Source organism: Cydia amplana, chromosome 3 (genome assembly GCF_948474715.1).
Source record: "Cydia amplana chromosome 3, ilCydAmpl1.1, whole genome shotgun sequence".
In the NCBI taxonomy this organism is placed as follows: domain Eukaryota; kingdom Metazoa; phylum Arthropoda; class Insecta; order Lepidoptera; family Tortricidae; genus Cydia; species Cydia amplana.
In genome coordinates this window covers 19,216,724-19,338,619 of record NC_086071.1, presented here as the reverse complement: position 1 = coordinate 19,338,619, position 121,896 = coordinate 19,216,724, and the positions used below count along the sequence as shown (strand labels likewise).

Sequence of the window (121,896 nt, the reverse complement as noted above, 5' to 3'; positions counted from 1 at the left end):
TCCGAACTGGCCTCCGTGCTAAAAAAGTAAAACGGTCATATGGATTAAGAGAAACAGTTTATTTTAAACTGAAATAAATGTCATATATTAAGTAAAACTAACCAAGGCCTCCCTCCAGTGCCCCAGGCTGGAATCGAACCAGCGTCCTCCGCTGTCGCGGCAGGTGCCTATCCTATGCCATTCGGCCACCGGGCCACAGCGGCATAGGTCGAAATTTTCAAAGTATATGCACTTCTTACTGGAGGCTTATGGCGCCCCCTGGCCACCTCTAAGGTAGAACAGTATGGTTCGACCTTCTAACTGGATCATCTCAGGTGATACCGAGTTAGCGAGAGAGATGGCGCTGCCAATTAATACTATTAGAAGTATTAAATAGAACAAATTAAATTATTTTCAGAAAATATTTTAATTTATTTTGTTCGGGGCAACGGTATGAGGAATTCCTACAAGTGTCACTCTCGCCCCAATGTTTCTCTGACCCCATCTGACCTTAATTGAGTCCCAGGGTTTTATATTCTAACCAAAAACTACCTCAAGCTCGCATGGTAAGGTCGCTCTTTAAGAGCATCATTTCATCATCATCATATCAGACCTTTATCTCCCACTGCTGAGCATAGGGAGCATGCATGAACTATAGGGGGCAGCACAGGAGACGTCAAATTTTCAGCGCGAGGCTTAAATGTGAAGTTAATGCTTCCGATGTAGTCCACATGATGGCAGAACCTACTATGCACAAGAAAACATACGAGAACGGTAGATGGCAGCACTTGCTTTGGCAATTTACGATTCAGGCCACAAGATGGCAGACCTTCCAACGCGCAATCTCCCTATAGATAGGCCTCTCTTCTAGTACGCCACTTGTCCCGGTCAAAGCATCATTTGGCGACGCGGAACTGTTTTATTTTACTGAACATACATGGGTCCTCTATCATTAACATTTTTTTGATCCAAATCAATTAGATCAGCGGTTCTCAATCTCTTTTTTTGACAGAACCCTTTTGGAAAGCGAAATACTTGATGGAACCCTACAATAAAACAATAGTTTTGAGAAGTGTATTTTTTATTAATAAGCATAATAATTATGCTTATTTTATTATTCTAAATTATTCTAAATTCTTGCGGAACCCCTACAGGGGTGTCGCGGAACCCTAGGGTTCCGCGGAACACACTTTGAGAATGGCTGAATTAGATGTTACCTTTTTCCATTGTACTTGCGGTAGCGGAGTACCCCCAGGTGTACAGGTGACCGAGCCAGTGGCTCCCAGCGCTACATTCAGTTGTTTCACACTAACTTCAACTGAAGATTCTTCTGCAACCGCTGGAAAATACACAATAAGGGTCCTACATCAGCTGGAAATACGTAACTATTTGTATATCGTATTTCAAATACATAAAGTGGAATGCCATCGGTTTGCTAAATAAAAATATGCCCAGATAAGAAACGTATGTGGCTGGGGAGACACAGCCGAAAGATGCCACGCACTTGAGCTTTTTGAATAAATCTCGTAAAATATGTGACCAGAATTATTTGTATTAATCAGATATACAGTCTATATACGCCCACTGCTGGGCACAGGCCTAAACTACTAGGTATATTATATATAATCTAGTTACAATGATTCATTTTCTTTATAAGGACTTTTTTCTATACGTATTAGAGAATAAAATCAGGAATCTTGTTTCGGCTCCTCCCAAATACTAGCGGAAAAAAATGTTATTTTTTTGTTCAGAGATTGGAATGCGTGAAAAAATACATTAATAATCTAAGTGAAGAAAAAAAGCTTATTAATTACCTTGTGTCGTTGCAATAATCAGGCACAAATAAAAGAAACACTTCAAAGAAGCCATCTTTCTTTTCCTTATTAATTTTAAACTTTCATAGTTACGTAACTACACACACCCGGTCAGACCTCGAATGGAGTCAAATAATTATAACTGTAAACTTATCGTTTTTAAAGGCCAGGGTCATAAGTGATAAAATAAAAAAATGGCACACATACCTACTTTAATCTAGCTTTTTTGCGAAGGGTTATCAAGAAACCGGGTGTCAAGGGCATACCTAGTCGTTTTATGCGAATTTTGTTCAGCGGGCCGCTTTTTGATTTTTGGATCTATCGACTGGATCTATAGAGAATGATTGATCAACATCAACTATCAAATTGACCTATATTAGTGGTATTTTTTTCATACAAACCCTAGATGATTTTTTTATATGAGTTCAATAGTAATTAACCTACCTCTGTACGTTTTTTTTTTCATATTCTTGTTTTTATAAGAACTAGGTTACTTCAAACAGCGCTAGCACACAAAATCGGCAACATTAAACGCAAAAATCAAATCGGACACAGATACGTCATTTTTTCCTCATTCCATGCCCAAAATTTCGTTGCGATTAACCAATCGCAACTTAACCAAGTTATGGAGAAAAATGTCCAGAACGAAGCCTCGATTCGGAGAATTGTACGTCAGATTATTGGACGGAACTGCAGTTGTCCTTTTCATACATATTTGAGGCTGCGCCCGCGTTTGAGAGACAGCAACATTGATTAAAATTTCAAGGGGCTCAACTAAGCCCCTCCCCCCTCCACACACACACACAAACACACACACGAACTTCGTCATATGACGCCAAAATAAAACGGCTTGATCACGTAACATCACTTTATTACACATTCATTCATTGATCCACTACTATGTACACGTATTTCAATTTTTGAGTTTGACAAATGACTCTAATGCATTCGATTTTCAACCTAAACACAAACAAAGTCGATATTAAATGATTTATATTCTGACTCTGACAATAAGGTCGAAAAACAAATGTATAAAAAACATCTGTCAAGTACAAACTAAAGATATATAGTACAACTAGACCACTCATTTTCTTCTATTTCTATTTGGCTTCCCTCTGACGGTGTCTGTCTTCTTATCTGTTGATAATTCTTGTTGCAATTTCTTTAGCATCTGTGGTGTTATTAGGCCCTAGAAAAAAATATTCAAAGTTCAAATATACTTTATTCATGTAGGCCTAGCAACAAGCACTTATGAATAGTAAGTATGTATTAAATATTATCTTAAGTTAACCTTTTCGACGCCGTGTCAAACACAAAAGCTGTCACGCTGACGCCACGTCACCGAAGTGTCAAAACTGAAATTGAATTTTATGCATATGCACGTAGGTCTATCTATGTTGCTCTGTGATATGTGACCGATTAATCGGTCTTTGGCGTTGAATCTACGGTGCGGATATATCGGTCATTGGCGTCCAAAAGGTTAAGCTAATTATCAGAGCTATGTGGTTGCATCTAATTGCCAGGACTCTATTCATACATTTAGTATGGATCGCGGCAATTAGACCGCAAACATATTTTTGAAATGAAAACTTCTTTAGCGGCGCTGTGCACTTTTTGTGATGGGGAAAAAATGTTAAACTCGTAACAGGTGTCACGACTGTCACGTGACCGTAAGACGTAAGACGGACACGTGACCTGATCGAAAAACTGTTACTTCAATGTCATTGAGTTTTTCTTTATTGATTTAAATGCCATCTAGTGAGTTTCGCTCTAACTGGTATTAATATAACTCGAGTACTAACAGTGGCGTGCTTAGGGGTTTCAAGTAATCCGACGAAATAACGCTAGATGGCGTTAACCTCAATTATACAGTGCTGCAGACATTTTGCAATAGTGATTGAGTTTTCACTTCTGCCGGCACTCCCTGAGTGCAACCCGTTGTGTTTTTAAAGCCCCGTCTCCATATCGCGCGGCAAACCATCGAACATTGGCTCGCGCGGCTGCCGCACGAGCCAATGTTCGATGGTTTGCCGCGCAATATGGAGACGAGGCTTGAGAATAACTCATTATACGACTTACCTTAGACACGAGCATCTCTGACAGTTTCCCCTTGGTCTCGTCTCTCGCGTGAGTTCTCGGCTTCCTGTGTCTCGCGTGAGCCGCGTCCTCGCCGTCTTCTCGAAGCACCTGCTCGGAGTTCCTTAGTAACCTGCGATAGGTATCTGTTATAAGAGTGGTACGGTCTTTTCTCTGCAGCTGACTGTACTATAATGACGAGATTTTTACGATTTTGACATATCGAATTTTAATCAAAAAATAAAAGGTAATAATTTTAACTATGGGAAGCAAACAGTTATTGATTGTAGATGAATTGAAAAGTGTAAAGCCGCGTCTCGATATCGCGCGGCGGCCGCGCGAGCATTGTTCGACCGCGGCAAACCTGTATTTTGGCTCGCGAGCCAATTTTGGCACCATCTTGAACTATAGCGCGGCAGGCGATCCGACGATCGCCCACATTTTATCACAAAAATTAATTATTCGGAACGAAGTATATCCAAATAGAAAAATGATCTGTTGCGATAATCACTACATTTACTGTTGCATAGAAACTGTTTAGTGCCGTATAATTTAATTAAAGTACGACACTTTTCATTTATCCATGTATGCGGCCGCGCGAGCCAACTGAAATATAAACACATCCGTCCCAACTGCGCGCGAACATTCCTTTGCCGCGCGTCGAAAAACCGACAATGAATGGTTCGTCGCGCGGCACGTTCGAGCGCGCCAATGATCGAGTTGGCTCGCGCGGCAGCCCGGTATCCATTGCGCGCGGCTGCCGCGCGAGCCAATGTTCGATAGCTTGCCGCGCGATATGGAGACGGGGCTTAAGAGTTGTCGCTGCTTATAAGTTTTGTTGTGACAACATCATCTTTTGACAACCAGAGTGACTGTCTAATGTACAGTCATTATCAAATAGATAGTGATGGCCATAGTGGCCAAATATAAAGGAACACATCCTTATTTCTGTAGATATTTACCTGGTAATTTGGAAAATGCCTTGTTGGATGATGGCGTCTAGTTCTGTTTCCATTTCTCTGACTAGTTTCACGTCGGGGAACATGTCTGGAAACCGGTAACTGTGGACAAACAAACAACATTGTAACACTTATTAAGGAAACTATTGTTACATACTAATGTTTTATTTTTTATGTGAATTTCATAATTTAAATATTATTTAATCTTAATACCATTCCAATTAGCTGACCAAGGGCGGGTTTAAATTCAGCAAGCTGTACCCGCACCTTTTTCATTACTTACACAATTTGTTGCACAATGTTTAGATAAATACTTACCTACTTACTCCATATACCTAAGATGGACTAATTACCTACCTAACCCTTATATTATACCTAAGAACTGATGTAAAAAGTAATGAAATAAATGCATTTGTATTTGTATTTGTATTATATTTCGTTTCGGCTAGTCTACTTGGGCGTTTTCTAAAATAAATATTGAAAACCCGATTCTCCCAGAACCTGGTGTTTTTGGGTTCTTTCAACTCAGAATCACTAGCATATTCAATCCTGATAATAAAAAAAAATTGTCCCAAAATTTGGTATGAAAATTGTACATTCCACTACGTCACGTTACATACAAGTGAAAAATTTTCTTATACTAAAAATGTGACGTAATGGAATGGACATTTTGGGACATCTTTTTTTAATGGTAGGATGGAGAGTGCTGTCGATTCTGAGTAGAATGAGCCCAAGAATGTCCAGATTTGAAAGAATCGGGTTTTCGATATTTATTTTAGAAAAAGCCCACTTAACACATTCAGTGCCGAAAACCCGACTATCGGGTATTTTATGATTTCGTTCCCAGGCCGGACGACCCGATAGAAAAAGGCCTCGCAGATGCGACTTCGCCCACGGCTAGATTAGTTCACGCTACGCCACTGGCTTTTTAGTAGAGATGCACCGGATATCCGGTTACTATCCGGTATCCGGCCTATCCGGCCGTTATTTTAGTATCCGGCCGGATACCGGATAGTGAACTACTATCCGGCCGGATACCGGATAGTAAAATTAACACATTTTGGGGTAAAAAATGGAATCTAAAAAACAGTCACGGTCATAATCGAATCAGTTTATTCTTTTAAAAGTGATTAAACTCGTTACGATCCTAGAAATGTGTCCGCGCGAACGTTCACTACGAAACAGGTCGAAACCTGCACGACGCGCACCCGCAAAACTCAGAATATAGATAAAGTTCCGCCGGCCGAATATCCGGCGGCCGGATACCGGATATTCGGCCAGTGTCTAGGCCGGATATCCGGTATCCGGTATCCGGCCAAACAACTATCCGTTGCATCTCTACTTTTTAGGTTTTAAGATGCAACAGAGAAAATGCTCAGATGAGGACTTACCTCAGCCACAGATATAGTTCAAGTACATCGAACACAGCCTCGAGATGAACTAGGTCCATAATGGTCTTTGGTGCCGGCAGCGGCCAGTCGACTGTGTTGGACATCCAGTTTTTAGTGATGGGGTCATTCCGACTGTATTGGCGGACCATCTGTCAAATAGCGGAAGTAAAACCTATAAACTGACATATATAGCTAGTCAACCAAATCTTGTCAGTAAAAAAGCGGCCAAGTGCGAGTCGGACTCGCCCATGAAGGGTTCCGTATTTAGGCGATTTATGACGTGTAAAAAAAAACTACTTACTAGATCTCGTTCAAACCAATTTTCGGTGGAAGTTTACATGGTAATGTACATCATATATTTTTTTTAGTTTTATCATTCTCTTATCTTAGAAGTTACGGGGGGGGGGACACACATTTTACCACTTTGGAAATGTCTCTCGCGCAAACTATTCAGTTTAGAAAAAAATGATATTAGAAACCTCAATATCATTTTTGAAGACCTATCCATAGATACCCCACACGTATGGGTTTGATGAAAAAAAATTTTTTGAGTTTCAGTTCGAAGTATGGGGAACCCCAAAAATTTATTGTTTTTTTTCTATTTTTGTGTGAAAATCTTAATGCGGTTCACAGAATACATCTACTTACCAAGTTTCAACAGTATAGTTCTTATAGTTTCGGAGAAAAGTGGCTGTGACATACGGACGGACAGACAGACGGACAGACAGACAGACAGACATGACGAATCTATAAGGGTTCCGTTTTTTGCCATTTGGCTACGGAACCCTAAAAAAAGGCGCGAAATTCAAATTTACTACGGGACGATATCCCTTCGCGCCTACATTTTTCAAATTTGCCGCCTTTTTCTACTGTCAAGATCTGCGGGCTCAGCACGGTTCCATTTTTATCGACTATCACTATGCCCGTCACTTTCGCACTTATATACTTGTTAGAACGTGACAGGCATGGTGATAAACGATAAAAATGCGACCGTGCTACTAGGGCTGGTTGACCAAGTATAGATGTCATACACTAAAGAAAAAGTGACCAAGTCCACCGTTGGCCGAGGCGGGAATCGAAGGCCGAAGTTTATACAATATGTAGTTAAACTCGGAAGATAGCAAAAAACGTGTTTTAAACGTGGCTGGCCAACATTTGCGTGGCGTTCAAAGGATTAAAACTATTTAAAACTAGCGACCCGCCCCGGCTTCGCACGGGTTAACAAATCATACATAAACCTTCCTCTTGTATCACTCTATTAAAAAACCGCATCAAAATCCGTTGCGTAGTTTTAAAGTTCTAAGCATACAGGGACAGACAGCGGGAAGAGACTTTGTTTTATACTATGTACTTAGTATTGCATCTTTGGGAATCTTTTTTGGACCATAGACTAGGAATCCTCTAGACTGAGTTTAGAGCAATTATTTCATGAAACCGATGCTGCAAAAATACGGGGGTGCGGGGGGACGAGGTGAGCGAATCCCCTGCCGAGATTGGTCCGTTCAAAGACACGGACCAATCACGGCACGGGATTGACTCGAAGATGGAGTAAAACTACCGTATACGTGGCAGAGGGGGTAGCGCGACTATGCTATGTCTAGAGGATTCCTAGTCTATGTTTTGGACTGACCTTGAGAAAGGTTGCGCACACAAACGGTAGTTTGTTGTTAATGGGCGCGCAACAGAACACATAGCGCGCTCGCAACGGCAATGGGACGTGTTGTATCATCTCTGCTAGGAACTTGAAGGCCTCCGTGTTGCACATAAAGTATAGTGAGTCGTCTACGGTGCAGAGGTGGACGAATATGTCCTGCGAACAAGGTTACAATAAATCTAAGTTTAAAATCACACGTTATGCGTACCTACAGTCAACAGCAGAAGTTGCTAAGCGGGTGTTCAAAATTACCTTGACGCGCTCTTATTCTTTTCACAATAAAGTCACGTCAAGATCATTTTGAACACCTCGCCCGCTTACAACTATTGCTGCTGACTGTACGTAACTAAAAATGCGAGTAGGCATCAGGGACACAGCCGCAACGGTTTATGTGAAACGTTGTGTGGAGCTACGGCGAATGCCGAGTTCCGCATAGGGCCAAAGAGCCGAAGCATCTGGGAGAGGCATGCTTACCTACATGCGAGGCCGAAGGCCGAGCTGCAGGAGGTTAGTGCTCGAATACAGAACAATAGTACAACTAGTACAAGTGTCTAAATGCAAAGGCCGAATGCCAAGCTCCGGGTAGGGCTGAAGGCCCGAAGCGGCCGGGAGAGGCGCGCCTACATACGAGGCCGGAGGCCGAGCTGCATGAGGTTAGAGCTCAAATACAGGCCAATAGTACTGGTGTCTAAATGGGAAGGCCGAGATTCGTGTAGGGCCCGAGGCCTAAAGCACGAAGCGCGCCTACATGTTGCGCGCCTGCAGGAGTTAGTGCTCAAATACAGAACGAAATAGTATAAGTATCTAAATGTGAAGGCCGAAGGCCAAGGTCTACGTAAGGTCGAAGGCCTGAAGCGCGCCTGCAGGAAGTTAGAGCTCAAATACAGAACAATAGTATAAGTGTCTAAATGTGAAGGCCGAAGGCCCGAAGCGTCCCGGGGTAGCGCGACTACGTGCGAGGCCCGTCCCGGGGTAGCGCGACTACGTGCGAGGCCGGAGGCCGAGGTTAGTGCTCAAATACAGAACAATAGTGCGAGTGTCTAAATTCGAAGGCCGGACTCACCATGAGACTGCTAAGGCTAGCGTGAGGCAGATGGTACGCGTATAGCTCCATCTGTTCAGAAGTGGGATGGAGACCGGCTTGGGTGACCGGGTCCGGAGGTTTGCTAAGTAACTCCTTGAGTGTTGGCAGGTCTTCCGGTCTGTATGTGGTCACGTATCCGGTCTCCCACGCGCTGCCGTAGCGACCGGCGCGACCTTTTCCGGAAAACATTAAAAATCATTTTTTTTGCAAGATTTTAAGTAATTTACTATTAGTATGTTTGTGTGGGTCAAATCTTAGAAGCAAACCCCTTTGCGTTGGATTACGTTCAAATTTGACAAAATGATAAGTGATAAAAAATAAATTATATTTAAAAAAATAACTACCTAGTCCAAAAAATCTGGACATGTTTGGACCTGTTGATTAGGGCTCATTTAGACGGCGCGCGAACTTGTATACGATTTTAGTTACATTGCGGACCATTGAGGTCACATCAATTCAGCCGACCGATCTAATAACGCAATGTAATGAAACTCGCATGCGAGTTCTCGCACCGTCTAAATGAGCCCTTAGGGAAATAAAAATATTCTTACCTGCGATTTGTAAAGCCTGTGATATACTTATGACGTCCATTTCCTTATCGCCATCTTCGTTTATCACGGGCTTTATTAGGGAGTAGAAAATTATCCTCCTTATACTCCTAAAAAGTTAATAAATATAAGTAAATTGATAAAATAATAATAAAGAAACAAAAAAAAAGCGCTGGTGCCCTTGCGGTAAGAGCGTGCGACTTGCAATCCGGAGGTCGCGGGTTCGAACACCGGCTCGTACCAATGAGTTTTTCGGAACTTATGTACGAAATATCATTTGATATTTACCAGTCGCTTTTCGGTGAAGGAAAACATCGTGAGGAAACCGGACTAATCCCAATACGGGCCTAGTTTACCCTCTGGGTTGGAAGGTCAGATGGCAGTCGCTTTCGTAAAAACTAGTGCCCACGCCAATAACTGGGATTAGTTGCCAAGCGGACCCCAGGCTCCCATGAGCCGTGGCAAAATGCCGGGACAACGCGAGGAAAATGAATAATAAAGAAACAAGAAGGGAAATGTGATAACTCATAACTTACGTAGTACTTAGGTACTTACCATAATTATAGATAGATCGCTATAAATACCCAGTAATCTAGTATACAAGTACCGTTTTTGTATTAGGTATTAATAAAAAAAAGAAGAAGATGAAGGTAGGTTTAAATTCCGCTACCCAAAGGTTGTTTGGAAGAGATCGCTTTTTAGCGATAAGACCTGTTGTTTGCCTCTGCTTGTGTTTCTGTTTTATTTTTGTATTGTTTTCTTTTATTCAGGTGCAATACAGAGTATTTGTATTGTATTGTATTGTCGTCGCCTCCTTACATGACGACCCTGCCAACATCATCTCATGGAATTTATAAGGAAAAAAGTTTGTAAAGGTTCTTACAAGTTGATACCAAGTCCTATAGCGTCCGTAGCCACCATGACTTTGCATGAGCTGTCCGGGTCGTTGAACTTGTTGGCCTGGGCCAGTTTTGTGCCGGGTGGCAAGCTTCCGTATATAACCGCTACTTCGTGGCCCCTGAAAAAAGTATGTAATGTCAAACTAAAAAGGTTGAAAGTCATATAAATTTCTACCGTAAGATATTGTTGTCTGTTAAACCGTGTTACTTTATAGATGTACTTATATTTTATAAAAAATATATATAAAAAAAATACTGTTTTAGCCTTTTATAAGGCATAAGGGTGTCAGGAATTATGTAAAATTGAACCCTATTACTTTGAAATAAAGTTCAAAAGCAGGTGAAACGCCAATTTCATAGGTAAGGACCAAATATATTCCCTCTACATTTAGAAATTGACAGTTATTTTGTCATTGTGATTGTGAACGAAGGTACACATTTACAAACAAGAGAAATAAGGGATACCTGCCTGTAACTGACCTCTGTTCAATGGCTCGGCTCACGCTGTATATGTCGTTCTTGTTGAAACAAACTATAGAGGCCCCGGGCTACACGTTAACCATGCTAGAGTTGGACCGAGTTAACATTTGGAACGACAGAGTGTGGTAATGTCATAAGTCAAGTTTCTATAAAAATATGGCGTTCATAAAGAATTTGTCCGTTTAAAAGGACATTGGGATACCTGCTTGTAACTGACCTCTGTTCAATGACTCGGCTCACGCTGTATATGTCGTTCTTGTTGAAACACACTATACAGTCCCCGGGCTTCACGTTAACCATGCTAGAGTTGGACCGAGTTAACATTTGGAACGACAGAGTGTGGTAATGTCATAAGTCAAGTTTCTATAAAAATATGGCGTTCATAAAGAATTTGTCCGTTTAAAAGGACATTGGGATACCTGCTTGTAACTGACCTCTGTTCAATGACTCGGCTCACGCTGTATATGTCGTTCTTGTTGAAACACACTATACAGTCCCCGGGCTTCACGTTAACCATGCTAGAGTTGGACCGAGTTAACATTTGGAACGACAGAGTGTGGTAATGTCATAAGTCAAGTTTCTATAAAAATATGGCGTTCATAAAGAATTTGTCCGCTTAAAAGGACATTGGGATACCTGCCTGTAACTGACCTCTGTTCAATGACTTGGCTCACGCTGTATATGTCGTTCTTGTTGAAACACACTATACAGTCCCCGGGCTTCACGTTAACCATGCTAGAGTTGGACCGAGCTAACATTTGGAACGACAGAGTGTGGTAATGTCATAAGTCAAGTTTCTATGAAAATATGGCGTTCATAAAGAATTTGTCCGTTTAAAAGGACATTGGGATACCTGCCTGTAACTGACCACTGTTCAATGGCTCGGCTCACGCTGTATATGTCGTTCTTGTTGAAACAAACTATACAGTCCCCGGGCTTCACGTTAACCATGCTAGAGTTGGACCGAACTAACATTTGGAATGACAGAGTGTGGTAATGTCATAAGTCAAGTTTCTATGAAAATATGGCGTTCATAAAGAATTTGTCCGTTTAAAAGGACATTGGGATACCGGCCTGTAACTGACCACTGTTCAATGGCTCGGCTCACGCTGTATATGTCGTTCTTGTTGAAACAAACTATACAGTCCCCGGGCTTCACGTTAACCATGCTAGAGTTGGACCGAGTTAACATTTGGAATGACAGAGTGTGGTTATGTCATAAGTCAAGTTTCTATGAAAATACGGCGTTCATAACGACGCTCCCTCACTATCAGTTAGATTTGAATTTGTCCTATTAAAAGGACATTGGGATACCTTCCTGTGGGACTGACCTCTGTTCAATGGCTCTGCTCACGCTGTATATGTCGTTCTTGTTGAAACAAACTATACAGTCCCCGGGCTTCACGTTGACCATGCTAGAGTTGGACCGAGTTAACATTTGGAATGACAGAGTGTGGTTATGTCATAAGTCAAGTTTCTATGAAAATACGGCGTTCATAACGACGCTCCCTCACTATCAGTTAGATTTGAATTTGTCCTATTAAAAGGACATTGGGATACCTGCCTGTGGGACTGACCTCTGTTCAATGGCTCGGCTCACGCTGTATATGTCGTTCTTGTTGAAACACACTATACAGTCCCCGGGCTTCACGTTGACCATGCTAGAGTTGGACCGAGTTAACATTTGGAATGACAGAGTGTGGTTATGTCATAAGTCAAGTTTCTATGAAAATACGGCGTTCATAACGACGCTCCCTCACTATCAGTTAGATTTGAATTTGTCCTATTAAAAGGACATTGGGATACCTGCCTGTGGGACTGACCTCTGTTCAATGGCTCGGCTCACGCTGTATATGTCGTTCTTGTTGAAACACACTATACAGTCCCCGGGTTTTACGTTGTCGAGTGACGCCAGAGCGCAATCCTCAACTTTGAGCTCCGTTAGTCTTTTGTATGTTCGCACCTGAAACAGAATAAGTAATAGTACTACCGTACAGAAAGGACACTTCCTACAAAACCGAAGTTTGACAGCGATTCAGGGTCGAATCATGATATCCCTTTCAACTTATGGCACTATCCCTTTCGGCTATTCAGGGTTGTCAAAATTCAAGTCATTATCTCATCTGTGGTCGTGCACGCAAAGGGACGTCAAGTTGTGTCAACCCTAATTGTTCGGGGTAATGCTGAGCCGAGCGGAGCCTACTTTGCCCAAAGTCAGGAGTGTCTTCCCACTGCCGCCAAGGCGCTCACAAATATCTGAACACGCCTCTATTGTCAAGGAGTTAGAGTCATGCTCAGATATTTTTGAGCACTACGGCCGCTCAGATATATCTGATGGTGACTGTGTACATTCTCTGTCTCTCTGTCAGTATGTATATACTGCGACTAGTTAGGTATCTAATATCTATCTAATACCTTTAAACGAGCAATTCTTGTTTATTTATATATATATATATATATATTTCGGGGATCTCGGAAACGGCTCTAACGATTTCAATGAAATTTGCTATATGGGGGTTTTCGGGGGCGAAAAATCGATCTAGCTAGGTCTTATCTCTGACAAAACGCGCGTTTTTATATGTTTTACCCAGATATTTGTACTTTTAAACGAGCAATTCTTGTATATTTATTTATAATAATTTCGGGGATCTCGGAAACGGCTCTAACGATTTCGATGAAATTTTCTATAAGTATTGGGGTTTTGGTGGGCGAAAAATCGATATAGGTCTTATCTCTGGGAAAACGTTTTTATATGTTTCCAAGCAAAGCTCGGTCTCCCAGATATTTGAGATAATTAAACGTTACCTCTAACTCTTCACCGGTTGTGTTGCATATCTCTTCGACTAGATTAATCGCGCCAGCCTCGCCACATAAATGTATCTCATCCGCTTGTAATCCTGCAATGTAATGTTATTTATATAATTTTTAGCTTGTAAGATTTTTATTATTGTATGTATGTTAGTTTGTAAGGTATGTATCTATGGGCCTTAGTTGCCTGATAATAAGTGATATTTAATTTAAATTAATAGTCGCTTGCTCGCGCTTGCGCCACCTAGCGGTCATAAGATAAGATAAGATAAAGATAAAAGATAGTTTATTCAAGTAGGCATAATTACAATGCCCTTATGAACGTCAAATAAAGCTAACCGGCTCCAACCCTACACCTCTGCCCCGAGAAGATTTAAGTCCCCCCTCAATTGGAGGAGGGTATCCCAATATGGGACCGGCAACAAACTCGGCGGGACACATCTTTAAAAAAAAAAATTACATCTTATAATTAACATGCATTACGAGAAAGCGGTGGTGGCCGAGTGGATATGACGTCCGACTTTCAATCCGGAGGTCGCGGGTTCAAATCCTGGCTCGTACTCGTACCAATGAGTTTTTCGGAACTTATGTACGAAATATCATTTGATATTTTACCACTAGCTTTTCGGTGAAGGAAATCATCGTGAGGAAACCTGCATACATCTGCGAAGAAATTCAAAGGTGTATGTGAAGTCGCCAATCCGCATTGGGCTAGCGTGGGGACTATAGCCCAAGCCCTCTCGCGCATGAGAGGAGGCCTGTGCCCAGCAGTGGGACGTATATAGGCTCAAATTATTATTTATTTTAGTTTTTATTTGTTTCTGGTTTGGGCCGTGCATGTTTGTCATCTGTAGTAATAGACGGGTTTTGTTAGAGAGTGAATCTTCTGTACCTAGTACTATTATTTATTCTGTGTCTTAGGGTGAATGGATAATTGGTAGTAGGTAGGTACAGTCGGCATCAGAATTACCTTAATAATTAAAAAAAATTACCTTGACGCGCTCTTATTTTCTTAAAATAATTAAAAATTTTCGAAGTGTAAATATACAAACTAATACATACCTAAAATCGCTCTTGTCCACGCCCACCCGCGCCCTCTGTCTCCGATCATTTGTATTTCATCAATTATTGCTACTTCATCTGCAAATTATTATAACAAATGTTTAGACAATTAATGTTTACAGACATTGATGTAACAGCCATTAGACCTTATTTCATTGTATTAAGGGTCTACAAAATTTTTGCATGACAGATAATTTTGTCAACTGTGTGTATTGCCACCACATGACTTAATATGAAAACTTAAACATAGAAATTTCACAACAATAAGAAGGTGCTGCCCTCTATAGTTCTACAAATACAAATTACCTACTTTATTTTGCTTAAAATATCTACATTTGGACTATTTTGGACTACATTTGGAAACTTTATTTTGCTTCAAATATCTACATTTGGACTATTTTGGACTACATTTGGAAACTTGTTAAATATCAAGTTAGTGTAAATACACTTGACACCAACATGCACACCCTACAGTTCATGTTCCTTATTCTAGGTCTGATTCTGAGACTTACAAGTATTATTGAGTGAGGTCATCTCCACAGTGCAGGCGGTGTGGGTGGACGGTGTTAACTCAGTCTCTAACTCTATAAGTGTATCTGAGTTGTCCGAGGTAGATTCTAGGTCTGACTCTACGAGGGAACTGCTCTGGCTAGCATGCCGTCGCTCCTCACCAGTGATTAGATCACAGGGTACACCCTGTAATTGTAAAGATAAGAGATATAAAAGGAGTACAACACATTTGCAACACCTAATGACATATGTAAATTTATTAATTTCCACTACCCTAAGGTTGTCTGGAATAGATCGCTTTTTAGCGATAAGACCGCCTGTTGTTTACCTCTGCTTGTATTTCTGTTTTCTTTTGTATTGTATTCCTTTATTGAGGTGTGTAATAATGAGTATTTGTATTGTATTGTACCTACTTATGGCTCAAAGCGAGTTAATATAAGTTTATTATTTAAATGTATGTTTAGCATTTAGGCACTAACTCCTAAATGTAAGTACTTGTAATACTAACAATTTTATGGACCTATGCAGTCTGAAATAAATATATTGAATTGAATTGAATAAGTAATGCAATGAATCGCAGTAGCCTCACCCTCTTATTAGACTTATGGTATATCTCCGTGGCCAACAGTTTGAGCGGACCGCAGTACACACCAGACTTGGCTTCAAGGAACCTCTCCATGGCGTGATATGTCTTCCCAGAGTTCGTTGGGCCAGCGTGGAATACTATCTTTCTGTTCATACTCCTTGCTTGAGGGTACCTGGAGATAGTTCACAAAGACATGTAGTTAGTGTTTTTAAGCTTTAGAAAAAGACTACGCAATCTTGATGTGTCTTTTAATTGAAAAACGCTTTTTAAAAATCAGTAACTATTACTTATGAAAGCAATAATGTATCATAGGGGTCATCCATTAATTACGTCACACGTTTAGGGGGAGGGAGGGGGTCAAGAAAATGTGACTTGTTGTGACATGGGGGAGGGGGGAGTCACAAACATTGTGATGTCACTTTAACTTCATCAGTAACCGAAAATTAATTTATATGTTTTTATTCGCTGTACAGTTAAATAATGAGATTTTGGATGTAACTTTCATTGTGTTATAAAATTACTAATATTTATATATCAAAAATATTTTTTTATTAAAAAAATAATGCCAAGTTAATATTGTCGATTTCATTGAAAACAAAATTGCCTAAAATGTGACGTCACACCAGGGGGGGAGGGGTTTGCAAAATGCGACCAAGTGCGACAAGGAGGGGGGGAGGGGTAAAAAAACCTGGAAATTCGTGTGACGTAATTAATGGATGATCCCAATTATATGATTCATAATTGTTACATATTTGCCGTGACTTATTTTTCAAAAGTGTTTTACAATAAAAACACACACATTGTTCATCTTTTTCCTAATGCTACAAAAAATACTATACAAATAGGAACATGTATAAATTTTTAATAAGAAGTTGGCATAAATAAAAGACTGTAATACAATTTTTTTTAATAGTGTATATCAGGGGTTCCCAATATTTTTCAGTCCACAGTGCACTTGCAAGTTTAAAATATCTGCAGCGGCACCCTAACTCAGCTAGGCTATTCTAAATAGATAGGTAAAATGGTGAGGATTGTCTCACGGTGCCCCTCTCTACTGTCTATGGCGCACAGTTTGGGAGCTGGTATATATGTTTATTGATTACTGAGGACTTTTTTTTCATACTAAAAGGTGATGAATAAAGTTCTTCATTTTAATAAACCATAATAAATCAAACACTATGTTTAGAAACCAGAATAGTAATAAGCATAGCAAGACATTTAAAAGTGACACTTTTAAATCCTTATTAGCCGTTGACCGCTTTTTACCTCTAAAATGTTTTTAATAGCAAAACTTACCAGTTTGCTGGAGTTCTGAGGTCAGATATTTTCTTCAAGTCATCTAAACAGTCTAAATGTGGGAAGGCTAATCTAGCATGGCGGAGAAAATAGGGGAACAAGTCATCTACGTGCCCAGCACCTGAAAGTTCAATATTCAACAATAATTGACGGACTTTTCATTCAACAATCAACGCATGTCTAACTCTTATTAGATTTTACCTTGAACTATATCACTTATAGTTATATGTAAATCAGGCGGCAAATCATGTTCTAAACAATGTCTTCTAAATGAAAGGAATGCCTGATGCAATAACTGGTCATCCAAGCCATTCTCAGACGCTAAAACGCGTATTTCTGGCTTCTGATAAAACCGGTTCAAAATCTTCAGTAAATCTTGTTTTTTCAATCGTCCTGTGAACTCCTCGCCTATGTTTATGTCATCAGGATTCGGCTTCACCGGCACAGGCACAAATAAAGAGGAAGGCCCGCCGCGGTCGTGTTTTTTAGTCCTTTTAAAAACATAACCTATACACCCCAACTTCCCGTTACGAGTACATAACACATTTGTTCTTATAAATGGAGAAACACATGGCTGCGCCTTTTCTGTACAATAAAGAGCCAATATTCTTGTGAAGCCTTTATACATTATGTATACAACAGAAATAATTTGACTAAGAATTTAATGCAATATTTCACATTGCTGAATTTGGTTTAAAGAAATGTCAATAATGTGTCAATCAATGTCATTTGGTCATGTGTCAAATAAAACCATTCCGGTCAAAGACAAAAACACCACATTGCCGGAGTTATCGCGTACTGTTCGGGGCTTTATAAGGCGATAAAAGCGTTAAAGCTCTACTGACCTACATATAATCAGTTGAGTGCAGAAATACGCCTAAGCATTTTTTTTAAATATGTCAAACCAAAAATTGACGTGAATGGAGGACGTGTGTCTGTGAATACTGAGTACGACGGCAAAGTCGTTTTAATTCGGCTACTTAAAATTAGTGCATTGATTACGTTTCACATGATAGAATTTACCAAAAGCAAGCAATCAAAACCGTATATAAAAGACATTCTGACTTAATAACAGTGCAAACATCGCAATGGGTAAAGCTAAGAAGGGAAAGAAACTGCAGAATGCCGAGGAAGGGTAAATTCCTCTGCATATATTTTATTCGCCACTACGAGGCATATTTAGACAGATTAATAATTAAATAATCTTTTCAGCGACAGCGACGTGGAAACCACTAACATCGAGAGCATGAAACCTTCGCAAACTAAAGGGAAGAAGTAAGTTATTTTTAGGTTAAGCACTTTCAAAAATCTGACCAGCTGGTGGTCGCATAGATTAACGTGAGACTGCACTTTCGCACGTAATTTATGAACTGTACCGCACTTGATAGAACTGTAATTTTGAGTATGAAATTATGACTATGTGGCAAAAGTATTTATTTACTTAAATATTGTATGTACACAATATTGTCTAAAGAAACAGTCAATTACTCAACACTGTTATTATTATTCATGTTTAAAAACTTTACCTAGCTATGTATAGTCTCACTTATGAACCGCAGTCATATAATTTGAGAACAACCCTAGGGTATTTATTTTTAATGATTGAACCAATTTATTGCAGAATTGCGGTAGATTCAGATGAGAGTGAAGATGAGAAGCCTAAAGGTAAAGCAAAGCACAAGAAGTCGGTAGACGAAGATGTCAAGGAAGTCACAAAGAACATTAAAAATGTTTCAATATCTAAGAAGTCTCAAAAGAAAAAGGCTGAAGCCAGCAGTGAAGGTATCAATTATTACAATTATTTACTTTGATAGCACTAGCTTGTAAAACTATTCGTAAATATTATAATTGTTTTCGGTGAAGGAAAACATTGTGAGGAAACCGGACTAATCCCAATACGGGCCTAGTTTACCCTCTGGGTTGGAAGGTCAGATGGCAGTCGCTTTCGTAAAAACTAGTGCCCACGCCAATTACTGGGATTATTTGCCAAGCAGACCCCAGGCTCCCATGAGCCGTGGCAAAATGCCGGGACAACGCGAGGAAGATGATGAGTTTGTAAAAATAAAAACCATTAGAAATGTGACCGTAGTTCTGTAGAAGGCGACCAACTTTTTATTTTTGTCAAAGTGACCTACATAACCCAGTGGCTTTGGTCGTTTTCTGCATTGATAAAAAAATTGAGTTGGTCGTTTTCTGCATAACTATTAACTATGGTTAAATATGAGGAACACTCAGCAAGACATACTAGTCTGGCTATCAAATTACTGAATTAAAAACAAATTGTAAAACACTTTAAAAGGAGGCACTTACACAAATATAGTTACCTAAATGCCATGATCTCTGAAACCTTAACTTAATATAATTCACTGTGTTGCTAACATACTAGCAAAAAAAAACTTGTTACTTATCTATATGTGGTTAGCTTACATTAAAATCCCACAAAGTATGTATCCAACACAGATTTAAGTACAAATATATCTGCAATTCTGCATTATGCCAAAAATGGATGAGATAGCCAGATTGGCCAAGTACCTGCAGTAGCCATAATATATGGCAGATTGCAAGAGAATTTTAATTGTTTTCCTAACACAACATTTTTGCAACTAATTTCACTTTAGCACTAATTTAGAAAACTGATTGTTCTAAACAAATGGTTAATTTCACTTTAACACAAATTAATTAATAACTATAATTATGTGGAAGCTTGTAATTTGCAATAAGTCTATCAACCTATACCTATGTATATGAGGCAGTAAGCATCCCAAATAAATTTAAATTAAATAAATTAATACCTAATGTACAAACACACATGTCACTAGCTTTACTATTACTACTATAATCTGAGTCTCAGTTTGTCTTGTTTTGGCACTTATACAATAAGGAAATGCATATTTGACACCATCACATAATTATGAATGAATGAATGAAATGAATGAATGAATGAATGAAATCGTTTATTTCAGGCAACTAGTGGCCCATACATAAATACCTTAAACTAGCATACATATTATAAAAATATAACTAAACACTAAAAAACACATTATGATTGCGATGCATTACGCAACCCCGCAGTATTGTCAGTATTTCTTTGTAGTTTAGATAGCCAACATCTTTATGGGTAAATTTATATTATGATGCACGCTTTTGACTATTTATTGTATGGTTAACCTCAAAATTTCTGTATGGGTATGACAGTTTATGTCTGTCTTTTATTCACATGGTGTAAAAAAGTAACAGGTGTTTTATCACAAACGGATAAATATATCCACTGAATGCCCACTGGTAAATTTATCACTTAGTTATCATCAGAATGAACATACGTTTTTTAGTATGGAGTTCTGATATGTATGCCGGGGTAGAAAGGATGGCGAAAACAGGAAGACAGACTACCATGAGATGGAAATAATTATGCCAATGAGAGAGAGAGAGCAAGATGTAGTGCTAAAGCACATGAGTGCAAGTTATCCGAGGACGATGTCGTGGACAGGGCGAAGTGGAGAAGGTTAAGCAGGAAAGCTGACTACCACCATGTGGGATAGATAGCTAGGAAGAAAGAGAGAGAGTGTGTGTGATGAAGTGTTGAACCATACTGTGACTTTTGAGGCTGACTGTATACTGCTTGTTTTATTCTTATTAATTGAATGTAAATCTGAAATTAATTAGGTTTAATTTTTTTGTTTAACAGATGAGTCTGATGATGAACCACCACCAAAATCAGGCAAAGGAAAGAAGGCAGCAGATAAAAGTGCTTTCTCCTTCTTGGAAATAGAGGATTCGGCGGAATCATTACCTGATGCTGCTATTTCTTCCGAAGATGACAAACCTCAGAAGCCACAGAAAAAGGCTCAAGAAAAAAAAGAACCCGCCGGCAAGAAAGGTAAAAAAGCCAAAAGGAAGAAGGACGATAGTGATGATGATTTAGAAAAGGTACTTGCTGAACTAGAAATGGAATATGCTGGAGTTAAGAAGGAACCTACACCACCTGCTGAAGGAGAAAAACCGGCTGAGCCTGTTGAAGAGAAACCAAAATCCAAGAAAAAGGGTAAAAAAGAGGAAACTAAAGTAGAACCTGAAGAAGAAAAAGAAGGGAGTGATAATGAACTTGATGTTACAATCAAGACGGCTGCTCAGAAAAAGAAGGAAAAAAAAGAAAGGGAAAAGCAGAAAAAACTAGAAGCCAAAAAAAAGGAACCAGAAGGCAAGAAAGAAGAGCCTAAAGCGGAAGTTGAAAAGAAGGAAGAAGCTAAGGCCGAGGAACCAGCTAAGGCACCGTCTGAGGGAAAAGAAGGAGACACCCCTGCTACAGAAGGTAAGAAGAAAAAGAAAGGTAAAGGCAAAGATGAAAAGGAGGAAAAAGATGATAAAGGTAAAAAGGGGCCTGCGAAAAAAACTATTGCTGCTATGCAGGAAGCTCTTAAGAAAATCAAAGAAGAGGAGGAACGTTTAAAGAAAGAAGAAGAAGAGAGGATAAAGCAGGAGGAAGAGCGTGAGCAGCAAAGACTAGAAGCTATTAGATTAGAAAAAGAACGCAAGGAAAGAAAGAAACAGAAGGAAAAGGATCGCAAGGAGCGTCTTAAAGCCGAAGGGAAACTGCTGACACCTAAACAGAAAGCAGAGAAAGCTAGAGCTCAAGCTATGCTGGAGTCTCTCAAAGCACAAGGTATAGAAGTAGGCGGGTCTGAAAAGAAACCACCAAGGCCTGGCACGAGGGTCAAACCTACGAAGCTCAAGAGTCAGATGTCGCAGGACACTCCAACACCGCAGGAGGAAAAGAAAGTTGAATTGGAGATTGTAGATAAAAAGGTGAGGCATCCATTTATATGTATAGTCTAGTACAGTGGGCCAAGAAAGTGGTCTACCAGTTTTGACAAAAGTTTCTGCGAGATCTAACGATCGCTAATGGTACGTTTACACGCTTGCCGAGGCTTGGCAAGCGTCTACAAGCTTCAAGCCTTTACAAACGCTTGGATGCCATTTACATGCTTGCGAGTGCGTTACTGTGTTCCGGACAAGCAAGCATGGCAGACGTGGACGTTGAAGTTGTGTCGGCAATTGCTCTAAGTAAACACTAAACACGCGCCAACGTGTAAATACGTCGCAAGCGCTTGCCGCAAGCTCCCTTTGATCTTGTCTCCAAAAACCGACACTAGCCCGGATCGCGACAAGCCAAGCCAAACAACCCCGTTCACACGCTTGTGTTTGTGGAAGCTTGTCGAGATTTGCCAAGCGTGTAAACGTACCATTAGGTTGACTTTTCTAACAGAGTTTAAAGTAAATCGACCTTGTTGTCTCATGACGTTCAAACAAACCTCAACCGTAGGGTGGTAGACCACTTTCTTGGCCCACTGTACTATCGCCAGCAATGTTAACTGACCGTTCGTAAACCTTATTACAAATAGCATAAGGTCCACTGGTGGACAGTTGAGTGTTGCTGTTTGTACATACATACATACATCACTGGCTCAGTGACCCAAAGAGGATCTTGGCCTCTGACACAAGAGAGCGCCACTCTGCCCTATTCTGCTGTTTGTATGAATTATTATTTGATATTTACTAGTTGCTATAGGTGAAGGAAAATCCTAAATGTCCTAGTTCCCACTCTGGGTTGGAAGGTCAAGTGGCAGTCGCTTTCGTAAAACTAGTGCCTACGTCAAATCTTGGGATTAGTTGTCAAGCGCACACTAGGCTCCCATGACCTGTGGCAAAATACCGGGATAACGCCAGGAAGATGTTGAGTACTTTAAAAATTATTGTTATATGCCTAAAAGAATGGGTATATATAGATGGTCAAGCAAATCTTATCAGTAAAAAAGGCGCGAAATTCAAATTTTAATTAAAATTCTTTCGATAAAAGGTCGAGAAATAAAGAAAACAAAGTTATGGGAAGACTAAATATTTCGGGGTTTGTAATCTGCGAAACGCGTGGACGAGAATGCTTTAATGAGATTAATTGGATGTTGGAAATAAAACTACGCGCAAAACATCTCGACGTTAATGAGAATATACAGCTTCTAATAAAATAGACTGGTAGCGTCGAAGTTTGGGAACAATGGTATAAGGCGTGTTACTTTATATAATACTGGGACTTGTTCGGAAAAAGATTTTGAGCCTGATTGTTATTGTTTGTATTCTTTTCTTTTATTGGAATTACTTCGAGTCCAGTAGGGAGTAGGGACCAGAAAATGTGGTGTTAAGTGTTGCGATGTATTTATACGAGCAATATTAATAATTCCTATTACCTTTTGTAATATTTAAATATGTGGTTCAAGGTATCTAGAGCCTAAATACTTAGCCAAGATAATCGTACATAAAGTCTATTTTTTTATTCGGTAGACTGAAATGACAGTTAATAGTATGAACATGAAATGTCATTCCATACTATTAACTGTCATTTCAGTCTACCGAATAAAAAAATAGACTTTAGTCAAACGCCAAGAGAAAATATGTATCAGGATGACAGATGCTACGAAAAGTCACGTGACTATTTCCATAACATTATTTAAATTTCGAAACATTGTCATCTTAGCTAGTTAGTTTTTAGGGTTCCGTACCCAAAGGGTAAAAACGGGACCCTATTACTAAGACTCCGCTGTCCGTCCGTCCGTCTGTCACCAGGCTGTATCTCACGAACGAATATCCCTTCGCGCCTACATTTTCAAATTTGCCGCCTTTTTCTACTGACAAGATCTGCTTGACCAAGTATAATATGATACTAGGGTCTTTGATAGATTTCCTTTTAAAATCAAAAGTCTTCGTGATCCAGGGGACTTCACATTGGAAATAAGCAAGACAAATTGACTAATTTTAGAATGTAAATATTTGCACTACTTTTCCGTAATAAAAAAGGTTTTTAGTTTCTGGATTTTGCGAGTGAACCAGTTTTAAACAGCTCGTTCCTATCGATGCTGACTACTAAATTATTAAGATTTTTACAATAATCTGTTACCTATAAAGCTCCGTCTCCATATCGCGCGGCAAACCATCGAACATTGGCTCGCGCGGCAGTTCGCACAATGGATACCGGGCGCATCGAGTTGGCTCGCGCGGCAGCCCGGTATCCATTGCGCGCGGCTGCCGCGCGAGCCAATGTTCGATGGTTTGCCGCGCGATATGGAGACGGAGCTTAACGTTTAACAAATACAACTTGATTTGTAGGAGGAACCCAAAAAGCAGGAAAAGAAAGAGGAAGAGGAAGGCATCAAGGACTCTTGGGACGCGGAGTCCTCCGAAGAGGAACCGGAGCCCGAGCCGCAGCCCGAGGCCGCCAAGCCAGCCCCCGCCAAGGAAAAAACACCCGCAAAGGTATGTGGAGTATAGAGTAAAATCAGGGTTCGAATGGATAATTATCAATGATAGTTATCTTAATAATTATCGTGATTTTTATGCCTCATAGTCATCGATTGGATAATAACCTAAAATTTAATACCTAAAATATAAAAACTCTTTATAGTATACACGGGTTTTAAAATATTAATTGTGTCTCAAAATAACTGCTGTCTATGTTTCTATATTAATCATCTGGTGCTTTATTTCATGCATGGTGTAAAATAGTTTTTTTTTTAAACAGTCAAATCACTACATAGTATAAAACAAAGGCGCTTCCCGCTGCCTGTCTGCCCATATATATGCTTAGATCTTTGAAACTACGCAACGGATTTTAATGCGGTTTTTTTAATAGATAGAGTGATTCAAGAGGAAGGTTTATGTATAATTTGTTAACTTTGCGAAGCTGGGGCGGTTCGCTAGTACCGTATACACGTGTATACTGCACAGCACTGTCTCGCTTCATTACGAATGACGTTTTTTTTAATTTGTTTCTTTTTAGAAAGTGGAAGAAGACAGCTTTTCTGAGGAAGAAGACAGTTCAGATGAAGACTCCAGTTCTGAAGAGGATTCAGATGATGAAGGGATGACCGATGCTCAGAAAAAGAGGGAGCTCATCTTGAAGAGATTAGAGGTAAGATTAAATGAAATAGTTTTAATTATACAGACCCGTCTAGCTAGTTTTATAGCAGCCATTCTCAAAGGGTTCCGCGACACCCCTGCAGGGGTTCCGCAAGAATTTAGAATAATTTAGAATAATAAAATAAGGATAATTATTATGCTTATTAATAAAAAAAATACACTTCTAAAAACTATTGTTTTATTGTAGGGTTCCATCAAGTATTTCGCTTTCCAAAAGGGTTCCGTCAAAAAAAAAGATTGAGAACCGCTGTTTTATAGTAACACTTTACCAGGCCCCTTTTTCACCACGGAGACGGGTGCGACAATTGTCGACATCACTGTTACTGACGTCACTGGCCTCCATAGGCTACGGTAACCGCTTACCATACGGACGGGCTGTGTGCTTGTTTGCCACCAACATTTGATACTAAAAAAACTCCATTATATCGCTAATCAATAAGTACTTATTTTGCGAAGCTATTAAGCTAGCGGGCCGAAGCTTGCGAGACTCCTGACTTTTGTTATTGTTACAACTTAAAATAAAAATGCTCATGCCACTAAGTAATTCTCTTATATATCCACAGAAACGGAAAGAAGAGAACGAGTTAAACAAACAGAATAACCCTCTCCGCGCAGCCGTGGTCTGCGTACTCGGCCACGTCGACACCGGGAAGACGAAAATTCTGGACAAACTTCGCCGAACCAACGTCCAAGATGGCGAAGCTGGCGGTATCACGCAACAAATAGGCGCTACTAATGTGCCTATTGAGAATATTAAGGAGCAAACGAGACACGTTAAAGGGGTGAGTAGATAGACAGCAATCTTAGTATTAGGTTATCGGAAAGACGAAAATTCTGGACAAACTTCGCCGAACCAACGTCCAAGATGGCGAAGCTGGCGGTATCACGCAACAAATAGGCGCTACTAATGTGCCTATTGAGAATATTAAGGAGCAAACTAGACATGTTAAAGGGGTGAGTAGATACTAGATAGTCAGCAATCTTAGTATTAGGTTATCGGAAAGACGAAAATTCTGGACAAACTTCGCCGAACCAACGTCCAAGATGGCGAAGCTGGCGGTATCACGCAACAAATAGGCGCTACTAATGTGCCTATTGAGAATATTAAGGAGCAAACTAGACATGTTAAAGGGGTGAGTAGATACTAGATAGTCAGCAATCTTAGTATTAGGTTATCGGAAAGACGAAAATTCTGGACAAACTTCGCCGAACCAACGTCCAAGATGGCGAAGCTGGCGGTATCACGCAACAAATAGGCGCTACTAATGTGCCTATTGAGAATATTAAGGAGCAAACTAGATATGTTAAAGGCGTGAGTAGATACTAGATAGTCAGCAATCTTAGTATTAGGTTATCGGAAAGACGAAAATTCTTGACAAACTTCGCCGAACCAACGTCCAAGATGGCGAAGCTGGCGGTATCACGCAACAAATAGGCGCTACTAATGTGCCTATTGAGAATATCAAGGAGCAAACTAGACATGTTAAAGGGGTGAGTAGATACTAGATAGTCAGCAATCTTAGCATTAGGTTATCGGAAAGACGAAAATTCTGGACAAACTTCGTCGAACCAACGTCCAAGATGGCGAAGCTGGCGGTATCACGCAACAAATAGGCGCTACTAATGTGCCTATTGAGAATATTAAGGAGCAAACTAGACATGTTAAAGGGGTGAGTAGATACTAGATAGTCAGCAATCTTAGCATTAGGTTATCGGAAAGACGAAAATTCTGGACAAACTTCGCCGAACCAACGTTCAAGATGGCGAAGCTGGGGGCATCACACAACAGATAGGAGCTACCAATGTGTCTATTGAGAATATTAAGGAGCAAACTAGTCATGTTAAAGGGGTGAGTAGATAGTCAGCAATCTTAGTATTAGGTTAGGTTAGGTTAGGTTGGTTCGCCGAACCAACGTTCAAGATGGCAAAGCTGGGGGCATTACTCAGCGGATCGGGGCTACCAATGTTCCTATTGAGAATATCAAGGAGCAAACTAGACATGTTAAAGGGGTGAGTAGATAGTCAGCAATCTTAGTGTTAGGTTATCGGAAAGACGAAAATTCTGGACAAACTGCATAGAACTAACATACAAGATGGCGAAGCTGGGGGCATTACGCAACAAATAGGCGCTACTAATGTGCCTATTGAGAATAATATTCTTAAGGAGCAAACTAGACATGTTAAAGGGGTGAGTAGATAGTCAGCAATCTTAGTGTTAGGTTATCGGAAAGACGAAAATTCTGGACAAACTGCATAGAACTAACATACAAGATGGCGAAGCTGGGGGCATTACGCAACAAATAGGCGCTACTAATGTGCCTATTGAGAATAATATTCTTAAGGAGCAAACTAGACATGTTAAAGGGGTGAGTAAACAGTCAGCAATCTTAGTATTAGGTTATCGGAAAAACGATAATTCTGAACAAACTTCGCCTACCCAACGTCCAAGATGGCGAAGCTGGCGGCAACAAATAGGCGCTACTAATGTGCCTATTGAGAATATTAAGGAGCAAACTAGACATGTTAAAGGGGTGAGTAGATAGACAGCAATCTTAGTATTAGGTTATCGGAAAGACGAAAATTCTGGACAAACTTCGCTTACCCAACGTCCAAGATGGCGAAGCTGGCGGTATCACGCAACAAATAGGCGCTACTAATGTGCCTATTGAGAATATTAAGGAGCAAACTAGACACATGTCTAGTACATACGCACCTTACCCCCTTAACATTAAAGGCGCCCTTTAACATTAAAGGGGTGAGTAGATACTAGATAGACAGCAATCTTAGTATTAGGTTATCGGAAAGACGAAAATTCTGGACAAACTTCGCCGAACCAACGTTCAAGATGGCGAAGCTGGCGGTATCACGCAACAAATAGGCGCTACTAATGTGTCTATTGAGAATATTAAGGAGCAAACGAAATATGACGTCCCACGGATAAAGGTACCTTATGGCCTTTGGCGCTTACGCTGTTATTAACGCCGCTCCGCCGCCGCGCGCTATTATTATTGCGGCGCTATGCGACGTAAGCGCCAAGTGCCATAAGGTACCTTTTGCCGTGGAACGTCACATATGTTAAAGGGGTGAGTCAGCAGTGTCACTACTATGAAAGAGAAGAGAATTTAGATAGGTAATTAAAAGCGGCATATTAAAGGAATGGAAATAAAAATGATTAACAATGATGGCATTAAAAAAATGTAATAAACCTTTTGGCAGCCAAGGGCCACATAGTAGTTAACGAAGTTAACGCGGGCCGCACTTTGTTAATATTTATGACTTTATCAGTCATTGTCGTTTGTCAATATTACATACAAAATAGCCAGGGAGGCTCGCGGGCCGCAGGTTGCCGACCGCTGGGTTAGCTCATATGGTATAACATAAAGTATCCTGTTTTGATACTGAATGTTAAATGATTGGTGTAATATACCCTCATTATTACTAATATTGATACTATTTTTAGATCGTTCTGTACAAATACCTAATCATTTTGCAGGTATATCATGTTGTTTGTACAATACTTTGCAGTCTGCCATAATATGTTACCTACTCTTCGAAGGCCGCAAAAATATGTGACACACTCTTGTGGCTCTACAAATAAGATCGTGTCAGATATTTTTGCGGCCTTCGTTGTGTAATATATTATTGCAGGTGACTGTACCTATACTTTTACCTGCACACTATACATGATATGGACTCGAACCTTTTGAGTGTGAATTTGAATAACTAGACTTGTTTTTATGCGACTCAACTCTTTAAAAATCGGATAGGTAAGTGTGAGTGGGACTCGCCCGCCGAGGGTTCCGTACAAATTCAACTTAAGGGACACTTTTTTTCCTAATATATTCGAAAGAGCTCGTGATTCTGAGTGTTCCAGTACCCGTACCATGAGTCACTGACAGTGTCAAAAGTGACATATACGCTAACTTCTACGTAATTTACTTTTTATACATCTCGCTTGCACTTATATGTGAGTACGAGCGAGATGCATAGAAAGTAAGTTACTTTCTCTATAGCGTTTATGTCAGTGCCAAACTGGTGGTAGCCAAGGGAACAAGGGGTTTTTAGAGAATGGGGTTTTGAAAGACAAACCACAAATTAAATAGCATAATACTGTTTAATATAGTTGTAAAAATACAATATTATGGGGCTTAGAGTAATGTGGCTTGTGTAGCAAAAAAAGGCAAAGAAAATAAAAAATAAAAAAAGCAAGTGCTGAAGGCTCCGATATGTGTCGTGAGGATGCGAGGCTGTGATTGGCTAATTATTAATTATACATATCACGCGATATTCAAGTGTGATTCTTCATTCTAACAAACACAAGTATAAGTTTACAGCTAGCTATGTATGTCAAGACACTTAGGGGTCATTTAGACGGCGCGCGAACTCTTTTTTTTTATTATTATAAATGGGCTTACTCATGGCCACAGACTAGCCGAGGCGAAGATACTACGATTTCGCATGCGATTTTAGTGCGATTGATGTTACAACAATTCAGCCGACCGATCTAATACCGCAATTTCGCACCGTCTAAATGAGCTGTTTACATAGTCAGTATCATAAACATGTAGGTATACAATTTTCGAATTATGTACTTCTAGGGTCTTAAATTAAACTATCTCTAGGATCTTAAATTAAACATACATATTACTAAGTTACATAGGTAGAGATTTAAAAAATCCTGATACTAAGTTATGATTGGGTGCGGGTGCGGCTCGATACAGTGCAAATACTTATGTGCTTAGTGCGGTGGAAATAAGGTCGAAATTTAAATAAACTTTAAAATAAGTGGTAAATACGCAGCGAAGCGGCGTGAACACAGCAGAAATAACATAAAAAAATCCAAATCTGAAAAGAAGGGTAGGTAAGCCACATTGAGGCTAATTCCGTCTTAAGGACTATTCCGTCCACAATAGTATATTTATTTGCTTTTTAATTGTAAGAAAAACCCATCTGCTTTGGATTGCTGAAACCAAAGAGAATTTGAAATAGAGGCGGATTGTCAAAGTACATTATGTAGCCACAGTAAATTCACTGCCATCTTTTGACAAGAGATTAAAACTGTTAGAACGCCATTTGACTTTGACCCTTATTCTTTTACTGATATGTGTTAATTTGTTAAATATTGAAATTAACGCGGGAGTAGGCCAAAGGTATGGGGCAATATTTACGAGCTATGGCGCCATGAACTTTGGCCTGCATTCGGGTCGATGGCGTTAATTTCAATATTTAACAACTTAACACATCTCAGTGAAAGAATAAGGGTCAAAGTCAAATGGCGTTCTAACAGTTCTAATCTTTTGTCAAAAGATGGCAGTAAATGTACTGGGGCTACATAATTTACCATGACAGTATAGTGTAGCTTTCTAGTAGAGCCCGAAGGCTTATCCTATTGTCTATTGTTCAGTAAAACCGCACGTGCTACTTACCTGCAAAAAAGGGTCCTAATTATTCTATTAGGCACCTGAGCGCGGGCTAGTCCAACGCTCAAAAAACCAGTGTAGGTGCGCTCTCCGATAACGCGCCTTTGTTACGCATCTCGATGACACATTTTAGACTGGTTCTGTAGCGTTCGACTCGCCGGCACTCAGTATTTCGGTTACTGAGTTGAACGGACCACACACATATTTATCCATTAGTCCATTTTGAATCTTATTGCAATTTCCATAGGAGTTGTAATTAAATTACCTGGGTAAAGTGAACAAACGATTTTTTTGCAGGTGGTTGTGGCACGTGGCACGAGCGGTTTTACTTAACAATAGACAATAGGATAAGCCTTCGGGCTCTATTAGAAAGCTACAAACTATAACTCTCTATTCACTCTATTCTCTTTGCTGAAACTAGAAGCAATAGCCCCTATGACGGAATTAGCCACATTGACCTTAGACAACTTTTTAAAAATAGATCAGTTATGATTAAATTTTTGTTTGAACAAGACAAACACGTCCGCACTGGCCATGGTCTCCTTGTTCTGGTTCTGCAGCAGCGTGAACTCCACTTTACATTTCTCGAAGGGCCACACGTTGGGGAAGTCCTGCCCGGGCACTGTGATGTTCATCAGCCTGTGTGTGCCCTGAAATATATAAAAAAATTACATATTTGGCCCAAAAAAATATGTTTCGGTAGACCTCCTAATTGCCAGAGGCGTCCTCTCTAGTTAATCTAATAGGCTACATGACTAATTTTCATTTGAATGGTATCAATCGGTCGGGTTTGTTTTTAGGATCAAATGTCTATATGGGACCCATTGCATTAAAGCAACACAAAAGTCAGAAATTATGTATAATCAAAGTCCGACAGTCCCACTTCACTCACGAAACTCCCCTCACAAAAGGCTAAGTGAACATGACGTCAAGGTTACTGAGATCCCATCTTGTAGTATGGACAAAACAAGAAAATTGCGTTTTTGTCGGTGAAATATTGCGTATATAGGTACTATACAATATTTTTTTTGGATAAAATGTAAGGAATCGAATGGTACCCTTACTTTTATCGTTTTAGGGAGTTAAAAAAAATCTTAAATTTTGAAACTTTCAGATCCTGTATTTTTTAGTGTCCGACCGAAACATGTTTTTTTGCCGAAACCGAAACCGAATGTTCGGCTTTGGCTCTAGTTTCGGCCGAAACCGAAACCGAAACTTTTGTAGACTTGTTAAAATCGTTGAAAAAATGTCATAAAACCGCTTTTACACACATATTATGGGGCTGTCAAGACCCAATGTCCTTGAAATTGATGTTACTTGAGCAGTTTTTTATGAAAATTACTAGAGTTAGACCAAGATAATTCTGCAACGATTTTGATAACACACGCAGTGCAAGTGTTATTTTAAGCGTCAAAACTTCTATGAAATTATGACGTATAAATAACATTTGCACTAGTTGCACTGCGTATGCTACAAAAATCATTGCAGAATTTTCTTGGTCTAACTCTATTCATTCACTAAATATAGGGTCAACCAAAAACGCGAGCGCAGCGAGCGCGAAATTTTTCGTTAACAATATCGCAAGGCCGGGTACCGATCTTCACCTGGGCCTAAAAGTCCGAAATGCCCCATTGAGGCGAACTTTTATTGTATTAAAAAGCGAGACCGCAGGCCGAGCATGGCGCAGCGACGCCAAAGGCTAAGCGCTGAAGTAGAGGACATGTGGAACACAAACCAATGGTAAATTGAGGTAAAAAGTGAGGCTAAGGTCAAGTATTCGTATGAAAAACTGTACTGGGGACACTTTCAAGGGTTTTTTCTTCGTTTTAATCAATAGTCAGCTGTTCAGCCTCGCAAAATATTAACTATTGAGAAAATCAAATTTGCGGCACTAGTTGAGCGTAGCTATAGCCTCGTTTAAAATTTGCCATTAGAGGTAGATAGGAAAATTACTGAATAAGTGAGTGAATAAGAGCGAAAAAGACACGTCGTTCGACATGGGGCGGGCTGAGGGCCTACCGCGAACCTCGTTCGACGTGTTGCCTCTTTGTCGCACTTGTAAATACGAACGTAAGTGTGACAGGGAGGTAACACGTCGAACGTGGTTCGCGGTAGGCCCGCTGATACTTGGCCAACGCCTGAAGATTGAAATTAAAAACGCAAACTTATTTCCCTGTACTGAACAACAGAACATGCTGTATGCAGAATTAACTGTAGGGGGCCCCAAAACCTTGCACTGCCTGGGGACCCCGACATGCTTAATCCGGCCCTGCTTAATATCACCATTAAACGGTTCTAATGTCTTAATTTTTTTGACTTATGTATCTGAAATTTAAATCACAATGTGTAAACATTTATACCTAAACCGCTAACGAGTAATACCTACTACACAAATAATCCACATTTATTTTTATTAAAATAGTTTTCTTATTATGTATTTCCTTAAGCGCTGGTGGCCTAGCGATAAGAGCGTGCGACTTTCAATCCGAAGGTACAAACCCCGTCTCGTACCAATGAGGTTCCCCAACTTTTGGTCTTTGTCCGAAGTACCATTTCGTAAGTTTCGGCCCGGCCGAAAGGTTCGGCCGTTTTTTGGCCGAAACCGAAACTACAGCTGAAACATGATTTTTTGGCCGAAACTGGCCGAAACCGAAACCGAACCTTCGGTCGGACAATAGTATTTTTGTAAAATTTCCGTATTTTATTTTAGTATCCACATTATTGTGATAAATTGCTCATTTGCGATAGCATAACAAAATCTAGTAAAATAGATATATTTTACTAGATTTTGTTATAAAATTCAACATGTGTCATCATCCCTATTCGGCTTGCAGCGCCCTATTTCTCTATGACGTCATTCCATTCACCCCTGCGACTCAATCGATGCGCCCCGAACTGGGTCGTGTGTTCCCATCGCTTGGGGAACAAAAACACTAAATAAACTTAGTTTAGACTCTTCAGAACCAAAAAATACGTAGGTATCGTAAACTTTTAGGGTTCCGTATCTCAAAAGGAAAAAACGGAACCCTTATAGGATCACTCGTGCGTCTGTCTGTCTGTCTGTCCGACGAATCCCCCCCCCCCCCCTTTATCTCCGAAACTACTGAATTTAAAATGTTGAAATAATACACAAAATCTTTACCTATAGATGCCAGAAAAACCTCTTAGAAATGTGCAGCCAGTGAAGCGTGAGTGGACTTAATGTTACGGAACCCTTGGAGCGCGACTCGCACTTGGCCGTTTTTGTTTAATCGTCAGAATTAGATAAAATGTGGTGGATATCTCTTGCCGGACTAGGCCGGCAAAATAACTACTACTAACCGGTGGTAAAGGACACGGCATGCCGATCATTTGAAACGCCTTGCCAAGGTAAGGGTCCCTGTTGATGGAGTCACAGATCCTTTCAAACTTCATCTCTACGAAGCTGCGCTTGTACTCGTTGTGAAGGAACTCGTAGAAAATTGAATGCAACTGATATACATAAGAAATTAGTGTTAAGACTTAAGAGTAAATATCTGCGCGTTTTCCCAGAGATAAGACCTAGCTAAAGGGTGGTCCAGACATAGAGGCCGTTTGTAAATATGTAAATTTCTACGTAACTAAAATAAAGTGACAAAAATTTAATTACATATTCAGTTTTACTTTTATTTACAATAAATATGCAATAAAAATTACAACCCAACATGACCTTGTTTAACACATTTCAGTATCAGGAGCGGAATCAACTGAAAAGTGAACTTCTAGATTTAATTGCAATGTCCTTAGAAATCCACTACCAGATTCGCTGCATCTTTGGGATGCTGGCTTATTCCCAATCGAGAGAAAAGTGTCTGCTATTAGTGTATCTAGTTCATCTTCTGATATGTAGTATTTGTCGGACTTGCGTCGGAGTCGGATCCAGCGGTACATACATTTCATCATCTAAAACGTAGAAGAAATTTCGACCGCTGGGAATGCTGTCCTTGTAAAGCTTAGCTGCACCCTTTATACACCGATCGATCTGCCCTTGATTGTATGTGGGGCTGCGTCTTTTCTTCCTGCTTCGAATCCCAGCTGCTTTCTTTACTCGCCGATATGTAGACAGGGTCAAGCCAAGTTCTCGTAAGGCGACGCGGTTAGATTTGCTACGATTGTATCTCGCCTTCTTTAACACTTTCCTTTGCAACCTGGGCGTGTTAATAGTCGGTTTTAGACCAGAAAGTGGCTTGAATCCTACTTTACGTTTGTCTACGTACCGTTTGATCACATTTCGGATGGTCTGGTCAGGTACATATTGCTTGCTAAATTGATGCAAAGTCAGTACACGATTTTTAGAACAGCGTCTGTAAAATTCTATTATCGACTTAGCTCGGTATTCGTGCTCGGTACGTTTCATTATAATTTTTTTCATGATTTCATTTACAGGAATGCAAATTAGGAACATTTTAATCCAATTGTTTATTCTCGTAGTCATATAAACGGCTGCAAAAAACGGCATCTATTTCTGGACCACCCTTTAGATCGATTTTTCGCCCCCGAAAACCCCCATATAGCAATTTTCATTGAAATCGTTAGAGCCGTTTCCGATATCCCCGAAATATATAGGTATATAAATAAATAAATATATGTCGGAGAATGGCTGAATTGTGCCATCTATCGCCTTGAAGAGGCGTTTCATCACGCAATCTTTGACAAATAGAGCAAACTAGGGTGTTATGTGTACACCTGAGTGGCGTTCGGCGCAGTTCCGCCAAGGCGTCATAGAGTGCGCTATCAAAAACAAATGGAAGCCAGAACAATTAAAGTTATGCTGTCAATCAATCTTCAGATGGGAACATGATTAGAAAGAACGGGAGAAGATGACGTCTGTGGCAGTTCCTGGGTCTAATCCACTGGTTTGCTTTGAATAAGAAGTGTAACGTGTGCTATGATTTGTAATCAGTCTTATCCAGTAAAGACTGAGTTGAATAACGTATTTCATTGACGAGGGCTCGTCATCCATGATTGAAGGTCTTGATGTGCTCCTGATAGTATGATATGCCCACGATTCCAATCCCGACATATACAAGAATTGCTCGTTTAAAGGTATTAGATAGATAGATACAAACCTTGCCGCTGTCAAACAAACATAGTTACGCCAGAGAATAAATAATAGTACTAGGTACAGAAGATTCACTCTCTAACAAAACGCGTCTATTACGACAGATATAACCACTAGGTGGCGCAAGCGCGAGCAGGCGTCCGTTCCGTAGCGCTGCGCGGCAACTACTACGGCTAGACACCAAAATTGGTGTGGGCCGCATGTGCTTATAGGTACTTGTAGCGACGCGACGAAATCGCGAAGTATGCCACGCCTGGTCACGCTCTCTTTTTAAAACGATACTCTGAAATTAACCTTAACATTAAAATAAGATAAGATATGTCTAGTACTAGTTTTCGTTGCTAGAAATATAATAAAAAGAAATTAGTGCGACTAAAAGTTTTACAAACTAAACTTCTCGCTCTATTTTCTTTGTATAACAATTTTTAGCAACAGCAACTAGTACCAGACAAATATCTTTGTTACGTAAACATTCATGCCAAGTTTTATGTCATTTCATTTTAGCATGTCGTTTTAAAACAGGGTTCGAAAGGATAATTATCAATTATAGTTATCCTGATAATTATCGTGATTTTTATGCCTGATAATTACGTATCAATTTGATAATAACCTAAAATGTTCAACCTAAACTATAAAAAACGCCCCAATAATTATTTTTTACTATCAAAGAGTTCAAGTAAAATTAATATACGTGGGATAATTATCCGATATTTATCGGATAATTATAGCGATAATTGTCAGAGACTATAATTGTCTGGATAATTTCGAACCCTGTTTTAAAATGAGAGCGTAACTTCCATAAGGGAGCCTTTCACGATCAGATTTTTAAAGTCGGAATGCCTCATGTCTTTACTTACTGACACGTTGTTGCCAAACTCCATCTTGGTCGTTCCTTCTATGTTGACGTAATACCCACTTTTCCTGCCATATCTTCTCACTTTTAAGGTTGCGTTCGGGTATATGTACTTCTCATTTACATACGTCACCGTTGCTCGCTCAGGGATCACCTGTAGACTCTGAATAATACAAATCGTCTTAAAATTAAGGACGTAAACCCACGATAAGCATCTTGTTTTAATTTAATAATTGCTTTTTCAAACAAATGAAATTCATCCCAATTTACTTATACAACAAGGTTCAAATTAAAAATAGGAAATTTTGTACTTACTATAATACATTTCCAGTATATTGTGAATAAAATTGCAGTTACCACCAAACATTTGAACTCATGCATGTTTTAATGAACACTGAAATTACAATTGTGTTTTCGCGAACGGATGTGGGTATTTTGTGCCTCTTGTTCATTTTTAGGGTTCCGCACCTCAAAAGGAAAAAACGGAACCCTAATAGGATCACTCGTGCGTCTGTCTGTCCGTCCGTCTGTCACAGCCTATTTTCTCCGAAAATACTGGACCAATTAAGTTGAAATTTGGCACACATATGTAAGTTTGGGACCCAAAGATGGACGTGTAACGTAAATAAATGAATTTTAAATATGGAGGCCATTTCTGGGGGGTAAATGAGAAAATTAAAAAATTAAGTCTTTCAAACTATATCGTGTTACATATCAAATGAAAGAGCTCATTATAAGAATCTCAAATATATATTTTTTATAATATTTAGGATTAATAGTTCAGCAGTTATTCAAGAAAATAGTCAAAAAATGCCCCCCCCCCTCCCCTTATCTCCGAAACTACTGGGTCTAAACTTTTGAAAAAAATATACAAAATAGTTCTTTACCTATAGATGACAGGAAAACCTATTAGAAATGTGCAGTCAAGCGTGAGTCGGACTTAATTTTTTTTTTTATTTATTTATTTAACATTTTAAATCAGGCAACAAGGCCCATATTATAAATACCTTACAGACTAACATATATATGCATTTTATATAAACTTAAAAAACTAAACACTATTTAGGCGACAAAACGGCGTGGCTCCGTTGAATCGGAACCCTTGGAACGCGAGTCACTTGGCCGGTTTTTAAATATTTAAATTGCCGAATAAAATTGCACAATGATTATACGATATGTATCAAGTTATTATTGAAAGTCAAACGAAATTACCGGGTTGGATTCAGAAATGGTTAACTACATCGGTAGCAAACAAGCATACGGCCCGCCTGATGGTAAGCAGTCACCGTAGCCTATAGACGCCTGCAATTTCAGAGGTGTTACAGTTACAGATGTAGTGCGTAATTGTTTTCCATCGTATATTTTCTCGGAAAAGTTCGTATTTGTCATGCTGCTTCAGTCAAGCTCAGTACTTTTTGCACCGAGACTGACTGAAATAGCAAGACACGTCCGTACGTTTCCGTGAAAATACGATGGAAAATAATTATTTCTCCAATATGCTCGGAAATGTTCACCTTATTGTAGCAAAAATAGTACGGGAAGTTCTACGTTATTGTCAAACTCTAATTTAAAAAAATCAAACTATCGCTGTCCTGTTCTAGCGGACGGGAATGAAAAAAACACTACAGTAATAACTTGTTACTGTAGTGTTTTTTACTTTTTAAAAATAAAAAACGCAAACAGCCAATTATTATAGCCGCGAGCCGCGTCTACACGACCTGATCAGCTATCATTTCAAGGTATAGGATAGAGTGAGATAGTAAGATACACGACCTTACTTGTCTCGTTCTTACAAGACCGTTGTGCTCGTGTATGATCGTGCGAATACTGCTTAATAAAATCAAAGATTATTTTTATATTTTTTTAAGGATCTCATCCATGTACATAAAGTTTCTATAGTTTGTCAAAGGACTTTCTCATTCAAACATAGACAGAGAGTATCATACTATCTTTATCTTACACTAGTACTAGCACCCAAAACAAAAGGATGGGTATAGTTTTCCTGGTTCTTACTGACTGACAAATTGGTTTGACCAACTATATTGCACAATTATATTGAATGAACGAATATTGAATGGTACTGAATGGCAGAATAAGTTTGTGCCCTTAACTTTTAAAAATTAATTTTAGAGGGAAATTGTTTTTGACATTTTTGATGTGAAGGTTTGATTTGAGTCATGCTTGATGCTTAAATAATTATTATTTTACCTTATTTTCTCGCTTGTTTGGAGAAAAGCACTATATATGCCTCAGCAGGAATAGCAATTCGTGGATTCGTTTTCTTTGTCGGACTCCGCTTCGCGTCGTCCGACAAAATCGAAACTCATCCACGAATTGCCCTTTCCCGGCCTCTGCAATAATGTACTGTACACTACATCTGTAACACCTCTGAAGTTGCAGGCGTCATTGGCGTAACTGCGCAGCGACGCCATTATCCATGACGCTGACGCTCAAAAAACGCTAGTGTGGGGGTGGCCCTAACACGGTTCTAAATGGTATTTTTATCTAACAGGTCAACGAGATTGCCTTCAAACTTCCCGGCCTGCTCATCATAGACACGCCCGGCCACGAGTCCTTCAGCAATCTGAGGAACAGAGGCTCTTCTCTCTGCGATATTGCTATTCTTGTAAGTGTTTAATTATATTTAACCCTTTATTTTATACAGCGATATTCTAGTGCCTTACGGAAAATCCATTCCGGGTTTTATTTTGGAGTATCCTTCTCCTAGGTGGATTGTAAACCAATGCTAAGAGGATCTCCCCTGTGACGAAATAGCTTCTTGCTTCGTTTGTGGACTTAGTCGCCTCGTACGACTTATCCTATGTGAGGGTTGGCGCTATTCTAAAGCGAGTAGGCTCCAACCTGAAATAAGCGGCAGATTCTTGCAGCCGACCTGTCTCCACACGTATTGGCTCGCCTTTCCTGTAGGATAAGATTTCGCTCACCAAAAAGTTTGAGAACCGCCGATTTAAAGGGTCAATCACTGTGTATTTTACACTTTATTGTTCCAGTAAGTGTCTAGTACAATAACAATTCTTAAATATTTTTCCAGGTGGTCGACATTATGCACGGTCTAGAGCCCCAAACAATAGAGTCCATAAACCTACTGAAACAAAAGAAGACTCCCTTCATAGTAGCCCTCAATAAAATAGATCGTCTATACGACTGGCAAAGTGCTCAACGTAAAGACGTTCGAGATATATTGAAAATGCAGGCAACCAACACACAGATCGAGTTTGAGAAGCGAAGCAAGGATGTTATGCTGCAGTTTTCTGAACAGGTAATTTTTAAATATCAGGTATCCTGACGTGCGAGATATATGGAAAATGTCAGCTAGTACACACAAATCGAATTTAAGAAGCGAAGCGAGGATGTTATGCTGCAGTTTTCTGAACAGGTAATTTTTAAATATCAGGTATCCTGACGTGCGAGATATATGAAAAATGCAGGCTACCAACACACAGATCGAGTTTGAGAAGCGAAGCAAGGATGTTATGCTGCAGTTTTCTGAACAGGTAATTTTTAAATATCAGGTATCCTGACGTGCGAGATATATGGAAAATGTCAGCTACCAACACACAGATTGAGTTTGAGGAGCGAAGCAAGGATGTTATGCTGCAGTTTTCTGAACAGGTAATTTTTAAATATCAGGTATCCTGACGTGCGAGATATATGGAAAATGCAGGCTACCAACACACAGATCGAGTTTTCTGAACAGGTAATGTTTTCACGATATATCACATATATAAAGGGAAAAACGAAAGATGCTAATACATTTTGAGGAAAGAAGCAGTTAAGACCCTTTTTTCTGCACAGAAATCGAGAGTTTAAAAACTGTTATGGTATTTTACTCGTATTATTATTTATTTATACGTGTACTTAAAACACACACCAGCTTGTCCAAAAATACTTTCGTATATCTGTCCTCCACAGGTCGCATTTCTTAATAGATTCCCCTAAAATTTCGTGAGCAGTTTCGATAGTGTATTCTTTATTTCAGGGTCTAAACGCGGCGCTGTTCTACGAAAACCCAGACCCCCGTTCTTATGTTTCCTTGGTCCCTACTTCAGCTGTGACGGGCGAGGGTATGGGCAACCTTCTGGCGATGATAGTGCAAGCTTGCGAAGGCCCCTTGCATAAGAGACTAGTGTTCTCACAGCAGCTGTTAGCCACAGTGCTTGAGGTAAGGCATTTCGGATTATATATGTTACTTAAAAAGCCCGAAGTACGGTAAAACCTATGATTTGCCAACACGCATTAGTAAAAGCTACTATTATTGTAATACCAAAGATTAATTCGTTCAAATGTAATACAAAGTCGAGCTCTGATTTAAGTAACAGCTGACTTCGCTTCGCTTCGCTTTTTTTTAAATAATAGTCCCTATGAGAGATGATTTTTTAGGGTTCCGTAGCCAAATGGCAAAAAACGGAACCCTTATAGATTCGTCATGTCTGTCTGTCTGTCCGTCTGTCTGTCCGTCCGTATGTCACAGCCACTTTTCTCCGAAACTATAAGAACTATACTGTTGAAACTTGGTAAGTAGATGTATTCTGTGAACCGCATTAAGATTTTCACACAAAAATAGAAAAAAAAACAATAAATTTTTGGGGTTCCCCATACTTCGAACTGAAACTCAATAATTTTTTTTTCATCAAACCCATACGTGTGGGGTATCTATGGATAGGTCTTCAAAAATGATATTGAGGTTTCTAATATATTTTTTTTCTAAACTGAATAGTTTGCGCGAGAGACACTTCCAAAGTGGTAAAATGTGTGTCCCCGTCCCCCCCCTGTAACTTCTAAAATAAGAGAATGATAAAACTAAAAAAAATATATGATGTACATTACCATGTAAACTTCCACCGAAAATTGGTTTGAACGAGATCTAGTAAGTAGTTTTTTTTAATACGTCATAAATCGCCTAAATACGGAACCCTTCATGGGCGAGTCCGACTCGCACTTGGCCGCTTTTTTTATATGGACTAGTAGCAATCAAGTAAAATATAGGTAGGTATGTAGCAATTTTTAAGAAGTTTAGCACATTAAATTATTTAGTAAAAATACGGTTAAACATATTTCTTCAATCTACGTAAAGTTCGTTAACTCTTTGCCTAAATCGTTATATGTACTAACTAAAATATTTACTTTTTTTTAGGTGAAAGCGATCCCGGGTCTCGGAACGACGATCGACACGATTCTCATTAACGGAACCCTTCGGGAAGGCGATACTATGGTTCTCGCGGGCACAGACGGTCCTATTGTGACGCAGATCCGATCGCTACTAATGCCGCAACCTATGAAGGAACTGAGAGTCAAGGTAACTAACAAACGTAATACCTTACCTACTATACTTGGTCAAGCAAATCTTGTCAGCAGAAAAAGGCGGCAAATTTGAAAAATCGCGGGTTAGCAACAACTACGTTCGAGCTGTTCGAAAATCGCATGTCATTTATATCTTACCTGTGGAACTGTTTTGTTTACATTTCATCGTTGTTCGATGTACATTGCTGCTTTTTGTTCGTTTCCTATGGATACCATACTTTAGTTAGATTTACGTTGCTACTGACATATCCAGCTTGATAGACTATAACTACCTTTACTAGGTACCTTTTCTTATATCCTAGATACTAAAATGACGGTTCAACTGCCCAGTTTGTCCGACCGATCTGTCATTTTAATACGAAAACGGAACCCTTCGGGAAGCCAATACTAAGACCCTACTTTTATAATTTACCTCCGACGTTTCGAGGACGGCGTTATCACCGTGGTCTCGGAGAAGACTGGCTAAAGTTGACATCAACATCTTCTAGCCGCGCGAGTTTTTCGAACTACCCGCACTAGCTTGGTCTTGGTTTATCAACTTGAACGTTTTGCGCACTAGGGATGTCACTCTGTCGACACACAACACTAACGATATTCGATTTCTCGACTGTCGATATTCGTTTCCGCTTACATTTACTAATGACTGGATTCCATGTGTATGTGTAATATTTAAAACTTTCGCGTTTTGAACACATATTAACTCACATTTATAGACGGGTCTATCGCGAAATTTATTGTATTACCTTTATTTACCGACGTTTCGACACTGGTCGCGGCAAACTGATCCATGTGTATGATAATCAATTTGAAATTTAATAATGTGTAAAAATCGTGAAAGTTTAAATCAAGTGTTAAGACATGCTGTTTTAAACGACTGCAGCGATGGCGGTTCGAAATTATCCAGATAATTATAGTCTTTGATAATTATCGGATAATTATCCCAGGTATGAATGGTGCTATATTTATTATCTTTGAATTATTTGATATTCAAAAATAATTGGGGCGTCTTTTGCTATGTTTTATCAATTTTATTACCGTTATTATCAAATCGATAATTATCAAGCGTAAAAATCACGATAATTATCAAGATAACTATGATTGATAATTATCCCTTCGAACCCTGTGCAGCGCCATCTGTGTTAACATTTGCCAGTGAATCCTCATTGCATTTGTGTCAACAGAACGCGTATTTGGAGTACAAGGAGGTGGTGGGCGCGCAGGGGGTTAAAATAGCCGCCAAGGAGCTTGAGAAGGCCATCGCGGGGTTGAATCTGCTCGTGGCACAGAAACCGGATGAGATCGACGTTTTGAAGTAAGCTATTACTTACAGTCGCCATCAGATATATCGGAGCGGCCGAGGTGCTCAAAAATATCTGAACACGCACTAGCGTTTAGACGACAACGGTTTCACTCACTTGAATTTTAGCGACTAAAAATTCAAGTGAGTGAAACCGTTTAAAATACGTCTCACGAAAGTTTAATATCGACGCACTAGCGTCTTGACAATAAAGGCACGTCAGATATTTGTGAGCACCTTGGCCGCTCCGATATATCTGATGACGACTGTACCATGTTTGTTTGGAATTATGCGAGCAAGATACAGATTAAAATTAATATATAAGATTGATTTTGATTTAAATTTCAAATAAATAGAATTAGAATAAATAAATAGAGGTGGGCCCGATGTCCGGTTGAACCGGGATTTAGAATGCTGAACCCCTAGATTCTGGTACCATGGAGCTGATCTGATGATGGAGACAAGAGGTGGCCATAGGAACTCTGTGATAAAACAACGCAACCTAATTGTGTTTGGAGATTTTAGAATTGTCTCGATGAGTATTAGTTGTCTGTGGAAAGAAAAGTACAGTCAGCGATAAAAGCTTGTACAAAAAAAATGTTTTTGCCAAAAACTTATTTTTAGCTATAATGTTATTTTAAAGTTCACTTTGAACGGCGCATACTTAGCAAGTTGGTTTAGCGTTGTATTTATTGTTTTAATTTTATTTATATATTTTCTTACAGAGAAGAAGTAGCGCGCGAACTGAAATCCGCTCTATCGTCGATAAAGCTGTCTGAGCGAGGCGTGTATGTACAAGCCTCCACTCTCGGCTCGCTAGAGGCGCTGCTAGAGTTCTTAAGGACCAGCAAGATACCTGTAAGTACCACCGACCCGGTATCGGGACCCTCGTTAAACACCAACCCTGTAGTGCATGTAGAGTCATATGTAGAGTCTCGCTCTATCTTCGATAAAGCTGTCTGAGCGCGGAGTGTACGTGCAAGCTTCCACTCTCGGCTTGCTAGACGCCCTTCTGGAGTTCTTAAGGACCAGCAAGATACCTGTTATATGTTTTAACTTTTACCACTATTCTTCAAAAACGAATAGCAAAGTTGCATTTTATTTTCTAAAGTGCAAAGTATTTTAATACAAAATTTTAATGAAATTAGCACTTATTGGGATTCGATGTGTAATGTTTTACAATTTGTACTTTCCTCGCGTTGGTGTGGAGAGTTTTTTTAACCCTTATAACACAAAGTTTTGGTATATTTCGTTTCTGAATAAGAATTACACTAAAACCAATTTTATGCACTAAGGTTGTTTTTATTTTTGCAGTACTCGGCCATCAGAATAGGACCGGTGGTAAAGCGTGACGTCATGAAGGCATCCGCCATGTTGGAACACGACTCACAGTGGGCGACCATTCTGGCTTTCGATGTTAAGGTATGATACTGGTCTAATAAATAATATACATCATATATATCTCATGTATATAGGATAGGCTGCAAAAGTGCATACCCATATTATGAATGAACTCATTTATAAAGTTTGCAGTTCCTGTTCTACTTGTAACGAGTGCTATCGTTGCAAAAAACATGACTCAGTGACTTTACGAGAAGTACTTATATGTTGTGTACTGCTGTCATTGAATTAAGAACCGTAACTACTGTATAAAAGATTCATATTCCTTTGAATTGTCCAATACTTCATATCCCTCTTGTTGCTATTTAAATAAGAAATCTAATTACAGCACATAAGGTTCAAATTCCTTTGACCTCCTCAGATAGAATCCGATTCGCAAGAAATGGCTGACGACATTGTCATTCTGCTATTTAAATATCAACTCTAACTGCCTGCATATAACGTTTAAATCCCTTTGACAGATCGAACGCGACGCTCAAGAAATGGCGGATGACATTGTCATTCTGCTAGATTTAAATATGATCTCTAACTGCCTGTATATAACGTTCAAATCCCTTTGATAGATCGAACGCGACGCACAAGAAATGGCGGACAACCTCGGCGTGAAGATATTCGCCGCCGACATAATTTACCACCTGTTCGACAAATTCATATCTTATAGGGAAGAACTGAAACAGAAAAAGAGAGAAGAGTTCAAGCATATAGCTGTGTTCCCGTGCAAAATGAGGGTATACTATTTTTTTAAACTTAAACATAGATAAAAAAATACATAGAGTGCTCACTCCATACATCAGTTCAGACTATTAATTTCAGTGTCTACATCTAGCATCGAGTAGCGGAACTATCAGTACTGCTACTTGACAATAGATGTAGCACCGACCGGAAAGTCTTATCTCAACAGCATAAGACTTTCCGGTCGGTGGCTACATCTATTGTCAAGTAGCAGTACTGATAGTTCTGCTACTCGATGCTAGATGCTATTAGTCTTTTTGGTACTAAAATTGATGTATGGAGTGAGCACTCTATGTATTTTTTTCTCTATGACTTAAATAAGTTTTTGGCAAAAAAATAATTTTTGGTACAAGCTTTTATCGCTGTACTTTTCTTTCCACAGACAACTAATACTCATCTAGACAATTCTAAAAACCCCAAACACAATTAGGTTGCGTTTTTTTATCACAGTGTTCCTATGGCCACTAGGGTGGAGCGAAATCCAAAATTCTTGGATATAGCAATGGAACCCCTCTAAAAGGATGTCTAATTTTTTATTATTTAAGGGAAAAATAATAAAAAAAATATTGGTATATACTTTTAGCCCTCTACTATTCGATTATATATAGCAATATATGTATATTTTTAATTAATTTATGCTTATTTTTTTATAACAAGTTTTATTCATTAAATAACATCTTTTTGTTATAGATATACTCGATTCCTATACTTATTTTTGTTTATAACGTATATTTTTATGACACGGTAAAACCACGTAAATCGAGGTTTTATGGAAAAGGCCCTTTAACCCGGATACTGTGCACAAATTGGAGTTTACAACTAATTACAGAACCGTGAAAACTATTTTGAACGTGATAAGATAATAAAAATACTACTAGTAAAAGTAAATATATGCCTAACATACGTGTGAACATGACCCAAAAAGGGCGTAAGCGACGCCGAAGGGCAAAATTTGACGCTCATTTAAACATATAAATAACCCATTTTTTGCAGTAAAATGATACTTTTCGTAATCAATAACACCGTTACTTTGCCACAAGAACGTCTAAAAAAAATTACTAATATATTTTTTTTACACTGTAGCACTTTCCTTGTTTTGCATGAAATTGCTGTTTAATATGAAAGTTTGAAATTTTATTATTTCATAAATATTGAAAAAGGCACAAAATTTTTGGTAATAACTTATTATACGCTTATTAAGTATTATATAATTTCAATAAAATGTACACATATTAGTGAAATAGTATATTTAAATAATTGATGAAAATTTACCTTTATTAATTTCTTTAGCGGCTGGGTAGAGGGCTAAAAGTAGTGTTTATTTTGAAACTTGATATAATCACTATAATCTACATGACAAACTGCAACTTTTAGTACCGGTTCCACATTGATAATCAAATTTTTATTTTTTCCCATACAACAACGCTCCACCCTAATGGCCACCTCCTGTCTCCATCATCAGATCAGCTCGATGGTACCATAATATTGCATTGTCACCCGATTTACATGTGTATGCAAATTTTCAGCTTCATCGGAAACCGGGAAGCGGGTCAAATTTAACTTGCAAGATTTGACCCGTACAAACATACATAGTTACATACTGGCATAGGTACATTTTTTTTTTTCAAACTAGAAGGGTAGGGTTGTGACAATGCAAATAAGAAACGATATTATCGATTATATTGGTGATAATTTTTATTTTTAAGTAAACATACCTTCACAATAGGGTATTTGACTAGACTAGTCAAATTAGTTTCTATTTTCGAACTGTCAAAACGATTTTCCTACTATGAAATTTATATCAAACACTAGCATGTGTACTCTTTATAGTTTTATACGGGTTTTAAAATAGAAAATGTGTATTAAAATAACTGCTGTCTACTTTTCTCTGTTAATCTTCTGGTGCTTTATTTCATGCATGGTTCATACAACCATTGCAACCGTTTTACTCAACTATATTAGAATTTTACTTTTTACCCCGTTATTTATAAACGCGCTATAAACCTCAATTAGCTAAATAATCGTTTGTCCTTATCTGTCATTTTGACTTATGTATTTGTAAGAAAGGGATAAAACACAAAACTAAATCAGGCCCGTAAAGTTTTATGAATAAGGGGGTTAATGTTTGTAACATACATTTTAGTGAAAAAATTTTTTTGAGCTGTTTATCACTTCATAGTATAAAACAAAGTCGCTTCCCGCTGTCTGTCTGTATGTATAGATCTTTAAAACTACGCAACGGATTTTGATGCGGTTTTTTTAAAAATAGTGATTCAAGAGGAAGGTTTATGTATAATTTGTTAACCCGTGCCAAGCCGGGGCGGGTCGCTAGTTTCTTATAAAACATATTTCAGTATGTACTAAAATATTCTTGTGCTTTAGTACCTACTTAGCTTAATCTAAATTTATTATAGCTGGTCAACCAAATCTTGTCAGTAAAAAAGGCGCGAAATTCAAATTTTCTATGGGACGAAATCCTTTCGCGTCTACATTTTTCAAATTTGCCGCCTTTTTCTACTGTCAAGATCTGGTTGACCGAGTATATATTTATATATTTTTGAGTGATTTTTTTTTCCGTTCAGGTATTGCCGCAGTTCGTGTTCAACTCGCGCGACCCCATCGTGTGCGGGGTGATGATCGAGGCGGGCATCGTTAAGGAGGGGACCCCGATCTGCGTTCCCAGCCAAGAGGTCATTAAAAAAAATAGTATAGTTGGTCAAAACAAATTGTCAGTAAATAAGAACAAAAAAACCGGCCAAGTGCGAGTCGGACTCGCGCACGGAGGGTTCCGCACCATCAACAAAAAAACAAGCAAAAAAACGGTCACCCATCCAAGTACTGACCCCGCCCGACGTTGCTTAACTTCGGTCATAAATCACGTTTGTTGTATGGGAGCCCCACTTAAATCTTTATTTTATTCTGTTTTTAGTATTTGTTGTTATAGCGGCAACAGAAATACATCATCTGTGAAAATTTCAACTGTCTAGCTGTCACGGTTCGTGAGATACAGCCTGGTGACAGACGGACGGACGGACGGACGGACAGCGGAGTCTTAGTAATAGGGTCCCGTTTTTACCCTTTGGGTACGGAACCCTAAAAATAGTATAGTTGGTCAAAACAAATTGTCAGTAAATAAGAACAAAAACAAGCAACAACGGTTGCACTCCGGGAGTGCCGATAGAAGCGAAAACTCACCTCACTATGTTACCGACGCCCGGTAAAACGATACATACGTTTAGCGGAGGTATTCTATTTATTTATTATATATCATTGTCATTCTCAAATAAGATCACACTTTTTCATTGACATGTTTATTTACATACTGCCACGACAACGTCAAATTATTTGAACATAGGTAAAGAGTCTTGAAAAGGAGTCCGCAACATAAATGTCAAATAACATTGAGTTTTTCTTTATTGATTTAAATGCCATTTAATTTATGAGTGGCCACCTTAAAGGGCTTACGGTCACGTGATCGCCTTACGCCCCTTACGGTCACGTGATCGCCTTACGCTGTCCCGAGTTTATCATTTTTTCCCCACCTCAAAAAGTGCCCAGCGCCGCTAAAGAAATTTGCACTTCAAAAACCTATACTCATCTTTTTCTTTTGGGGGCTAGTACTTGTGTAAGACAAAGATACTATGATTCTCTCTGTCTATGTTTGAAATGAGACAGTCCTTTGACACTATAGATTAATTTATTCTTCAAAGTTTTTGATGAAATTTCAATACATTGCGGTATTTAATGGCGACTTTTCCCACCCCTACTTTTCCAAGTATAATTCTGAGACGCCGAAAGACTCACCTCTAGTAATCGGAAAAAACTGCTGCAATATTGAGATATTTTTTTTAAACCGGCCAAGTGCGAGTCGGACTTGCGCACAAAGGGTTCTATTACGCAAAAAACGGCAAAACATCACGTTTGTTGTATGGGAGCCCTTATATTTCTGTTTTTAGTATTTGTTCTTATAGCGGCAGCAGAAATACATCATCTGTGAATATTTTAACTGTCTAGCTATCACGGTTCATGAGATACAGCCTGCTGATAGACAGACGGACAGTGGAGTCTTAGTAATAGCATAGAGAAATATAGTAAGACAAGAGTGCTCACTCCATGCATCAGTTTTGATACCAAAAAGACTATTAATTTCAGTGTCTACACCGACCGGAAAGTCTTATCTCAACAACATAAGACTTTCCGGTCGGTGCTACATCTATTGTCAAGTAGCAGTACTGATAGTTCCGCTACTCGATGCTAGATGTAGACACTGAAATTATTAGTCTTTTTGGTACCAAAACTGATGTTTGGAGTCAGCAATCTATGTATTTTTTTCTCTATGGTAATAGGGTCTCGTTTTTACCCTTTGGGTACGGAACCCTAAAAATACCATCCAATAAAGAATATTATGAATATCTATACTGATTTATTTTCCATTTCCCTAGTTCGTGGAGCTGGGCATAGTGACATCTATAGAAAGCAACCACAAGCAAGTAGAAACGGCGCGGAAAGGCCAAGAAGTCTGCATCAAGATCGAGCCCATACCCGGCGAGTCGCCCAAAATGTTCGGCCGGCACTTCGACGAGACCGACATGCTAGTCAGCAAGGTTAGTCATTAACAACCTTATAATAAGGTCCACACGTTGGGCGAACAGAATAACGTTAGTGACAAACGCCCATAGACTAGGAATCCTCTAGACGCAGTTTTTTTTTTTCTTATCCTCCAACATGATTGGAGCCAGTTTTTGCAATATCTATTTTAACTCTTTCATTCTAGTTCTCGCTAGCTTTCTTCTCGCACTTCCATTCTGCATACTTTATCTTTCTTTCATTCATCGTCTTTCGCTGCTTAAGGTCTGCGTGACCATTTACTTTACTTAGGCCTGGATGAGGCCATTTTCTCTTCTCTTTTCTATTACTACTCTAATACTATTCTTTCAGGAATTTGGGGATTTGGTACTTCTTTATTTACATATTTTATGTTTTACAATCTCGGGTTGTTTACATTCTGGAGTTTTATATTTTTAGTAATTGTTCCATAATATGTTACTGCTGTTCTATCAGGGGTTTATGGGTTGGGGTACATTCTTTATTTACATTTATTTTTATTTTCACAAATCGGCTTATTTTCTATGTTTACATTCTTTATTTTTTATTTTTACATTTTTTACTCTATGTTTGTTATATGATATGTATGCATATACTTCACTATATGTATTTATCATATCTTACTTATGCTACCTTATTTCTATTTATTACCTTAACTATTATTTGTCTACAGTATTGTAAGAATAATTCTCGTTTTTTACTTTTAATTATGTTTGCCAGGTTATCTAAGCTAAGTTTTTCATCTAAAAGGTGTTCTGTGTCATATCGAAGTTTAGCAAAGATGGGACATTCAATAATTATATGCTGGATCGTTTCTTCAGCCTCCGGTTCACAGAGGCATGATGGGCTCTCCTTGCACTTGAATCGACTCAAGTATGAGGAGAACCCCCCATGTCCCGTGAGCAGCTGTGTAACTATTCCATCAAAGTGGAGTTTCCGCACGGTTTTGTGAGCTGTCGTCGCATCTGGAAAAAAGATTTTTGTTACTGAAGCCGTTTCTTCCGTTTTGTACCTTTTGTCCCATACGTTTATTGTCTCGGTACGGATAGCCCGCTTTATAAGCGATATGGGGCATTTGTCATACTCCGGCTTTTTCTTTCGTTTTAGGGCCGCGTCCTTAGCTAGCTCGTCGGCTCTCTCGTTTCCGCCCAACCCCGCATGTGCCTTTATCCAGAATAGGGATATCGTTTTATTCTGGAGTCTGCAACTTCTCAGGTTGCTCCTGGCCTCGACTGCGAGGGGGTGAGTGGAACCTGTATTAATTACAGTCTGTAGTGCCGCTCTTGAGTCGCTGTATATGCCAAAGGTGACCTCTTTGTGTTTGAGTGCGACTTCTGTTGCCCTACATATGGCCAGCAGTTCTGCCTGGTAAACGGTGCAGTAAGGTGATAGGGTAAGCTTAAGGGCCCTGGTTTCCGCTGTGTTGTTCCATATCGACAACGCTGCTCCCACTTTGCCCTCAATCTTACTACCATCTGTGAATATGCGCACAGCGTATTCGCTGTGACGCAAGTACTGCTCCTCGTCGTCCAGGTTTTCGAACTGCAGCCCTGTTTGTTCTGCTGGGTGCGGGGCCAGTATTTTGGGTGCCATCTGTTCGGTCTCCCTATCGGCCAGCTGGTGACTGGGTGCTCCTCTCTTTGCTTCATACAGTGACGCGGCTTCCAGAACCCGGAGGTCTAGAGGGAGCGTCCCCGTGAGTATCAGCGTCGAGTTTAAACATACCGTCCGATAGGCTTTGCACATTTTTTGTGCGTATCCCCTCTGTATTGCGTTCAATTTTTTGCGGACTTCAAGTTTTTCGGCTGCTGGTGCCCATGCCGCTGCAGCATAGAGAATCACGGGCTCCACTGCTGTGGTGTATATTGTGCGGATGACCGTTGGGCTTAAGCCCCAGTTAACGCGGGCTGCTCTTATCAACTGTTTGTAGATGTTTGCGGCTTTCTTACAGACGTTGGACACATGGGCATTAAATGTCAGTTTGTTGTCAATGGTCAACCCGAGTATCTTTATCTCCGAGGACATTTCAATGTCGACCCCTCCCATGCTTAGGCGTGGTGTATCATATTTCAGCTTTTTAGTGATTACCATCTAGACGCAGTTTAGAGCAGTTAAGATAAGGTAAGGTTATGCACTTACAATAAGGTCTCTTCCTTATCGTAACCTCATGGCTGAGGAACCCACTCTGTCCTGGGCCCAGTGCATGCTAGCCTGCAGTGTGGCGTTTGCACAGACAAGACATCCTCTAGACTGAGCATAGTAACGCTACCCCCTCTGCCACTATACAGGGTGGTCCAAACCTTGACGTCCAAACATTTTTTTTAGATTCCTCACGTCGTGGGCTATCAGAATATACCCCATGTATGTTAGCCGATTTTTCGTAGTTTTCGAGTTATGAGTTTTTTTAACTTTTAACTTTTGTTATGAAATTCCGGGGTGGCTAAAAAATAACTGCATTTCCATTGCCAGGGAGGTTTTGGGATTATACTGAGCAAATTTTACTATGGGACCAAACCCGAAATCGCAAAAAAAAAAATTAGCTTTCATACATTTTGGCTGTGGTCTGTGGACCCTGTATACGGTAGTTTTACTCCATCTTCGAGTCAAAGTGTCAGAATCCCGTGCCGTGATTGGTCCGTGTCTTTGAACGGACCAATCACGGCACGGGATTCGCTCACCGCGTCCCCCCGTTTTTTTGGCAGCATCGGTTTCATGAAATAATTGCTCTAAACTCCGTCTAGAGGATTCCTAGTCTATGGGCGTTTGTCACTAACGTTATTCTGTTCGCCCAACGTGTGGACATACGTCCACCCGCTTCCTTGCCATGCGGCCAGTAATTATGAGCTTTTCCAAGCTATCTGGCCCTGTCCTGCTCAGATGGCTGAAGAAGCCAAGTACACGTTGGGAGCGAACAGTGGAGAGCCTCGTTCAATAAGGTTTACAGTCAACTAACCGGTTTACCGCCAAAAACGTCGATTGACGCGCGCCGCTAAAGGCCAATATCAACCTTCGTGCATTCCGACAAGGTTCACAACGCGCCGCGCACAACAGGCGTGGCGTTCGACGGGCTTTGTGGACAATTGGGTGCTTTCCTCTACTTAAAATAAATTATTTCACACCGTGCACGAAATAAAGCACCGGATAATTATTAGAAAAACATAGATAGCAGTTATTTTTTAATACTATTTCTATTTAATAAATTGGATTGAAATATAAAAAGTAGGTGAGTTGACCGTGACGTCACTACACACGTTTTCATATAATTTCCATACTAGAAAATCGTTTTGACAGTTCTAAAAAAGAAGCTGATTTTAGTAGGAAAGTAGCCAATTTTGTGGAAGTTTTTAGAAGTAAACCACTATCAACACTCGTTCCACGCACGTTTACGCGACTACTTATCTAACAAGATTCTTGCCGTTTACTAAAACAGTACATTTCTAACAGCAAACAGCACTTATAGGACAGTTTTAGAGAAGGACAACGTGATTCGCTGTCAAATTCACACACATAGCTCTGAAATTTTAAAATTTGAGGACAATACATACTCCGACCGGAGCGAATGGCAGCGGTCTGCGTGGCGGTGAGATAATGACATCTACACTAATATATGTTAAAGTTTATCGATATCGATTTTTAAAGCAACTTTCATTTGCCATCGCACTATTTAACGTTAATCCATAATAGGCTAGATGACAAATTTTCATTTATGGTATCAATCAATCAGGTTTGTTTTTATAATCAAATGTCTATATGGGACCCATTGCATTAAAGCAATACAAAAGTCAGAAATGATAGACAAAGTCCGACAGTCGTACTTCATTCGCGAAACGTCCCTAACAAATCGCTATGTGCACGTGACGTCAAGGTCACTGAGATCGCATCTTGAAGTATGAACAAAACAAGAAAATTGCATTTTTGTCGGTGAAATATTGCGTTTATGTATATGTATAATATATAGTTGCTATACAATCGTTTTTTGAATAAAATGTGAGGAATCGAATGGTATCCTTACTTATTTCGGTTTTGAAAGTTAAAAAACTTAAATTTTGAAACTTTCAGGTGCTGTATTTTTGTATTATTTCCATTTTTTTTTAAATATCCACAATATTGTGATAAATTGCTTATTTGCTATCTATTTTACTAGATTTTGTTATAAAATTCAACATGTGTCATTGCGTTGCCATTGCCCATGCATTGCCCCCGTCAGACCGGTCTATGGTCACCGCACATTATGTTATATCTATGTTCTAATCTAAAGAGTTGCAGTATCTAATTCCTGCGTTCGCGGTTGACATCGATCCATAAATAGCGTTGCGCATGATTCACTTATTGTTTGCTCCTGACTGTCGCTAACTATGTATATAATTGCTTGCATCCAATATTTGCTTGAGACGCTCTAAATGTATTCGTAATTGGACATGATAGTTAGTCATATTTTTACCGACTTCAAAATTCCAAAACAAAATTCCAATTCGGTTTTATATTTTTATACCTTAGAACTCCGACATTTCTCAAAGTATTAAAGTTTACTTAATTATGTACATATACAGGGTGTCTCATTTAAATCGGTCAGTATGGGAAAGTCTGAAACTATAAGACATACGAAGATCTGTTCTTAGGAACCGTATCATCGATTTTAATAACAAGAAAAACTGCATTCATACATTAAAAAAAACCTGTACTCAGCTCGGGAATCGAACCCGGACGTTTTGGAAAATAAAACTAAAACTATTTCTATTTAAAAATTGATTGTGTAGGTTTTAAGCAGTAAATTTTACTATGAAACATGATGTCTAAAATGAATAAAATGCATTGTTTTCATATTCTTAAATTTATTTTAGTAGGTAAGTGTTCGAAATGACCACCGCCTTTTTATTATTTTGAGTACTTACAGTTTTTTTTAAATGTATGAATGCAATTTTTCTTGTTGTTAAAATCAATGGCATGGTTCCTAAGAACAGATCTTCGTATGCCTTATAGTTTCAGACTTTCCCATACTGACCGATTTAAATGAGACACCCTGTATAGGCAAACACTATCTCCGTATTTTTTGTTTTCTATATCCCGTCACCACTTTAGAATGCGAGATCTACGCGCCAAACATGTGACGTTATGATGAATGAGGTGCATGTACCTATTATCAACGATTGTCACGCTATAATTAACGACCAAAAGGCTTCGTCACACAGGCGCGTTTTTCGGGGCGACGCGTGAGCGGGGCGGGAACGTACGAACGTGTCTTGCTATTTCAGTCAGTCTCGGTACAGAAAGTACTGAGGTTGACTGAAGTGGCTTGACAAATACTAACGTTTCCGAGAAAATACGATGGAAAACAATTATGCACTACATCTGTATCATACCTACGTGTACACGTTTTGATAGAAAGATATACTAATACTTACTCGTTCTATGTTGCTTCGATATTTTCAATTTAACCGGTTTACCGGTAACCGGTAGGAAAATAATTATGCACTACATCTGTAAGCTTCGATAGCTTCGTTTCGTTAAAAGCGATTAGACCGGTGTTCCAGAAGGTCGCAAGTTCGAGTCTTGCCAGAAGCGGTTAATTTTTCCATTTTACCTGTAAAAAAAAATCTTAATAAAATACCTCCTCCTGTTTTTGAAGTCGGTTACAAATGCGAGATCTACCCGCCAAAACACGTGACGTCTGAATGAATGAGGTGCATGCAGCTATCTATTTCCTGCGATTGACGCGCTATTAATAGTGCGCGGGCGCACGATGCTCTGTCGCATGCGAAATGGTGCCGCATAGCTACATCCACTACGGTACAGTCGAGCTCACAAACATCCGACGACCGGTCTGGCCTGGTGGGTAGTGACACTGCCTGTGAAGCCGATGGTCCCGGGTTCGAATCCCGGTAAGGGCATTTATTTGTGTGATGAACACAAATATTTGTTCCTGAGTCATGGGTGTACTATGTATATTTATCTATATAAGTATGTATATCGTCGCCTAGCACCCATAGTACAAGCTTTGCTTAGTTTGGGGCTAGGTTGATCTGTGTAAGATGTCCCCTAATATTTATTTATATTATTTTATGTATCTTCGCAATCCAAGCGTTCCAAAAATATATTCACAAGCCTCTCAGACACTGACTATAAGGTGTAAATACATACAGGGTGTAACAAAAATAGTGGGGATCCGTTTAAGGGCTGGGGCCCGTTTCTCAAAAGCATGTAACTTGTAATGCAAGTGGAAGTCCCTTTCTAACAAAAGCTGTCAAAAAGTGACATCCGCTTGTATTACAAGTTACAAGCATTTGAGAAACGGGCCTCTGGTCACCATCACGTACTGTTTAGTAAGGATCCCATACATTTATTTTATTAGCCTGTGTGTGTGTCCCACTGCTGGGCAAAGGCCTCCCCTCTCCTTTTTGAGCAAGATCCCGCCAATCCCGCTAGAATGCATCCAAGTCGTCCCGCTATCTCTTTCTCGGTCTGCCTCTGCCTCGACTACACTGACATACATCCCATACATACATTTACATATATACAGGTATACATTAGTACATCAAAACAAACCGGATTGCCTGCTGATAGGTACTATACCATTAAAATTGTCATCTAGCTTTATGTCACTTATTCAGTAGCTGACTGTACTTCTACCCTATATTAGTTCGTATATCAACTAGTACTAAGTATTTTATGATAGAATCCAGAATAGACCGTTGCAACGTTGTTTGTATAAGGTATGTAAATAGTTCACAATATCGTCTAATAATAGAAGTGTTTATTTTGCTCGATGTTGAGATACCGAGTACTCGGGGTACAATAATTATTAGATACCGATATCGCGTAAATATATGCACTATAGCCCAGTTTTTTAAATCTGTGGGTCGTAGGGTCTCGCAAAGTTTTAATAACTCATTACTTTGCCACTCTTGTGGACATAACGCAGCTTTTTCATCCGTTTTCGAAGAATAAAGACAGCCTTTAATACGAGCTGGTGTGGTGAAAAGTAATATGATAACTGTACAAAATTGCTAAAGTTGTTCTATGCGTTGTGTTTCTCTTCGCCCCAATTTTCCGTTTTAAGATTAGTATTTGTTTAAAAGGGGTAAAATTGAACAGAGGTTTGCTAAGTTTTATGAATAAGGGGGTTACAGTTACTACGCCTCGTTCTGTAGGGCCGACCATTTGTTAGTGAGTGAATCTTCTGTACCTACTACTATTATTTATTCTGTGGTTCCACCGTGGCTTAAACCGGGAAATTAAACTTGACATTTACACTTTGCGCCAATAATGAAGGGGCTCCTGTGCTGCCCCCTACAGTTCATGCACGTTCGTATATTTGAGCAAATTGTTAACGTATATTTTGCAAATAAACCCCGCGGCACGAACGCCTGATCTAACGAAACTTTTATCACTTAACAACTCTCGTTTAGTATTTTAAATGGTTTGAAAACTGCAAATAAGAAGTGGTGTTAAACATTTAGCGCCATTTTCACCATTAAACTTACCCGGAGTTAACCGGTTAAACCTGGAGTTACCACGGTTACCAGTACAATTTGACACTTGGTTAACGGTTTAACCGCTTAACCCCGGGTTAGTGGGATGGTGCAGGTGGCGCTTAATAATATACGTACATACCTATATTGCTAAAGTAATCTGAAACCCTAGTGTAAATTTAATCCGACATTAGCGTGACGTGCGTTCGCGTTTGCGTTATGTCTATTTTTATATGGGATTTGGAACAGCGCGCCAAGCGGTACGTTTTGGAAACTCAAAATCCCATACAAAATGACACTTAACGATTTTTGTCAAATCTTGCAAGCGAAATTTGACCCACTTTCCTACTTCCAATTAAACTGAAAATTTGCATACATAATTATGTAAGTCGGGTGACAATGCAATATTATGATACCATCGAGCTGATCTGATGATGGAAACAGGAGGTGGCCATAGGAACTCTTTGATGAAACAACGCAACCTAATTGTGTTAGGGATTTAGAAGTGTCTCGATGAGTATTATTTGTCTGTCGTAAGTAAAGTACAGTCAGCGATAAAATCTTGTACCAAAAATGAAATTTTTGCCAAAAACTTATTATTTAAAAGGATTAAAAACTCGCATCTTGGCTAAGAGCATCTTCTACATGAATTGCCAACGTGCATTAAGAGGCCTTATTCCTTAGAGCGTTCACCGATTTCACGAAATAACACTCGATAGATGGCGTTGGCGCTCGGTACGCGAGCGCCGGCAAAGTTAAGCGCGTTTCAACGCAGGCGAGAATAATATTGATACTTTTCAATTTAATTGCAAAGTAACATTATTTTTAGCGTTATATTGGCACTCTTTATTTTATTTTATAAGCATGGTAGTAGTCAATAGAGTGTATGTGTTGGGTTAATATATAACCAGAGGCGAGTAAATAATAACAATATTTACCTCTGGCATGGAATTATTGTGACAATCACTCTTCTTATGAATAAGGTGTATTCGGGTATTTCCGAATGAACGAATAGTGGCGGATAATTCCGAAAGCTGACTCTTACTACAACGGAATATGAGTGATTTTACAATGATTTTCGGAATTACCCGAATAAACCTTACTACTAATATTCGTCATTGTAGTAGTGTTGTATTTTCAAACTTCTTTAGCGGCGCTGTGCACTTTTTGAGGTGGGGAAAAAATGTTAAACTCGCGACAGATCACGTGACCGTAAGACGGACACGTGACCTGATCAAAAAACTGTTACAATGTTATTGAGTTTTTCTTTATTGATTTAAATGCCATCTAGTGAGTTTCCCTCTAACCGGTATTAATATAACTCGAGTACCAACAGTGATGTGCTTAGGGGTTTCAAGTAATGCGACGAAATAACGCTAGATGGCATTAACATCAATTATACACAGTGCTGCAGACATTTTGCACTAGTCATTGAGTTTTCACTTCTGCCGGCACTCCCGGAGTGCAACCCGTTGTTTTTTTTTACAAACCATGACAAACCATGAGTTTTGTTTACATTTTTGCTGCCCACAAATTGTCGTCTTTTTGTACTATTTCTGTTTTTAGGGGAAAGTCGTGGCCCGTCCATACTGCAAATAAACATGTTTCTTTATTTGTGATATGCAACTGGCCCTATCTGTTAATACCAGTCATTGTTTTTATTTAAAACCATGATACCGTTGACTACATTCCACATTTTTTTTTGTTTGATGGCCTCGTCAATACCGAAATCCGATTATTTATATTATGCCATCTTCGCTCCACTCCATTAACATACCCTGGACAGAGGGCCTACCGCGAACCACGTTCGACGTGTTACCTCCCTGTCACACTTACGTACGAATTTACAAGTGCGACAGAGAGGCAACACGTCGAACGTGGTTCGCGGTAGGCGCTCAGGCCTATGGAACTCTCCGCGCGAGCACGGATTTATACCTACGAATCTCTTCCCGTTCACGGTAGAAAATAAAGCTAGTTGGTCGCCGGCGCTCGAATATGCCAAAATGTATGCGAAATAAATGTCTTCTTCACGAACAAATAACACATGTTGTAGTGTGGAATTGTGGGTGGATGCAGAAACAAAAAAAAAGCGGCCAAGTGCGAGTCGGACTCGCCCATGAAGGGTTCCGTATTTAGGCGATTTATGACGTATAAAAAAAAAACTACTTACTAGATCTCGTTCAAACCAATTTTCGGTGGAAGTTTACATGGTAATGTACATCATATATTTTTTTTAGTTTTATCATTCTCTTATTTTAGAAGTTACAGGGGGGGGGACACACATTTTACCACTTTGGAAGTGTCTCTCGCGCAAACTATTCAGTTTAGAAAAAAATGATATTAGAAACCTCAATATCATTTTTGAAGACCTATCCATAGATACCCCACACGTATGGGATTGATGAAAAAAAAATTTTTGAGTTTCAATTCGAAGTATGGGGAATAGGGCTTGCAATTCGAATATTCGAATATTCGAATTTGTCGAATATTCGACCTGTTTTGATATTCGAATATTCGGCCGCTCAGGTTTCGAATATTCGAATATTTTTTATTACTATAAAAAAATCTATGTCATCCGCTGTAGTTACAGTTTCTGTGTCTTTTACGGGTATTTACAGTGAATGAGGAACGGTAGGTACCCAAATACGAAGGAAATAATATTTTTACTGTATTCCTCTCGATAGACTTCGTGAATACAGTGAAACCTAACTCAATTTAAAAGAAAACGAAATCAAAAAGTATGTTATTTTTACGGTGCGTAAGTTTTAAGTTAGAGGATAATTCTGTTTATTCAGTACTAAGCGTACGTTAAGCGAATTTTTGAAGTCTAAACCTTGCCACTTATCGCAATTCTCAAATTTAATCATACCAAACCTGCCCAACTTAGTAATCTAACCATGCACCTTTAGCTGACGAATAATCCACCCAGTACTCAACTAACTTTATCCCTTAAATATTCCAATATTATATAATTAGCCGACCATTAGGAATAATAACTTGCCAAAACAAATACAGTCAATAAAGATTCAAAATACAATGAAATTAAAGGCCTTTTTACAGGCCTCTGAGTGATTACAAGTTAATTTAAATCGGAAAATAATTACCTACTAAAAAACATATCTTACATACCTAGGTGTTTGGATGGTTAAAGTTATATTATTTCACGCAACGACGCATTTATAATACGTTTTATCTAGAAATATTAAATACGTCTAATTTTGGCGTTTTACTTGTTTTTATAAATGTGGGCATCTATAGTAGGATGATAAAATCTAGTCAATTAAGTGGATTTCTGCCAAATATCCTTAGTTTTAGCAATATGTGAAAAAAGCTTTTGAATAAAACGATAATAAAGCGATTTATCGTTCCTTTTCTTATTTTTTATAATATTCGAATAATTATTCGAATATTCGAATACTTCGTCAGAAAAAGTCGAATATTCGAATATATGAAAGTTTCGAATATTTGCAAGCCCTAATGGGGAACCCCAAAAATTTATTGTTTTTTTTCTATTTTTGTGTGAAAATCTTAATGCGGTTCACAGAATACATCTACTTACCAAGTTTCAACAGTATAGTTCTTATAGTTTCGGAGAAAAGTGGCTGTGACATACGGACGGACAGACAGACGGACAGACGGACAGACGGACAGACAGACAGACATGACGAATCTATAAGGGTTCCGTTTTTTGCCATTTGGCTACGGAACCCTAAAAACTAATAAAAAAATCCGTGTTTGCTCTACCGATTGATAGGAAAAGTAACTATTTAGACGTTCTCAATATAAGTACTTATACCAATTTTTTTTACGATAGTCGCAAGCTACGTAGTACGCCGTTTTATAAACCGCGTAGTGTTTACGGCGGCATAAAACGGCGTAAACACTACGGTTACTGTAGGGAGATATGACCTTTTAAAATATTTCGCAGTCACTCATCATAATAAATAATAAAATAAGGAAAAACCCTAACTTAAGACAAAAGATAAATAAAGAGAATAATAAAATAAATTTATAAGTAATTAATAATGATAAAAGGAATATTATAATTATTAATTACTTATTGCAACTTATCTTGCTCATAGTTATTTTACAATTAATAAAACTTATATTTGTACCTTAGGTAGTAGGTAGGTATCTTTCATACAATCTATAGTTTAGGTAAGTAGGTAGGTACTTATTTGTAAAATAATTTCTAAGCGTCGGCAACCCTAGCTTTGTGCCGGTGCGCGCGGTGCGGGGTGCGGTGCGTTGAAGGTCATTCCATTGTATTTTTGTGTAGGTATTAAAACGGTAGGCATTTGAGTTTTCTTTGAGAGATAAGTATCTGTTCGTAAGAACTATAATATAGCCCTGTGCCCTGGACCTCATCTAGATCGATGGTACTCGTCAGGGCAAAGCTATTGAGCCCAAACACGATATAGTTATGATGAGTAGATAAGGAGTTCTGGTGACCAACTCCTGACTCCATTATGAGAACCTGGACCTCATCTAGATAGATGGTGCTCGTCGAGGCAAATCTATTGAGCCCAAACACGATGGAGTTATGATGAGTAGATTAGGAGTTCGGTGACCAACTCCTGACTCCATCATGAGAACCTGGACATTATCCAGGTCGTCCGGGTATAATAATAATGCAAAACCTAACCAGTATTCAAATAACACTGAAAACCTATCACCTAGCGAGAGTCTGTTGTTGAAATTAAATATGATGTAAAAAATGTACTTATTTGTATCAAGATTTTCTAGTCGCTGTATACAGCACTTCTCGGAACTCTCTGGCTGTTTACGAACGCACCATAGTCACCGAACGCCTGACGATCGAGCACAGGTCCGTCCCCTAAGCCGCCTCGGCGGAGAATGAGCGCGCGGCGTCGGTGCAGCGTGATTTATACGTGTTTTAAAATAATATAAATTTACGGCAAGGTAGGTCCTATAGTTATGATTATTTTTTTATGGGTTAACGTATAGTTATAGTTTGCTATAATATTATTTTTAGGGCAAAATAATAGTACAATTTGCGATAAAAAAATATAATGTAACCCTGTTTTCACCCAAAAAATGAAGAAAGTTCGGAAGGTTAAATATCCATTTTTTTTAATGAATCTTTGATTTTCAATAGTCTTAGCCGCTCGTAAAAGATATGGTGAATTGAATTGTAATCATTTCTGTATCAACTGATTCTTATTTACTGCAAAATTGAGAACCGAAACGACAGTTCTCACTGCAAATTTTGAAAAAGCCTCCCAAGAAAACTCATTTATTTTAGGTTTAAAAAGAGAAAATGTCAACTTGAACGGTCTTACTTGCTAGTTTAAGAAATGATTATTTAAGTACGTTATCAGTTTTTGAATGAATACTAATAGTTACGTCGTAATCTTGAATGAAAAAGGTAACAGATTGCAAAAAACGCTCGCTTGTAGGACTAAGGACTCTTAAGATGTTATACGGCCATTCATAGTTGCAGGGGCCGTCACCCTCGACCTAGTGACCCGGGCGCACCGATCAATGGAGGGTGCGCCATTCACGGCTCGCGGCTCAATGAAACCGCTCAGTTTCGTTACTAACCCCCCACGTTTTATAGCACATCTTTTAAAATATTACATCTTACAATTAACATGCATTCATATAAAAAAACTGCCCAAGTGCGAGTCGGATTCGCGCACAATTATTACGCAAAAAACGGCAAAAAAATCACGTTTGTTGTATGGGAGCCCCACTTAAATATTTATTTAATTCTGTTTTTAGTATTTGTTGTTATAGCGGCAACATAAATACATCATCTGTGAAAATTTCAACTGTCTAGCTACGGTTCATGAGACAGCCTGGTGACAGACAGACAGATGGACAGTGGAATCTTAGTAATAGGGTCCCGTTTTTACCCTTTGGGTACGGAACCCTAAAAATACTATTTACGTAATTTACCTGAACTGTGTCACCTACTATAGTCTCGTAGTCAATATGTATTTAATTGCTACTCGATTTTGTTATAGTACGAGTATAGTATCTGGTTTGGGTTTGGACCATGCATGCACCGTGTGTACCTTAATTAATTTATGGGAAATAAGGCCGTGTATACATATATTCTGTCACATTGTCCGTGTCGATATTTAATAACTCTACTTTACAACATAATTAAAACCAAATTTGTTAAGTTTTCACTTACTTCGTTATAATAATAGGTATACCAATGGTCACTCAACTTCGGAGAATTCTATCGGATATCCAGTGACGTCACGCCGGCATTTGGGCCATGTCAGTTGTCACGGAGCACCGCGCACCCGCGCCGCTAAACTGAACTTTATTTCAAGTAGATATGGTCTGTTTTTGCGTGACCGCCGATATACACAAGCAGGATGTGCTCGGTGCATTCCCATTGCGTAGTGAGCGTAGGCGAGTCTATCGCTCGGAGGGATACAGAAGTTCACATGCGGGCATCTTTCTCTTTTACTCCAATTAAGGCGTAATTAGAGTGGCAGAGAAAGATGACCGCAATTTGCGAACTTCGGGGTTCGCAGTAGGTTCTCGGTAGGGATCTTGGCGGGCTTGCGGTACTGTGTCGCAGGCTAACCCGGTATCAATGTTGCTGTTCATTGAAAATAAGGGTTTCAACATTGATGGTTTGGCCATAAAATTATCCAAGGATTAAACAGAAAACTGCCTCCGACATGTGTCGTTTTTAATAGGGAGTGTTACTACAATGTTCTGCCGCTGGAGTGCAGCACTAGCGCCTTTCACAAACCATAGAGTAACTACATACTGTGCCTTAAACTGTTTTTGACAAGTTTTCATAGACAATAAAATATGACATCGATGCATCAAGGCGGTTTGTTTACAAAGGGTCTACCGGGAAACGCGAAGGCCGAGAGTTATCTGCCTCTTTATCGCTCGATTATACAAGTGATAGTGAGGTTACGTATGTCGTATATGGCCTAAATTCTGAGGGTCTACCGAGGGCATGGCATGAGTGGTGGGGATAACTGACAGAACGTGATAGTCTTATGTATCTTTCACTAGGAGTAGCAGAGAAAGCGCTATTATTGTTTGTCTTTGTCACAGTCTCATATTTTTTTATTCCCCACCGTAGTTTATGGTGGGATACAAACAATGCGTAAACGTCAAATTGGTGTGAAACATATGAACAGTGCAAAGATTATCAGGAAAAATATTGAAATCAGTGTTTCGTGTGCATGTAGTAGTACTTAACAATTCAACAAATATGGTGAATTGCTCAGTTTTGCGCTGTACAAGTGACTGCCGGCAAAAACAGGACAACGTAACATTTCACAGGTAAATACAGTATTTTATACTTCGGTCACATTATCATGCTTAGTAACAGCATCCTACAATCTATATAAATTAAAATCTGAGTAGAAAAAGCATTTACAGTAAATAATAACTCGGGTAAAATAATTAACCTATAAATATTTCCTGATAAATTAACCGACCAAATTACGTACGCATATTGACAGTAAGCCGTCACCCTTTTAATAACGTGTATTAAATTTAGTCGCCTTGCTATTATTCGAGGGATACCAGCCCGTGATGCATACAATTACCCCAAAATTCGGGTATTTTGTATTTTAATAACATTTTTATAAATAATTTTGCTGTAGAACTGGACATATACGAACAATAAAATTGAACTGGGTTTAAATTAGAATGTAAATTATATTTATTTAAGCATTACGGATTCTTTCTAACGTTATAGGGGGTTTTGCCACGACTCAGATAATCTAATTCTATGATATGCTGCAGGTACTAATTCTAAATTTTGCAATAAGAGTGATAGATTACAAAATGAATATTTCGTTTATTACCTCCAGATTTCCACAAGATGCAGGCACGCGTGCTAAATGGATTTTAGCAACCGGAAGGAGAAACTGGGCACCGACGCAAAACTGCCGGATATGCTCAAAGCATATTACGAAAACCTACCTTTTCTATTTTTTCCTGTGGCACACAGTATGCTAAAAATTCTTTCTTTAGGCGTACTTGTAATATGTATAATAAATCGCTTAATGATATAGACATTTTTGTTCATAGTTTGTCCGTTTTCAAGAACAAAGTTCGGCATATTTTGTTTACTAGTAAATATTTTGCATTGTTTTCTTACTTTATTGCGTGTTGTACTCACAACTATAACTACGGGTAATTTATAATTAAGTAACCTATTTACTTTTCATTGTAATAGTCAACTTAGTAACGTATGAAACTTTAGGCCTATTTTTAGTCATTTTTGTAAGACTTACCTATTTGTAAAAGGCTGTTTGTTTTCTAAATAAATAAAAAAAAAAAGAAAATTGGCCCATTTATATTTTATTTATCGCTGCGTCTTACGTAGGCGAACAACTCGCGAACGTGATTAAAATTACCCCAATATTTGATGATATTGGGGTAATTTTTACCTATATGGTATCCCCGGGTTTGTGACGTCATCTATGTCTATCCCTTACGGGGGCACGCGGTAGGCCACATCTATAGAAATACTACCATCTATGGGGTCTACCCTCAGATTGTGATGGATTATGGTAGTGGCGCCCTCTGCGCAGAGTTTCGCGTAATATCCCTATTGGTTAGAATTATTGGTTGGGTCAAAATTATTTTTGTTGTCTTGTTTTTTGTCCCCAAAAAATGTGACTGAGTGGAGAGCTTTTTGTATGGAGTGAAGTTTAGTTTTTAATTTTTCTCAACATAATTATGTACTTATAAGCTATAGCTTAAATAGATAAAAATAGAAATAAAAGACAAAAATATAAGCGTGACAGAGTGGTCAGAAACAATACAACGAAAAGACCCCGTTGCTGTTGAAACTAACTTAATTACAACAGTGATGTTGGCGTGTGTCTAATATACCTACATAGAGTTCGTATATTCACCAACATAAACTCTGGTTATATTGGTATAATAATATACTCCGCCTGGTACTCTCTTCCGACTACGTGACTGACACAAGCCTACGTCATCATGCGACAGCGCTATATAAAGTGGCAATGTGTGACGTAGGCTTGTGTCACTCTGGGAAGAGAAGACCATGTTTTATTAGACTATGGGTTATATAGAATAAGTCTTCTAAGACAGATATCACATTTTAATACATATCACTCTCTTCTAATCGTTTGTCTGTGCGGATGCACAACATATTTTGTGAACTTATATTATGGTACATATGTATTTCAATGAGTAGTCCACGGAATAGCCAACAGTTGCCTCGCGTAAGAATTTTGACCCGGTTGCCTCGCGCAGCGTTGCGAACACGGCCTGCGCGCAGATGCGGTGACCCGGTCGGATTCTAGCTCCATTGATATTTTGCGGCGGTTTCATTCATGAAATTCGCTCTATGCGACGTTACGGCATTGTTATTCGCTGTATACAGTTGACGATGTTACCTTCAATTTTATTAGAAGTTGCAATTCGAAAATGACAAAAATCGGTGGTCAATATCGTGGGTTCAAACCTTGGTTCTGCAGTGTAGAAAATCGTAATTGAAAAAAAAGCGGCCAAGTGCGAGTCGGACTCGCCCATGAAGGGTTCCGTATTTAGGCGATTTATGACGTATAAAAAAAAAACTACTTACTAGATCTCGTTCAAACCAATTTTCGGTGGAAGTTTACATGGTAATGTACATCATATATTTTTTTTAGTTTTATCATTCTCTTATTTTAGAAGTTACAGGGGGGGGGGGGGACACACATTTTACTACTTTGGAAGTGTCTCTCGCGCAAACTATTCAGTTTAGAAAAAAATGATATTAGAAACCTCAATATCATTTTTGAAGACCTATCCATAGATACCCCACACGTATGGGTTTGATGAAAAAAAATTTTTTTGGGTTTCAGTTCGAAGTATGGGGAACCCCAAAAATTTATTGTTTTTTTTTCTATTTTTGTGTGAAAATCTTAATGCGGTTCACAGAATACATCTACTTACCAAGTTTCAACAGTATAGTTCTTATAGTTTCGGAGAAAAGTGGCTGTGACATACGGACGGACAGACAGACAGACAGACATGACGAATCTATAAGGGTTCCGTTTTTTGCCATTTGGCTACGGAATCCTTATCATTCCTACAAAGACAAGACGTTAAATGTGTACATTAAACATACTGCGACCCCGGGCTTGACTAAATTTCTACTTAAACTAAAAATAAAAATACATTAGGGTACCTATGTACTTACTACGAGTATCATTGGTTACCAAAACGACATAACCCTTAGTTTCTAATTGGCCCTGAGATAAATAAGTATACTTACCTTGACGCGCTCTTATTCTCTTAACAATAAAGTCGCGTCGAGATAATTTTGAACACCTATAGGTACGCTTAGCAACTATTGCTGCTGACTGTACATAACATCGCTATCGACAAAGCTGCGTTTTTCCCGAAACAGCAAGTTTTGCCAAGTAATCCCGGACCCGGGCTCGGCAGCGAACTGCTAAACGAATGTTATCCGATAATATGACGTCTTCTACCAAAAGGTACTTTATCCATCCATAAGGGCGATTACTAACTGTGTCTCCAAAGCATTATCGCTGTACCAACCGTTTCACTTTGTCAATAAGAGCGATTTCTAACTGCAACTACATAATATTATCGCCTTACCGACATAACGGCATGCATCAAGGTAACTCCCGGAGCTCCGGAGGCTCGCCGGGGCATCCAAGGCTGACCTACTTGCAGTGCCCCAATTCGCTATGACGTCATCCCCTCATTCACCCCTGCACGGATAGCATGGTCGCGATTTTATCGCCTGTCGTGTCATGCGTCACTTTCGCACTTAGTTGTTAGAACGTGACAGGCATGGTGACAGACGGTAAAGAGGCGACCATCTTGGCCCTCCTGCAATCGATGCGACCGGGTCGTGAATGAATATATTCAGCCAGCTATTTTTAGAACGGCATTTATAAAAGAGAAATATTGTAATGTCGCAAATCTAACGCTAACAATTTTGGTATTTGATAGTTCAAATAGTCTGGGGCCCGTTTCTCAAGCTTTTCAGCTTGTAATACAAGCGGATGTCACTTTTTGACAGCTTTTGTTAGAAAGGGACTTCCACTTGTATTACAAGTTACAAGCTTTTGAGAAACGGTCCCCTATTTTTTGCGTTTAAATTAGAATCATTAGATTTATCGATCTAGGATTCTAGGAAGTAAAAAAGGGAGATTTTCTTTATGGATAATGAAGTTTCCGGTGCGTCACGCACGTACAAATAAAAATAAGTTCTTACTTAAACGTGACGTTCTAGAAATTACATTTTAGGACATTTTATACCCAAACAGGTACCAGACACTTCCTTGTTCTGGGTGAAAAAAAAAATCATCGAATATGCTCGATGTAATCGTCGGTATAAGCAAAAATACATTCGTAAATTTTTATTGTTTTTATACCTACGGAAAATCATTACCTAAATGGAAAAAGGTGTTGTAACACTTATTCAGAAACATTTTAAAACAGCCATTTCTCTACAAGATTTTTATTCTTCCCTATGCCATTTTATACATAATTTTCTCAAGAAGCAGGCGCCAGTCGCTACCCGAGCGCGCCCGAACAAGTGATATACCACTGTATTGAGCTTAGTTGACCTCGGCGCGTAGCCAACGTGCCAATCGTCAACGCTCCGTAGCGTATCGTAGTCATCTCTGTCACTCTACCCCCCTAGTGCGACCGTGACAGTTGCGTTTCTTTCGCGATTGCACGTTGGCTACGCACCCTCATTTGACCTGCAGCGCCCTATTTCTCTGTGACGTCATACCATTCACCCCTGCGACTCAATCGATGCCCTGGTTCGTGAATGAAAGCTATTTTTCAAACGGCGGAAATAAAGGCGGCGCCTAAAGTGTCGAAATGAAATAGACAACACTGAAACTTAGAATGGGACCTTTAGAAATCATATAACGAAAAGAGGAATAATTTATGAAAATATTACTCTTTATAATTTTTTTGAGGTATCTACTGATAACCGATAATGAGCTTTCGCGAGTGCAGCCCAACAATCGGTATTGGAAAAGGTCACATCACTATACCGCGGCGAGGACTGCCGGATGAGCATCGCCGCAATGGCGGCGTCGTAGTAGAGTTTCCCGAGTTATGTCTGTTTTATAGTATTAAATCCTTTATTTGATGATGATTGGCGTTTTAGTTCAACACTACAGAAGGTAGGTTGAGGTAGGTACAGAATGGATTTTTTTAAATGGGCAGCTACCAGATCCTAAGCTGCTATGCCAAAATTAACGATTATTAAAATTTACATTACAGATGTTGGACAAAATGTACAGTAATAGTGACAATAATGATTTTTTTTTATAATAGATTGTAGATCTATATTTTTTCCTAAAACTTTAGCTTTGTATGACCACGACGAAATGGAAATACGAAAATTATTGCCACGTTTTTTCTTAGTATTCGCAACATATTTTCTCGTGATTCTCAATAGATTTGCGACAAAAAAAAGAATGTTTCGGTAGACCTAATAAGCAGAGGCCCCAGAGGCGTCCTCTCTAGTTAATCTAATTCGGCCTGCAGCGCCCTATTTCTCTATGACGTCATACCATACACCCCTGCGGCTCAATCGATGCGCCCCAACTGGGTCGTGTGTTCCCATCGCTTGAGGAACAAACACACTAAATAAACTTAGGTTAAACTCTTGTGAACCAATTATACGTCGTCCACGTAAGGGTCTCCCCAAATATATCGACACGGAATCGGCAAAAGCCGATACATAAAAGCTTTACCTATGTCTGCGCAATAAGAGCGAAAAAGTCGTTATTCGGCTCGGATCGCTTTTCTATCAGCTTTTGCCGATTTCGCATCGACATATGTATGAGACCCTAACAATAAGAAAGCACGTATAAAGTCGACTTGAATTAAAGCGAAGGAGTGTCATTATGAACATCATATTAATGATGCCATCGCCACACTATATATGTCATTGAAAATGCCATGCAGACTTGACTTGGTCTGACTTTTATACTGGTTCTTTCACACCTCGTTGCGCTCGCGATCGGAACGCCACCCCTGAATCGTGAATGAACCACATCTTGAACGGGCTATTTTTAGCCGTCTCAATTCGGCATCATGGCCGGAGCCGGTTTTGGCGGATGTCGCGACAATTAAGGCATGAATTAAAAGACAATTCGGTGCGGCCAACGAACCTGTAATGAGCTTTTTCCTGGACATGATCAGGCCAATTTGAACGTGCCATTGACGTGACGTATATCTCAGGACTGGCCTTCTAGGCCACATGGGCACTTTTACACGACAAGATGCTATTTACATACAAACAATAATTATATTTCGTCACTTCATTTTTCAGATATAATTATATATTAACCATGTAGTTCCCCTATTGTACAGGTAGCATCGCACACATTTAAGAGTAACTATTTTGATTAAAACTGTCAAAGAAACTTCCGCCCACATCCGGTTACCGCTCACCGGCATGCCGCTCTTCATTCTTTATTTGTGCGTGGTAGCGTTCACACGTCGTCGGTCTAGTTGCCGAAATATTCGACACAAGACCACATTGCTTTTTTAATAACGATCTTCGTTTCGTACTATGGTGTTAGCTGTGAGATTACATTTTATTCGTTGTGCAATATAAAAAATATTTGTTATTAATATAGTTGGGCAATCCTTCAACTTGAAGGACATACATAAATCCTGGGGGTTAGTCGAGAACTAACACGAAGGAATAAATCATCCTGGGGGTTGGTCGTGAACCAACACAAAGGAAAGTCTGTTCGTATTTCGAACACCGATTTCGCCTGGGGGTTGGTCGTGAACCAACACGAAGGAAAGTCTGTTCATATTTCGAACACCGATTTCGCCTGGGGGTTGGTCGTGAACCAACACGAAGGCATAAGATCGCACAACGAAACAGAGGGCCTAGATATTCATATTGGCGCATTTTTCATAGTAGGTACCCATGGTACCATGGTTGCAATAAAGAATTACGAATTATGTTATGTGAAAAATGTATTGTCTTTAAAATGGTAAATATGCTTGAACCCACTTGAACAATTTGTGAATACTGAATACGAAACACTCTTTACGCCTTTTTCATCATTAATACATCAGTTCATGTCGAAGCTGACAAAGTGTCAAGCGTCATTTAGAGTAGGTACCATGACCATCCATCTGAGAATAATAATAAAAACAAACTAGGTACCTAACTAGGTAACCTATTCATATTATAATATTCCATTTTTCAAAACGATTATCCTTTAAAGGATTACCCTCAGAGTATGCCCTTAAAAATATAAATAATTAAATAGGTAATAGAAACCGTAAAACATAAACAAATGAATGTATGGTATGGTTCAATAAGTTTCATGTGTCGGTCACGGTACCCCTCCAGTCATTGTCAATACAATGCTGACAATACGATGGTACCTACTATGCAATACGCTTTTGCCAAGTTTAAAATATATGTAGGTACCTACCTTCATATCATAAATGTATTATCCGTAGTTGGTGGGACCCACCACTTATACTTCTTTTGCTATCTAACTATGTCATTAATACAGCATATGTTATTAATATAGCACATTCATAATATATGTCATGGCGTCAAGATGAAATCACTAAACATAATATTTGTTTTCTAAACTCACAATACAACCACAGTAGCAATACAGCAAATACAATATTTTTATTATGCCAACAATATTTTATTTCCGACAGAGCGAATATTTGGATACAAATAGAAGGCATAAGTTTGAGTTTTGTTGCTTGTTACTTACCTCAAATTCTGCGGATTGCTCTCGTAGTTGATTGCTGTAAATAGGTACCTGTTTAGTTCGCGCTGCGGGAATAGAAGCTGCAACAGTTGCAACACCGATATCTATGCAAATATGGCCATTCATTCCTTGTTGTCAATAATATTATAAAATGATAAACAGAGGTTCATCCCCTATAATATATCTTTATTCAAATGTAAAGACTCGTCACATGGAGTTATGTACAAATGTACAGTAAGCTAATTACAAATGATGTTTGTGGAGTAGGTACGCTGACTTTACCTACTCGGGTTTTAACTGGTTATTAGGTAAGTACTATGCACAATTGCACATTCAGTAACTCGAACAGTATACATTAAGTTTATAAAAGTGGATCATACATATACTTATTCTGGTGCCATTAATGGACCTTGGCCCTTGGATCATCTTTTATATGTATGTAATATGAGCGCAATAATAACCATTCGAGTTTGAGCAAATTATTTGAAAGATTACTACGAAAGTTGAGTAGCAGTATAGTCTTATAAATGATTTTTGTTTAATATACCTTTTGGTAATGCTACACATGTGATAGCGCATGATTGAACCGAAAGCATAATTATGCACGTTCATATCGGTATTTGTTATAGATCGCAAACATGATGGATTTTGAAATTTGGTTAAAATAAAATTTATATATATTTTTTTTCTTGGATAGATCCAGAGGACCTAACGATATTAGACACGTTATATATGTAAAAAAAAAAAAAAAAAACTTAGTTTGAAGTTGACAGTCTTGAAACGCGCTAGGCCGCGTGAGTCTTTAGAATGTTCGTTGTGTCACAATTTGTTCAGCAGGAGCTGCTATAAGTTGACATGCGTGTGCATAACTAAATTTTCTCAGTGTCGCTGTCTGCTCAAACGTCACACGGCCGACGCGTCAAGACGCGGGGAACGATATCACAGCCACAGCGTATCCCGTCCTGCATGGAGGTAACGCTGGGTTGTATGGTTGTATCGTTAGCCTAAATTACGTTATGACTCTTAGACGAGCCTGTTTTTGATATCAAGTAGCCTCGGAGTAGGCTCGGAGCCTCTAATTCCACATCGCGGACAAGGACCGCTAGCGAACTTTAAAACCTTTTTTCACAAAAGGACATTTTAAGAGTTTATAACACCTTTTCAAATCAAATTAAATTAAATGTAAAGTTGACCACAAATTATTAGTAGAATTCTTATCAATTACCTACGTTTTATCAACAAATTGAAACGGGATTATTAGGATTTGTTCTAACATCGTAATGTGTTCAAAAAATTTAACCTAGCTATACCTAATATGGACCTTTGTTGAACCTGCATCACTAAACTTCCTTTGTGCTTTTTAACAATGCTTTATGACTCAATTTGCACAGTAAACTTGTGTATAATGTACACATATTATGTCCTGAACTTGGTGTGCAGTACACGGCGTTCGATATTATAGTAATAGATAAATATTTAGATAATAACTTGGGTACTTGATTGCCTAAAAAGTTAAAAACACAACCCGTTAATACAGTTGTTTGCTAAAGCATTGATTTAATTTTGGTTCAGTTTAGTTTCTCGTGCTTCTGGATTCCTTTATGATAGCAGTAAATAAATCAGAAAAGGTAGTATCATGGCTTCATGAAAAAGGATCATCAGATCGTATTATTTTAACTTAAAGCTAAACGACTACTAAAATACGGTTTTAAATCATATAACTTACTTGGTGACATATGTGGTATATTTGGGACACTAATTGTAAGTTAAAAACATAACATCCAAAATGGGTACAACATAATAAAATAAATCCCAAGAATAAAAAAAAAAAAAAAAAAAAGTCAATATTCTACACGCACGGCGATTTTTATTTATTTTTTATTTATTTTAGTTATTTATTACACAAAAGTTACAACTTTTTTGTTAAGGACAAAGCTCCACAAAACTACATTTGTTTGACTGTGGAGTCGCATTATTAATTTTAAACGAATTAATTAACGATTAATTTACAAACGAATGTTTTGAAATATTGAACTTTAATAGGCATAAATTATCTCATACCAATGACACTATTTATGAGTACCTAGCAGCCTAATATATTGCGTACACTTGGGCCAAATAAGAATTGGCGTTCCGGTTTAGCACCACGGTTAACAAACACATTCCACCTGAATTACTCGTTTTAATAAATAATAAATAAATAACCTTTGTTATAAATAAAATAAACCTTGGACCTGTTTTTAAATGTTTTACTATACTTTTAATAATATATTTCTAATGCCAGTGCGTTGTGTACGTAACGAACAGTATTTAAAAATACTGCGTTCAGTGGAATATAAACTAAGGAAAAATAAATTCATTCGGGACGCCCCGGCGCCCATGCGATAGTCAGGAGGAATCTCCTAACTTAGACAAAAAAAAAATAAAAAGATAAAAGAAAAAGACAACCAACACTTTTATCTTTTTTCAACCAAAACTTATATCTCTAAACATCTACATGGTTAATATATAATTATATCTGAAAAATGAAGTGACGAAATATAATTGATGATCAAACGAACTTCTTGAAGTGAAGTTCGATCGAAATTATATGAGTCACTTCATTTGAAGATATAATATAAGGTCCCTCCCGCCCTAGAACCCTGATATAAGTTTTGGTTTCTGCCTTCTCTAAAAATAATGAAGAGCGGCATGCCGGTGAGCGGTAACCGGATGTGGGCGGAAGTTTCTTTGACAGTTTTAATCAAAATAGTTACTCTTAAATGTGTGCGATGCTACCTGTACAATAGGGGAACTACATGGTTAATATATAATTATATCTTCAAATGAAGTGACTCATATAATTTCGATCGAACTTCACTTCAAGAAGTTCGTTTGATCATCAAAAATAAATCATCAACAATTACAAAATACAGTTGCAAATTTCAGTTAAATTAAGTATTATAATTATTAAGAGATGTAATGAAGTCTCTAAATGTCGAATTACATAAAAAATAGGCTCCTTAGCTTTATCAGAAATGCTAAAGGACGTCACGTACCCAACACTTTTCTGGAATGCCCTAAAAGATTTAAGGGCCACCGCACAATAGCGTCATTTGAGCGTCGGCGTCTAGTCAACGCTATGGAAAATGGCGTCGCTGCGCAGTTGCGCCAACGTTGCGCAGCAGCCATAGAGTTGAATAAACGCCGACGCTTGGAAGACGCTAGTGTCGGGTGGCCCTTAACATCAACCGATCCCCAAAATAAATGCAGCTTTTATAAATCTGTTGTTGTTTCAGATTTCGCGCGCGAGCATCGACGCCTGCAAGGACTATTTCCGCGACGACCTCATCAAGACCGACTGGCAGCTCATGGTGGAGCTCAAGAAGCTCTTCCAGATCCTCTAGACCTTCAAGAGCTCACACTCGGTAAACCTTCACAATCAACAGGGCTATAACCGCGAAAATCGAAGTTCGCGAATTGCGGACATCTTTCTCTGTCGCTCTAATTACGCATTTTGTGGAGTGAAAGTGAAAAATCCCCGCAATTTGCGAATTTCGGTTTTCGCGGTAACCCTCAGAGGGAGTAAGGCGCAACGTTGACCGTCTTATCGTATGTTCCATCTACACCGTTCACAAAATCCTCTTTTTACTGAACTTCGGGTTACGTCGCCGATTGCCAAACGACGTCTTTTGCCGATTCCGCCGTTCCGCGTGATTTATGTGGCCCCAGATTTAGGTGACCCTGGAAAAGCTGCTAGCCGCGCGGTTAGCCGCCCCCGCGGTAAACCGCTAGTGCGTTATGGCCCTAAGGTTGTGGCTTGACTCGTAAAATCAGGAAAGTGTTGCCCGTCGTTTGATTGTTTCAGTTGAATAAGTCCACCGTATCCGTTGTATCATAGAATCTCAAGTTACATAGCAACCCATCCCGTAGGTACTACTTATAGCCATTTAAAAAAAATCTGCACAATTTTCGTGTCTCAGAACCTTTTTATATGTTTTCATTTTTAAAATTGTTAGCATATTTAATCTGGGCAGTTAAAAATATGTCCCTCATTATTCGTATGAAAATTCAATTTCTAGGTTTGTCACGCGAATTCAAGTAAAGTTCATACAGAAACGTCACGTAACGGAACGATCTTATTGTCAAGACGGAATGCCTTAACAATTTTATGAAAAATAAAAAGTAAATTCTGAAATATTGTTTTTCGAAAAAAAAATGGAAACAGCTCATTTACATATACGTAGATTTGTCGTACAAAATAATAACATGTACATTGTTTTATAATTTATTTACTGCCATTTAAAAGCCATTTAACATTAATAACACTCAAACATCTTGTTATAAGTGGTTATTGTAAATATAAAAGAGACATTTATGATACATACATCATAATTTTATTTATTAGCCGCGTCTTCAACCTATGGTGTTTATTTCTGAACGTGATTACGTGTTGAAATTTTATTTATTTTCTGTATTTTAGCAATGAAGTCCGTTGAACAACTCTGATTTTAGGTTAGGGTATTTTCATTTTAAGTTGTACCATAATGACCATAGGTATACATTATCTTATTGCAAATGGTTTGATAATCCCAACAACCTTTAAAATAGCCGCATTTTACATGAAAATGCCCACCCACTTCATTTACCTGTGTCATTTTGTTGCATGTGTGTTTTTATGAAATCCCCTGTATATATCCAATATGAATGTTACAATAAATAAAAATCGATCTTATGAAATGTCTGTTCATAATTTATTTCGAGTAGTGCAATACGCGATCTCATCGTGATATTGTTTTTGTCTGGCAATATCTTTTATGCGAAGCTGTTTACACTTTTCCAATTCTTGGAATCGTATGTAATTTTTATTCGGAATCACGAGCTTTTTCGATGCTATTAGGCAAAAGAGTGTCCCGAAATTTCCATACATCCTTCCATTCCGTTACCGCCATAAAGTCGAAGAGAAATGGTAACGGAATGGAATTAAACTCTTGGGACACTTTTTTTCTTCTATTAGGATCGGCAGAGCTCGTGATTCTGAGTAGAAATAACATAAACATAGACACGTAAAAAAAGTGTATAGTATATGACTTTAAATAAAATCGCCATTCTACGGTGCCTCTGATTCTAACGTAGTGCCAGTTTTCGATCGATGTCTATTTATAAAGATATACCTATTATTAAGTAGATGGAGAGTTGTAGTTGGTAAAGATATAACAAAACAGTTTGTCTCTGTCACACACAAATGTATTGTAACATTCAAAAAGTATCAGAAAAAGACAAACAAATACGTTTTCGAGATTTTAGAATATCGCCACTAAAGACCAATGGCTTTATTCATAAACGAGTTACTGGCCTGAATTAGCTATGAATCGTTTGTCTTTATCTGTCGTTTTGACTTATGTATTTGTAAGAAAGGGATAAGTAAAACATAATTTAACTAAATCAGGTCCGTGAAGTTTTAAAAAGTAAAAATTGGAGTCTTTGCCAACGCCAACGGAGCACTGTCAATGAAATGGGAGGTAGAGGTCGCTTGCGATAGAGTCCGGCTAAGCTAACTATGCAGTACTTTGAAGTGAGACACCGACATATAAAATATATCAAAACAGATCACTCATGTATTTTAAGCCGAAAATTGCTCGACATGTTAAATAATGCCATAAACGAGGGTAGTTCCATTTAACTATTATTCTTATTATTATTTATTACTAACATTTAGAATAGAGAGCCAGCATTTTGCGCCATGAGTTGATGTTGTTTTGACATCAAACCATAGAAGCGGAGCGTGAATCTCGCGACTTAAACGCGTTATAAGCGCCGTGAATTTTACGTTTTCGGTCGCGTGGTACAAGATGCGATTGCGACAATTTAATTGTTTGCTATATGGTTTCTCTATGGTAATAATAACTCGATGGGTAGTTCTCCGCCCGCGCCGAATCCGTCGGATCCGCGGTCTGCCAACGCGTGCTCCCATTGGAGCTACTCGGTTCGGAGCGAAATCTCCGACTTAAAATACGTGAATGATCCGTTTTAATATGACTGACGTGCCCCTCATCATATTTTCGTAAGATGTAGTGACACTGCCCCACACTGTCACTTCAAAGTCCCACAGTTAGCTTAGGCCCACTCTAGTTGTCTCTCTAGGAACAGGGAAAACAATGGTACAGAGGTTGTATTAAACATGTAGGTAATTTCCTTTTTAAAATGCTTTGTATTATATAGATGGAATCGGACATATTCTTATATTGAAGAAATTATATTAAATTATGAAAATTATGTTACGTTTTATTTACCTTCACACCCAGTGTTGTGAATAACGCTTATTTTTAGGCTTAAAGACTCGAGCCCTCAAGACTCGTAAGTCTTGAAGACTCGACTCGACTATATTTGAGAATTGTATGTATTTATTTTACGCGTATGGATGTCAGAAATCGTCTTTGCCGCCTTTGAGGCGTTAAGCCTCGAGAGTCTTTAAGCCTCCAAATGAGCGTTATTCACAACACTATTCACACCCAGAAAATAATATGATAAAAAATGTTGACGAGATTCATATTCATAAAGGCGTCCAATTGAAGAGGGCATGTTTCTAAAATTATAATTAGAGAGAGTAAAGTGACATTTTACATAATATGAAAAATGAGACAACAGGAACTCATTCAAGCATTTTATACAATAAAAAAATTAAAACTAAAACGTGGCGATCCGGAAAGGAAATTTTGTAAATAAAAGGATAATAAACAAAATAAATTGGTAGGTACCTACTAAATATTTGGTGTCAATCTTAAATTACACATATAGACATGGGGCCTGTCTCTCAAAAGCTTGTAACTTGTAATACTAGTGGAAGTCTTTCTAACAAAAGCTAGCAAAAAGTGACATCCGCTTGTATTACAAGTTACAAGCTTTTGAGAAACGGGCCCCTGGCCCAAAGGTAAGCAAAGCTTGTAAAGTTACTGGGGATAGGTACTATTCAACGATATATATATTTAAGATCGAATAAATACACACTTTAGCCACATGAAATACATCTATGTAGTGTCTGGCGGCCTAGCCAAGGTGACGACCGCTATCGCTTCGCCATCGAATCGCTTTGTGTCTCTCTAGCACTCTTCTAAATTAGTGTGACAGTGACAGTTGCGTTTCGTTCGCTACGTAGCGTTAGCGATTGGTATGTTATCTACAGGGCCTGTGCGGAATGAGAAGAGTTGTATTGGATCCCACACATTTCACGACTTCTCTTTCCGCACAGACTCTATAAGCAAACAAATAATATTTGTTTATTTATCACAACTTACACATGATCGAATCCTGGTAACCGGTATCCCAGAACAGCATCAGGGTCACTATAGCTGGTCAAGCAAATCTTGCCAGTAAAAATAGGCGCGAAATTCAAATTTTCTATGGGACGATATCCCTTCGCGCCTACATTTTTCAAATTTGCCGCCTCTTTCTACTGACAAGATCTGCTTGACCAGCTATATCAAGTAAGTATTAGCGGCGACTACGTGAATAGAAAAGGCGAACTAAAACTACAGTAAGTATATATTTTAAATTAATTTACAAAACAAATTTGACGTCACACTGTATATTTTAACTTTATTTAAGACGGCATAGAATTAGAGTCAGGTAAATAAAGTTCCACCCAACTATAACCTACGCCAAGATTAGGAACCTAGATGGTACCTACCTAAATAATCAAGTTAGAATCAGGCCGGTTGTCGTTTTGCCTCTTCGATGCATTTCCGTTACATACCGGGAAACCAATATTATCGGCTACGACGTAACGCTACAACATTAGCTCAGCAGTGAAGTAAAGAACATGTGATGAAAACGAATTAAGTAATTTATATGTATATGCAAGAATGTAAATGCGATCACGCGCTACAAATGAAGAACCTTTTAAGCATTTAAGAGGGAAGAATAGCTACTGACAATAGACACTTTTTAGAGTTCCGTACCCAAAGGGTAAAAACGGGACCCTATTACTAAGACTCCGCTGTCCGTCCGTCTGTCACCAGGCTGTATCTCACGAACCGTGATAGCTAGACAGTTGAAATTTTCACAGATGATGTATTTCTATTGCCGCTATAACAACAAATACTAAAAACAGAATAAAATAAAGATTTAAGTGGGGCTCCCATACAACAAACGTGATTTTTGACCGAAGTTAAGGCGCTAGACGCCGTTTTTGGCCGAAAACTCTAACATTCTAGAGTCTATATCTTCTTAACGGTTCAACAAAAAAATATGAAAAAAATATATATGATTTTACGTTTTATGTACAACATTTGTAACGTTTGACTTGTTCCCTATGACTTATAGTTTTTCCAAAAAAGGAACATTACGACAGGCCGTTTTGCGACTAACTTTGCCTATTTCTAGTGAACGGTTTATTCGATTAAAGTTATTTTTAAACTAGAATAATTGTTTTAACAGATACTACAAATGCAACGTAGAATAATTTTAATAAATAATTTTTTTTTTAAGAAATCGAATATTTTTCAACATTTTGTGCGTATGTAGCTCGAAAAAGGCGTGGCCGGCAGTCGTGTGCTAGCTTTGAGACGAGGAGGCTGTGTCGCTCGTCGCTCCGTGCCTTCCTTGTATTCTGCATGCTTGTTCTGAGCCGAGGTGCAATAAAATTGGAGTTATTGTGGCCAAAGATTAAATAACTGCAGAATGTTGATTTGGTTGTGACGCGCTTTAGCGCGCACAACACGGTGTTTCGCAGCCTATTATTACGAACGTAATGACAATATTTCCACTTATGTTTGAGAAAGCTTCATTTGAAATATATAAAAAATGTTTTCGAACATGCGCCGACATATTTCCATTAAAATTTAACGTTTTTAATAAAGTTCAATTTCTAAAAAAAATTTATCAACATTGACAATTTATGTTGTAGGTATATAGTTTGATTCAGAAACCATTACATTTTTAGGATTGTTACCCATTAAAATGATGTTAGTTTATTAAGTAAATCTGAGGGCACGGCAGTGCCCCCGCCAAGTCGAGCAAAAAAAGAGGCACGGCCGTACCATCCTTTTTTCGAAGCGATTCAGGCCATTTTCGACGTCCTGTAATTTTGTGCTGGCTGAAGCTAAAACCCTGAATTTTCAGTAATATATAGGGCTAAACATGCTTAAGATATATTCTCAAAAACATTCAATTTGAACTAGTAGTTTAAGAATGATTGTACGTCAAAGTTCCTTATTTTCGACACTGACACACTCACTCACTCACTCACCTACGATCATCATAATTCTAAGGTACTTCTAGTATATCCACAAGCTTCAAATTTTAAACATAAGTAGTTTTCAGCTTATCAAGCCATAGAAAACCTAAAAATATTGCAATATCAGTCACGTTTTAAAGATCTAAGAACTGCATAAGTATGTTTGTAATCCCATATAAATATTTGCTATTACAAAGTTATTGTTGCAGTTCCTACAAATAGTAGGTAGTAAAGTAAAGGTACACTACGATGTACGATGTGAGTATGAATGAAGATGTGTTTCTTTATGATATGTGTATATATTAGACAAAACAATCAAACCTAAGGTAGGTAATAAACACATTAAAAAATGTTGGCTGACGGCGTATTGCATAAAGTATCATTCTATGGAACTAACTATGTCAACAAAAGTCATTCATCAAGTTTGATTACTTACATAGTTAGCAAGTTCCATCGAATGACACTCTACCAATTCAATACGACGGTTATGTCAATTACACAAACGTGCAGCATGGTGCGTAACGGGATGGGTAAGTAATATATAATAATAATATAATTTTATACGGCGTTTTAAACAGGACGCGAGTCGTATTAACCGTGAAATGTAATTTACGACCTCCACTAAATACATTATCTACTCATACTCAAACAACAAAATATCTGCAAACAAAAGGTATACGAGTATAGCGCCAACTGCACGCCTCTGGGCTGTATCTTATTCTTTGAACCTCGTGGCGGTGCAGCGATACAAAATTCACGTACGATCGCAGCGAGCGGGGTAAGCGGGTGGTGCGGGTACAGAGCGCTTAGCTCCGCCCTGACGCTCAAGGGCATTGGGCCTTCCAATCGTCTTAAGCAACGTCGGGCGGGGTCAGTACTTGGATGGGTGACCGTTTTTTTGCTTGTTTTGCTCTATTTTTGTTGATGGTGCGGAACCCTCGATGGTGCGGAGTCCGACTCGCACTTGGCCGGTTTTTTCATACAATTTCCATTTCTGGAGAAAAGTTTCCACTAACTAAATAAATCTTAACATATCAGTTTGGTTTTGATGTCGATCGCTTCAGCATAATATATTTATAGGTAGGCTTCGCTTTTTTAATTTTCTTTTTTGTATTGCAAATTTTGAAGAAAGGAAACCTACAAACCTAATAGTTTTTCATTGTGTCAATAACATGCTAAAATATCATGGAGAATGGAATATGTTTAAAAGTGGAAAAACGTTTTCTCTTTTTGTATGGACGAGTACGAGCTTTAACTTCCCTCTTTATTCTTAAGTAGGTACAGTCGCCATCAGATATATCGGAGCGGTCAAAGTGTTCACAATACCTGAACAAGCACTCTAACGCCTTGACAATAGAAGCGTGCTCCTTATTTATGAGCAACTTGGCCGTTCCGATATATCTGATGCCGACTGTACAATGTCCATATTCACACCCATGTCATTTCCACAGATACCCCTGTCATATATGCAAAATGCACTTAACTTAATGACCTATTAACATACATACATCGAACAGCTACCTGTATGTATCTCGTCAATAATAGACCAGGGCCATCTTCATATAAGAACCAATGCGATTCGCCAGCCGCCCGATTGGGTGACGCGGAACAACGTAGGTAGGTTCTTCTCTTAAAAATACTTCCGTAAATTGTGACGTAGATTACGTTATAATCATGATCGAGCTAGATTAATCAGTTTTCATGTATAAAAGTGATGTTTATTTTAAATTTTAACGTGATTTATCATACTTTTTTACTGTAGTTTGGTAAGGAAGTTTGTTTTTTCCAATGGAAATTGTTAGTGTAGCCATGGTTACTTGGTTTGCGTGGGTGAGGGGGTGGATTTCAGGGTCTAGGTCACGCCCCGGCGCGGAGGGCGCAAGCGCAAATTTCTTCGTTCAGGAACTGCTCAAATGAGTCAAACCCCGGCCGACTTCCCGCTGGAGTCCACCTCGAATACGAGCAACAGAAAAAAACGAATAAAAAAAGTGACAGTGTCCTTCAATAAAAAAAAGTTAAGTGCTCGGTGATTTTGTGCCAGTGTTAGTGCGACGATTAAAAAAGTTTTGGTGATTTTGTTTTCAATATTGATTTATTTAATTACTTCAAATAGACACAATATTATAGCGACGAATATACGGTGAGTACATGAGAACTAAATATGATTTTTTTTAAGTATAGAGCAAAAAAAAATTTTTACCTTGGTAAGTTCTTTATCCGTCGGCATACCTACTTAAATAGGAATCTACCAATTTTTCTTCACAAGTTTATAAACATAAAGTAACAATTTTATCATCGTTTTAAAGATTAAGCGGTTTTTTATACAATTTATCACTTTTTCTGCTTTATTTCGGGCAATAAATTATGTTATGTATGTAAATCTAGATTCGAGTGTCTCTTCAAAACAATTCCAGATGTCAAGTAGGTAGGTACGTTTTAGACATGATTCTCGGCAAAGAAATGGCAATGCCTTCATAATCTAATATCCTATTACCCTCCCTCATCTATCTAAAGTGTTTTGTTTTCTACTAATAAGCTTAATAAAAACAATAAATAGGTATAAGTATTATATTACTTATATTTTGCAAATAAGTACAATAAGCCAATTATTTTGTAGGTATTTTTTTGTACGTAAGCGCTTCTTATTAAGTGCTTTTGCGAAATAAATTCAACGATAAGTACACTTTAGTATTAATTTTTTATATTTTTTATTTGCCAAACCTTCTTACAGTTACTTACTTTCCATTTTTTTATGACACTTGAAATATACGCCAATGAGTGACGTCAATGTTAAATAAAGGCTTATTATTAACGTGTTATTAACCGGGCAACTAAAATATTAAACAGGAACTTTCATTGGGCATATAATAATATAATTTGGCTGTGCATTAATATTTTGGCGCCAAAAAAAATATTTTAGCCTCAAATATAAGGATCATATTATTAAAATAACTGGCAGCAAAATCAAGCCACCTAAAAAAATATAGGGAACTTAAAGTGATAGGTTGGCGTCTAAAATAATAAATTGGCAACTAATATTGTAAAGCGATCATAAAATTTAGTTGCCATCTAGTTGTTCACACCTAAGTAATCAACTAATCATAACTGAGCATATCGTATTCAGCTAGGTAGTATTTTAACACGAAAGCAGTTAAATTTAATGAATATTGGTCACTTTTTACACAAAACATCTCAAATTAATTTAACAATACGCAATGGTCAGTATACTTATAATCGAAATTTCTAATCATGAAACGCCTAATAGCCATTATACCATTAGATCTTTAAATTTTTAATTACTAATTTCAATAGTTACCACTGTGTTCTGCTAGAGTCAACAGATAGGTGCGACGACGAGCGAAGCGAGGAGGAGCGTGTTAGTTTGACAGTGTAATGACCAAACAAAGTATTTAAAAAGAACTTCATTTTTGAATTAATAGATAGCCGTTTTCTTTTTAAAATGTGCTTCATAAATAGTCTCCAATATATTAATTCAGTTGCCAAATAAATACTTGGTACCTGCCTAAAAATATTCAAACGCTGTAACGGCTTTAAAATACAGCTCATATTGATATATTTTAAGACTCCGTTTTTGTTGCCAAACTATTAATTTTAGTAGCCATTTCTATTTTTTTAAACTACCCAAAATCGATTAATTAGTTGACCGGTTAAATACGTGCCTTAAATAAAACACACTCATAATCCCTAATCCGAATGGGAACTTTCTAAGTGGAAACTTGCATGACAATTTTCTCATGTAAGGTTTCCAGTAATTATCGGAAACTTTGAGAATGGTTTGCAATTTGCAAATTGCTAGAGTCTGTTAGGAAAGAGATGAGTCGTGGAATATGTGAGCCCCATACATTCCACGACTCTTCTCTTTCCGAACAAACTCTAACTATGATCCGTTATTAGGTATAGATTCCATATACGATACAAACTTAGATTTTAAAAACATATCGACTACCGTAGGCTCAAGGGGCTTAACGGACAAAACGCAATTTTTCAGGAGAGCCAAAAAACAGTTTTTTTTTGAGAAAAAAAAATCAACTTTTTTGTTTCTTTCAATAAACTGATGCCTGTATGTGGCTTATTCTTAACTTTTTGAGCTCTTTTAAACTGATTGCTTGAACTTATAATACAATGCTTAGTTACGAAAATAGCATGTCCGTTACGCCAAAAAACACGACTGTTTTTAAGAAGGGCGTCTCTTACGCCGCTTTTTATGGAGCTTATCTTATTCGAAAAAGGGCGTAATGTACAAAAAAATTTACTATTTCAGTACCATTTGGCGTAAATCCAACAATTTCGTTGCAATATGGCAACTTGCATTTAAGGAACACTATACTTCTAAGTACTATAGTTTACATTTTTTTCCCTAAAACTTATACCTAGAGATGTATTCATTGTTAAGCTTTTTCCCCATTTTTGTTATTTTGGATACTTAAACGTGGAAAAGGTAGTGTTTTTTAGCCACAAAACCAATGTTTTTTTTTTCTTTTTCATTTGTTTATGTATGTATGTATGTATAAACTCTTTATTGAACAAAGCACAAAACACAAATTTATATTACTTCAACAGAATCACTTCTGTCCTACCATCTGTATCTATTTATGTACCTATATCAAAACAATTTATAACAATCACTTTTACTATTTATAGTAAGTATATATGCGTTATTTCTGTTTGTAATCTTAATTTGATCATAAATTTTACTTTTACATACCATAATACTATTAGGTACAATAGTAGTTTAGACATCTCGTATGTCTGTTCAGTAAAACTTAATGAATATGTGATTATTTATGATATAACATCAGATTAGGTAGCAAAAAAGACAAATGGCCAAGCCTACGTACGCTATGTAAACGTTTATATTAGACAGTAACTTTCATAAGGTTAATCCTATAAATTAGGGTTTAAACAAAAAAGTATTACTTAATATTACATCTAATCAAAATTGCAAATGGCCCAGTCACATACAAAATAAAAGTTATCAGTCTAATCTTAATAAATCACCATAATTAGGTATCATTTGAATATAGTCGTGTTTTATTATTTTCATAAAATTGATGAAAAAAGTACCCACTAGTTCAGTTTAAATTGTCAAATTGTAGTAACCCTATAAATAAAGCATTAATGAGCACATGAGCAGGTACTGCAAGTACCTACTTAATCAAAAAATGACAAGGAAAGTACTAGGTCATCTCACTTAATACTCTCGAAATTGTACATAGTATGTTGGCGTATCTCTTACATTGAATTCTCTAACACTCGTATAAATATCCACTAGTTGTGGGCGTAACGTACATTTAGCACTCAAAAATCTACTGCAAATAGGCGTAACTGTCAATAAATTAGCACAAATTTAATAAAATTTCCGATGCAAAAGGGCGTATCGTACAAAAAGTTGGGAGTTACGCCCAAATGTCTCATAACATTTATTGTAATTGGCAGATACGGCAAAATGCGTTGGAAAATTGTGTTCACGCATAGATTTTTCATAGGGCTTAACGGACATTTTTTTCAAGTTATGGAGACGTTAAATATACCAATCGATAGAGAAAAAAATACTGAGTATAACTGCATTCATAACTCATTTTCGTCATTTTGTCCCTTAGGTACGCCCTTTGAGCCTACGGTAGTCGATATCAACATAGTCAATGGGTTTTCCACGTCCAACGCATGGAGTCCCCGCCACATCACATGATATCAATTGCGGGCATTCACAAACCATTCTAAGAATATTCTAGTCACATTGCGTTGATTGTAGGTACCTATTTATCAGATTGTGACGTAGCTTCATTATCTTTCTACTTATTATGAACCGTATCACGTTGAAATAAAGTTTACAAATGGTCAGGAATATAGGGCCAAAGTTTTGTGCCAAATTTTTCCCAAACATGCGTCGTCGTGTTTGTGATAATATAGACATAGATTTTCATACCTAAGATATGCAGACATTGTACGTATCGTGACCAATTTGTCCAAACGATCCGTCAATTTAGTACAAAATACCCTAAGATGTACCTACTATAACCGAACTGTCATGGAAGGCTTAAGGTACGCATTGTACCTACCTTTAGTAACTTAGAACTCATATTCATAAAGGGCTGCCATCTCTAAATTCGCCGAACACGGACATAGACTTAAAAAACCCGGACATTTGGAGCGACCCCGGACGTGTCCGAAAATAATATTATTAAAAATACAATCGTATGTTTTGTAGCAGGGATGATGCGAATATCCGCATCCGCATCCGCAACCGCGGAACTTCCGCATTATTTTCAACATCCGCATCCGCATAAAATCGATGCGGATTTAATGCGGATGCGGATGTGGAACAGGTCGGTACAGGAACGTCTTAGCGTCGGCGTAAGTGCTAGACTGTTAGGTAATTTAGTCATTAACCAAAAAAAACCTATTAGAAATGAGCAGTCAAGCGTGAGTGGGAGTTAATGTACGGAACCCTTGGAACGCGAGTCCGACTCGCACTTGGCCGGTTTTTTGAAATAAAAATTACTAAAATGTAATATTTGACGTTTTTTACGGTACTATCTTGACATCCGCATCCGCGGATGTGAGCCTTTAAAAATCCGCATCCGCATCCGCATCCTCGGATGTCAAAAAATCGGCATCCGCAACATAGGTACCTACCTGTTTTGTAGCATTGCCTGTAAACATTTTTCAATGTGGTGTTAAATAAAAAATGTCTATGTCTATGTCTAATCGCTTTATTTTTCATTCTAAAAAGTGTCTAGGTTTTGCCCGGACACTTTGAAAACCCCCCGTATGGCTCCCGAACGGCCTCCAAACTAGGAGAAACCCGGACGGATAGCAGCCCTAGACATAACCCATTTTCCTGTGACTGATTTACCTAATCTTTCAGTTTAATTACAAGACGCAAGTCATTTAATCTTCACAGCTAATCAATCAATTAATCACAACTGTATTGATTGAAATGATGGTTCACCTACCTACACTATCAGTTCACGTTTTCCCGTCACGTTACAATTTCAGTGTTCGTCACGTCATTCATTGATGCTCGCGAATGAATGAGCGCACGCGCAACAGTAGGCCGCCGCTCGCCGCGCCCGCCGCCGGCGCTCGCGACCACGACACGATTACGACACGATAGCGATAAGAGTTAAAAACACCGGACAAGTGCGAGTAGAGTTAGTTGTTATAGCGGCAACAGAAATACTTCATGTGTGAACATTTCAACTGTTTAGTCTGTCTATCACGGTTCATTAGATACAGCCTGGTGACAGACTGACGGACAGTGGAGTCTTAGTAATAGGGTCCCCTTTTTACCCTTTGGGTACGGAACCCTAAAAACCAGTCTTATATTCAACGCGGCTCTGTCAATGTGTTTAATACGTAATGTATGCTCAGATCGACCTAAATGTGTATCATGTATGTGTAACTATCGTACGACACGACTACGACACGACACGGTGCGTAATCGACCTTGAAGTATGCACAATTAGCAGCAGAAGTTGCTAAGCGGGCGAGGTGTTCAAAATGATCTTGACGCGTTATTGTTAAGAGAATAAGAGCGTGTCAAGGTAATTTAGAACATCTCACCCGCTTAGCAACTTCTGCTGCTGACTGTACATATGTATTTACTTTAAATTAAAAGATTCGTTGAACTGAATACGTTCCTCGACCGTAAGTGTTTCTAAATGTTCTTTAATTGAACGTTGAGATGACTCTACGTTTCGGCAGTGTCAGTGTTAATTGATCACTCATGTTGTGCTGTTACGAGTTACCGGATGCTGTGACCTTTGGTAGGTACTCAAATGACCTTATCAGCTGAAGTGAGGTTATTAACTTATTATAGTATTCGCAAACCAAACTAACGATCGGGGTGCAATGGTCAAAGTCAACTATCATCATCATCAACATATCAACCTTTTATTGCCCACTGCTGAGCATAGGCCTCTCTTCGATTACGCCACTTATCCCGGTCTTTAGCCAATCTCATCCAGAAGTAGGGTTGCCAACCGTACTATATTATATAGTATTGTACTATATTTTGGCTCTCTGTACTATATACTTTTGGAAAAATATATAGTACGCTATAATACTATATTTCTGATTAAACGTATGTTACACTTATGTTTAGTATTTTATCTAAAAGTACCATATTTTTTTGAAATGTACTATATTTTTGATGCCCTATTCTGGAAAATACTATATTCTACCAAAAAATAGTTGGCAACCCTATCCAGAAGTGACCCGCAATCTTCCGAATATCGTCCTCCCAACGAGCCAACGGACGCCAGGCACTCCTTTCGTCTAAAAGCGGCCACCACTCCGTTAACATTTAGGCCCACCTGCCATCACTCTGCCTGGCAACATGTCCCGCCCAGGTCAGGCGTGTCTCACTCCGCGATTTCGTCGCTTTGCTATAGGTAGCTAAAAGTACATCCGTTCGGCCCCAATTTTGGGGAAAGCCATAAGCCGCGCGTGGCGCCGTCGCCACCTAGCGGCCATATCTGTGCAGCCAGCCTATTATGGATAGCTTTATCCATCTTTATCCACGTGATAAAATAACTGTCACTGTTTAACACCGTGGGAAAGAAAGTGACGGACACCGTTTTATCACGCTGTCACGTAGACAAGAACGACCATCATATCCGTACTGATCGTAACAGACGCGTTTTGTTAGAGAGTGAGTCTTCTGTACTTAATACTATTATTTATTCTGTGCCCAGATCCATTTAAGTTTGGTAATGAGTCATTACTAATGAGCTAATGACGTATCCGGCATCTTGCACCTTGGTACGGCGTCGGATCCCGACATTCCTCACTCGGTCATGAAGTTTGATGCCGAGCATGGCGCGCTCCATGGCTCTCTGTCAACTATGGTTAAAGTAAAATAGACCATGTAGAAATTTTGTAGGTACATGTAAAACGTTTACTCGCTATTTTCCTTCTATAACATTTTTTAGCAACGAAAATTTGTAGGTAGGTTGTAATAGATATGTTACGTAAATATTCATGCCAAGTTTCATGTCATCTACCTAAACATGTCGTATTAAAATGAGAGCGTCATTTCGACTTTATGGGAGCGGCGTTTGGTGTGTGACTCTTCAAGGTCCTAAAGCCGGATGCGCAGTTCCGGCGATAACAATCAAGGGCTACCAGTAAAACTTTAAAAGAATAGACCCTTATCAGTGAGCCAGTGAACCTTTTTAAAACATCACTCGTATCTTGGCGCCGTAGCGTTTTGCTGAGATAACCTAAAAGTAAAACAGTATTTAAAGTGATCTGAGTCATTTTTAAAAGGTCTCGTAAAAAATGTAACCGTAAAGTATTTCGGGTGGCAGATACTTAGACGCGTTATTTATCCGCTATTACCTATTGACGCTGACTGTACCTAGTGTACAGTCGCCATCAGATCGGAGCGGCCGAGGCGCTCAAAAATATCTGAACACGCACTCTAAAGCCTTGACAATAGAGGCGTGTTCAGATATTTGTGCAGTGCAAGTGTTAAGTTACACGTCACAATTTCATAGAACCTTGACGTTTAAATTATAACACTGGCACTGCGTGTGCTATCAAAATCGTTGCAGACTTATCTTGGTCTGACTCTATGCTGTTGCAGTAATGTATTAGTGCCGAAAATTGCAAATCCGTATACTAATCCATATTAATATATATACATATAAATGCGAAAGTGTGTCTGTCTGTCTGTATGTTACCTCTTCACGCTTAAACTGCGAAGATAGTTTGAGCCCCGGGGAAGGACATAGGATACTTTTTATCTCAGAACTCACCCCTTAAGGGGATGAAAAGGGGGGGTGGAAATTTGTATGGGCAATCAATAACCGCTGAACCGATTTAGTTGAAATTTGGTACGGAAATAGTTTGAGTTTCGAGGAAGGACATAGGGTAGTTTTTTACCCAAAAATTTCCCTTTAAGGGGGTGAAAAGGGGGGTGGAAGTTTGTATGGGGAATCGTTAAAAATCAGATTGGGTAAAAATAAGCTACTCAAATTACTAACTCCACGCAGACGAAGTCGCGGGCAAAAGCTAGTAATATTATAAATGCGAAAGTGTGTCTGTCTGTCTGTCTGTTACCTCTTCACGCTTAAGGCGCTAGACGCCGTTTTTGGCCGAAAACTCTAACATTCTAGAGTCTATATCTTCTTAACGGTTCAACAAAAAAATATGAAAAAAATATATATGATTTTACGTTTTATGTACAACATTTGTAACGTTTGACTTGTTCCCTATGACTTATAGTTTTTCCAAAAAAGGAACATTACGACAGGCCGTTTTGCGACTAACTTTGCCTATTTCTAGTGAAAGGTTTATTCGATTAAAGTTATTTTTAAACTAGAATAATTGTTTTAACAGATACTACAAATGCAACGTAGAATAATTTTTTTTTAAGAAATCGAATATTTTTCAACATTTTGTGCGTATGTGGCTCGAAAAAGGCGTGGCCGGCAGTCGTGTGCTAGCTTTGAGACGAGGAGGCTGTGTCGCTCGTCGCTCCGTGCCTTCCTTGTATTCTGCATGCTTGTTCTGAGCCGAGGTGCAATAAAATTGGAGTTATTGTGGCCAAAGATTAAATAACTGCAGAATGTTGATTTGGTTGTGACGCGCTTTAGCGCGCACAACACGGTGTTTCGCAGCCTATTATTACGAACGTAATGACAATATTTCCACTTATGTTTGAGAAAGCTTCATTTGAAATATATAAAAAATGTTTTCGAACATGCGCCGACATATTTCCATTAAAATTTAACGTTTTTAATAAAGTTCAATTTCTAAAAAAAATTGATCAACATTGACAATTTATGTTGTAGGTATATAGTTTGATTCAGAAACCATTACATTTTTAGGATTGTTACCCATTAAAATGATGTTAGTTTATTAAGTAAATCTGAGGGCACGGCAGTGCCCCCGCCAAGTCGAGCAAAAAAAGAGGCACGGCCGTACCATCCTTTTTTCGAAGCGATTCAGGCCATTTTCGACGTCCTGTAATTTTGTGCTGGCTGAAGCTAAAACCCTGAATTTTCAGTAATATATAGGGCTAAACATGCTTAAGATATATTCTCAAAAACATTCAATTTGAACTAGTAGTTTAAGAATGATTGTACGTCAAAGTTCCTTATTTTCGACACTGACACACTCACTCACTCACTCACCTACGATCATCATAATTCTAAGGTACTTCTAGTATATCCACAAGCTTCAAATTTTAAACATAAGTAGTTTTCAGCTTATCAAGCCATAGAAAACCTAAAAATATTGCAATATCAGTCACGTTTTAAAGATCTAAGAACTGCATAAGTAAGTTTGTAATCCCATATAAATATTTGCTATTACAAAGTTACTGTTGCAGTTCCTACAAATAGTAGGTAGTAAAGTAAAGGTACACTACGATGTACGATGTGAGTATGAATGAAGATGTGTTTCTTTATGATATGTGTATATATTAGACAAAACAAAAAACCTAAGGTAGGTAATAAACACATTAAAAAATGTTGGCTGACGGCGTATTGCATAAAGTATCATTCTATGGAACTAACTATGTCAACAAAAGTCATTAGTAAATTCATCCATCAAGTTTGATTACTTACATAGTTAGCAAGTTCCATCGAATGACACTCTACCAATTCAATACGACGGTTATGTCAATTACACAAACGTGCAGCATGGTGCGTAACGGGATGGGTAAGTAATATATAATAATAATATAATTTTATACGGCGTTTTAAACAGGACGCGAGTCGTATTAACTGTGAAATGTAATTTACGACCTCCACTAAATACATTATCTACTCATACTCAAACAACAAAATATCTGCAAACAAAAGGTATACGAGTATAGCGCCAACTGCACGCCTCTGGGCTGTATCTTATTCTTTGAACCTCGTGGCGGTGCAGCGATACAAAATTCACGTACGATCGCAGCGAGCGGGGTAAGCGGGTGGTGCGGGTACAGAGCGCTTAGCTCCGCCCTGACGCTCAAGGGCATTAGGCCTTCCAATCGTCTTAAACCACTGAACCGATTTAGTTGAAATTTGGTATGGAGATAGTTTGAGTCCCGCGGAAGGACATAGGGTAGTTTTAACTTTTAATCCCAGAAATCACCCTTTAAGGGGATGAAAAGGGGGGTGGAAGTTTGTATGGGGAATCGATAAAATGAATTTAAGATTGAGTAAAAATAAGATACCCAAATTACTAACTCCATGCAGACGAAGTCGCGGGCAGAAGCTAGTATTATAAATGCGAAAGTGTGTCTGTCTGTCTGTTACCTCTTCACACTTAGACCGCTGAACCAATTTAGTTGAAATGTGGTATGGAGATAGTTTGAGACCTGGAGAAGGACATAGGGTAGTTTTTATCCCAGAAATCATCCTCTAAGGCGGTGAAAAGGGGGATGGAAATTTATATGGAAAATCGATAAACGGAGATTGGAAAAAAGTACCTAAGCTTCCAAAATTGCTAACTCCACGCAGACGAAGTCGCGGGCAAAAGCTAGTTGAATATAAATGTCTTTTTGGCGTCGACTGTACCTAGGTCCTAGAGTCCTAGTGTACCTAGAGCATGTCCTAAATAGTCCGTTATCGAGGGCATTCATCTGCCTCCACTGGTGGTGCAGTGAATGGGCACTGATAACATTATCAGGAGCCCATTAAGTTAAAGGTGATAAGTAACTGCTGTTTCTAGATATCATAGTTTAGTGGACAGATGACCTCTTAAAATTAGCTTAAGTACTTATTATCGGATAAGGTATTATCTACAAACGAAGTACGATGTAAGTTGCATTAGGATAACTTTTTATAATTTAACTAACAAGATTAATTAAGAATAACTGATGACTTGATGAGTGTTTACAACATTATACATAGGTAGGTACCTAATTTTCATTTCTATTGCGATTGCGAATAAAATATTGTATTCAAAGTTATTGGGGGCTTGAAGATGTGAGCGCTATTTACTATGCAACAGGGTTTTAAAAGTAGATTTGCGTTATTCTAACTACTTAACAGAACTTAATCGCGTACCTACCTAGGTCTTACATACCACCTATAGTACGTACCTATACACTTACATTTATTTAATTTTGTATATGAGTATACAAAAACGCATAAAAAAACGGACTTCAAAACCTAATTTCCTTGCTGGTCCCTAAGTTAAAATAAACCTAAATCGATCTCATATTTTGACACGCTCATTTTCTGAAACGTTTGACCTTTAAGCACAGAAACCATTCATTCACATCACACACTCGAAATGCAGTTAGAACTAGACCCACATAGGGCCTACCACGTTCGACGTGTTCCCTCCTTGTCCCTGTCACACTTACGAACGAATTTACAAGTGCGACAGAGGCAACACGCCGAACGTGGTTCGCGGTAGGCCCTCAGAATCGTCAACGTATGCAAATGTGATGAATTAAACGCATAAATGATAGTACAGCTTGTATAGGACGGAAGTGGGGGCGAGCCCACGTGGCGTCGTGGTGTGGTTGTTATTGCCTACCAAGAGCTAGCGAGACGATTGCTTGCCGCAACCACGAACAATACGGTACGGATAGTCTACTTTTAGGTAAGTGGAATTACCTGTATATGGAGCGTTCGTGAAATTGGACAGCACTGGAGCCACCTTAACGGCCTGGCCATCACATTGCGCGCCTGGCTTCGGCTAAGGCACAGACAAGACGTCCTCCAGACTGAGCAATGAGCATAGTAGCGCTACCCCCTCTGCCACAAATATACGGTAGTTTTACGTTTTACTCCATTTTCGAGTCAGTGTCTTTGTGTGACGTCCGTGTCTTTGAACGGACCAATCACGGCACGGGACTCGCTCACCTCGTTCCCCGCACCCCAGTATTTATGGCAGCATCGGTTTCATGAAATAATTGCTCTAAACTCCGTCTAGAGGATTCCTAGTCTATGGGCCAAGGCGACATCCATAGGTTGGGGCGAGACACAGCGATCGGACCTTTCGTTCCCAGTTATAGTTTTCGCCTTATTAGAAGTCAGTCGCGCAATATCGTAGCCAGGCCGCAAGGATGGCTCACGTAAGAACTAGTCAGATGGAACATTTGACTCGCACGCTGCTTCGTCAGTCTGAAGCTGTTTGTTGTCAATTTGGCCTTGAGTTAGTCCCCACATGAATCTTGAATGTTCGCCCAACTCGCCTCGCTCGACGGGTCAGTTATGTTGGATGTCAGATGACAGGATATTTAACTCGCTGTCAACATTTGTGCTGGAGCCCACACGAACCATTGCAACTGCAGATCACCTGCAAACGAAACAAAGGTCAAATATCGAAATGGCGAGCAATATCACAATGATGTAAAATGTCAATGGAAGTATTGAAGACCTAGCTGTAGCCAGCCAGAACATTTGATTTGACTGAAACAATGAGACAGAACACTGGTGCTTGCATAAGCATAGTAATTCGCACTCGCTCTAGCATTAGTACTTGCACGAGTTCTAAGTTATACTAGTCAGACGGAACATTTGACTCGCTCGCTAGTCAACGAACAACTGAACAGTGGTGCCCACACGGAGGTGCAGAATGCCGTCCGGCCCACTGATGTCGTCCGGGCCACTGGTGCTTGCATAAGCATTGGTAATTCGATTCATGGCTAATTGCGCTGCAGATAAACCGAAACGTTTTGCAACATTGGGTTGACAATTGCACGTCTAGTCCTAAATAATTAAATATGTAAGTATATGGATACAATACTTACATTAACTATTCAATAAAAAAAATTAAAAACCTTCTACACATAATGTGAAAACATAGGTTAGCGGACTGGACAATACGGAAAGCTGCATTTGGGAGGAAAGGTTGGTGGTTGGTTACCTATATCTTTAAATGTACTAAGCTGTTACATAAGTATTATATAAAAAAAAATAAGTAAAGCCTAAGCCAAAAATAAGGTTTTAAACCATTTTATGCCAAAAATTATGTAAATGTATTATACTTTCATTGCTAAGTTGGTGCAATTTTAGCGTGCCTACAACTGAGGTACCACTAGAACTAGATGCCGCTATTGCCCAGAACTGAACGGCATAGTGATACCAAACATGATTGTTCTCTGAAATTCTCCCAAGATACTGTTATAAACACCGTATTCAGAACACTTAACACCTAACGCCAATAAAGGCAAGTAATTTTACAACTGAAGTGATACTTGGAATTAGCGTTTGAAATAGTTATTTTCGATACAAGTGCGAAAAATAGGAAATTCGAAACGAGTGGCGATAAATTAAAACACGACCGAAGGGAGTGTTTTAAATCGACACGAGTTGCGAATTACCTATTCGCACGAGTATCGAACAACGTTTTACAGTACATATGGCACTTTAAAGTTTCGACATACGCACGAAAAGTGCTATTTTACGCACTAGTGCGGAAAAGTAGCCCCATATGTACTGTAAAAATATTTTACAGTACATATGGGCTACTTTTCCGCACTAGTGCGTAAAATAGCACCTTTCGTGCGTATGTCGAAACTTTAAAGGGCCATATGTACTGTAAAACGTTGTTATATACACGTGCGAATAGGTAATTCGCAACTCGTGTCGATTTAAAACACTCCCTTCGGTCGTGTTTTAATTTATCGCCACTCGTTTCGAATTTCCTCTTTTTCGCACTTGTATCGAAAATAACTATTGTGATTTATTCATAAAAAGAAATTGTATGTGGCTCTAGCGAAAAAGGGTACAAGTCTTACAAGTACATTGCAAGTACAGGGGAACATGTAAGTACCCCTTTTAACATATCGCTCCCACCTAACCCCCCTTTCACAGACGAGACGAGTGGGTAGAATTATAGAAACGTGAAAATACATAACATGTATCTTAAAAAAAAAACAATTAAAATTATTTCTTTCCAAGAGAGACAGTACAGTGATCCCCACACTAGGCTCAGCCTGTAACGTGGGAATCTTAGAGAAATTGTAACACATTTGTAACACATTTAGGTAGTGGGGTTGAGCCTCTGCCTCCCGAACTAGGTCCAAGCCTGTGACTCGGGAGTCATTGATTCCTCCTCTCCTAGGTGTGACCTCTCAATGCCGTACCTAACAACAGTATCAACAAAGTCTTACACAGGAATATAAAGCAAATGACAAAAAAAAGATAATATACAAATCTCTCACGGAAATAGATATATTACATTTGTACCAGAATGTGGTAATACCTAATATCATTATTTTTTAAATAATGTGTATTGCAATCATTTCTGATTTTGAATACGTATCAGTGTAAGACTGTAAGTTTACGAGCATTTGCTAATAACCTACTTGGCAGTATTTCCATTCTAGTTCTATAAACTTTCCAATAATACTATAACGTTGGCAATAATCAGAATTTACTAAAGTATGCCGTCGCCTACGTCCCCAGTTTCGTAACTACATCTTGGTAACCCACAGTTGTTAGCCTCTGCCTCCAAATTCTCAACCCACGGCGTGGGCAGGTGGAAAGCCGATGTTAACCGAATTATGCAATCGGTATGGCCCGGGCCATATTGGATGCGAAAGTTGACGTACGCCCTTCGCGTGCGTTGATGTTACATCCTGTTGGTATTTGGTGTTGCGAAAATAGGCTGCACGCAATGACAGTCATTGACTTAAGTACCTATGTAGGTAGTGACCCTGCCTGTGAAGCCGCGGTCCTGGGTTCGAATCCCGGTAAGGGCATTTATTTGTGTGATGAGCACAGATATTTGTTCCTGAGTCATGGTTGTTACTATGAATTTAAGTATTTGTATATTATATATATCGTTGTCTGAGTACACACAACACAAGCTTTCTTGAGCTTACCGTGGGGCTTAGTCAATTTGTGTAAAAATGTCCTATAATATTTGTTTCTCCTTGGATATCACGGGCCTAAAATACCGGTTTTTTGATAGGCTTGCGTGGGGACACAGATCCAACACGTAGAGGCCCCTTGGAGAGCTTTTATGTCATGTAGAACACCTGCTGGAACCCGTTCCCAGGTGCAACAATAGACACCCATGAACCGGTCTCAGCAGGCATTGGGACTATTGTAGAAAAAGAGAACAGTATCTGGTCTATGGATTGAAGTTTGGGTGGACTATGAGACTGGGTTATTACAAAGACGTACGGACACCTGCCATAACAATGTGTTCACAAGTTATCGAGGCAGGTGGTGACTTGCCGCGCACTAGATGGGCCCCTGAAACTGCCGTCGCGAAGACGACCAGGAGCAATATCGATGTGAGCGGCTCAGGGGTGTCGAGAGGTGTGCGCCGCTTTCTACCGCGAACTCGCGACTTTGTTATTTATGTATTTGTTGGGCCATATGTTGCTGATCCTGTAGCTTTAACTCAATAAATGAAATAATCATTTATTTACAAACAAGATATAAACCGTGGTATTACTAAAAGAAATTAAAAACTAGCTTAAATCTAAAATAGGCCCTTGAGGCAATAAATTGTATTTGAATACAACACGTTATAATGCAGTCATGACAGCTTAAATCCAGTTTAAGGGCCGATACAGACGATCTGCAGCCCGACTGCAATTTGTACTGCACGCAGACGTATTTCAGTTGACGTGCAGTCGGCGACGTCGGCGTGCTGTTCAGAACGGAACACAAGTTGCAGTCGTGTTGCAGGCCGTCCGTACCGGCCCTAACAGTCATAAAGTTAACTCAACGACACACACACAAGGTAGGCATTCTGACCTAATCAAACCGAATTGGTTCACCGTGGCCTTATGCAGGACAAAACGACTGAGCAATCCTTAAAAGTCAACTTTAAAGTGTGTCATGTTTGCAAAAAGGTAATTATACAGTTCTATATCAAAATGGCACAAGTCACCATACACTTGGTAGATATAGGGCTTTTTAAAGTACATGAGTAGAATTGTCCTTCGTACATCCACTCGATAACGCCTACCATGCGACAACCATAAGATGAATTAAAAACCGAGTAAGATCGAGTCGGACTCGCGTTCGAAGGGTTCTATTTATTGGTTGATTTTTATTTTGTTGTAGTGTTTTTCATAATTTATGATAAAAATTTGTTAAGTTTAAAGATATAGCTCCTCATTTTGGGCGGAATAAATACGAAATCCCAATTTGGGACAAAATATGTAGTGTACTTATGTAATAATCCGTTGAGTTACAAAAATACCTTAGATACGTTTACGTAACTAAGAGGAAGATTTTGTAGGAGTAATATATTGCACCCAAAATAAAATTTTATCTCCCAAAAAGGATCAGGGGCCTTACCTACCATGATGACGTTATTGCAATTCTGTTTAGAACCTAAAATGAACCGCTAAAGGATTAAGCTATATAAGTATATAAGTTATATAGCTCCGTCATTTAGCGATTCAGTTCAAACTAAATCGCTAAACTAAGTAGCAAACTGAACAGTCCTAAACAGAATCGCAATAAGAACATCATGGTAAGGCCCCTGGGCACAAATTCACAACAAGTAAAGAAAATGACACTAAAGGTCATTGAAACTCCGTATTAGGCGAACGGATGGACAGATATACTTAGAGACTTACAACAGAACCCTGAAACTAACGATGTGTTTACATATAATATTTAACAGCTTGTCGTTTGATGCCTTGGGTCTGCCTTAATAAGGCGTCGCCTACGCTGCTGGTGACATAATACACTAAGGCCTAACGTAATATATGAAGTAATTATTCTAATACCTATATTATATTATCTAATATCAGAAATCGTTTATTTGCGGACCATGGTACATTACCTATAGTTGGTACAATAAAAACATTGAATCACATGGCACCGTATAAAGGGTATAGCAAGTATTCTTATAATCGTCTGTCAAGCTGGATATATCAGTATAGCAATGTAAAGCCAACTCACGAACTAAAAGCAGCAATGTACATCGAACAACGACACTCTGGAGCACAGGTTCCTTTCACGTGCAGGAGTGTGTGTGTATGCTCGAGATGACATCTGCCTTAAGCGTCTCAAAAATCTTGAAGAATCCAGATTTTCTGTCTTGTGGGCTTGGATCGATACCGGTGTAACTCAAATTCTCTACGCCTGTGTTTACCGATCGCATAATGGGGACTCAGAGACAACAAGGCTGTTTAATTACCTTAGTGAGGCTGCTGATGAGGCTCGCCAAAGGTACCCTACAGCAGAGCTAGCAATCGTTGGGGATTTTAACGCGCATCACCAAGAGTGGCTATTCCCGTATCAAATGACTGACCACGCTGGACGAGAGGCTCATAAATTTGCACTTTCTCTAGACCTCTCACAACTTGTTCGCTGCGCCACTAGGGTGCCTGATGTTGAGTCACACACAGCCAATTGTTTGGACCTTCTGCTAACCACCAACCCAGACCAATACTCTGTAGTGGTGGATGCTCCACTAGGAACTTCCGACCACTGTCTGGTGAAAGCTGTATCCGTTTATTCCCCACCCGATCAGGGCCCTAGCGGTGAAAGACGGGTGTGGCGATACAAGTTAGCAGACTGGGATGAGATGCGGCATTTCTTTGCATCGTATCCTTGGCGCTCCACCTGCTTCTCTTCGGATTGTTCGTCGACCTGCGCTACCGAAATAGCCGATGTCATTCGGCAGGGTATGGAATATTTTATTCCCTTTTATGTTGTTTCGACCGGCTATAAAGCTCGCCCGTGGTATAACGCTGACTGTGATCGTGCTGAGGCGTTTAAGCAGTCGGCTTACCGGGAGTGGGCTGACGCTCGTACACGCAGGGCTCCGAACACACGTGACCTGAAGAAGAGGTTCAATAAAGCCGCCAAGTCCTGTAAGAAGCAGTTTCGCAAGGCCAGGTTTGACCATGTCCGTCGTATTGGGACCAAACTAGCCTCGCACCCTCCGGGAAGTAAAGCGTTCTGGTCCCTAGCGAAAGCGGTCGAAGGAAACTTCTGCCGCTCGTCACTGCCCCCCCTGGTTAAACCTGACGGAGCGCTGGCACACACAGCCAGAGAGAAGGCTGACCTGTTCGCTTCTCTTTTTGCTGGGAATTCACGTCTTGACTCAGCCGGTAAATTTCCACCCGTGCTTCCTCAAATGAATAGCTCCATGAGTGATGTTCGCATACATCAAAAGGAAGTTCTTAAAATACTGCGAACGTTAGACGTGCATAAAGCCAGCGGTCCCGACGGAATCCCTGCTATTGTCTTGCGAAACTGTGCAGCCGAGTTGTCCCCAATCCTAACACGCCTGTACCGCCTGTCGCTTGAAACTGTCGTAGTACCCTCGTGTTGGAAGCTTGCAAACGTGCAACCTGTGCCCAAAAAAGGTAGTCGTTCAGACCCCGCCAATTACCGTCCAATCTCAGTCACCTCCATACTCTGCAAGATTATGGAGTGTGTACTGAATAAGCGGCTCCTATCGTACCTAGAGGATAACGATTTACTCAGCGACTCTCAGTACGGCTTCCGCGGGGGTCGTTCGACTGGAGATCTTCTGATACATGCCACTCATCTTTGGAGCGAGGCAATTGAGAGGCACGGTGAAGCCCTTGCAGTATCTCTCGATGTCTCTAAAGCATTCGACCGGGTCTGGCACGCAAGTTTGGTGAGCAAGCTTCCAGCATATGGGATACCAGTTGGCCTGTGCAAGTGGATTGAGAATTTCCTGAGCGAACGTTCCATTCGGGTGGTGTTAGATGGCTACACATCTGACCAATGGACTATTAATGCTGGCGTTCCTCAGGGCTCTGTTCTGTCCGCGACCTTATTTCTGCTACATATCAACGACATGCTAGTCTCAGATACTTTTGGGTATGCCGATGATAGCACTGTCGTGGACAGATATCTCTCCAATCCTCGGGCCAAAAAAGAGGAGGTCCAGTCTTGTCGACGAGCTATGGTAGACCGTCTGAATTTGAGACTTAAGGCAGTGTCCGATTGGGGCGACACAAACCTGGTCAAATTCAACGCTACCAAAACGCAGGCGTGTCTGTTCTCTGCGAAACGGAGTCCTTTCGAACTGACTCCGACTTTCCGGGATGTATCCGTACCGATATCCAACCATCTTCAGCTACTTGGCACGAATATTTCGTCTAACCTGAGCTTTGGGGCGTACATTGAATCTCTGGCCAAATCTGCAGCTAGACGACTGGGCATCCTCTCTAAGGTCAAGCGGTACTTCACACCGGGGCAGCTCCTTCAGCTTTATGTAGCTCAAGTCCGGTCGTGTATGGAGTACTGCAGCCACCTTTGGGATGGATCCGCCAAGTATCAGCTAGCCGCCTTAGATTCCATAGACAAGCGCGCTAGGAAGCTTATTGGAGATGCGGGATTGGTTGAGGCTAGACTGCAGAGCCTTGAACACCGTAGAAAGGTAGCTTGTTTATCGGTATTCTACAGGATACATTTCGGGGAGTGTGCGATGGGATTACATAATCTAATCCCCCCATCCCCGTTCTGCCACCGTGGGACTAGACGCGGACTTGCGTTTCACCCCTACGTTGTTGCTCTGCCACTGGTTCGTACCAAACGCTATGCATCCAGCTTTATCATGCGAACGGCTAAGGAGTGGAATTCACTTCCTGCAAATCTATTCCCAATCCACTATAACTTGGATCTTTTTAAATCGAGAGTGAATAGACATCTTTTAGGTAAGCATGTTCCATCCTAGACTGCATCGGCACTTACCATCAGGTGAGATTGTGGTCAAATGCTTACCTATTTCTAATTAAAAAAAAAAATGAAATGTAAACAATACAGTTCCACAGATAAGATATAACATATAAATGACACGCAATTTTCGAACAATTCAAACGTAGTGTTGCTAACCCGCGATTTATCAAATTTGCCGCCTTTTTCTACTGACAAGATTTGCTTGACCAAATATAGTATGTAACTAGTATTAAATTTTGTGATAATTAGAAATAATTTTCGTGCATTGGTCGCGCAATTATTCAATTTCTGGGAGACCGAGCTTTGCTCGGAAACCTACAAAAACTCAAAAATGCGCGTTTTCCCAGAGGTAAAACCTAGGTCGATTTTTCACTCTCAAAAACCCGCATTTAGCAAATTTCATCGAAACCGTTTCCGAGATCCCCGAAATATATATAAATATACAAGAAATGCTCATTTAAAGTAATATTTATTAGCACAAAAAAAAAAAAAAAAAAAACAAAACTTCATTTAGGTAGACGAACAGAACTGTGCTAAAAGGTCACTAAGCTTGATGTCCCGAAGTGAGTCCTAGGACACACAACGTGACGCAGATTTTCAGTGAGGCCTGGAAAAAACTAAAACTAAATCTAACTGGGTGACAAAATTATCCAAGATAACATAACAACAAAATAAGTGGTCACAGCATTAAGATGGGTCTCCTTTGTTTCCCAAATAGTTTTGAGTCATAATGTATTGTTTACCCGCATTTTCGTTAGTCATATCTGATTTGGTTCAGAAACGCGTCACTTTTCAGGATTGCCATAAAATAACCTTACTTACTTAACTTACTTAATAACCTGACGAAAATGCTAAAAAGTTAACGGTTTCAGTTTTATGACTAGGTAGGTAATGATAATATGACAAACACTACGTTATGACTTAAAACTTTATGGGAAACACAGGGACCCCATTAAGATATAAGATTTAAACTTATAACACAGATCCAAAGGCGACAAGGGCCACATTTACAATTTCGAGAAAGGATTGATACGATCCAATATTTCGGTGCGGCGCAGAGGTCAACGGCCGCGCTCTTCGACACCGGGCTATTTCAAGCGGCCGATCGCGACGCTCGGCCGGCTCCGTAAACAAACATGGCCGCTGTCATTCATTCATTCATTCATGAACAATCGTTGTATTGACAATTCGACTCAATATCTGCCAACTACGAGGCTTAAATTGCATAATCGTAGACTATATGTAAAAAAATAAGTGTGTTACACACATAATTTTTCCTTAGGTCCGATACGATACGCGCTTACCAATTTTTAACATTTATTAATTGTATGAGGGCCGTTATTTTTAATACTTTTTGTATGTTTTTTACCCATGACGGAATAATGGGATGGGGAGGGGATGGGGAGGCGTGCGCGGAGCCGAAACCGACACGTAGAGCCCTTTTAACACTTTAATGAAAGTTGCACGTTATTTTATTATTATTATATCAATAGAAATGCCATCAGATCATGTATAAATTTTAAATGTCTCTATTTGGTACGGTTCTTTAGATACCCACAGTGACAACATAAGTTACCAATAGGGTTTAGTTGGTCAGTTTTGTCACCCTTCGGGTACGGAACCCTAGATTGTTTTAGTTTAGTTAGACCTTACACGCGGTAGAGGTCGCCCACTAGAATCCCTCTTAAGCTAACTTTGCAGCGACTTGAACAAAGTGAAGTGTCCATGAATGACATTACCACACTAATTACAAATACGATGCAGAGTTATCTTGGTCCGCCTCGAAAGCACTTGAAGCTAATTGCAGATATGGAAGTCAAGGGCATGTTATATTTAGGCATTGTGTGTCAGTGCCATAATGCGTCTAATTATATTTACATATAAATGTCGGCTTTGACCCGTCGGATAGAAAGAGTGATAAGTGTTATATATATATGTCGGTTGCGTAACAACGGTACCGTCAGGCGTGGCTCAAGTACATGCGGCTCACACCAATATTGGTGTCTAGCCACAGTAGTTGCCCCGCACCGCTACGCAACGGACGCCTGGGGCCCGTTTCTCAAAAGCTTGTAAATTGTAATACAAGCGGATGTCACTTTTTGACAGCTTTTGTTAGAAAGGGACTTCCAGTTGTATTATAGGTAAACCAGAACTTTGGGAGTATTGTCAAGAGGGCGCTCGTTTTCAATTTTATATAGCAACAATTTGTATAGTGGGGACAATGGAAATTGACAGATGATTTTTGTTTTATTCCGACAACTTTAATAAGTGCGAAGTTTGATGTTTGGATATTTCTTCGGTTTTTACGCTTAAATGGCTGACTCGATTTAGATAAACGCCGCCCTTCGCTAGCAATCCGTGATACCGATGCATGCGATAGACCTAATACACAAATCAAATTATTACAAGACATCAACCAAATCGTGACGACCTGACTATAGTGACATTTGTCCATAAGTTTGAAACTTACCCGTCAATTCAGATGCTAATTTCGTTATGTTTTCTAATGGAAGAAATTTCTCTCCCGCACGTTTTTTTTTTTCAATAAATAACTATATACACTATTTACAACCTTTTTCTCTGTAAAATCTAAAACTTTCGGCATGATTATTGCAGTCTAATAATAATTCACACGAAACTAGACAAAGCAATGTTTACATTGTCAATATTGACAACTATCATAGAGGGTAGATGTTGTCTATTATTAAAATTGTTGCCATTGCTAGAAATTAGTACCAACAAATTTCCGTAACATGGCGCACCCTCAATAGATCCTGGTTCACCTATACAAGTTTTTGCCGGCGTCCCACAAGGTTCATGTCTTTCCCCAACTCTCTTCGCCATCTACATCAACGACATTCCAAAACTTCCTGACACTCATTATGCTCTGTTTGCCGATGATACGGCAATTTATGTCACATCCCCCTGTATTGCTCGGGTTGCTCAACTCCTGCAGTCTGCATCTGATGCTCTTGGGCATTGGTGCAGATTGTGGCGAGTTGAAGTCAATCCGGACAAAAGTGTAGGGGTCATATTTTCACGCACTACATTATATAAATCCTTAATATCATCCATTTCCAACATCACCCTCTTCGATCGTCCCATTCCATGGCGAGATGAGGCCAGATACCTCGGGGTAGTTCTAGACAAACGGTTAAACTTCCATCGACATATTAAGACAGTACGCGATCGTGCAGCTTATTATGTATGCCGACTTCACTGCCTTCTTAACAAGAAGAGCAAGTTATCGGTCCGCAGTAAGCTGCACATCTACAAAGTGTGTATCCGCACAGTATTCTCATATGCCTCGGTTGCTTTCGCCCAGGCCTCCCCCCGCCAGCTGAAGAGCCTACAGGTGCTCCAAAACAAATTCTTGCGGAAGTTGGTCGGGGCACCGTGGTATGTGAGAAACAATGATTTGCACAAGGACTTAAGACTGACAACTGTGGCTCAACACTTTAAAGTGTTGAGCAGACGCTACTTTGACAAAGCGTCCAATCACGTCAACGATCTAATAAGTCATGCCTCGGAGTACACTCCCGAGCTTCCGCCCAGAAAACGTGTGCGTCGTCCGAGGCATGTCTTGTTGGATCCAGACGATCAAACAACGTTGGACCAAATAAGAGAGGCAGAAATTGACAAAGGCGGGTTTGTGACGAATAGTGGGAATAATTCTCCTACTATTCGTTACAAACCTAACCTGCGCAGACCTGTGGGGTACTACTCTACCCGCCCCCATTGGGAAAAGACCAGGAACTCATAACTCAAAACTTCTGTACAACTCAAAACATTCTGTACCTAGCGTTATTGTTTTTGCTACAAATTAACTTCTCTTCTCTTCTCTATTCTTGCTTTTCTCTTTTCTTACTCCTGTGAATTTCCTTTCCCTTTCGTCCTTGGTGGTGACGTGGCCCTTACGGCCTCGTTACCAATCTTCTCCCAACAAGAGCAGTCGCTGGTCACAAGGTCGACCAAACTGCATACTAATTAAAAAAAAAAAAAAAAAAAAAAATATACAAGTTTTTGAGAAACGGGCCCCTGCTCGCAGTGCTCGCGCTTGCGCCACTATATCTGTCGTAATTCGTAATAGACGCGTTTTGTTACAGAGTGAACCTCCTGTACCTAGTATTATTATTTATTCTGCGGTACCGTATTGACCTATTCGATTTTTTAAATATCGAATATTTCTTTTTGAAGTCATGACAGGGGGGGACAGTGTCGTGTCGCTCCCCGCCGGCGACGTGTTAAGTATTTTATCACGAGTCCCAATCGATTTCATTGAGGTTTTTATTGGCTGTTTCTTTGAGAAGAATTTGTACATACTTTGATTTCCGTGGAGTTTTATGGCTCCTCTACACGATGGGCCAACGCCGGCCACTCCAAGGGACGCATTTATGCGTTAGAGGGAGCAAGTGATATTGCTATCTCATTCTACCGCATGGCTGCATCCCTTGGAGTGGCCGGCGTTGGCCCATCGTGTAGAAGAGCCATTACATAGATCCCGTTCAATGTTGTGTCTCTTTATTGGTCTGGTTCGATATTACTTTTGATGGTAAATATTTATGGCTTTATTCATAATCGCATGTTAAGTCTAATAAGCTTTTTATAATCGTTTGTCCTTATTATTAATTTACTTACTTGGATGGTTAGTTTAGATTAGTCTTTGGGATTAATAGGGTGCAGGTTTAGTTACTGCGCTGAAATTATAGCATGTTGTCATGGGTATGGTATTATAGTTGGTTATTCACGTTTTTATATTTATTTTCCTTCTACTTATACGTCAGCTGTGTGCTATATGGCCACATCTCAAAATTTATGATTATAGGAAACTTCACTTTATTATTTTTAATTAAGATTGAATCTCCAATTATCATAAATTTGGAGATGTGGCCCTATATAGCAGGTAGGGGACGTTATATGTGTAGACAGATATATCTTATCTTATTGTTTTCGGGGACCCTTGCGGATACACTTCGACCCATAGGGATCTTTTGTGCAATTACCCCCTAAAGACAGACAGACCCCCTAGACAGATATATTGTTTAGACATTAAGTATTGCAATTAGTCCAAACGTGTGCCGCCATGTAGGTTTATATTCAAACTAGAGCTGGACGAAAACTAACGCAATGACCCATGTGGGCCAAAGTTACACCCTGCTGGGTCAATGTAACCCGTCTTTACGGTACCCAAGTACCTACCTCCGTAAAAACTCATAATTATGTCTTCGCAGGTACATAGGAATCACATGATCTAATCAAAAATACCTACTAACGAATTCTAAAATCAAATCAGACATTCTCCCAATTTACTTACCTGTCCGCTGCCGGGGCAAATGCGGCCTTATCCCCTTCGAATAAGGTTCATATCTAGACATGGACGAACCAGTGTCCGTTGAAGAGGTGCCAACTGCGCGGGGTTTCCTGTTTACACGTCGGGATTGAGTGAGTGCTATTTGAAAGACTTAAAAAATTAAAAGCTTTGCAGGGCTATAACCGCGAAAATCTAAGTTCACAATTTACGGGCATTTTTCTCTGTCACTCTAATTACGCCTTCATTGGAGTAAAAGAGAAAGATCCCCGCAATTTTGCGAATTTCGGTTTTCGCGGTAGCCCCTGAGGGCGCTGAAGTCTTTAATAGTAGATTAATTTCTGGGAGACCGAGCTTTGCTCGTAGAACGTTTAAAAACTCCAAAATACGCGTTTTCCCAGAGGTAAGATCTAGCTAGATCGATTTTTTGCCCCCAAAAACCCCTATATAGCAAATTTCATTGAAATCGTTAGAGCCGTTTCCGAGATCCCCGAAATATACATATAAATAAATATACAAGAATTGCTTGTTTAAAGGTATTAGATAGATAGATAGATTAGATATATAGATTGATTAGATAGATAGATAGATTAGATACAACAAGGGCATAAAGAGACCCATTTCATCCGAGGCAATTTTGCAGAAGAAATTGGACAGGTGGAATACCACCCTTAAGTACCAACGAAAAAAACCGGCCAAGTGCGAGGGTTCCGTACTTTTTAGTATTTGTTGTTATAGTGGCAACAGACATACACATCATCTGTGAAAATTTCAACTGTCACGCTAGCTATCACGGTTCATGAGATACAGTCTGGTGACATTATGACCCTTGACATACGAAAAAAAGTTTTATTAATGATGATGCCTCGTTTACGTCATGTTACAAGCAATAGATGAATAGGGAATCCCAAGAAATAATGTGACTTTCGTATTTTATGTTTTTATGTATGGGTATCATTGCCTGAAATAAAAGATTTGATTGATTGATTGAAATAAACCGAAATGTAATATCAATAACATCAAATTTGTCATTTCGAAAATGAATTTTATTCGTACGCAACAAGGCTGCTTTTGCCGTGTATTAAAATTGTTGTTTTTCCAAAGAATGGTAGAGTTTCCTCATTCATGAATTTCATGATTATTTTTATGATGTCATTGATTCAAAATACTGTGTGAGCGTGACAGCACTATGTACGTATATAGCGATGTCCCGCTCGCACACCTTTGCAGCATGCGGATATGAATCCAATTAGACCTTAGGTAAACATATTTTTTGTACATTGTACCGGATGTTTTGGAAAACCCGACTCTACTTAAAGTATACTTTGGTCAATCTAAAATGACATGCCTACTTGCTAGTGTTCAATAATGAGCTACTATAAATACATACCTACATCATATGTTGGTCAAACCAATTTGTCAGTAAAAAATAGGAACAAAAAACTATACTCATCCTTTTCTTTTGAGTGCTAATACCAGTGTCAGACAAAGATAGTACGATTCTCTTTGTCTATGTTTGAAATGAGACAGTCCTAATAATTATAGCCTGACCAGTAATATATGATAATTGTCAAGAGGGCGCTGTTATTCTCATGTATAGGGTGACAATTCACTGTAGTATGAAAAAATTAGTTCCAGTGAAATTCCGCAACATGGCGCACCCTCAATAGATCCTGGTTCACCTATAATAGTTGGGGACTTCCATAAACTTACGGGGATCGGACTATAAACCTTAGCTATTTTTAGAGGTCCGTAGTCAACTAGAAATCTTTAGATCTTAGATATGTAATATATATGTAGTTTCACCATGTCTGTCTGTCCGTCTGACGCCCGCGGCTTTGCTTAACAGCAATGTCAGCAATCCCAAACTAGCGTCTTTTGAGCGTCGGCGTCTATAGTCAGCGCTCAGCTTTATTAAAAATGGCGTCGCTGCGCAGTTGCGCCAACGTTGCGTCGAGCAGCAGCCATAGAGTTGACTAGACGCCGACGCTCGGGAGACGCTAGTGTGAGGGGGCCCTTAAAAAGCTTAGACGCCATGTGGTCAGGCTGCGCGCGCAAGACAAAAGGAACATGCCGTACAGATGTGTACCGATGTGGGCCACATGACAACGCCTGCGATCGCAACTTTTCATTTCACATTAATATTCTACTACAATAACATTAAAAAAACCTTCAACACACAGTCAATAGGGGGTATTACTGCAATGGTCTGCAGAGTACAGCACTAGCACCCATCGTAAACCATAGAGTAGTATACTGTGCCTTAAACTGTTTTTTTACAAGTTTTCACAGATAATAAAATATGACATTGATATTATCATGCCGCGATCAGAAAGGGATTAGAAATAACAGATTTCCATACACTTACGTCAAAATCAATATGGATTGACAGCTATCTCAATCCCTTTCTAATCGCGATTCAGTAATACATCAAGGCGGTTTGTTTACAAACCTGGAGTAACCATGGTTACCAGCAGTACAATTTGACACTAGGTTAACTAGTTTAACCGCTTAACCCCGGGCTAGATGGATGGTGCAAGTGGGCCTTAATGAAATAATGCGTACCTACCTAAACATCTATGTAAAGTTTTGATTTTAATTTTTCCCTAAACACCCCATAATATCTGCGTAGGTAACTATACTCTGGTAAGCCGGCTTTGTCAGTAGAAAAATGCGGCAAATTTGAAAATAACCGCCCAAGTGCGAGTCGGGCTCACGCACGGAGGGTTTCGTACCATTACTTACGAAAAACGGCAAAAAAAATCACGTTTGTTGTATGGGAGCCCCACTTAAATATTTAATATATTGTTTTTAGTATTTGTTGTTATAGCGGCAACAGAAATACGTCATCTGAGAAAATTTCAATTGTCAGCTATCACGATTCATGAGATAAAGCCTGGTGAGAGCATTGAGGTATATACAAGAGACGACATCTCGAACAAAATGTTTCCGCACCTCAGAGAAGTGCATGCACTTCTTTGCTTTTAGTACGTCACCGACCACTGACGAGATGCCACACATGTACAACAAATTTAAAAAAAAATTAAAAATTAAAAAATGCCTTCGTGCGCGTTAAAAAGTTGCAACAATAGCACAAGAAAATATAATAAAAGGGATGGAATAACATTTCACCGGTAAGCAATGGAATAATTTTTGATTTACTATTGTTTAGTTTTCAAAGTATATAAAGTCCGTCAACCAAATCTTGTCAGTAGTAAAAGGCGGCAAATTTGAAAAATCGCGGGTTAGCAACACTGTGTTCAAATAATTCCAAAACGCGTGTCATCTGTGTTTTATCTGTGGAATGTGGATCGTGAATGACAGCCGTCACCTTATTTGTTTTCATTTGGTTTTCATTCTGAATCGTTTCTGTTTCAAGAGATATTTCTGCTGTCACCATTAAATACCAATACATTAAATAAGAATAAGCAAAGCTAAGGGGCCTACAATGTACAATCATGCTCGTTGATGGTAAACATTACTAAAAATTGAGGTTATGACAAGTATTGGAAGAACTGTTTCGAACTTTTAAGATTATGTTCAGTTTTTTTGTTTTAGGGTTAAAAGGCATAAATAAAATTAAAACGTATGCCTAAATCTATCCAACAAGACCATAAATTGTGTCCTGGAAACCGTCTATAGGCCCACATGTCTAATATTTTCAGCAATCAGTTGTGACTATTTACAAAGGTAAACCTTTTAAACACTATTAAGAGCCTTGATTATATCGCCGTTCTTTCGCAATATCTACCTAATCCATACATGTTTGTTGCAGGATTAAATCTTGCCCAATATAAGGCGTTCGTGGTAGGTAGTATCTTTTCAGACAATACTTACCTATGGCGGTTTATGTACGTGTACAACGCAACCAAGTCGAAAAGTGACCCTTATCTTATTTACCTTTAAATTAAATAAACACCCAAATATCAGTTGTTTTATTTCAATCAAAAAAATTACACAGGTATGTCATATTCATCCAGAACAGTACACTAATTTACATTAACAAGTGGCATATTATATTGTAAATAACAAATATATGCACTATCTAATTATCTGCATTTTGATATGATTTTATTTTAGTAAACTTAGAAGACATAGATAGGGAACAAAGAGAATATAAGCAGTTGTTTTTGATATCTTCAAATTTGTTCATCATTTTGATTAACATTGTTTTAACATCGCTTTTAAATTGTCCGTCCATGTTTCAATTTTTTTCAATAAACCGCGAGTGACAATTTGAATTGACGTACGCAGGGCGCGCTCAGCGGAAAAAAAAAATCTGTTGGTTCGATGTACATTGCTGCTTTTCTTAGCGCAATACTGCTCTTTGAGTGTTGCCCTACTTTAGTTTGCTTTACATTGCTACTGACAAGATTTGGTTGACGGACTATAAATGTTTGGTCGTAGAAAAAGTATTGTATGCAATGTTGTTTAACTGAGTCAAAAAATACTCGTGGCGTCTTTATTAACAATTTTCGGCTTCGCATGCAAGCATGCACTTCTCTGAGGTGCGGAAACATTTTGTTCGAGATGTCGTCTCTTGTTATATACCTCAATGGGTGAGAGACGGAGTCTTAGTAATAGGGTCCCGTTTTGACCCTTTGGGTACGGAACCCTAAAAAGTAGAACTTCTAGGAACTGTTCGGAATTCCACCATTTACGCAGAAGCGGTAGCGATTCCCAGACGGCCCTGATACAGATAGCGGAGGCAAACAAGCGAACAGGCAAACAGGACTACCCTCGAAATGACCCCAATAACTTTACTGACATTGCTGACGGACAAAAAAATTGTTTTAAGGCGAATAGGATTCTGAATGACCTTGATATGATCGGTTTGATTGCGCGTGTAATTTTTTTCATTGAATTAATGAACGGTTATTTAAAATGTTATTTTTCAAATTTTAGAGTAAAGTTAAGCTAACTATTCACCGACTTAAAGAACAAAGTGTGAGAGATTATAAACGATTATAAACGCGAACGCTCGTCACGCTATCGAATGAAATTTACACAAGGGAATAAAAGTATTAAAACGGATTAGATCGCGTAGGTATATTGAATTTATACTACATCCCGACGTTTCGAGCCCCATGGTATAGTATCTCTGAAGACGTAATGTAATGCTGATAATAACGCCATCTCTGGGTTATGCTCCAAGTCTATTCCTCAGTCGTGGACGTCGTGGTGCCCTGCTTAGTTAAAAAGCGGTATCTGAATTGAAAATGTTATGCAAACAAGTACCTTAAAATTTAAATCATAAAGTTCAATTTCCAGTTCATTCGTTTTTGAGATACCACCTTTTAGCATAAGGAAGGCTGAGTGTGGCTAGACATAATTCTTGTATGTAGATGGTAGAGAACAAAATATACCAAACATTAAATATAGCAGGTAACTTAATTGTATTTAATTAAATCTAGAAGAATATATTTTAATAAAAAATGTTTTGAGATAGTTATACTAATCTTACGTTGCAAATGAACTAGGAAACAAATTATTTTTTAAATTTGCACAGGGTACATATTAAATAAACTACTTACTTATTTAATATGTACCTAGTGCAAACACCGTAAAATGACAGATTGACGTATTTTACGAATAAAAAAACCGATGACCTTTGGTTTGACGGGAATTGTACGGGAAATTTTGAAATTATTTCAAAGTTGGTTTTTAATATAAGTAAATTTCCAATATTTCTTTATATGTGATATAAAGCCAACCTTGATGTGATTTGACCTTTGACCAACCTTTTATCGATACACATAAACCAACGCGGGCAAGACGAAAGAAAAGCAATGGCACCGCGCCGATGCTGTGTGCTTTCACGTGAAAAACATGGCGAGGAGTTGGCGAAGTTTATGTTAAAACGAAGCATCATATTTTTAATCAATAATTGGTGCAGAGAAATAAATGAGATTTTAATGGGGAAAACCACATTTTGGGACCAGGAGGATGAGATGAAAAAGACCGCCTATGAATATTATTTGAAACACGCACGTTAAAGCCTCTCTTTTTAGGGTTCCGTAGCCAAATGGCAAAAAACGGAACCCTTATAGATTCGTCATGTATGTCTGTCTGTCTGTCTGTCCGTCTGTCCGTCTGTCTGTCCGTCCGTATGTCACAGCCACTTTTCTCCGAAACTATAAGAACTATACTGTTGAAACTTGGTAAGTAAGTAGATGTATTCTGTGAACCGCATAAGATTTTCACACAAAAATAGAAAAAAAAAACAATAAATTTTTGGGGTTCCCCATACTTCGAACTGAAACTCAAAAAAATTTTTTTCATCAAACCCATACGTGTGAGGTATCTATGGATAGGTCTTCAAAAATGATATTGAGGTTTCTAATATCATTTTTTTCTAAACTGAATAGTTTGCGCGAGAGACACTTCCAAAGTGGTAAAATGTGTGTCCCCCCCCCCCTGTAACTTCTAAAATAAGAGAATGATAAAACTAAAAAAAATATATGATGTACATTACCATGTAAACTTCCACCGAAAATTGGTTTGAACGAGATCTAGTAAGTAGTTTTTTTTTATACGTCATAAATCGCCTAAATACGGAACCCTTCATGGGCGAGTCCGACTCGCACTTGGCCGCTTTTTAGTTACTGTGAACGTATGTAAATAATTACTTATATTATATTATATATACTTGAACTAATGTCAGTTTTCATTCATTCATTTAAAAAAATACTGATTTATGTAGTTTCCTGTCAAAATGAATAAATCAGTTTCCAATAATAAAATTGTTAGAATCTGTGCGGAATGAGAAGAGTCGTGGAATGTATGGGGCCCAATACAATCCACGACTCTTCTCTTTCCGCACAGACTCTACCTTAGACGTGTGCGCCGATTAAAACATGATCGGCGACGGCGTTTGCCAAAAAATCGGCGGCGGCGGCGTGTTTTCGGCGTGAAATCGGCGTGACCTTGACTTTCAGGTTTCTTAAGAAAAATCATTAATTAGTTGTTTTTCTTGAACATTTTATCAGTCCAGGTTGCTGGTGAATGAACTACGTATTGTTTTGAATAGACTGTGAGTAAAATAGGGTTTGTAAATGAATATAGCATATAAAGTCCGTCAACCAAATCTTGTCAGTAGTAAAAGGCGGCAAATTTGAAAAATCGCGGGTTAGCAACACTGTGTTCAAATAATTCCAAAACGCGTGTCATCAGTGTTTTATCTGTGGAATGTGGATCGTGAATGACATTCTGAATCGTTTCTGTTTCAAGAGATATTTCTGCTGTCACCATTAAATACCAATACATTAAATAAGAATAAGCAAAGCTAAGGCGCCTACAATGTACAATCATGCTCGTTGATGGTAAACATTACTAAAAATGGAGGTTATGACAAGTACTGGAAGAACTCTTTCGAACTTTTAAGATTATGTTCAGTTTTTTTGTTTTAGGGTTAAAAGGCATAAATAAAATGAAAACGTATGCCTAAATCTATCCAACAAGACCATAAATAAAATTGTGTCCTGGAAACCATCAATAGGCCCACATGTCTAATATTTTCAGCAATCAGTTGTGACTATTTACAAAGGTAAACCTTTTAAACAGTATTAAGAGCCTTGATTATATCGCCGTTCTTTCGCAATATCTACCTAATCCATACATGTTTGTTGCAGGATTAAATCTTGCCCAATATAAGGCGTTCGTAGTAGGTAGTATCTTTTCAGACAATACTTACCTATGGCGGTTTATATACGTGTACAACGCAACCAAGTCGAAAAGTGCCCCTTATCTTATTTACCTTTAAATTAAATAAACACCCAAATATCAGTTGTTTTATTTTTAATATGTATATTGTACAATATATACCAATCAAAAAAATTACACAGGTATGTCATATTCATTCAGAACAGTACACTAATTTACATTAACAAGTGGCATATTATATTGTAAATAACAAATATATGCACTATCTAATTATCTGCATTTTGATATGATTTTATTTTAGTAAACTTAGAAGACATAGGGAACAAAGAGAATATAAGCTATCGTAGGATAGGGAGTTGTTTTTGATATCTTCAAATTTGTTCATCATTTTGATTAACATTGTTTTAACATCGCTTTTAAATTGTCCGTCCATGTTTCAATTTTTTTCAATAAACCGCGAGTGACAATTTGAATTGACGTACGCAGGGCGCGCTCAGCGGAAAAATAAATCTTATGGTTCGATGTACATTGCTGCTTTTCTTAGCGCAATACTGCTCTTTGAGTGTTGCCCTACTTTAGTTTGCTTTACATTGCTACTGACAAGATTTGGTTGACGGACTATAGCTATAATAACTTAAATTTCTCTAGTAACTGGCTTGCATTGCATTAAGGGGTTTCGATCCGATCGGTAACTCTCAATTTTCTCGTGATTTCATTGGCTTATCGTATTAAAAATGACGTACATTAACAAAACAGGACTCCAAATATCCTTGAAGTTTGCTAGACATAGTCATAGAGAAATATAGTAAGACAAGAGTGCTCACTCCATACATCAGTTAGACTATTAATTTCAGTGTCTACATCTAGCATCGAGTAGCGAAACTATCAGTACTGCTACTTGACAATAGATGTAGTAATACCAGTGAACGCATATAAACCATGGAAGTATTCTGTCCGCTCAATTATGACCCAACGTAAAGTATTCGATTGTAGGCGGTGCTTACAGACTGTTCGATTGGCAACTTCAGTTCGGCCGAGATGACAGTCAGTGACGGATGGCTAAATTGGTTAATAAAAACTACGTTTTTTTGTAATTAAAAATGTCTTCATGTGTCGTGAAGTGGTGCAGAAGATATTTTAGTTCATATCAAGGACAGTGGAATCACTTTTCACTTGTAGTAAACAGATAACTTCAGTAAAATTTGGAATAAACATGACGACATTTTTTTAATACTATCGTGCTCAGAGTAATACTGATAGTTCCGCTACTCGATGCTAGATGCTAATAGTCTTTTTGGTACTAAAACTGATGTATGGAGTGAGCAATCTATGTATTTTTTTCTCTATGACATAGTGGACTTCTATGGCTTTTATGTATTGGTTTTCTTGTCGTACAAGCAGGAAGCACCAGGCTCACTGAGACGTATCTTCTTTCTCGTTTTCACATTGCTGCCGGGCTAGCACATGATTGGTACGACAGTATCTCGCGGCGAGATAGACTACCCGTCCCTCTTTTATTAACATAGTTAGAAAACGCCGGGTAGTCTATCTCGCCGCGAGATACTGTCGCGCCAATCATGTGCTAGGGGTGCTGAGGATTACGACCACATGTACTTTGTCTCCATTTCGCAAGGTCAGACTGCCGCAAGCCCTCTTCATAATGTTCTCTACCATCTCGCACATGCTCCAACTCGAGCATGTTTGCCATACATTCCTAAATGGTCCTTCACACTTTGAGGCTTCACGTTTCGGCACCATACTGGCCCGGAATATTGAAAAGACGAGAGCTCGTACCAAGCGCACTTTAGTTGCACGTCGAATACCTCTGTTCTTCCAGATCTTGTCGAGGTTAGCCTTCGCCATAGCACTCTTAGCCATGCCAGCTTTGCGGCGTATCTCGGCTGTGCAACCACCGGCACTGGGTTATCAACCCAAGATATAGACTAGCTCGCTTTTTCGCCGTACTTTGGTTTTGAAATGGTTGATCTTAAGACCTCTCTAGAACTTTCATCTTCAATTTTCTTCAGAAGAATCGCCATTTCTATGTATTTCTTGTTGTTAATCCCGTCAGGAAGGCGACAATAGTAGCACAGTTTGTTACAAGAAATAGCATCGAGTGACATGATAATGTTGCTTTACCCATTTACAGCTGGCAAATTTCCGCTGGGCAAGCATTTGCGCTGTTCGCCAGATTGACAGTGAATCTACAGTGTTGTCACTCTGTCTCTCTCTTCTCGACATTTTTGGCACACAACTTTTTTTTTTGGAAAGTCAGGGCCTCGAGAATTTTCGCACACCAATGTTCTCAGATTTTTGCTTGACTCCACTACACGAGCCCTGTTTTCGTTGCCTAGTTAACTGTACGTTTTTTATGATGGAGCATTCTGCCTTCGTATGTGAGGCAATGTGAATTCCCAATTAACAGGAACAAATCCTACTTCATAATTATCGCTCCCTCATCTTTCTTGAATACTTAGGATTACTCAGTTACTTTACTTGGTGTGTCAAATAGTTTATGCAACTTGGCTATTCTGTTTCATTTAATTAATAATTGATGTATATTTGACAACTGTAACATATATTACACAGAAAATCCATATTATAATTTATAATCGAAATACCAACTCGGTATAGCTAATTAACAACATTCAAGGTCACGCCGATTTCACGCCGATCATTTATCGGCGGCGGCGGCGTGGCAAAAAAGGCCGGCGGCGGCGGCGCGCCGGCGCGGCGCACACGTCTACTCTACCTGTAGGGTAAAGAGCCCACAGGTATGTGCATGTGTGTGTGTGTGTGTGTGTGTGTGTGTGTGTGTGTGTGTGTGTGTGTGTGTGTACATGTACACACATGTGTGCGTGTTTCTGTATACACAGTCTCATTAGTTGAGAGCAGGTCCGCTAGGGGCAGCACTAGTAGAGACGTGAACGTGAAATGTCCGAGAGTTTCTTATCTATTACAGTAATAACATATACTAATCTATGCCCTTTACAGCGTTCGTGGTCAACGGGTGACTGAGGAAAAACACTCTAAACTTTTTATTTCATGAGTAACTATCGCGGTAACCGAAGACAATATTATTTACACAAGGCATTTAGATCGACCTTTCGTCCCTCAAAACCGATAGTTACAAACACACTCCGCCTTAACTAAGTTCCGGTGTGTAAATATAAATAGTCTCTCGAGTCCCGTGTAAGACATGGCCTTGGCGGTAGCCAAATATTTTTTCTCGTCGTAGACGATAAGGTAGTCATTGTGTCTTATCTAGTGACGATGCGTTCTGGCGCGAGTTTCAGCGAATTAACTTGTAAATTGTATGAACCAAACGCCCTCAGCAGAGCTATTTTCCACATACTAGCTGGAACCTGTTTCCCCCTGATCTAACTTTTGAACCGGGACACCGGGATGACCGGGAGTACAAAAAATATTAAAAACATTTACGGCGTTATTCATTAAACGTCCACTAAGTTAATCAGCTAGCTGATGATCGTCGTTTGTCCCTCTCTATGGCATAACGACAGATAGTGACAAACGACGATCATCAACTGATTAAGTTAGCAGCCGTTTATAAATAACGCCATTATTGAATAAGTATAGTTTCATAAATACTTTCCACGATAATTATTTTGAAACTTTTGAATATAGGTAGTCGGTTGAGCCATTGGGACGGGATTTTTTCTTATTACTTATTGTCTTTATTTGTTTTGTTAATTTGATGTGTTTTTATATTATCATGTAAAGAGCTACTTATAACATAAGACATAACAGACTAAAACTAGAACCGTTCAAAATGTAATAAAGCGGAATATAGACAGTCCAGTGACACTATTGAAGAAATGTTATATGGACCAAATGGCCGGACGCACACGCCAGGCTTAACGGGGGACGCAATTATGATGATTAAATGAAACCAGTTCTCTCGCGCTGATCGACCAACTTGAGTGTCGGTGGACCTTATAAGTACTCTAGAGATAAAGTTTATTATCGGTTAGCTGTGGATTATTCTTAGCGGCGATGTGTAGTTGATGCCGGCGCCACTGTAAGGTGATCTAATGAAGTCGATATCAAATTTATATTTATATGTGCCTACTGCTGGGCAAAGGCCGATATCAAATACAATACAATATAGCAGCCATTCTTAAAGTGTGCTCCGCGGAGCCCTGGGCCTCCCTCCGCAAAGCCTCTATACCATCCGCAAGAAATACGAAAAAAAAAATCTTCTACATTGTATATAATGTCTGGTTCATAGTTGAATAGTATTGAACGAAATTTTTTATTTGGATCTCCGTCAAATATTTCACTTTGAGAACCGCTGCTAATGCTGCAATATGGAAAGGAAAAAAATTATCTATGAAAAGGGACCTTATATTGTCGAAGGCGCTTACGCCGCACAGCGTCGCGCGGCATATGTTGTATTTATATCGGAGCATCATGGCGTAACCGCCATCGACAATATAAGGTCCCTTTATATAGATAACGTCACACGTATATTATAGTGTTTGTTTGAAACAAACAGGTCAGTCCTTCTTCCTCGCGTTGTCCCGGCATTTTGCCACGGCTCATTCCCGCCTGTGGTCCGCACCGCATTGACAACTAATCCCAAGAGTTGACGTAGGCACTATTTAGGAGCCGGGGTTTAAACCCGCGACCTCCGTATTGAAAGTCACACGCTCTTACCGCTAGGCCACCAGCGATTCCACAACACACACACTCTTGAAACAAACAGGTCATGCAGTAGGCCTACCTAGTGTTGTGAATAACGCTCATTTTGAGGCTTAAACGCCTCAAAGGCGGCAAAGACGATTTCTTACATCCATACGCGTAAAATAAATGAATACAATTCTCAAATATAGTCGAGTCTTCAAGACTTACGAGTCTTGAGGGCTCGAAGTCTTTAAGCCTAAAAATAAGCGTTATTCTCAACACTCTGTAGGCCCTGGAAACAAATTGTTTCTAGGGAATTACGTAAGAAGTGATTCATCTTTTGTTATTTATGTATTGTAGGTAATTGAAGCGTTTCTAAATGGACTATTAGAATGATTTCGGCTGAATATTTGGTTCAGTAAGATCTGAACCGAACATTCGGCCGAATATCCGTATTCGGCAAACTCCGCTCATATCTAGTTTAAAATATCCTCAGTCATGTTCTACCATACACATAGCACACATACAGCTCTCCACGACACACGCTGTTGTTACACATTCTTTAAGTTGCTCTGCCATAATGGCACCGCTAGGCCCATGACACAGACAACTACAAAATAAAGATCACCATTAAGACGAAATGGGACGACCGCCTTGAAACCGGTTTTCCATATACCACTAATGATTTTATAATTAACCGATTCGGTGCGGACGGCACGACAGGCTTGTCATCAATGTTTTTAACATGTGGCGTATGAAATAATTGTTCGCCGCCACAGCCAACAGTTTTCGAAAATGGAACACGCAACGAAACGATTAAAATGTTCAAAGAAGCCCTGTGCTGGACATATTGTACACAGGCATACGATTAGGACATACGACCTGACATTCTACTCTCAGTTAAAAAAATGGCTCACTAGAAATGCCTTTTATGACATGTCAGAATATAATAATAATGATTTAATTGTAATTTAATTTTTTTAATTTATTTTATTTATTTAAATTGTGTTGATTATTATAATAGTGTTTTATTTTACTGTAACTGATGAATATTATATTAATGAATTGAAATTGATTAATTTTAAGTATTAATTTTTGACATATAAAGTTTGTAATTTTATGAATAAAGAAATATGCTTTAAAATCCACCACATTAGGAGAATAGAGGCGTAATAACAAAGGCTCATACATACTTAGAACAAAAACGCGACTTGAGCCGCGGACACAAGTGACACATATCGACGGTGGAAATTTCAAATGTCGTAAGGGACATGTTGTCGTATGTTCCTTACGACATTTGAAATTTCCACCGTCGATATATTGAAAACTAAAGCCTCGCCAATATGACGTCATCTCAACGCCATATATATATTAACCTTTTCGACGCCGTGTCAACACACAGAAGCTGTCACTTGGACGACACGTCACCGAA

At 38.9% G+C, this 121,896-nt stretch overlaps 2 protein-coding genes across 2 annotated transcripts; one reads left to right on the top strand and one right to left on the bottom strand.

Moving 5' to 3' along the window:
• Positions 1-2,821: 2,821 nt before the first annotated feature.
• Positions 2,822-17,848, bottom strand: LOC134662758 (ATP-dependent RNA helicase SUV3 homolog, mitochondrial). The gene is made up of 15 exons (XM_063519045.1): positions 17,348-17,848; positions 17,147-17,267; positions 15,854-16,022; positions 15,267-15,450; positions 14,755-14,832; positions 13,690-13,781; positions 12,708-12,847; positions 10,389-10,523; positions 9,509-9,615; positions 8,937-9,130; positions 7,850-8,029; positions 6,220-6,368; positions 4,832-4,930; positions 3,873-4,002; positions 2,822-2,982 (listed from the first exon to the last, which is right to left on the bottom strand). Exons 1-15 carry the CDS (start codon positions 17,772-17,774, stop codon positions 2,878-2,880), a joined length of 2,310 nt encoding a protein of 769 aa, XP_063375115.1. The 5' UTR covers positions 17,775-17,848; the 3' UTR covers positions 2,822-2,877.
• A 186-nt stretch (positions 17,849-18,034) lies between these two features.
• On the top strand, positions 18,035-75,425 carry LOC134662830 (eukaryotic translation initiation factor 5B). Its single transcript, XM_063519153.1, has 18 exons — positions 18,035-18,281; positions 18,359-18,421; positions 18,768-18,928; positions 20,832-21,949; positions 24,302-24,448; positions 24,972-25,103; positions 25,675-25,893; positions 38,977-39,090; positions 39,517-39,744; positions 40,465-40,647; positions 41,620-41,781; positions 42,968-43,098; positions 43,809-43,941; positions 44,398-44,505; positions 45,048-45,212; positions 47,799-47,906; positions 49,659-49,820; positions 75,301-75,425. Exons 1-18 carry the CDS (start codon positions 18,235-18,237, stop codon positions 75,406-75,408), a joined length of 3,489 nt encoding a protein of 1,162 aa, XP_063375223.1. The 5' UTR covers positions 18,035-18,234; the 3' UTR covers positions 75,409-75,425.
• The last annotated feature ends 46,471 nt before the right edge of the window (positions 75,426-121,896 follow it).

What these genes read in the sequence shown, in the direction of transcription:
- LOC134662830 (XM_063519153.1), top strand. Translation starts at nt 18,235, where the DNA reads ATGGGTAAAGCTAAGAAGGGAAAGAAACTGCAGAATGCCGAGGAAGG. An exon ending in AGGAAAAAACACCCGCAAAG is followed by an intron (nt 24,449 to 24,971) that starts GTATGTGGAGTA and finishes GTTTCTTTTTAG; the next exon opens with AAAGTGGAAGAAGACAGCTT. An exon ending in TGTTCCCGTGCAAAATGAGG is followed by an intron (nt 45,213 to 47,798) that starts GTATACTATTTT and finishes TTTTCCGTTCAG; the next exon opens with GTATTGCCGCAGTTCGTGTT.
- LOC134662758 (XM_063519045.1), bottom strand. Translation starts at nt 17,774, where the DNA reads ATGTATAAAGGCTTCACAAGAATATTGGCTCTTTATTGTACAGAAAAG. An exon ending in ACCATAAGTCTAATAAGAGG is followed by an intron (nt 15,451 to 15,853) that starts GTGAGGCTACTG and finishes TTACAATTACAG; the next exon opens with GGTGTACCCTGTGATCTAAT. An exon ending in TGTGCGCAACCTTTCTCAAG is followed by an intron (nt 6,369 to 7,849) that starts GTCAGTCCAAAA and finishes GCTATTTGACAG; the next exon opens with ATGGTCCGCCAATACAGTCG.